Source organism: Emys orbicularis, chromosome 12 (assembly GCF_028017835.1).
Source record: "Emys orbicularis isolate rEmyOrb1 chromosome 12, rEmyOrb1.hap1, whole genome shotgun sequence".
Classification (NCBI taxonomy): Eukaryota; Metazoa; Chordata; order Testudines; family Emydidae; genus Emys; species Emys orbicularis.
Genome location: NC_088694.1, coordinates 15,242,563 through 15,373,827, shown reverse-complemented (window position 1 = coordinate 15,373,827; position 131,265 = coordinate 15,242,563). Strand labels below are relative to the sequence as shown.

Genomic DNA, 131,265 nt, shown 5'->3' with positions numbered 1-131,265 from the left:
AGTTTGATGGGCTCCAGCTTGTTCACAAGACAAAGTTTTCCTAAAATATCTCCTTGTACCAGTTTTTTCCAACTTAAAAATGCTGAATCCTGCTACCAAAATTAAACTCAGTGAAAAAAAAAAAAAGGCAGAAGAGTGGGCCTGGCGGGCGGTCTCTGTAATGCTAGCATTCCCCACACCAGCATCTGACACAACTGTAAGATTTCCAAGGCTTTTGGAGAGTTCAGCGAGAGAATTGTGTCCTCCATTGGCTCCAACTCCACAGCTGAGTTAAACTTTCCTGATGGAACCTTTTCTCCATCTGGCTTCTGCTACTAGAGATTTGTGAGTGACTGTGGAGAAGGGGAGGATAGTTCAGATGTTATATAACTGTACAAACTCGAAGTGGGGGTAGAGACTTTCCCTAGAAACGAGAGATTTTTATATATATAGTTACTTTCAACTTCCTTTTCAAAGGAAGGCCAAATACCTCCCTCTTTCCTTTGCTTTCTAATTTTGGGATCACTAAGGGATTCTATTTTTGTAGGAAAGGAGACAATAACTATTTATTCCTCTTCATTAGAATATTCCCTCTTCTTTTGAGCAGCACCTTCAAGACCAAATTCTTTCCCCTCCACAAAAATACCACTTCTCCCATCTTAACATGGTTCATCCCCAGAGATCTGCAAACCTAGGGCAGAATTTTGAAAAGTTACTCGTGATTGTAGAGGACACCTTAGAGTGGCCTGATTTGCAGAGTGCTTTAAAGACAAGACCCTTGAAGCATCTGAATTTGGGCTTCCCTAAACTGAAGCACTCAATCACCAATGTTTGTGAAAACCTTAGCTGCAGCTGCTCAGTTGTGCCTGTGTTACTACATTATTTATCACTAATTATCCTGAGCAGAATTTGTTCCTTAATTTCAATTGGGATTAATATTTTCAGCCAATGAAATGTAACTAGAAGGCACTCTTGGGAGAGCAGGGCAACTCTTCTCTCATAACTGCATTGAAATCAATCTTAGCTAGTAAGGGATAAACTGCTGTGTAAAATCACCCTGCCTTACAAGTAATAGCCCATATCATAATCAACACAACATTATACATCTTCCCTGCAAGTTGTATCTTGAAACTCCTGTTGGAAAGTTAAGCAGAGAAGGAGAACAATGAAAAAGGTACAGCATAGGCAAGGGAGAAAGAAGCTTTCAGGTAAAGTCTGAAATAAGCCAGAAAAGAGGCAGAAGCGTCCAAGAAGGATATTTTAGAGATCTGCAGAGGAGACGGCTCTCACAGCAACAGTCTCATCTCATCTCTGCCACCACACCAGTTAGAGCAGAGCATGTTTCAGACACAGTGAAACAACATGTAAAGTAGAATGAAAGGCACTTAGATACCAGGGGATAAGGACCTACATAAAACAGAAGAGACTAATAATTTCAATGTGCAGTGATATACAGCTTGCAACTGTGGTTACAGGGCAACATTCAGCCCTCTGAGCAGCAACTAAGGAAGCTGTCAATGCAGTGGATGGATGATTGTGGAGCAGGTACACAAGGGGACTCTGCGTCCTACAGAGCTTGGCTTAACACAAGTTCTGTACAGCTCAGCACATAGAAAGACTGTGGGAAGGATGGGTTTGACCATTAGGACTGTATTTAGGTAGACCCAGTGCCATAAATGTTGCACTTGTTGTCCAAGTGAGTCTTAGCCCGAGTGACTCCAGAGACTGGAATAACAGCTACAAAGAGGCTGTGGGGCTGCCTTGCTCAATGCCTGGGGAGTGGGTGAAGATTCCAGCCCACAAGCCTGACATTGGTTCCCCACACAAAGTCCATTCCCTTGAGCTATGTGGCAGGAGTACATGACCGTGTGTAGATGTACCCCTAGAGTGTGAAATTTATGTCCCTGTAAGAGGGTTCCACTGTACATGTTATTCTGCATGATCTATTTATGTGTTGATCTTATTCTCTAGAGGCTTTGTGTGTATAGATCATTGTTGCTTGCAGTTATTTTCTGGGTAAGGAATTTTCTTTTCTGTTTTCTATAGGTTCTTATACCACACTCATCCACCTAGGGTCTAAGGGCCTTCCAGTAGTGCGTTCCGCAATGTGACTAATACCTGTCAGCTGCTGTTTGTTCTCTTGTCCTCCCCCTGGCGGAGAAGCCTGTAGAGGAGTCTCTGTTCTGGTAAGGTCGTAGGGGTTTTTTGTTTGTTTTAAATATACATGTTACTGTGTATTTGTGCTAGAGAAGGCAAAGTGAAAGGAACCTGCCTGGCTCTTGCAATGAGGACAGGGAGATTTGTGACTAAGGTTTGTTATACCCTGTCCTGTTCTTCCCCCTCTTTCCCCCCGCCAATGAATGTGCTGAGTAAACAGGGTTGAATTTACAAAACTGCTCAATGGGAAAGCCTCCACAGTAGAAACCAGTGAGATCTGCATCATTACATTTGCAATACAAACGAAAGGCCATTTTTTTCTCATGCTCTCCAAGACATCATGGCTTCCTGAGGATGTGCTCTCAAGCCACTGCGGCAACTGCTCTGGGTTTATCATAATAGTCTTCATGGAGACGTCTCTGTTTTCCATTTGTAAAAGTATTTCAGGCTCACAGTAACAATAGGTATTTCTGACAAAAGATCATCATCCTTCCAAAGTAAATAATCCTCACTGAACCTGCCATCACATGCAATGCAGCACAGATAGTAAATTGAAATTGGTTAAGGCATTTCTAAAGTACCTAGTAGTGTCTAAGCACTGATTTGTACATGAAGGCCGCACTCTTCATATGAAAGCAGCTATACTGGCAAAGCTGATTTGTACCTGTATAGTAAAACCACCTGCCATGAATGAAACAAGCTACTGTATATCGGTACAAGAGTAGTTTTGCCAGTATAGCTGCTTTCACACTAGGAACTTCTGCTGTCACAGCTATGTCAGAACAGCCTCATGACCGTGCATACAATCTGCACACACAGTTACCTTTATTGTTTAATGTCTTCTCATTTGTTCATGCAATTACCAGATTTGCACGTGCAGCTGCAGTAACAGCTCATGAAAATTAGGCACATAATTGTATCTCAACTTTTTGAAAATCTGCCCCCATATTTAGAAGCAAAAGCCAAAATAAACAGGTTGCAAAAACTGCAACCCACAACAGTTAAGGCTACCGGATGTCAGAAAGTGCAAATGCACTTCATTAATTAGATCAATGGCTAACAGTGTTTGTGTGAGAGAATCAGATGTTTCAGAGGCACCCACAAGTACCTGAATCGTTTTAATATGAGGGACACACACAGACACAGAGCATGTATTTTGACAGCCATCCCTGCCACTGTACTGAATGCTTGTTACTGTTGATTACACCAGAATATCTATCACCAAAATCACAATCTAGAACTACATCAACATCTTATGGATCAGTTGTGAAAGATGCCACATTGACCCAGAAATAGAGGCTTTTGAAACAAGGAAATTCTTCCTTTCAGTGTAATATACTAGATTATTCCACAATCTCCCATGGGAAGTCATGGGAGCCTCTATTTAACTGAGACATTCAAAACTAAACTGGACCAACCACTAGAAATAATGGTGTAGGGAACAATCCTTCACCAACAGAAGGACAAACCAGATTACTCAACAAAACCTGAGAAATTAGAGATGGAAAAGTCCAGAGAAAGTGCTACACAGGATAACAATTGAGAAAAAGGAATTGTCGCTTTCACAAGACCTACAAGAGTATATGTGGCACAGCACTGGAGTGAATATAGGCATTTTGAGGAGACCTTTTGCTTGTAAGAGAATGAGCCTGTCATACTGAGGAAAATCATTACGAGGAAAGCATAGTTTTTGAAAGGTACAAGTGGAAGATGAATTTAGTGAATAAAATTAAAACACAATAGACTAAAAAGTATAATCTACTTGACTGATCATAACTGATTAGGAGGGCAACCGATAGAGGGATATGGTATAATATGATCAACTGGGATGTGAACATAATAAAATGACAATAGGAGAAATTAATTTTATTCACTATCATTAGTCAGGAATTAATAAGTACTGCACTATATCATCACAATGTATATACTTGAAGTTCATGGGAGTTTTGCCTGAGGAAGCACTGAGGATTTCGGTATTGAATCCATACAAAAGCTAGTTGAAATCTGACACTTGTTTTGTACAGTACGATTCAGTAAACTTGCTAAAAGGAGGATGTTTACACAATGATTTATGGTTTTTATCTAAATATCAAACATTGTTTTCAGGGGACACTTAAACCCTTCAGATTGGCAGTGTGTTACAAACTAATAGCAATGATTCTTTTTAGTGGCTCTAACTTAGTTTGCAGACATGCATGCAGTATAAAATTGAACTCTAAACTTTTTAAAAGCTAAACTAATTAAAAAATAAGAGCTAAGAACAAAGCCATGAATTAAGATGCTTGCTTCTTGCCAAAGGTATTTTATCTTGAAGATTATAAAACATTGGTCTAAACTAGTGGTTTTTCAACCTTTTTTCTTTTGTGGACTCCTACAAATTTTCGAATGCAGGTATGGACTCCTTTAGAAATCTTACACATAGTCTGTGGACCCCTCTGCGGACCACAGGTTGAAAACCACTGGTCTAAACTATGGTTCAGAGAACCAAGACAGCCAAATCAAGCAATTGCCCTGTTGGAATAATTTGGCTGGACATTAATCAGATTCACAGAGGCAGAGAAAACAAACAAAAACTATGTTTTACTACTAAACTAACTAAATGTATCTTAGTGCTTAAATCATTTTAACTACAGTCACGGGGTCAGATTTTGAGATTGTAGGTGTACAACTGTGCAATGTACATACACAATTGCATTAAAGTCAGCTTCTTGGCCCCACTCTGCTCCCTCACATCCCCAGCTAGGCATTCCCTGGATTCCCTAGTAGATAGAGCTGGCTCATACACCTCTTTCCCTGCAGTCCCTAGCATAGGGGACGGGGAGCAACTGGGAGTGGCTGGAGACCTATGTGCTTTGGTTATCTCCAGCTGATGTATAGCTCCTAGATAACCACAACCAGCTGGCTTAGTTTAGAGCAGCCCCTGACCTGCTCTAATCTGCACCGAGGGTGGGGGCTCAGCAGAGAATCAGGGAGCCATAACCGGTTTCTTGAGAACCGCTCTTGCCCTGCTGCATTCAGCGGACATTGGATGTAGAAGGAAATCTGCCCCATATTTGTGATTGCAATTACTGGGATAGTTAGTCACATTTGCACGTGCAGTTACCCAATCTGCAGATTAAAACACAGTAGTTATACACACATTAGTTGTACATTGTGCATGCACGATTATAAATCTAAAATAGTGGGTGATCTCCCCGATAAATCTTTATTTATTAATTCAGTGGAAATGTAAAGAGTTGTATAATTGAGTGATTTGAAGGGACTCAACTGATTGGAGGTGATCGTGAATTGTTTTACTAGCTTTTGTTTTATGAGATATGGGTTCAAATTCTACGTAGTGTACAAATGGAAATTAATGGGATGATTTTATTGTTGTGTTCGCACACCTTTCCCAAAACTACCACACAGTTAGACCTACTTACTAGGCATCACCTCAAGAAAGGCTGAGAACTAGGTCTAGCAAGGTTGGGGCCAATCACAACTGATGGGTGTTGGCAGAATGGTTGTAAGGAGTGCTTGAAAAGGGCAAATGCTTCACAGAAAACTAGTCTAGGCAAGACAGAAACATAACAATACATGGCATCCTTTTATTTAGAAAATAAGGTGACAAAAAGATGGCTTGAAGTGGTACTGTAAGACTATCGAGTTCTAAAGACATTGACATTCACTATGATGATAGCACTTCATTTTGCCGCAATTTCAACTGGAAGCTGTCCTTTACTTCCTGTCCTAAACTGTGCACTCCTAAAGGTTCTGTTCTACCCCAGCTCTGAAGTGATTCTTGCATGTAAGGTCAGATTCGATCCTATGATAGGAGTGGTGTTTATAAATGGATGGCATGGCTACAACAACACTGCATATAAGTGACTGATATCAGTTTCAATTACAGCAGGGTTGAATTTTGTTCATTATTAATAATTACAATGAATGAAGCAATTAAACACCTGTACTGTAGGTGTATGGGGATGGCGGGGAGGAACAAGGATGCAATTATTAGATGCATCTTCTGACAATTAAACTAAACCATGATGATGATGAAAGATATTTAGTTATTAATCAGTGTTTCAAAAGATGCTGCTATCCCTTTAAAAATCACAGCACCGGACGAGGGAACCTGATCTTAACGTCTAAACACAATTTACAATTCATTACTGCAGACACTGGCCACACCCTGGAGCTAATATAGAATGTCACACATTTAATGAACTCCATACTTGAAATACATGGTCTGTAAAATCTGACTTACACTGTTGTTAAAATACTTGGTGTTTGAAAGAAAATGTTTAAAGGTATGTATTTACAGCATTTTAAAAAAAAAACCCTCAAAACTAGTCATTAATTTACCCCAAAGCATATAAAATGTTCCCTAAAGCATTATTTCTAGTGCAGTATTTCTTTCAGCACCTCAAATTTAGTTGCTATGTTTTTTTGAGAGCAAATGTGTTCAGTTACATAAGGATGGAGAAAGCCTTCACAATGTAATTGTAGATACTTCAAACAGTAATTTAACTTGACAAGTCAGTTCATGATGAAGTCCAGGTTCTATAATTAGTACTTACCTGCCATCATAATAAAAACTCTGTATTAGGTTAGTTCTTGTCTGGGCCATACAAGAGGTACCTTGCAATTCTATTTTATTCAGGAGTGTCAGATTTTTATTGGATGTTAACACCTGATATTTCCTTCAGGCTCTGGTTTTACTGAATGCTTTGTTGGATTATGTTCTTTGAAGCTGGAATGGCAACAGGAGCTGCCCCAAAAGAGAGAAGAGTGGGAATGCTTATAAATCACATCACTGCATGGTATCCTAATGGTGAAATAACAAAAAGAAACATAGCCTGCTAAAGGCAAGAGCTGTCATTCAAACATGAAATACAAGATGTTTCTCTCAATTGAAGGCTATTTATTGTGAATGCTAGACCTGTAAAAATTAGTTTCTCACTTCAATGGCAAAGTCTTTTGGGACTCATGTTTGGCTTGAACAAATAAGGGCCAGATCCTCAGCTGGTATAAACTAGCGTGGTTCCTATGCCAATTTACACCAGCTGGGGATCTGGCCCTAGAAGTCTACATAATACATTTCTCACCACGATACTTATGGGAGGGTACTTTTCTAAAGATTAATGGAGTAAATAACAACTTCATGTGACAATATTGTGTCCTGGAGGCTGGGCAAATATGTATCCCCTACAACTTATGGGGAAGTTAGACTTTAACACAATTAAAAAATGAAACCAAATTAGTACACGCACCAAACAGGAGGTTTGAGATTGCCTTGAAGAACTCAGCAGCTCTTTTGTCTATAGCTTGAGTAAGTTGCCTGGAATGTTTTGGCACTAGTTTTTGAAATGTAAACTCTCATTGATTGAGAGCTAGCTAAAAGGCAACAATGTGGCTCAGTAAACAAAAAACCCACCAAAAAACCAGATGCTTAGGCTTGCATCTTGAGAAGGCAAGCAGATGAAGGGCTGGTAATGTGCATCTCAGTTTGAATAAGAACGGCCATACTGAGTAAGACCAAAGGTCCATCTAGCCCAGTATCCTGTCCTCTGACAGTGGCCAATGCCAGGTGCCCCAGAGGGAATGAACAGAACAGTAATCATCAAGTGATCCATCCCCTGTCGCCCATTCCCCGCTTCTGGCAGATAGAGGCTAGGGATACCATCTCTGTCCATCCTGGCCAATAGCCATTGATGGATCTGTCCTCCATGAACTTATCTAGTTCTTTTTTGAAGCCTCTTCAACTTATAGCCCAACTGTAATGGTGGAGAAACTAAGCTACTGTGCATCAGCGAAAACTGTCTTGACACTGGTCAATGAGAGATGAGGATGATTGCGTAAGTATTTGATAACTGAACCCATCTTCTCATTCAGGCTTTACCTGACCTTGGAGACAACCACATTACAAATGAAGGGAGGGACCAATGTTTGCAGCTAACGTTTTTGGACAAAGATCTACTTGTTTCCAAAGTATTAACTCTCAGGGAGCTATTCAGCTCAAATGTTCAGCTCCCTCCCCTTGCTGTCAGGCTTCCAAGTAATTTGCTCTGGCTGGAACTAAAGCAAAATGGCATTTAAAGTTGTATTAATAACTTCAAGATGTATCTGCTCCAGTCACATTTTTAAATGCAATTAAAGAGCAGATCCTGGTGTAAATGCATGTATGTGTGCAGGCAATAGCTATGTAAGAACCAATGGAAATCAAACAGGGCCATTGAGAAAATGGACACCACGACCACTGCACAATGGGATTTAGGAGAGTTTATCCCTGCCAATGCTAGGCTTTTGCTCCAATTTTACCAGGGTTGTTACCACCAGCACAACTCCTGCAGTCGGAGCTCTAGTGTAGTCACTGGCATTTTAACCATAAGAACGGCCATAATGGATCAGACCAAAGGTCCATCTAGCCCAGTATCCTGTCTTCCGACAGTGGCCAATGCCAGGTGCCCCAGAGGGAATGAACAGAACAGGTAATCATCAAGCGATCCATCCCGTCGCCCATTCCCAGCTTCTGGCAGATAGAGGCTAGGGACACCATCTCTGCCCATCCTGGCCAATAGCCATTGATGGACCTGTCCTCCATGAACTTATCTAGTTCTTTTATGAAGCCTCTTCAGCTTATAGCCCAGCTGTAATGGTGGAGAAACTAAACCATTATGCATCAGTGAAAATTGCTTTGACACAAACTTATCTAGTTCTTTTTTGAACCCTATTATGTAAAACCAACATGTAATCTAGACCGGCTCTGAGGAAGGTTAGGTAACACAGTGGTAAAGGGTCAGGGGTCAGCCTACGCTAGGGTTTCCAACCTTGCTCCTACCCAAGGAGCTGTACCCATGGTAAATGCTGGGAAATCTTAAGGAAAAAAAAAAGTCTAGTATAGGTGCAGTTTTGATAAGCTTCTTGGGTTCAACTTTCAGGTAGAATTTAAGGAGGGAGAAATAATTTTCCAAGTTGGAATTTGACTGGGACATCAAAGTTAAGTTTGTGACCCCAGGTGGTAATGGCCAAGAGATTAATCTCTAGCAGCACAGTGCCCACTTGTACCATGCTGGGGCACTGGTTCAGAAAGCTCCCTATTAAATCAATCACTTTCTGTAGCATCTTAGAAGTCTCTGACCCAAGAAAGTCTTCATTTTAGCAACCTAACAAGATCAAAGCCGAAGGCATACTCATAGTTACTTGTTAGGGTTTCAGCTGCACTTCAGAGCCCTGATCTACCCTAAATACAGCTGATCCCCATTCAAAGCCTTCTACACTGTCAAGAATTCCAAAGATGGCCCTGCTTGCAATGAGATACAAGAATGCAGTCATAGCAACAGAAGATGCAGAATACAGCAATTCATTAGAAACCAAATGTGTCAGAAAGAAGGCGTTGTTTGACAGAAATAATGGCGACCCTTATAAATGTGCCTTTTATTCAGAAACTTAACTTCAGATTTACAAATGATGCAAAGGAATTCTGTTGCTGTGAACAATGTGCTTTGATTTCAAGGTAGACTCAGCAATGGATGACATTTGTTTTCAGAAAGGTTACCTCACTAATTTTGAGATAGGTGATACACTTCACAAATGCCAACACATGGCACCAACAACTTTCTGTTAAAAATCTTAAAAATGAATGACAGTTTGTCTCAACATAATGTTGGTGTTACTTACCCAGGTCTCTTACTACCGTTCACAACATTTTTCCACACACAATTTTTGTAAAGTGACAGATGTTTGTCAATGTTACCAGATACAACAGGCCTGAAGTATTTCTTGTGCTAGAATTCAGGCTCTTACATAGTTACATTTTATATGCAGAGAAGTGTAGTGCCAACAGTGTAGTTAGAATATTTTTTGGAGTAGATGAATTGCATCATGAAATTGTGAGCATAGAAAACACCTTGTGTGTGTAGGGGGTGTGTGTGCAATCTAATTATTTCAACATTTCTGAAATAATTGAACAGAATGTGGTAGTGTAATCAGCTCACCTTTGTTCATGCTCTAATTTATATTGTGGGCAATTATACTTTTCCCCTGGTAAACAAGTTTCTGGATATAGTTAAGCAACTCAGAGTGCATTTAAAATAAAATCTGTTTCACATAAAGGGACAAATGGGAATGACTATTACCCCCATCTTTAATGCACTAAATTCTTTTGCACAGATTGTTCTTGTTACTACTTCTTTATTTGAAACGATCTGAGCAGCACACAATATTCCTTCCTACGTGCATGACTGCAACAAGCCAAGTTAAGGAAACGTAAAAAGTGGGAACACTTGTTTTAATGGTGCCATATTTTTAAATCACTTTTTCTGTAACATGTTTGCCCAATATATATCTACCAACGGATGGGTCTAAGTGGCAGGGTGGGAGAAAAAATAAAAGCACAGCCTTATACAGGCCAGATCCTATCAACTGCTGAATGCCTCCATCTCCAGTCACAGTCGATGCTCAGGACTCTGGAGGATTCACCATGTCATCTAGAGACAGCAACTGAACTCAAGAGATGTAAAAACAACAAGGAGTCCTTGTGGCACCTTAGAGACTAACACATTTATTTAGGCATAAGCTTTCGTGGGATATAACCCACTTCATCAGATGTATGTATCCCATGAAAGCTTATGCCCAAATAAATGTGTTAGTCTCTAAGGTGCCACAAGGACTCCTCGTTGTTTTTACTGATACAGACTAACACGGCTACCCCTCTGAAACCTGTCAAGAGATGTAGCGTCAGAGCACACAAAAATCAAAGGGCCAATTATGTGCAAGGTTATATAGCCGATTGGCTCATGGACCACATGAGAAGCATCAAATGGTGTGCCCTTGATTGAATTTTATCACTCAAGTCAATGGGCGCAGGACTGGGATTTAGTGTTACCGAGCAGCATCAGTGCTCTCAGTAGTTTTTACTCATATTCTGTTGCCATAGGTAAGTGTATTTGTGATAAAGCTAGTGCTGTTATCTGCTTCTCACTTTGTTCTGACACTCACGGCTTCAGCATTGAGTCGCAAAATATTTAGTGAAAAGTTACTTTTGAGCTGCAATGGTTCTCTAAATCTGAAATGGGAAAAGAGCCAAGATTTTTGGTTTGGGGCTTATGGAAACTCTGCGGGGACAACAAAGACAATTTTGGAGGCCTGGGATCACACCTAGAATCTAAGGGCAGATGTGAGTATTCTATGATCTCAACGCCTTTCCCACTGTATTGACTTTGTTGATTCAGGTGGGGGGGAAGGGTGCTCCAGTGGTTAAAGCACTGGCCTGGGACTCGGGTGACCCTGGGGCTCCATTCCCTGCTCTGGCACAGACTTCTCTGCAAATCAGTTTCTCTGGGACTCAGTTCTCTAGCTGTAAAATGGGAATAAGAGAGCTTCCCTACCTCCCAGGGCTGCAGTTAGGATGAATACTTTAAGAGCACATTGTGAGATAGATATTCTAGTAAGGGGGCCACACAAGTACTTAATTTAGAAAGAAAGTAAAAGCCAGAATCCATAATCACAGTTAGCTCCTTCCCCAATTTTTTTTTAAGTAAAGAGAAACCAGTACATATTTTTAGGCAACACAAAGTGGCAGGAGCCTCATAAGACCCAGAATTACCAGCCAACAGCAAACCCATTTTTTATTTTTCTACAGAAGAGACTATAGTGTAGAATACAACCACAGCTGGGGGGGATGGGGCTGGCATTCTTTGGTGAAGCTTAGTCTGAAAACTTATCCCAGGATGCGTGATCTTCCAAAAATCTGCCAACCCCTGCAGTGTTCAAACTTCTTGTATGACCACAGCCTCATAAAGAATGAAATTAAACCCCCATGGAAATCTTTGACATTTGTAGTATTATGCAATGTTTGGGTGAAAACAAAAATTGCAGAAATTCTCATTCCCTTCCCAGAGTGAGTTTAGCAAAACTATTTCTAGCTTTGTTTAATTACATACTTCTCCACTAATTTATGGCCAGCTTTAAAATGAGAAATTGGTAACAGTTGGGAGTGAAATCTGTTACTGTAACTTCTAGAGCCTACAGCTTTCATTTGATGTGTGCAAACATCACAAAATTTGTTTATTCAACATTTGCTTTAACTTTATGCATCACTGAAAATGTTTTAATTATGAAACAGGTTATGACTTTGGACCCTGAGTCTCATTGAATCTAATAGAAAACCATGGTTTTTTTCTGCATACTTTTTTAAAGCCGTCCTTCAGAGAATTTTATCCCCACTACAGAATTATTTTAGAATGGCTCAAAAATTAGATTTTTATTGTGTTCTTCAGTGTATTTTTAACAAATCTATATAACATTTCCAAAGAACCCTATTGATTTCATTCTTATTTCATTCTATCAGAGTCTTCCACAGGAAGAATCTAAATGTAGCTTCAATTTTGTTTTTGTTCCCAGAAATTTTCCATATAAAAAACAGGCAATTTTTTTTCAATTTGAAAGATACTGTGGTGCTTTTGGAGTTGCCGTTTAGCAGCTAAATAATCAAACATTCAAGATAGGAGAACTTCTGAAGAAGAGTCATCCTTAAGTAACATTATTCAATCATCTATTTGCCAAAACAAGGGCCTCATTCTCTTCATTTACATTGGTGAATATCAGGATTAACACCACTGACTTCCATGGAATTACATTAGTTTAAAATGAGAGCAGAATTAGACCGAGCATTTTTCTAAATGAGCTAGGGTTTATGACATTGAATTTCCAATTAGACTGAATGTAGAAAGACTTGGGACAGTTGGGTACTCTGGGACTAACTGGTTCTAGAAAACACAAAACTGAGGTAGGCTATTTCAATACTTAAGTTCCACCTAGTGGACAAAATTGCAAGGGTCTTCGTTTGTGACAATCTATAGCAGTTTGCTTGCAGTTACACCAATACAAAGAGTGGGAGAAAAATACCACAAAGAAGATACATTTATAATGAGTAACTATCCTGATGAATAGCTTTCTTAACACCAATCCATGCTCTTCATAAAGCTATTTAGCATTATTCTTCTGGAAGATTTAAATTAGGATAAGATCACAAGTGGCTAAATTCTTTACATTGCTGTTTCCAGCAAATCATAACCTTAAAGGAGTGGAGGATGGCAAAACCACATGCTTCCAATGAGAATATTTTTCTAGTTTATGAGCTGAAATAACCAGCTAGAAAACTTATTGTATATAATAAAGATATGATGAAACAATTGCACACAAATTAGTAAAAATATATCTTACCTCAGTTTCATATTTCCCCTGCATCCAAATTACAAAGGCTGTAATACATCTAAACCTATATACTGTACCCCCAGTATAAACACCATGGACTGATCAGGACTAGATCAACTCAAGCCCACCATGCAAACTGTATATACATAAAAGCATGAAGTTGCATAAAATTTATTTTTTCACCTGTTTGTACATCATTCCCTTTAAATTCTTACATGTTGGCAACATATAATTCCACAGAACAATAAATAATTTGCATTAATTTTTCTCTTGAATCAAAGGTATTTACATCTTTTTTAACTAAATGACAGGTACAAAACATCGGCATCTCAATAAATATCATTTTGACACCAGAATCCATTTCCCCATACAATTGAAAAGGTTTTTAAAGGCATAGAAGCACATGAGTTTTATTAGGCAACAATAATGGGCCATCTTGGCAAAGGTGAAGAACCCAGGATTTCATGCAGGTTAAAGGCTTGAATTCTTAATAAGAGTTAAGGATCTGGTCCATCAACACTGAAGTCAACGGAAAGACTTCAGTGAGCACTGGTTGGGCCCTAGATGTGCAGCTGGGTGGGCAAGTAGAACTCCCTCTGAAATTCTGAGTGGACAAATGGCTCATGATGGTGATTTGTGCAGTTAGCTTGTTTGCACACATGGCTGTGACAAGTGCATGTGAGAATTAGGTGTGTATTTTGCACCTAACTCTGCAGCAGCCATTACAAAAACAAAAAGACGCCCCCAAACCTTAAGTCTTGAATTTTAAAGAAGCCAAAGGGGTTCAGGCACCTTACTCTTTTAGGTGCCTTTGAAACCCCCAGCCTAACCTCCTAAAACAGCAATAATTTCCCACTGGAGTCACAAACAGGTTTAAATGAGTTTGCAATGAGATTTTATGGTTATATTAGTTCAGCAGCCTATAGAAAAGTAGAGGGTTTAGTGCTGCTCCTTCTGGCTCTGCAGCAGCTGTAGCACTTAAACATAGTGTTCCCACAGCTGTGATGACATTAATGATGTCACTGCTTACAGCTAATACAATTTTGGTGAGATAAGATACTATATAGGTTCAAGCTGTTACTGTTGAACAAACAGCATGTTAAATTTCAGCTCCATTCTAAACAAAGGAAAAGAGATGGCTGTTAAGAGAAATAGGACAAGATTTTTTTGGGGGGGAGGGGGGAAGAAGTATGGGATATGTGTGTGTGTGCATATATATATATATATATATATATGGCTATAAGTAATGAAATGCAAGAAACATATAAAATCTACCTCCTATTTTAAAAAAAAGCATGACAGCACACCTTTACTTAGTTACATCAGTGATTCAAAAATGAACTGCTTATGAAATATAGGCTATTGTGGTACAACTGGAAAGGGAAATAGAGCACTGATCAGAGATCTTTCTAAAGCATGGGAAGCAAGAGCAAATGATGAAGCACATACTGCTGTCTCCTATAATACTACTCGTAGAATAGCCCCATAACACGGAAGTTACATAAACTGCTACAATTCACAAATATGAAGAAGTTGCTAAACAAAACATACATACTTGTTAAAAAAAAAAGTCAGTTATTCCAAATAAGCACAAAATTCAAGTATAACAGAGGAAAAGATGTACTGTAACCTAAACTTCCAGTATGGCATCTATTTACTATGTGCTGTAAATACAAACATCTGAATGAAAATTTGCTTTTAAAAACTTTTTTTTGGAAAACATATGGGGAAATAGTTTACAGACAAAGTGCTAAACTTAAAAAAATAGAACAATCATACCTCCCCCGTCCCTAGTGTTTGTAAGTGGCAGTTTTACTTTTTTTTTTATTGCTTTTTAAAAAAAATAAAATTTATACCCAGAGAGAAATACTTCCTAGATTTACAACCTTGTGCAAGAAACTAGCTGTAAAGGAACAAGGCTACACCCCTCTCACATAATGCTAAAGATGATAATCCCACCATTGGTAATATGAGTTCCTTATTAAGGTTATGAAGCCATTAAATATTACTGAAATTGCAATTCACTCCCATTCTTGGTATAAGTTATGATTTTGCCAATATGGTCCATTTAGTGTAAACTGCATTGACTCCAGGAGACAGTGAATTCTAACTTATACTTTCCAAATATTTACATACAGTAGCATGGCACTGTTATTCTTACTGGACCTTTAACTACTAATACACAGCTATTAGGGGCAGGAGTCATTACAAAGATATCTACTGTCATGTATTTTCAAAAGGACAAGAGACTTAACTTGTCAGTCACAACAAGTTGCCAGAACCATTCTTGATTATTACATTTAAATCACTAAATCAAAATTTTTATCTGGGAAGCCAGCAACAAATGCATGACTCACCCTATCCTGTAACTGTAGCAAATCGCTAGGAGAACATGAAGGATCGTTTTGGCGAACAGATGTAATTTACAAAAAGCTGACAACCCAATTCTTCTACAACAAAGCTTTTCAGACACGGCTTTTCTTCTCTGAAGCAAATCATAGAAAAATACGGAATTGAGCCTCCCCTGATAAAAACCTGTATTTAAAAAATTAGAGTGGAAATATTTTGCTGGAAAAAGTTTGTGAGTGGATGTGGGAAAGTGAATTTTTAAAAAATACCGTAAACAAAAATACAACAGCTAGCTAATTTTTCTTTCTTGTTGGGTTGTTTATAGAGGATGCCATTGAGTATTCTGCTTTTATGAGGTACCAGAGAAAAGACAAATCAAAGCCATGTAGCACAAAAGAAAAGCCACTGTTTTATCTTAACAAGCGCTTGCTCTTCTTATTCCTCTAAAAGAGCTAATAGACCTTGAAACATAAGACTCTAAATCAAGTATGCAGAAAGGAGACCATTGTAGCCAGCAGTGCTGGAGGCTACATTTCCCATCTTGCACTGCAGTTTAAAACATTTATTCATCCACTTTCAAAATGGTCATACATAGAACTATTGAATGGTAAGGACCTGGTATTTCCCGCGATGGCATGAGAAGGAACAAAGGAGCAAGGAGGAGGGTACAAAAGGGCTCTAGAACACACAGTAGGGGTGAAAAGAGCCAACAGTGCAGGCTCCCTTTTCCCCCAGGCTCATGGCAGCCCCTTCAGGTCAATTCAGTGTGGTGACAGCACTGTCAATTCAGAGAATGTGAAGGTAGAGAGCATGGCATGCTCTCTTCTGAGCCCAGTAGGTTTCCCATCAGGAAATCCAGTATGAACTTCATGCTCTTTGAGCCCTATTGGAGGAACAGGGCCATTGGCAACATGGCTCCAAAGAGGACCAAGCTGTCAGGAAGAGGGGGAGATCCAGGAAGATTTCCACTTATGTAGATAACCCAGAATCTACAGGGCGGAAATCAATATACTTCAACTGATCCTTTGTTCTGCAGAAAGGAAAAGCAGCAGGTTTTGACTCACCCACTCTGGGAACATCCTAGATACTGCTTCAATTCATGCTCCTGGTTTCTCCAGGGGGTTGTTCTTTGAGAAACAATGACAGGTCATAAGGGCTTTTGCAGAGCATGTGCACGCATCTCCTCCTGCTTCTCAGCCATTTATGTGATGAAACGAATAACAGACACCCACTCCTTTCAAGACTGCTAAAGTGTTTGGAACTTGCATTACGTGGTCTTGGTTGGACCCACATGTATCCAGGGTAGCCATGTCATGCAGCATGTTCTTCCGAGAGATTAGATTTCCTAGTGCAAGTGAGACAACTAAGTAATGCTAGGGTTTTCTGGAGCTGATAATCCAAAACACAGAGGTGCAAATCACTGCCCACTACAGATCTCATTTTAAACGCTGCTCCAATTCTGCATTTAAGTTTGTAAGCCAGAAAATGTTATTTATCATTTGAATGCTTGCGAAAGTCCCAGATGTGCAGCAATGGAAACAAAAGTTGGCAACCCATCAAAGAGATACACTATGGCAGAGAGGGCTTGCCCTGCTGCTCCCCACCTAAGCACAATTTAAAAACACCGCAAGGGGAGTTCAGGGTATTTGGATCAGTCATTGCTTGCCTCCCTGCTGACCCTGCCAATAAGGGTGCTTAGTTCCAGTTATGATGGTGGTTTTTATTATGTGGATTCTGCTTCACTAGAGCTGGATGGACAGAGACCACACAACTCATTTATCACATACTAAACAGTTATTAGATAAATGTGACTTTCATTAAAACTATGCCACATGTGACCCAGTGGTGGAAGCCTCTATTAGCTCATTGCCATACTCCTAAGCTTTCCAGTCATATATTTCTGTCTCCATCCTCAAGGAATACTTTATAAATTATGTGGGTCAATGCTTTTTTTAAACAACAAAAAACAAACAAACAAACAGAAAACCAAACACACCCCCTCTGGGAATTTTGCTGTTTAAAATAAATGGAAATCTTATCTGTGCTTCACATTAAATAAACTACCATCTTGTGCCTGGGCTCAGTTTCTGACTGCTCTCAAACCTACGTCTATTGAGGCAAGTTCCAGTTTTAAACAATGCAAATTCCATAGTTATCTCAAATTGCCTCTCTTTGTAGACTGTGTCATGAATGGCGCGTGTAGATGACTGCCTAGGCTTATTTGCAGCTCATCTTCATTAATTCATCCTAACAGGAAACAGATTTTATGTAACTGTGAAGAGTAGCAGCCCTGTGACCTTTCCTTTCAGTCTCCAAGGATTCAAGATACGCCTGTCACATTGTCTGCAGAATAGGATGAGTCTCTTATGCTGTCAACACGTTCAAAAGCTGATCAGCTGCAAGTTTCCTTCCAAAAGGCTTTGCTTGAATTTAGGTAATTTGCTCCTATAACATAACTATATAGTGTAGTTATTTGTATATCATCAGCTCCTTTTAACAAGAAGCACAAAAGCTAAACAAAATGGAATTTTCCCTTTTTTGGATGATATTTCTCAATGTGCACTAACTGCTGGAAATCATCAAAACACACTAGATTTTCTACGTTCAGATCTTTCATTTTGATTGAAGGAAAAACTCAGCCAGTCAGGTTTTCAATTATGTATAGATCTGTTTTAACACTGGAACCCTACAATCAAAACAGCATGACACCACCCAGTAGTCAGCTGTTGGTAATACAGTACATTGCCTATTTTAAGGGACTCCCCAAGACACACAAAAACTCTCTCTACCCGAATTGAAAAGATAAATAATAATATAAAAATATAACACAATGCAAGGAACATCACAGACACTTAAACTAAAAAAACAAAACAAAACATCTGTCACGTATAAACTTCAAGGTCATTTAGCAGCTTTCAGGTACTCTGATCTCACATGAGAAACCAATTATCATTGCAGTTACATGCATTTGACCCCAATTAAGTAAAACCAAGTGACAAAGACTGAACAAACTATCAAGTGCCCTACACCTCCCCAAAAGACTCTATTTACTGTTAGGTTTCAGTTTACTGCAGTTCTTAGTCTTTTTCATTAAAGCAGCACATAATATTGATTACTGCATAATCCTATCGGACATAGTTCTTACAATGACAAATACATGATTTCTGTCTCTCCCTGGTGTGCAAAATTAGTCTCTGCTCTGTAGACCGAGCAGCTCTATGACGTGAGCTTCGAGTAGCTTGGGGGAGAGAATCTTCGCCTCAGGTACTTCAGGACGTAGAGAGGAAGGCAGCTCACCAGAGTGATGACTGTGACCTTCCACAAGAACGACAAGGTTGCAATGAAGTAAACATCTGCAAGGAAAGAGCACAGAAGCAATGGAGATGGGCTGTAGACTGAAGTCAGAATTGCACTGCATGGGGAGGATCAAAGGTCAAAGTGAAAGCTTCAGGGGGAAAAAATGCAGCCCAGTAAAGCTTCGGAACAGCCTCCTCCTCTCACACACACAAAACAGCATTTTTGCTCCCTATCTTTTTTCTTTTTTTTTTTTTTTTTTAAACCAATGCAATTTCTGTTCCCCAACCACCTCTTGCTCTCTTCCTTTCTCATTCATGAAGGATATAGCTTTCTCCCTAACACACTGCTCATCTCATTTCAATAAGTCATTTTGTCTAGACAGACAATTATGGACATAAACCCGATATGAAATATTGAAATCCTTCACCCCCCTGGCAAAATGAACTACATTAGCTTCCTTTAAAGGGTCTCTAGATGGATTTTAGCTCTGGGAGTTTTTTTTCTTTAACTCGCTAGTAGTGCTGAATATGAATTATCTCCGTTCATTCAGATACCATGCAGCACCTCTTTTTACATTGTATAATCACAGAAGCACTATGGATATATTTGAAGTGCATTCAAAGATGAGCCACAATACTCTTGTGTAAGAGATAGCCTTATTGCACATGGAGGCTTTGAACCGAGGAAATGAGAGGGCTGTTTTATTCTGCAGCAGGATATCATCCTAGGAGTTTGCAAGGCTTTCTGGGGGAAGTAGTGACATCTTGTGGTCCCTGATAGTACACTGAAACACGTTGCAGGGATCTGATATTTAACGGCCTGACTGCCCAGGGAAATGTGGAATTCATTATTTGTTTTCTTCTAGCATGTGAGATGCGTCTTCCATTTAGACAAATGAAAATATAAAACAAAAGTCCAGATGAAATAAAGAAATTGAGACAAGTTTTAGTGAGTCCACTACTACATCCAGCTAATGGACATGGTCTTTCACTCCAGCAACAGAGGGTGATGCTTTTACATTCAGAGGTCTCAGGTTCAATCCCCATAGATGACCCAATCAAGTGGTGCTTTGTGTGGGGATCTGAACTGCTGCGAAACCCTGAAGGCCAGGATGAGACTCCTGGGCCAATGTGTAACATATTGGCCAAGTCTGTCTTTGTCCCTCTCTAGAGTCTGCTACTGCCTTCAAGCTAATGGATCTGGTCCCTGGGATAACTTACAGTAGGTTAGTTCATCGGCAGTTGTGAGCCCAATTTATGCCCTTACCCTCTTGTTAAGCATGTAAACATTTGACTGGAAAGACCTGAAGAAATAGAAGATATTTAACCTTACCAATAAACTCATGTAAGAAGACCAGAGAGGCTATGTAGCAGGAGAGGCTGAGCAACTCTGCCACTATCATGAGCCAGTGCCATGTCTGGATTGTTAATGCCACCATCAGTAACTCAGTAAGAATCAGGGATGTGAAGGAAATGGCCACAATGTGGACAAATTCAGACTCAAACAGCAGAAGAGCTCCATACATGATGATACTACCTGTGAGGAAAAAAGAAGGAGAGAGGCTGGATATCTTACTGCTAAACATCAATCTAAGTTCTAAACATCAGTCTCAGTCCTGAAAGTGCAGAAACATAAGGTCACCTCTTAAGACAGTTTGCAATGGCTTTTGATAATGCATGTTGGACAGTAAATCAGTTATTTATGACATGGCATTAAGAAGATAAAAGAACTTCTGTGCAATGAGTAAGAGACACTACACAGGTGGTCAATGTTTCATAGGGGCATGTCAGATTTACAGATGTGGCAATATGAAGTATATGATTTTAGCTACGGTCATAGATCACTTGAAGATTAGGGCGATCTATTTGTCCTTCCAGAAAAAGAAGCACAATCACTACTCAAAAGAGAAGACAAATATCAAACACTTGTAACTTCTCCTGTGCTGCCCTGAAGCCCAGATGGAAGCACAAGGTGTAGGGATGCTGAGTGCATATATAATTAGGTTTTCTGTGCCCTCCTTGGGCCAAGTCCTCCACCCTAAACAAGCACAAATTAAAGTGGCATTCAGGAAGCATTATTTTGGGCCCCTATTCCGGCTGGGCTGGAAAGCTCACACAACTCCCTGCCCAGCCACCTGCACAAATAATTCATGTCAGCAGCATGAGTAATTGGCACCAACATCCATCACATGCTAGTTTCTGAGGAGAAACCCTATAAGGGTCTAAAGCCTGAGCCACAAAGTTCAGATCCAGCTCTGAACTCTCCAGCATTTGGGCCTGTTCCGTTTCGGTCAGGCCCACCACTGCTAGCAACTAGTCTAATTGTTTAGCCTGCTGCTTTCTAGTCATTTAGCACAGTAGATATGAAGTCACTTTAACCAAATACTGTAACAGGATAGTGGCCTCATCTGAGAAAGAACTTTTCCCCAATGCATCATCCTCTGGCTTTGACTTTCCACCACTTGTGAACTTTCTATAAATGTCTTGGCTTTGCCATAGTATTTATATAGCAACTGGAGACCATTAGTCCTGCCATAGCATTCTACTGCATTAGACTCATCCCCTGAAATCTAACAGAGATTTTCTGTTGCTGGCCCCGCTCCCCATTTAAGGATGGCAATGTCATTTAAAACTGCTGATTTGGGCAATTTCTTTCCGCTTCTGTCGATAAAGGAGTTTGGGAAAATATCATTTTGTCACAGGATCGTATGGCCATTTTAACTAGGCAACCTCAACACTAGATGTACATGTGGTGCATGCTTCCTTAGCTAATAGCAACAGAAATCACTTGTGCTTGAGGTTCTCGCTTTCTTTTTTAAACCAACAGGCTGACTTTCTAGGAGCTAAACCAATGGGTGCATCCACACTTGAAACAAATACAGGGTAACCAAAGTAGTTTTGTGAATAGCTTCTAGCAACTTGAAGATAAAAGCCCAGATAAAGTGCAAGTTATTTGATCTCAAGAACTAGAAGTTTCTTCAGGTCCCTCACTACCAGAAAGGGTCATTTCCTTGGCTGGGAATAAGCCAATCATCTCAGCTAGGTAGTCACCAGAACTGGGACTATTATGACTAATAGATAATAATGTGTTTATATAGTGGTTTCCCTTCATAGATTTAAAAACAAAGGCAAGTGTCATTAACTTCATTTTACAGGTGGGATACCTGAAGTGGGGTAAGGTGAAGAGACTTGCCCAATGTCAAAAAGCAGATCAATGGCCACAGTGGGAACAGACCCCAAATCTCCTGACTCACCTGCTGTCTCCTATCATGACCCAGTACTTCAAAATGTTGGTAAGCCACTTGCTACAAATTTTTAGTTTTAAGTGATTTTTTTTTTATTTTTTTTGCATTAGTAAGATGGTTGCGGTCATTGTTCTGATGCAAGGAATGGCTATTTTCACCCTATCCTAAAGGGTCGTTATTCCAGCAATACTCTACTTTTGATAATACAGCAGGACGGCTATATAATTCCTGACAGGTACGGGAACACTAGGAGAAAAAAAGGTGCAGTTTCTTACCTTGATAGATACTTATCAAAACCCATATTAAAAATGTTTTATATGACAACGGTCGCCCCTATAAAGAAAAAGAAAGACAGCAAATATGACTTTTGAAAACTAATTTATAGATTATCAAGCAACTCTGACATAAATCTAAAATAGGTGATTTAGAGGTGACCTGCAAAGGGAAGAAAATTGATGTCTTTTTTGTGCTTCTTCATGGTGCATAATAGGCATTTGACTATACTGTCACAATTATTTTGGTATAAACAGTGCTTCGTATCAGTATAGCTATTCCTGTACGGGAATGGGAATAAACTATGTTTTGGTATAGGGTTACCAGTATAACTGCATCCACACTAGGGGAATTCTGGGTATAAGTAAAAATGTAAAAAAAATAAAAATCACTCTAACTGACAAAGCAGTACAAAACACTGTGTGTAGACCAGGCCTAAGGATGGTTGGAGAATTAGTGGTTTATGACCTCAGAGACCACATCAGAGTGAAACCAGATGGAGATGGGAGGCGACTTATTCAGACTGTTGGAAAACACTCACTTTGCTTCTGTTGGACTCTGTTTAATGGAAATTCTTGGGGGAAAGGATGTCTTTGTTGAAGAATCAGCTCACCCTTCCCTTCAATTAAGGATGTTCCTAGTCCACATACCCAAATCATTCAAAGAGTTCTCCAGAAAAATAAAAGAGTGACAAGACTTGGCATTCCTCACATTTCTAAGGTAAAAATCAAATCAAGTGGACTTCTCTCTCTTTTTTTTTTTTTAAACAAAGAAAACTCTTTCAGGCCTCCCGTACATATCATAAAGCAGCAAAAACAGCACAAAATCAATCTTTTGTTCTCTTTTTAGGTCACCTGTAAGGCAAGTCTCCATGCAAGAAACCATCTGAACTACTGTTTTTGAATAGATCTTAAGCAGTAGAGCTCGTCCAGAATTTTCCGATAGAACAGATTTCAATTGGAAAATACTGATTTGACAAAATCAACCCATTTAATGGGAACACATCAATTTCAACAACATTTTCAACAGAATGGGGGGGAGGGATAGCTCAGTGGTTTGAGCATTGGCCTGCTAAACCCAGGGTTCTGAGTTCAATTCTTGAGGGGGCCATTTAGGGATCTGGGGCAAAAATCTATCTGGGGATTGGTCCTGCTTTGAGCAGGGGGTTAGACTAGATGACCTCCTGAGGTCCCTTCCAACCCTGCTATTCTATGATTCTATGAAAGGAGGGGATGGTGGGTTTTCCTCCTAAAGTTCCTGTCATTCTGTACCCACAGCACGATGCTGGGTCCCTGTCACTTTCCCCCCTTCCCACAGCTTCAGCATGGTGGTGGGTCAGTGCCTGCTCCATCCCATCTTCATGTCATCAGGGACCAACACCAGTGGAAGTGAGAAGCCACGATGAGAGCTGGGGGAACACAGAGACTGAGGACAAGTGGTGGAGGTGTCATGTTCCAAAATCAGAATATTCCTTTTTTGTGGGAAATTCTGAGGTCTGATATTTCATTCCGATTTGAAAGGAAACAAAATTTCAAACATTCAGAATTTCCCACAGGATGGAAATTCTATTTTCTGGCCTGTTCTAATAAGCAGCTAACTGTTAACAAACACAACGAGCTGTGAGAAAATAAAAATAAGTTAAAATTGTAAATAGAATTTTGCCTCTTGACAACTGTACTTTTAGAGTCATACGATAAAGTACCATGTCTATGGATATTGTGTTTGGTTTGTCTCTCTGAAAGCCAGTTCCAAATCAAGCCAAAGATTATATATGGAGCAGATGGAAGAGAAACAGAATAAGATCTACTGGACCTTAAGAAGATCTTTGTAGAGCTCTGGATACAACATAGCAACCTCAGATTTGACATCCTTGTCTAAGACCAGAGAGAAGACTGGAAACATTGTATAGATTGTGGAATACCTGAGCAGAACAAGATAGGAGACATCAATAGAGCACACATTGTTTAAGCCATAAAAATGAATACACAAGTCTTCAAAAAGGAAATACGTGCTGCTCCCTGCATCTCAATAATAGTCACATAATAAACTCACAAATGGAACATAATACTGTATGTACAGAAAAAAAATTGCAATATTTACTACTTTAAATCTATGAATAGAACCATTCCTAAACGGAAGCTGCAGGTATTGTAACCGATGTTACACATTTTCCTTTTAGAGATGGAACTATTTCAGTGCTGGATTTGACTATGTAATTCAGTTCAGAGGGTTGGGCTGTTTTTTTTTTTTTTTTTAACACGTATCTGACAGCATGAGCAAATGAATATTATGCAAGCACAATGACATGGGCATAGCAACTTAGGTAGTACGGGTGAGATTTGGGGCTGTGCCTCTCAAAGCCCAGAGGGAGGAGGAGGATTAAGGTGATTTTAAGCCACCTTTATGCTCAGAGGGGGATAAAAGGATCCCCCAGCAGGCTATGTCTGTGACAGAGCCTGTGCCTAGCTTCCTATAGGTAGTACTGCGGCCCAGAATCTCCACAGCACTACGTGCTGCAGCCTCACCCTTGCCACACCCCTGGGTCACAGCTCACAAAGACATCACTAGAAGACAGCCTGCTCCTCAGTTCCTGAACCAGGGGAATTCTTCCTTGGCCAGGTCCAGGGCTTTTAGAGCCCCTTTACACTCCCCGGACTTTTACCATAGCATACAGGGGCTGGAACAGGGATGAGATTCTCTCTCCAATTTCTGAAGTGGCATTTGCAGTAGGCATCAATACAGAGCATTACTGAGTACTTACCAGTACACGTACTAAGGAGACTTGCATACCTCTGATAAACTTTCACATGTATCACTTTTCAGACAGGAATCTATTCACTTTGCACAGGGTTTTCACATTTTTTTCTGAACAGTTTTGCTCTTACCCAATAATGAGGAAACCCTGGTAGAGAGGAACTGATGCAAAGTAAAACACAGATGAGAAGACAGCCTAGCAAAGAAAAGAAAAGGACTGTCAGGCTTCAAAAGCTGCAGTGTAAGTTATATTTGATAAATCCTACTTTATCCAAACTGAAAAGTATTTGCAGTAGACTCAAAATTCTTGAGACGAAGACAGGAGACTGTAATATCCGTTCCCTTGACTCCTGCACAAAACTGGGATGAAGGAGAATGTTTAACAGCAAACTGTGGAGAACTGAACCCCTTTGGTAAACTTCTCTTTACATAATCCCACAAAAAGAGAGGTTGGAGTGTTTCATCAAAAGCCTGCTGTTTTCATCCAGATGTCCTAAAGGACGGGTGTTTAGATATGTGTAGCTAACCCTCTGGAGGGTTAGCTACACAATGTAAAATGTATTAGCACTTAGTGACGGAGACAAAGGATAGAGGCAAACTCCAGCATGGACTTTTGATCTCAGAATGGAGATGGTACCTGCATTCTCAAAAACAGGAATGATCCCGTATTTTACTGAAAAACGTTTGTTCAAAAGAGATGTATTTGTCAGCAATATTATGGCTTGAAAGAAAAACTTCCAAAGAGTAACTGCTGTCACCAAATATGTCCAAGCATCCAAGCACTCATAGTTGAAGACAGAATCCTGCTCATGAACTCATACATTTCTTTAAATTCTCTCAGTCTAACACAACCTATTGTTTTTAATCAACTGACAAATACGCATCAACCTTGCTTGCTCAATACTGAAGTTGTGCAAACATAATGAAAAATACCTGAAATTCTGTGAACAGAAAACATATTTTGTCATTGAGGACCCAGTTCTTTTTCCCACTGAAGTCAATGGAAGTCAAGCCCTTTCGGCTCAGTCTAGCAAGATGCAGAGTACTTAATGTGGGTAATACATGCCTCAACTTCTAATGAGGTCAGCACCTCCCTAAAGTGCTCAGCACCCTATAGGACTGAACTTTTAGTAGGCCCTGATTCAGCAAGGTACCTAACTTTAGGCACATGAGATGTTCCATCAAGTTCAGTGGGGCTCCTCAGTGCTTAAAGTTATACACTCTTAAGTAACTTGCTGAAGAGAGGCTTTAGGAGCCATTTCATACAGAAGAAATACAATATTTTATAACATTTCCATGGAATGGCTGTTGTCACATTCACATATATGTGAAATCTCAAAGCTCACATGTTTTTGATGCAAACTGTTTTGTGCCCAAAAGAAAATTTAAAATAATATATTTTTGGGGAAAATTGCTGACTGTTCAAAAATGGAAACATCTTTACATGGAGGCGAGCCTCTTCTCATGCAAAAAAGTTACCTTCTTTTCAAGATCAAACCCACTAAAGTTCCAAAGAAAGCCAGGGGCTGTGCCAAATGTGAAATGAAAAGCTTGAATTTTGAACTTTTCACATTCCTCCCCCCCAGTCTGTCTCACACTCACAAACACACACACACTAAAAGCCAAGATGGAACAGTCCATTCACTCCATTTACCTGCATTGTGCTGATACACAAGCTTCTGTGGATCACAAACTGGCTGAGAGCTGCAGATCTTTTGTAGCTGTTCCTTCCATGCACCATCAGTAACCGGCCCAGATGTTTAAACTGAGTGATAGAGAAATCTGCTGCAAGGGATGCTTGTTTTCCTTCCTATGTAGGTCAATAAATCAAAGACCATGAGGTCACAAGATTACATAAGATTAAGAAACACCACTCATGTTAATACATGCCTAAACAGTATTGACAGTAAAATATATATATATTTTAACAGCACTGGATGAGGAAAAACCATTATCTTAGCATCTCTATTTCCTCCCTCAGCCCCCAGCTGCCTCCCCCATTCCCTCTACCTCCTGCCCCCAACACTCAAGCAACAAATGAAAAGACCATTCAAGGACAATACCTATTTAGTTTCATGGTTCAAACCCAGAAGGAAGGTATGTGAATTAGGGTTCACAGCATGCATGTTAGCGTGGCACTAACATCACATACGTTGCCAGATGCTATATTGGGAACATACCCACTGTCAGTACCACAAGTACTCAAATGAAAATGTCTGGATGAGAAGTGTACTGCAGTGGCTATGAGAGATAATAGGATACCGCCGTTTACTGGGCCAGCAAATGAGTTATAACACAACCTTTTAGGCTCACAAGGTTGCTTTCAAACAGCTTTGATTTTATTTTTTGGTCCATTTCATGCACAGCCTTTATGCTGTTTGCAAATGCATTCCTCTCCTTCCAAGATATGTAGGAGTTCTGTACAATAAGTGGTGGGACTCCTGATCCAATGTCACCATTTTCCATATTAATACAAAACAGTTCTAATGAATATATTATAGGATCAGCTACAACTCAGGTGTTTTGAGCATCTATGTATAGCGATGAAGCAAGAATGAAGTAGCCTGGTCTGACTACGTAGAATCCTCTAGTATGGAGTAGGCAACCTATGGCACGCATGCCAAAGGCGGCACGCAAGCTGATTTTCAGTGGCACTCACACTGCCTGGGTCCTGGCCACCGGTCCGGGGGGCTCTGCATTTTAAGTTAATTTTAAATGAAGCTTCTTTAAGATTTTTAAAATGTTTTTTACTTTACATACAACAATAGTTTAGTTATATATCATAGACTTATAGAAAGAGACCTTCTAAAAATGTCTGGCACGCGAAAACCTTAAATTAGAGTGAATAAATGAAGACTCGGCACACCACTTCTGAAAGGTTGCCAACCCCTGCTCTAGTAAATATCAGCATGAGTTTTGCTAAATGATTGCCCAGTTTACCAAACTATTTTTCATCCTAGCCTGAAAAGGGCCAGTGTTTTTGGCCCGATATCTTTTCTTCTCAAGGCAACTGCTCTTTCTATGACATGAATCAATAAGGATTCAATAAAAGGGGCACTTGGAAACCAGCCTCTGCATTTATATGACAAGTTGTATCAAATATGACGTGTGCTTCATAATCTCACCTTTCCTTCAACCCCAACACCGCAGTCAGCCTCCTGAATCATGCTGACATCATTCCCTCCATCACCTGCATGTTAGAGCAGAGAGAAAGGGCAGGGAATACAGTAAGAGAGTCACTTATTATAGCTACTGAATGTAGCTGAATTAATAAACTCATAAACTTTAAAGTCAGAAAGGACGTTAGCCCATGGGGAATTAGAATAAAATCATTAGGGCTGACATGTTCAAAGCAAGCTAGGAGGAGTGGATGCCCTAAATTTTAAATAGGAATTGGGTGTTCAAATGTCTTGCATTTTTCATCAATTCGTAGGATCTTAAGGCCAGAATGGACCACTAGATCATTTAATCTGACCTCCTGTATAACACAGGCCATGAAATTTCATCCAGAATATTGAAGAAAAGTTAGCAGCTTGGCTCAGAATTAGAGCTTCAGAATGAGTGTTGTTGCAGCCTTGTTCGTCCCAGGATATGAGAGAGAGAAAGGTCACTGAAGTAATATCTTTTATTGGTCCAGAAAAAGATATTACCTCACACACCTTGTCTCTCTAGCTTCACAATGAACAATTTTTCCAGATGAAATGTGAACTCTTCTTTTTGCAAAACCCAACCTCAATATTTGTGAAGTTTTTCTGCCCTCCCCCCCCACCAAATGAATATGCCCAGTTTCAGTTTATAGGTTATTCCACAAAACACTTTCATTTTATGTTATTTCTTGTTACCACTGATGTCACGAGGTGTCGCAAAATATTTCCACTTCCACCATGAAATGAAAGAAGACTGCTTAGTTTGAAAACGGAAGAGTTGCCATACCAGGTCACACTAGTCTTGCATAATAATAAAGGAAATTTCTTCCTAACTTCAGCAGTTAATGGCTGGTTTATGCCCTAAAGCATATGGGTTTATATTCTCTATATGACTGTACTTCAGCATAGCACTTTAAGTATATGCTTAGTTTTAAGCACATGAGCAGACCAACTGACTTCATAATACTTATGTACTTAAAGTGCTTGGTTTAATGGGAGGGCCTAATTTTTTTTAATTTATATCTAATGTAACTGGACAGTCTCATCCATATTAACCTCTGATCCTTTCCTGAATCCTGTTTAGTTCTTGGCCCCAATAATATATTGTGTTAATGAGCTCCACAAGTTAAATTATGCATTGTGTAAACAAATTATTTCAGATTTGGATAATATTTATATTTCTGAACATTTGCACATACAGACTTACATTTGCACGAATGTTCACAAACAAAATGGATAATGGGTTTGTGAATACAGTGATTTAAAATTTGTTATTTATTTTGCTGAATAGGTCACAAAAAACGTTCACTATTTGCTTTGTTCTGTTTATAAGACCAGCACTCTATGTAGTGCCTAAGAGAAATCCCAAAGAGTAACAATTTTGTATTATCTTAAAAGCAAAAAAACAAAAAAAATCCTACTTTAACTCATTTGAATATCTGCGTATCTGTTCCACGCATTATTTTTCAGCCATGTTTCTTAAGTGAAAAATTTTATATGTTTGACCTTAATGTCTAGTACATATAAAAAAAGCAGAATTAAATAACAATAAAAATAATCTTTCAGGCTTCTTTATGCAATAAAGAGCAAGAGGACAAAGGCCCTTGTTTTTTCTTTGCTGAGCACTTAAATCAGGAAAAGAAAATAGTGTACTGTATATTCTGAAAAAAATTAATACTAAAAATGATCCATTAACTTTTAACTAAAGGAAAGAAGACTTGTATGTTTTTCCCTCCTGTTTGAGAAGAGTTGAATCCGTTTCTCTTCAACGTGTCAAAAATTAATTAAAAGAAAAGTGAATATAAAAATGAGACTGAGATGGATAGCTGATGCGTTCCTTACCTACAGCACAGGTCAGTTTGCCAGTTCTTTCCTGGAGCAAGCGCACAATCTGGGCCTTCTGTGTGGGGGCACATCGGCAGCATATCACGGCTGGACACTGGCAAGCTAACTCCATAAACTCGTACTCATAAAATTTCAGACACACCTGTTTTACAGGAGAGGGAAGTTTCAAAGATGATTATATTGCATATATTTCCCTAAACCAAATCACACACATAATACCCTTGGGACTCCTATACAGCTGTCATAAGAATTCGAAGTTTACCTCTAGCGAGTCACCAGAAATCACAAGCGCACAGTCATGTTTCCGACGGAACGCATTCAGCTCCAAATGAGCTTCTCCACGGTTAGTCACCTGGAAATGAGCACACCAGCTGAGAAAGTATGTGATTGGCGAGAACAAAATAAATTAATACAATCCTGAACACATACTCCCAGACATTGGCAAATCAATCAGGTTATCAGACATACTTCTGACTAAAAACAGAACCAAAAAACAGGGTGAAATTAAGGTCCACATTCAGGGCCGGCTTTAGTAAGTGCGGGGCCCCATTCGTACTCACCCGGCGGCGCTCCGGGTCTTCAGCGGCACTTCAGCAGCTGGTCCTTCACTCGCTCTGGGTCTTTGGTGGCACTCAAGGACCTGCCGCCAAAATGCCGCCGAAGACCCGGAGCGAGTGAAGGACCCGCCGCCGAAATGCCGCTGAAGACCCGGAGCGCCGCCGGGTGAGTAAAAATTAAAAAGGCGCCAGCGCAGGGCCCTCTTAGGTGCCGGCGTGGGGCCCGATTCGGGGGAATTGGGCGAATCGGCCTAAAGCCGGCCATGTCCACATTTTCAAGTTTCATTTGTGTGTGTAAATTGGGGTTTACATCCCCATCCCATTGCCCTCTTTGTGTGTGCAAACCTCAACTCTCATGCCCTTGTCAGGGAGTGGGGTTTGAATATGCACAAGAATTTTGAAGATTTGGGCCCAAAACTGTATTTGAAAGAACAGAAATTCACCAATCATCTTATGAAATATGCATCATATCATTTTTTGCTGAGCCTTTGGAAAACAAACCCTAGGTTTCTTATTAGTGTCTGCAGAAATTAGCAGCATAGTACACAAGGGCCTTTGCTCACAGGGGCTGAAATAAATGGTCCAAGGTGCTTGCTGGTTTTAGGGTTACATGACTGCTGCAGTGGTCATGTGGTGAGGCAACAGTCTGGGGACTGACTAAGGGATGCCATTAACTCTGGGTATTTTTGGAACCATGAGGAGAAATTACATAGTTATTACACTGTCCTCCTGGAACCTCAAAAACTGTACATCTTGAGTATCATCAGTGACCTGCCCAATTTCACTATTATCTCTGCTCACGGGATTGAAGTTATCTATTGGCATAGTGCCCACTCAAGGCCCTCCATGATGCCAAACCACCATAGCAGTGTGGCAGAACAGCCTTGTGGGGAAGGGAGGAAGACATTTTACTCTTGTATGCTGGAGGGGTGGGCTCCATGCTAGCTCCAAACAGATCAGCACAGAGGGTCAATCCAGCACTACTGAAGTCAATGGGAGCTTTGCCACTGACTTCAGTAGGTGCAGGATCAGACTCAAGGGGAGAACTGGGGTAGGTCTGTATTCTGCTTACGGTAAATCACTGCCCAGGAACCACCCTTGTAGGGGGTGCAGATCAGTAGCCATCCACAGGCTGGAGGAAGCACCATGGAAGTAATGCACTATAGCCTGCTTGCAGATTGGGGTATTCTATCCCTTCTGATCCCCAACTTAGTTTCTTGAACAAGTCCAGAGAAGGGTGAATTTCACACACAAGGAATAAGTGTACTTTACTCACCAATCTGAATATATGAATGTCCTGGGTTCTGGTTACCAAATGAGCATTCTTCGCTGTACAAGTAGCTGTTTCTAGCTTATCCCCTGTCAGCATCCACACCTGAAATTAAAAATATTTTTATATCCCCAAATTAACACAAAACCTAACAAACACTATGTTTGCAGGGAACTTCTAGGAATTCTGGGCCTTTATGCATGCATGTAAATAGACCATATTTACAACAGAAAACGTGTGGTGTTCAACAAATTCCTCTATAACAGAATCCCATTTAAAAAGGGCAGGGAATTCCCCTACTCACAGAGGAATTAAGGGGTTTGAAAAATGCTGCAGCATACAGTGGGTTATGAAATCTGAACATTTTTCCACCTGCCATTTCAAGACTTCACTGATAAAACACAAAACATAAATGGAAGAGGCAGACCCTTTGAATGTATCCCCATCCTCTGCAAGTTTTATCTTTAGCCCCAGCTGCAAAAAGATCCTACATGGCCCTGCCTGAAATATAGATGATGCAACTGCAGTTAGCTCACCACCCGCGTGTATGGAACAAACTAAACATAAGAATGGCCATACAGGGTCATTCCTATGGCCCATCTACCCCACTATCCTGTCTTCCAACAGTGGCCAGTGCCAGCTGCTTCAGAGGGAATGAACAGAATAGGGCAATTTATTCAGTGATTCATCCTCTGCTGTCCAGTCCCAGCTTCTGGCAGGCAGAGGTTTAGGGACCACCCCCCCAGCATGAGGTTGCGTCCCTGACTCTCTTGCTAATAGCCATTGATAGACCTATCCTCCATGAACTTATCCAGTTCTTTTTTGAACCAATCACAACATCCACTGGCAATGGGTTTCATAGGCTGACCATGAGTTGTGTGAAGAAGGGCTTCCTTACATTTGGTTTGAAACTTGCTGCCTATTAATTTCATTGTGTGACCCATGGTTCTTGCATAGTGTGAAGGAGTAAATAACATTTCCCTGTCTCTGCACCATGACTTTATATGCCTCTATCATTCCCCCCCTTAGTTGTCTCTTTTCTAGGCTTAACAGAACCAGTCTTTTTAATCTCTCCTTGTATGGAAGCTGTTCCATTGCCCTAATTAAATGAAAATGAAGACAGCGTATATGAAAACAATTCAGTCATTAAACAAGGACACTAGAAAGCAGTGTGACCAGCAGTGCTGACCAATATTTGCTATAATCTGGAAGGGAATTTCTTCAACAGTATAAATATTTGGGGTTTTGGCTATTCTTTACCTGGTGCTTTTAATTCCCTCCAGGCCTTCCCCTGTTGGAGCAGATCAAATAAGGATCCACTTGTTTGTTTCATTCACTAAAAGAAGTTTAATAAGCTAAAAGCCAGGTAGGACACTTATTGTAATTAACAAGATAGTATAATAAAGAAATAAAGAAAACAGATAGCTCCAGAATGAATTACAAAACTGCCTTCAGTCTTGATTCTCTCCTGACATGCAGAATCCCAAAGAACATGAGCCGCAGAACATCTACTGTAAATTGCAACACTACGTATGCAGTCACTAACAGGGCTATCCATTCAGCATCAAGGCAGTGACTTTAGCCAAGTTAAAAACAAAAACAAACATTTTTGGACCAAACCATCAAGATTTAACTAATAAAAATCAAAATATTGCTATGGAAACTACGTGAACTGTATTCTGTTTGTTTGACCTACTCACTGACGTGCAAAGTTACGTTAATATTAGAGATGGCATCAAAGCTAAAACTGTTTATTGAGACCCTCTTCACCACCCCCACCCCCAAAATAAAAACACTTTGGGAGTTCAGGTAAACTGGGTACTGTATCTGAAACATCCTGGTTTGATTCTGCAATACAACGCGAGGTTTTGTCTATTTTCTGTTTGAAATAGGCAACCAGAATGGTAACCTTTTATCCAACTCTTCACCCCCAACTCTGAGTGCTAGTTCCAGACCACCCTTGATTTTGTAAACCTAGAACCTGACTGACAAGATTTTGGGGAAAGGCAGAGTCAAACCATAATCATTCCTGGCTTTGACCATCTATGTATGGCTAATTCTGTAGGTGCAGAAGTTATGGAAATATATAAAGCCAGAAGGCATAAAAAAAATCCTTATGCATTATTGTTTTTGGTTCAGACTCCCTCTGGTGGCTATATATCACGGCATAAACATTCATATGCGTGCGCTTCAACCTCAGTGCTCAAAAACTTGCACATTATAATTTGGGTGCCAGAAGAGAAAGGAAATCAAGCCGAGCTAACTTTAACTGTGTGTTTCATGCAGCCACTTACAAGACTAGCTTGGCTGACTCTTTATACTTATCTTACATAGATACCATTCTGTCTGCATATTTGGTTTCTTCGTATATTAAAAAGTTTTGGGCGAGGGTGACACATTTTAAGGTGCTCAGCTAGTACTCAGCACTTACAGTGCTTTATATAGTCAAAGCGCTGTACAAAAATATTAGCTATTAGATGATAACATGATATAATCATTGAATCAGAGCACATGGGGTCATCATTTGCATGTCCTGTTGCACTTCCATTAACCAACAGAGCAGAGCAACATTAGATAATAAGGTCGTTTCTGGACTGAACTATATATATATATATATATATATAGTTCAGTCCAGAAACGACCTTATTATCTATCTTATTCTACAGCTAGTGGAAAAAGAATTTTACACCAACAAGATTTCACTTATCGCTGCTGCTCATCTATTGCAATAGTCACACTCAATGGAGATCAGAATTTTATGGGGGTTTATTATCAGACAGACTCATTCACTCCAAATGTTACATTCCAGAGACTCTCCCCCCAACTCTCTGGCCATTATCATCAATTGCATTGTCAGACTGAGGTTCTGCATTCCATTTCTAGGTTAGCCAAACCTTAATGCCAGCATTTCTCAGGGTCTCCAGAGTGGGTCTGACATCCGTCTGCAGCTGATCCTCCACTCCAGTCAGACACAGCAGCTCCATCTCCATTTCCAGGCTCTCAATCACAGTGGCTACCTTCAGTGAGCGATCGTGCACACTTAGCTTCGCCTGAACATAGCGTGCCTAAGAATAGCACAAGACAAAAACCCAGTCACTGTAATTCAAACTAACAGTGTTTGTGTGTCTGTGGAATACAGGATTAAACAACACGACACAACTCAGGCCTCTCAAGGCCACAGGCTAAGTCCACCTCAACGGTGTCCTCTGTAATGACTGGTTAACGTTAACCCTACAGTGCAAAGACAAATGAGACTAAACAAGCCTTTCCTAGGAGATCCTATAATTCTGTACACTTATTATGCAAATCTGCCAGTTAGATGCACAGTTACCTGATCTGTGCTCACAAATAATTTTTCTGTATACATAAAACTTGCAAGTGCTATTTCAGAGATGGATCTTGAAATTTGGCTCATCTAGACCAGATTGCGGTAAATAGACAAATCAATCTGCCAGAGTTCCATACACAAGCAACTGAATCCCCCATTTCCAAAACACCTGAAAGTACACAGGATTCCTTTGACTCTCTCTTGTTTTGCAAATGTCAGGATACAAACTTGAAGATTCAAAATGTCAACGCAAGCTTTTTCAGTAACTTTAAACATGGCTAAGCAGCACTGAATGTTGGCAGAAGTAAAATGGTAACAACAGAAGTCTACGGGGCAGGATTCCTGGGCTGCAACTCCTGTGGAATCAATCTCTAGAATGGGAACTTGTGGAAATGGCAGAAGCAATGGCCTAGGGAGTAGCACTGCTTACACACCACTCAGTAGACACCTCCAGCTGATTAAAAGAGCAGCATGATGGTGATTATGACAAAGAGTGGGGAGATGAAAGCAGATGCTGTAATCAGAACTCTGTGGGCATCACTTACATGATTATAAAAATACAAACTTACTTCAAAGTCTTGATACTGCTCCTCAGTCAGGGACTTCTTCGCTACAACAAGAACCCTCAGGCCTTCCCTAGCCATGTTACCACACTGGAAAGAAGTGTCATATTGTAAACGATCACCTGCATCACAACTTAACTGATTCAGAGATTGTAACAGTAGATATGATGCTAACAAAATAATTGTTCCAGTCAAACAACCCAGCTGAATACATAGCATCAGATAAACAGCATGATAAATTAACCAGGGAAGAGGAGATCTCAAAATCTATTTGTAGGCTGTACCACTGATCAGGAACGATGCTCCTCTCACAGCAGTGTCAAACTGGCATAAGTAACTCCACTGGCTTCAGTTACTCCACTGATCTCAGTTCCTTTGAATATATACCAAAGTAAGAAGGGATGCAAGCCCCTGGTTTCAATAAGCACTGTATCTTTTGTTCACAAACTATTTAAAGAGATACTACAATATTCCTATGTAGTCAAATAGAAAAGGAACCATTTATATCTGCTATTGTGGAGACTGTTCACCATTGCCAGCAATACGATGGAATGGGTTTAAGCAGGGAGGTTCAGAAAGACTTAAAATCAAAATGCAATTCTTGGTTTTCCAGCAGTTTAAAATAAAGCCAAGTGCAGAATCAGGCTCAGTTACCCAAGATAAATCTTGTGAGAAAGAGGAATTACCAGACAAAGAACAAGAAACCTGGACCAGTGACTACCCTAAGCTTGGACAACGTCCATTTTGTTTACCAGAGTTGTCCTGGACTAAATGGGTTGAATTCGCCACCTGGCTTCCTTTTAAAATTGACTAATACTGTGTCTGTATCTCTGGCTACAAGTTAAACCAACCAAAATGCCAAACCAAACAATCTTTTTCCTGCATACATTTTAACAGCTACCTCAGCCTGCTCCACCAAAGTAATGTCGGAGGCTTAGTCATGTGTCGCCATGGAACAAGCAGCACCTGCCTGAAGAAGTAAATATTCTACATCTAAGAAAGTGAGACTACTTTGTACCTCTTCCTCTAGCCAGTCATTGTACTGCACGATGCCAGCCATGACAACGTCGGCTCCCTTCATGTAGAAAGTGATTTCTCCCGTTGACTCATCCTGAGAGAGAAAGAAAATGGTGAAAGATTATGGGTTCAATTATCTACAGCAGGCAGCAAGATACTTCATGCAAGGATTATCAACTTCTTGGTCGATAACAGGTGATACTGGCTGGGTTGTATTCACACTATTCTATATGGAAAATAGTCATCCCCTTCCTAACTCTAATCATTAATGGTCTAGCGTAACCATGACACTGGTGCATTTTGTTTTCATCCTGGAAATCAACTTTGATGTTTACACTTAACAGGGGGAAATAAAGTAACAAATAAATGATTTTACTCTATTAAATTCCAATCTTAACGGCTCCCTGTATTATAATTATGCTGTATATATAAGTACAATTAAAACTCAGGCCTGCCACAGAGGGATTAGGCTACTGCCTTCCTCACCTGATGTGACTAATTTGTAGATTGTAAACAATGCATATTTACACTGTTACAAATTCATAATCCTTTCTGAGCAGGCAAATGTCTAAGGAGGTCACAGTTATTAGTATGGTGGGCTAATGGAAACACTGGCAAACTCTGCAAAGGAGGTCAAACAATGTGCAAGGAGAACTTGCATCGTAAACCAAGATAGCATCTGCGGATGGAGGGGGAAAAAATATGTACAGAACAAAAAGATGAAGCTTTGGAGAGAAACACCAGTGAATGAAGAAAACCAAAATACTTTCCAAAGAAGACAGGGAATAGGAAAAAAATGCAATGTTTGCAATGTACTCTCTCCAGTTTACATTAGATGATGCAAAATTACCTTGTCTTCTAACCACTACAGAAGCCAGTTAAATGGTGAGATGGCTGACACTATATAAAAATAAAAAACCCTGCCTCAAGGATGCACTAGGAGACCCAGAGGAAATGGGGAACTAGGGGTTTAGTTTTGTTTTTTAATCTCTCCCCCCCCCCCCGCCCATTTCTCATCTGACAATTCACTAGGGCAGAAAAGACATTTTACTGATGGGGGTTAGTGAGGATGGGCCTCGTGGAATAGGGACTGGACTGAGAAATGGGCGAGGGCCTGGCATGCTGGTGTTGGAGAGGGTGCTTTCCACACACAGGGGGCAGCATGGAAGAAAAAGAATTAAAATGGGAGTGGAAGGATGAAATAGATTCCTTTGCTGAGGAAACTTCACAGGAGCTGCGGACACTCAGTATCTCTGATTATTAAGACATTTTTTTATTCAGGTCCCTACACTGGGAATAAGGTGCTTAGCTTTAGCTGCTTGCGTTTGAACGCTGTTGCTTAAGTATTTTTGAGACCTTTACCAGGAACATGTGGTGGTTCTTACAGGTGCATTACAAACTATTTCTGATCGATGGTGTTGACTGCCTGTGTGTCAATATGCACAGTTCGTACATCTCAGAGTTCAAGTTTTACAGGTCACCAAGAAAACCCAGAACACGCTTAGTTTTAAAAAAATTAAGCTTTCTGGCATTGGCAAAAGATTTATGTATTAAATTATTTGATTAAAGAAAAAGTGTTTAACGACATCTCTGTAGGAAACTGAATAAAGACTCCACTTCCTGTGCTATAGAATTGGCTTAAGATAGTTTATAAATTTTGTCCAATATAAATATTGTATCAACTATCTCCTTGCATTAGTCATTTCCTCTTGCAGAGTTCAACAGGAGGTTAGCACGTTCTCATATTATGGTAAGATCACACTATAAATCTACAGAGAGATTTGCCAGTTGTATTGTTTTAGAGCTACATCTTTTTCCATCGTGGTCTGATTCTGGCCATGGTTCAAAGGCCTCTTTCAGTTCCAGATATGACAATAGTGCTATCTTTGTTGCAAAACAAACATCATCATTCCACATGTGTGGGGGGAAAAAAAACGCAGAGTGGAAAATTTTGTGATCAACAAACAAATATTTTTTAATGCAATCCTTTTCTTAACATGAAGATAAGCAAGTAAACAATGCTGTAAAGAGGGTAGCTGCTTTGTTATAACAAGACTTCTTAGAACTGGAATAATAAACCACCAGACAATGACAGTTGATCATGTGTAACAAGCAAATATTGCCAAACTGTCTTAAATGAGGCAACATCTGCTACTTGTGAACATATGTTGCCACCTTAGTCCTCATCTGCTAAAGAAGTTTAAAAGTTATCATAGTAATAATACAAAGAGACCCTTTACAAGAGACAGCAGGCAGGACCACAAGGGGAAGCAGGAATCTCTGAGAAGAAGTTCAACCACACATTTTTTTGGCTCTGTGTAAGAATCCTTGGATGAAATTCTATGGCCTGTATTACACAGGAGGTCAGACTAGATGGTCATACTGGTCCCTTCTGGTGCTAAAATCTGTGTGCGTCTATAAGGACAAGTAGGACAGGAGGAAATTAGCTGTATATCTTATTCAGATATTTTTCTGAAGTCTGACAGAAGTTTACAGCTTCAAGGAAGAGATTTTAGAATTGTTTTTCCAACTGTGAATTTATTTTATATACTTAGCTACTCAATAAGCTATTCTCTCCCCCCCCCCCCAAGACTCTTACCAACAGTTAAGACACTATTTTTAGAATTAATATTGATGAAATAACTGGTTCAATTGCACCCAATATATTTGGTGGGTTGTAGGTAAAAAATAATATTTGGTACGTGCACTGGTATAAATATATAAAATTTTACTTGACAACTAGTAATTGTTAAGCAAAAAAAGTTTTTTCATAAAAAGGAATGAAAACTTTGTTTGAAGACAGGAGTTCAGAGCATGCAGAAACACAGTATGTGGTGATATCCATCTAGTTAGCACCCGCTAATTAAAATCTGCTTCAGTTCAAAACAGAAGACAGAGCTCATTTGGTTGTTCAGCCACACAACATTGAAGGAACAGGGTTCACAAGCCCATCGGATAGGGGCCAAGGCTTCCATCCTGACACCACAACAGCATAATATACGTAGACACTCAAGATTTGAAGCCTGACGATGTTCCCAAATGCAGCGAACGAGAGTTTTGCCATGGTCTTCAGAGGGATCATACCTAATATGCACTGTATATTAGAAATATTTTTAATTAGAGAGGGAGAGTTGTGGCTTATAGTTACCTTAAAAACTAGGATGGAATTCAGAATCCTGGCCTGGGAGGTCCAATGCCACTCTAAGTGATAGATTGTCAGAGAGGAAGGAAAAAAAGGAAGCTCACTAAAGCTCTCCTTTTCAGTGAAGATAAAGAAAAAGTTCAGAATGTTTCAGGGACACCCATCTCTCTGCGGGGATGGTAAGTGAAAACCTTGATGAAATTCAAGTCGGTGACTGTTAACCACTTGCTGTTACTGCAATGGAACAAAACTAGTAAAAAATTGGGGAGAGGGAGGAGATTTTGTTGAAAATTTTCCACAAGTTTTGTCAAATATCTTTGTTTCTATCTAGGTCTCATATAGACCATTTGGATGGTGCCAACCCACCTGTTTAGTCTATACTGTTTTCCACTACAGAAATAATCCAGCTGATGAAAAGGAACACAGCACTCGCTATGTTTCTATGAGCATTTGGTGACTGCATTGTCCCAACTAGGTCTAATATCAGACACTTGTTGGAACAAAGTTATGAACTGTATCCTCGAGGATATCCAGTTGTTTTCTAGATTCCTGTATTTATCATGTACTTCTGATTACCTCACTTGTACTCTGACCACTAGTCCATTCCCCCTAGGACTTATTCTATTGTTCCAAAACATGGAGCAATTCCAAATACAGGGTTTTGTTTTTTTAAAGCTAGCCTGCCAATAAAATTATCTTGTTTCCCCTCACTCTCACCCCCCAAAAGGTGCCAGGGCCCAGGCCCCAGAATGGAAAGCACTGAGTCCTGAACCAATGGCAGATTCAAGGTCTGAAATGCCACCAATGAGATGGGACGTGATATTAATATATTGATGGTGCTGTATAAATCTTTTATCAACACTGCCTAGCTCCTTACTCACAGCTTAGCTTATTGACACTGTCATATGTTCACATTATATCTTAATCTGTATGTCGTCAAAAATTAGGGAATCAGATGCATGCTAAGCTTCTCCAATGAATTACTTAGCTTTTTGTTGTATACCATCCCCACCATCGTTCAACTTCACATTATCTGTTTAGACTGTAATTTCTTCTTGCCCCTGCATGTCTGCAAAAGCATCTCACTCTTGTGGTGCTATAAAAAACTATAAAGCATGAGACAATGGAATAAACTTAATTAATGTGACTGTATAGCAGAATCTCATATGGAAGACGCTAACCTAAAATACTCGCCTACAAATACAAGTAAGATTTGTCTTACCATTCTAACCTGTAATAATACTAGAGAGGTACAAGGCCCTTCCTAGGCCATGTCTTTGCTGCTAAAAAGAGACACTTTTAATTACAGGATAACTAAGTTCACATGAACTATCTTAGGGTAAAAACACAGTGAAGACAATGCATGTTAGTTTTACCACAATGTAAACTAGATGAGGTCAGCACTATACTACCTCTTGGGGCATGGGTTTGGGTTTTTTTTTTTTTAAACCTCCAGATAGCTCACATGCACCCAGCGGTAAAAAAACAAAAAACAAATACACCTAACATGCATGAGCTATCTGGAGGTAAAACTGAAGAGCATTGTCCTCAGTGTGTTTTTAACCTCAAGATAGTTCATGTGCGTTAGTAAAAAATATATCTTTTTAGCAGTGCAGACACCTCAGTCACTATTCATTTAAAGAGTGGGGAGGTCCACTAGGCTGAACATAGTCGTGAGAGCCAAAATTATTTGAATTCTAGCCCCGGCTGTAAAACTACTCTCGCTGAAACCTTGGGGAAGTCCCTTCAACTCTGCATCAGCTTTCTCATCTGTGAAATGGGGAGGGAGAGTTTTCCTTTCAAGGCTATTGGGGATTAACTGTGGGGCCCATCTTGGTTGGTCTTCAGGCACTACCAAAACAAAAATAAAATAAATAAATAATGCTGCATTTTGATAAGAGAGCTAAGAATGTTTTGAAAAGGTTTAAATATGGGTTCACCAGTTTGTGAGTAGGTAACAAGCATCAAGAAAAATATTACAGTTAACAGACTAAGAGGGGAAAGAAACAGAAAAAACCTTCATAATCACACTAACCCAGGAACCTATCCTTGCAACAAAGCCCGTTGCCAACTCTGTCCACGTATCTATTCAGGGGACACCATCATAGGACCTAATCACATCAGCCACACTATCAGAGGCTCGTTCACCTGCACATCTACCAATGTGATATATGCCATCATGTGCCAGCAATGCCCCTCTGCCATGTACATTGGCCAAACCGGACAGTCTCTACGCAAAAGAATAAATGGACACAAATCAGATGTCAAGAATTATAACACTCAAAAAACCAGTCTGAGAACACTTCAACCTCCCTGGTCACTCAATTACAGACCTAAAAGTCGCAATTATTCAACAACAAAAACTTTAAAAACAGACTCCAACGAGAAACTGCAGAACTGGAATTAATTTGCAAACTGGACACCATTAAATTAGGGTTGAATAAAGACTGGGAGTGGATGAGTCATTACACAAAGTAAAAACTATTTCCCCATGCTAATTTCCCCCCTACTGTTACTCACACCTTCTTGTCAACTGTTTGAAATGGGCCATCCTGATTATCACTACAAAAGGTTTTTTTCTCCTGCTGATAATAGCCCACCTTAATCAATTAGTCTTATTAGAGTTGGTATGGCAACCCCCATTTTTTCATGTTCTCTGTGTGTGTATATATATCTATCTATATCTATATCTTCCTACTGTATTTTCCATTGCATGCATCTGATGAAGTGGGCTTTAGCCCACGAAAGCTTATGCTCAAATAAATGAGTACTTGTCTTTAAGGTGCCACAAGTACTCCTCGTTCTTTTTGCATATTTTCCACTGTTTCTAACAGCTCCTTTTTAGTTGAATCAGGTTTTTGAAAATCTGGGTCTCCACTGTATTAGTGCATAGGACCAAAATAAAGAATTAGGTGTGCAAATGCATATGTAATTGCACATCTAATTAGCATATGCAGTTACTGTCATTGAAGACACAAGAGAATTGCATGCACAAATGCACCTGGTTACCCTAATTCCTCTGGGAAACCCCATGCACCAAGTACTTCAAGGAAACCTCTGTTCCAGAAAAAATGCTTATCATAATAGCCAGCAGGGCACAGAACAAAAAAAGGAAATCACACAGTAATTTGTTAATTATTGCCCCATTTCTTGGTTTATTTTACAGTTTAATATACATTGTATAAACAATATAATCCCAGCATGATTATTTGACAGTTTACCTCTTAATGAGAAGCAAACTAGAAAGTACCTTCTTAAAGTATATATTTGACTTTCAGTAGCACCTCTACTATATTGTAGTTGATCTGTTATGAGTCATTAGAACTCCTGATTTAGCTGTAGTTGAGGGGTAAATCTGCATCTATTTACTGGTGATTCCTGAATTGGGGTTTGTGCTTTTTTGCTGTTACTTTCAACAGTGGCTACAATTATTTTCCTACTGTCTATGGGCTAAGGACTGTCACAGGCCTTTGGCGTTTGTGTTGAAAGAAAATACACTTTACTTATCAGTTCTGGGGGATGGAAGGACAGTACTTCAACGTATAAAAATATTTCAGTTTCTGGTATCTGAGATAATGTAACATTCTCCCACGAAGAACAATGTTGCTGATATCAAACAGACTGTACTTGCTTATTCAGTCAGTGTTTTGCAAGAGTTACATGAAGATGAAAAGAAACGTGAAAAGCAACTTACCCTAACGATGATTCCCATACGTTTACTTTCATAAGTAAATGGAAAGATCTGGAGGATGGTGAAGTTTAGTATCTGACCACCAGGTGTCCTCAGCTGCATGGAGGATTGATCTCTGCCAACCAGTGTTAAGCCTACACTTTCAGTCCACTGTACCAGGGCCACCTAAATACAAGAAAGGTCACAGGTCAGATAGACTGCTGAGCTTTGTGGTTCAGAGGTCATGTAAATGAACACCAGAGGGGAAGGGACAGTGGGTTAACTGAAGAAAATGTTACTCAGTCATTAACGTCACTGTAAAATGGATCAGTTTTTCTACCTTGGCCATGTAATGTGAACAAATGGCCCTTTAGTGTTATTTCCTGCGGCCATTCCTGCCCATTGACAATATTAATTACTCAGTCCCTGGAAGGACTTACTAATGTCCAATAATACATGACATGCACTACACTCTGTTCTGAGCCAGCCAGATGATGTTTAAAAAAAAAAAAAAAAAAAGTTGGCGGTGGAAACACACAGTACATGACTGCCCCCATTCAAATGTGGGTTTAAGACAAGCAGAGGATATTAAAGCAATGAAGGTCTAAGTTGTCAATATGCCACTAACCCAAAGTGATGAAACAGGATGTGATCCTGCACCACTGGGGTTAGTGGGAGCAGAATTGAGCCCATAATGAAGGCCACTGAAAACTGGAAAGTAAAAGGAAGTCAATGAAACAGATCCAGTCAGTGAGTTTATGTGGCTTTATTGTGCACTGGGCATTCGGCTACAACGTCAAGGGACGTGACTACTGTTGTAAACAAAGCTGAGCAGAGGAGAGTTCTAAAGATCCAAGGACAAAAGAGAGTTTCAGCCTCTTGCAGCGTAACATTCTCTTGAGACAACTGCACCGAGTCAGCACAGCTAGTAATAGGTTATTTAAATCTGATCAGGATAAGTTTCAAATGGAAACATTGCACACACTAGGAACTGCCCTTCCCTCCCCATCCCCAGTGAAAACACCTCCAGCTCCCCCAGACAAATTTTGGGCTAAATCTGTATCCAACTCTAAAACTCAGTCCCACCTCTGACTACAGTTGCCAACCCTCCAGGATGGGCCTGGAGTCCCCCGGAATCGGCATTGATCTCCTGGTGACTACTGAAAGCAATCCGGGAGATTTTAATAGGATATTTTAACAAAATTACATTACGTCATGTGGGGGGGCTGGGGGGGAAGGAAATCTCCCGGAATAGCTTCAGTCAGAGTTGGCAACCCTACCTCTGATGCAAATATCAGGCCAAGTTCTCTGCTTGTGTAACTCCGTTTACTACAAGGTAGTTACATCACCAGAGAATCTGACTAATTCATTTTAATGCTTGCAATCTGGGCACTTATATTCACTGCACATCCCAGGTTCTTTCAGCAAGGAAAGATTTAGACTCAACAGTGCATATAAATCTCTGAGAAGAAAGCTTGCTGTATCCAGTCACTCTACACTGGCTCCTAAGTAAATAAAAACAAAACCCAAGTGTCAGTGGATTCTCACCTATTTTTATAGACATCCATTAAGAGTGACATGTCTAAAGAAATGTACATAAAAAGCCTTTACCTGTCTTGTCTTATAGCCATTATCTTGTTGAGAAGCTGAGTGGAATTAAGATCAGTTTTATGGAGACTTATTTACTAATAATCTTTTCCCTTCATTAGAGAAATCACTTCTATAACCATAATTATTCCTGACATTTCATCTCTTTCGTCACAAGTCTATTTAGTGAATGCAAGCGCTAGGACAAAGTATTCCGTTCACTACTAAAGGAGTTATGTCTTCCAAGGAAGTTCATGAAAAAATACCTACCACACATCAAATACTTAAGCCATGGAGTTAGCCTCTCAACTGGAAGTAACTTATTTAACCCGCACTGGAAGCTGTGGGCACACATTAAGAGGAAGAGACACCACCCTCATTTAAACCTAGTGTTCCTAACATGCTACAGCACATAGGGCCTCATCCAAAGATTCAACTGACTTCAATAGGCCATTAGGACCTCAATCTAATAAGGTATTTCAAGCCCAGAACTATTGGTGTGACTCTCCGTGGCAGGTTCTCCCTCAATCTAAAGCTTTTTGACTATTTTTAGGATTTGGACAGCCTGGCTCTAGGTCTCTCATACAGACTCCATGTTGCTAAAAGCCTCTTTAGAATCTGTGTAGTAGCTTACTCATCTTCCTCATGTGATTACAATGTACTGAAGAAAGAAAGAAAAAAAAAAAAAAAAAAACTTACTACAAAGTGGGTGACTAAACCTTCATTTACCCTAAAACCCAGGCCTGCAGACTTGAGGGAAATAACATGCTTAAAATACTGCTTCTTGTGTTCGACATTTCATATACTACTGTTTACGGGATTCAAATTAAAGGAACTGCTCCCCCTCAGGACTGCAATAATTGAAACCTTGGAGGGCTAATTCAGAGTTTATCCATACAGAATATTTGCATTAAGACACCTTCCAGTTTTTGCTCTATCTCACTTCTTTACTCTGTGTCACCATCATTTTCTATTTTTTAGACAAAAAGCATGGTCCAACTAAATGCACAGAACCCAATACTGGTTCAGATTTAAATCACTAACACTGCAGCTGAAATGAGAGCTTATTAAAAGGGTCACCTTAATACCTGCTGAGCAGTACCCTGCATAGATATTTCAGTAGGGACTGCTCACAGACTACGGTTCTACACACAGCCTGAGGATGTATGGCAGAATTAGGCCATACATCATTAGATTGCTTTTTTTTACTGAACAGAATTCTTTCAGTGGATTTGGAACCACAATGTGGTATTTGGAGAGGAAAATTATTTAACTGTTAAAAAAAAATCTCAGCATTTATTTAATCTTTGAAAATGTTCAACCTAGTATGAATGCCCATTTCTTCTGGGCATTTCCAGGAGCCATTATAAAACTCCTTTGAAATCCAATTCTGCAAGAGCTAGAAAGAGATCTGATCTCTCCTACTTTCACACCTGTAAGCTTCCAATACAAACATTTCTAACAATTAAAGCACCTCGAGAACAGAACTTCCCTTAGAATTCTCCATTCATAAATTGAGTGGGGCTAGGATAAGCCAGAGCACCTCCATCAGAACACCTAGGAATTCATTTATCTCCTAGAAACACAAACCAACATCAATTAATGGGAGAATCGACCCTTAGTTAGAACATGGTAGTTTCAGTTCCCCTGTTCCTTCAAACTATTTGTTAAAAAAAAAAAAAAAAAGAAAAATGCTGCTCAGAAGATAGCAAGAAAATGCACATGAAAAACAACCAACCAACATGAAAAACAACCAACCAACATGGCTCTATTAGTTTCTGATAAGTTGGTGCTAGCGTGGTTCAACATCAGCAACCGCCAAATTATATTGTCCTCAGAATATCTAGACTAATCAGCATCCTAATACCCAGCTGGCTGGAGGCTTAAAAGCATTTTTTCTTATGGGAGAAAAGGCCAGTAGAACACACCTTTATAGATGGGTTTTTTTAACGTAATCTCTTATTTTAGGGTACTTGAATATACAGAAGGCCAGTTTTTATTGCATTATTATGGAAGTCAAGACAGAGAAGACAACATGCTTTATTTTGCTTTCCTGCTAGTTCCCTATAGAATTCTCTGCCCCCCTACTAATCCCCCAGCTTTTTAATTAATGAAATTAATCCTGCTAGGTTTGCTTCTACTAAATTATATGGTTTTCTTTTGGGGGGAAAAGGGATGCAGGAGAGTCTCCCAAGACTAAGAACTGGTTTGCCCGAAAACTTCTGTACAACAATGATGAAAATATTTTATGGGGAGATTTTCAAAAGATAGGCACCCAATTGCCATTGAATGGAAACTGAGGCCCAGATTCTCAAAAGGAATTTAGGTGCCTAACTCTTAGTGAAGTCAATGGGAGTTAGGTGCCTAAATACTTTTGAAGATCTGGGCCTGGGTTTCATGCTTCTCTGTTCCCCATCTAGTCTTGAAAACATCCTTAAAGCATTAAGGAAGCTAGTTAGAGGCTCTTCTATTGTCCTCATTCTTAACAGTTCTCTGGATCAGAACTTGATCTCAGGCTTCTATTGCTCTGGTTAATACAGAAATATATAAATGTTCAATTTATGTTATTTATTAAAAGTTTCTAACCTCCGTTCCCTGACCTGATGTCTCTCTATCCAACCTCCACAGGGCGATGTTACACTAGTATCACTCTCTGAAATCTCACAGACCGAAAAGAACACTTCATGCTTATTTGTCCACATGTTTGAAATCTGCAGTTGTCTGAAGGCACAAACCTCCTTGTTCCCTTCACAGCCAAGTAAGAGTCTTATGGAAAAATAATTATTAAAATACCTGGATTTTCTCATGCAGGAGACTGGGACTAGATGGAAAATGTTACAGTACACTAGTTGGACTGTGAAAAAAGGAAAGAGGTGGTCTGTCTCCGCCACTCACTCTAGACTGTCAACATCATGCAGTGAGGTAAAAAAATGCTTTCTAAAAAAATTTTCATAGGGGACAAAAGCTTCGTCAGGGCTGCTAAGAGTGCAACAAGCAGATGGGTTAAGAATAAGAGGACCAGAATTACAGGGAATCAGCTAGTCAGAAGTATTGAAACCCATTAATTTGCTTGTGTCTTATTGATCAGAAGAGAATAATAGATTTTGTACCTTAGAGGCCTTGGTTTGTTTTTTAAACCCTTCACTTCCACCCACGCCCTAATATAATATCACTGAAGTTTTCATATGTTACATAAAATGAAAAGTAATTACCATGAGTAATAAATAAAGAGAGTTACAAACCCCACAACATACAAAATCCATATGTGATTTACCAGGACATTTACAATAACTGATTCCATAAAAAGAACTGATATAATAAACAAGGTTATCTTGGACTCCACCATTAAAATTAAATAAACCAATGGCTGGGTTGCCAATAAAACAAGATACACCTTCAGAATATTGTAAGTCTCTTATGGAAGGAATGGAGAAATATCTATTTGGCTCCCTCAATATAGGCTAAAATAAATATCCCCAGTGATAAATCAACTTAAGTGTACTTCATTGCCAGAAATTTCCTGATTGCTAGGATTCCCCATACATTGCAAACTATTCCTCTAGGGATGGGGCAGAACTTTTTCTCCAGTAGTAATTTTCACTATCAGGAAAAGGAACTAAATGCTTCCACTGTTCTATCTGCTCAAAAGCCAAGTTGTACCCATTTAACAAATACATATCTCTAGCAGAAAAAAAGGCATAAAGCAATCCAATGGTTAGAAACTGAAGCTAGACAAATTCAGTCTAGAAAAAATGCAATTAAAACAAACCACTTGAAACAGAGCAAGTAGTTAACCACTAGGACATACCTAAGGACATGGTGAATTCTCCATCAAATGAAGTCTTTAAATCAAAACTGATATCTTTATGAAAGATATGCTATAGCTCAAAACAAAGTTATGGACTTAATGCAGAAATTACTGGGTGGGTTTCTATAATCTGTGTTATAAGGAGGTCAGATTAGATGATCATGGTGGTCTTCTGACCTTAAAAATCTAATAATATCTGCAACTGCAAGGAAAAAATCCTTAGTCAATTCATGAATCATTTCCCTATGAGCTTTGCAGATGGTTTAATTCTGCAGCACCTCCAGTAGAGACGGAGGAATCCTTTTACTCCTGCACTTAACACACTAATTCAGTTACACATATTTAATATCAGCATCTCCTGGAAACTAAAAAACTACAGAGAAGTAGGCATCGATTTTCCATATGTTGTTCCACTATTGAGGTATGCTAACTTTTTTTTTTCTGCCTCCAAATAGCCCCTTTCTTTCTTGGTCTGCCATTTAAGGTAGATCTCAGGACAACAAGCATTTAAATTTCCAAAAAAGTTAACACTTAGGGTAATATGTAAAACTGAATACAAGGTAAATGAAAAATTAGCTGAGTGCAGACCTTACAAGCCTCACGAGGTGGTGCAGAGTGCAACACAATCCTGGTGACACTAAGACCCAGAAGAAGCCTGCACAAGAAAGAAGCAGATCCTCCCTCCTGCTGCTGTCTCCGCCCACCTTCAGGTCCCAGATCAACTCCTCTGTCCCTCCTTAACTCTACCCTGGGCCTTCAGTACTCAACTCCAGGGGAAGGGAAATGGCACTGGCTTTTAAACCAACACTTTCCAACCTCCAAAAGCTGCAGAATTCCTGCCTCTGCGCAAAAACCGTTTTTCACTGAAACTGTTGAAGTTTGCTGACTAGCTGTAATTGAAAATATTAAAATTAATAGGCTTACACAGCAGCTAGCAAATAAATAATAGTGTCAACATCAACATGGCCTTCATTGATGCAGATTTTGGGCACCCAGTTTTACTGGATATAGGGGTGCATTTTTAGAGTAATCAAAGATGGGAAGTGGTCATACACTGTGCTATTTAAACTGACAGTTATGTGTGTTCCAAGTCACAGTCATTCTGTCTGAGAGAAGCACCTGAGTTGGAAAATAAGTGTGGGTGGGAAATTAAGTGTGTGTGTGTGTGGGGGGGGGGGGGGAGATTTATATATAAAGCAAGCAAAAGTAAAACCGATTTCAGAGAACCCTCAGACCACTGAGAGAAACATAGCAAGAGAGTCCTCCACGCTCAGTGCTGAACAGCAACCAAAATAGCAATAAACCTTCATTACTACATTCTAGGAATCTCTGGATATTGGCTCTGTGTGCCTATACTAGGTTAGATATATTTCTCTGCACTGAGAGTCAAAATTGCTAATGCAACTCTATATACCATCTCCCTAAACTTCGCCCTCTGGCTAGTCATTAAATTACTCAAGCCATCTCTGAAATGGATATTGATTAACAAATTTCATTTTAAAGAGAGACAAATTGATCCTTGTTATTAGTTGCTCTTCAAATGTCCCCAACTAGATTGCCTAGGAACACAGACAATGGCAGTAATCAATTGGAGCACACTCTTTCATGTCCTGGAAACTGTGGAGTGCTGTCAGGGTTAAAGATTGTTTGCCCAAGAATCCCAAGCACGCTTATCTCTGATCAGATTATATCTATTTCATTTCCCCTGTTAGTTACTGTATGGCTACAACTGACACAATCAAAGAGCCCCAAGGCTGTAACTGATATCTGAATAAAGATACTTCAAGACTTCTAAATGGGAATATGCACAGGAAACAAATTTAGGAAATCCTGCTTTCTGTTACAGGAAATTAATCCTATTCCAACTGGTAGAAATTACCCTCACTGTTCAAAAGTAAGAAGAATACAAGTTTTTGTACTCATTTCATAAACTGACCTCTCCTGACATGCTAATATTTTATTGATATAGAATTTCAAAGGTAGGCTTTAGATGCCTGTTAAAGACTTTCCCTCTAGGAATCCATGAATGCTATTTAACAGTATCACACTTTCCTGAAGGGTTTAACTAGCACTGGTTTCACATTTAGTACCACCTATTGTGAGACACACAGTAGATGTTTGACTGATATTTGTACTCTTGAGACCTACAGACAAGACGTCTTCAGTGTGGTAAAGCATATTTAATTTCTGAAACCACTTGCAATTCACTGTTCAAAACATTGCAAGGAAAACAATGTAGACAAAGTATAATTTCAGAGAGATTAGTTATAAAGTTACAATATAAAAATACTATGTATTGCAACCATATTAGTTGCAAAAAAAATTTAAAGCAGGAGTTACAATTACAATTGGAAATATGTCAAACGTCACTGAGACTTTACGGGCATGTAGGTAAAGCAACAGAGGCTATGAATGTAAATAGCCAATAAATTCACTAAGAAACAGCCTCAAATACTGACCACAAAAATTAACATCTGGAAATTGTTCAGATCCCATTTCAATGCAAAGGCACCTACTTCTGTAAAACTGCTTTATTGGCGGGAGCAACACTTTAAGGAGAAACCCAGGTAAGCAAAATACAGAACAAAAGTATGGTTTGGAAGCAGCATTTGCACAGTGCCTGTTCACACCAAGCACCATGAAGACAGAAATACCCTTTTGTCACCATGAGCACAAGAATTTTGTTTACAAAAGAATGTGCTTAAAATGATCCTATACTGGGGGCTAGGAAACCTTTTGTCCTCTTGAAAGGAGATCATGGTCTATTTGAGTGAGTAATCATAGGAAATATTTTAAAAGTATGTGCAATGTAGGGCAAGTCATCACCACAAGCTTTTGAGGTTGTACCTTACTGGAATAATCTTAGAACTCTGGCTATTTGAAGGATTTAAAACAATTTCTTATATGAACAGCTCCTCACCTTTAACACCACCTTTAGGAAACCTAGCTAGTCTTATAATGTTAAAAGTGAAAAACTGTTTATATAAAGCAATAAGAAAAAAATCCCCTTCAAATACTGCCAAAGATCTACACATCATCAATGGAATTTCTAAAAAAAATTTCAAATTTTCAGTCTTTTAGCAGATATGGGCAAGTGTAATTATTCAAACAAACTGTTAAGAAACCATAATTAGCACTGAATAATTTAGAATTTGTACAATACTGTTTTAGTTTAGTTGCAGTAAAATATATATCCAATAAGTATTACTCATACACAAAATATAAATATTTAAGGGTAGTGGGAGGGCCCAGGTGCCCCCGACTTGCCACTGAGGAAGTGACTAAACAGTAGACTGTGGTCACCACTGACAGAAGTGGCTGGACAGGGACTACAGAGACGTCCCCGGGAAGGGGGAAGCATCAAGTGTGGCATGGCCAGAGGCCTTTGTCACTGAAGAGGACATTGCGGTCCTTGGAGGGACATGGGTCCAAAAGCAAAAGAGATGATGGGCTGAGCACTTCTAGAGCAAGGCACACTGGCTACCAGAGCTAATTCCCGTATTGGCCATGAAGAGATGCTGGAGTAGTGAGTGGATCCCGTCACAGGCCCTTACTGGACCATACGCCAGTGGAGGATTAGCACAGCAGAGCTCTGTTCTGACACAGTCCCCTCCCTGCTTCTGTCACATAAGATACACTGCGATAAAAAACCTGCAGCACCAAGTCTCAGAATCCATGTCGGCTGATTTGGGCTCGGGGGGGATTGGGCTGTGGGGCTGAAAATAGCAGTGTAAAGTTCAGGCTCAGACTGGAGCATGGCCTCCGAGACCTTCCCCCACTTTCTGGGTCTCAGAGCCTGGGCTCCAGTCCATGCCCAAATGTCTACACTCTACTTTTATAGCCCCATAACTCGAGCTTGAGTCAGTTGACCTGGACCAGCTTTGGGTCTTTTACTGCAGTTTAGACATACCCATAGAGGTGGGGAACTGCAGGCATCCTTGCCAGATCTGGCCCTTTGCACCAGCAGCGAGTTCCCCTGTGACAAAAGAATTCTCTGTTGGGCATTTGTGGTCAGTTTATGCTCCCTTTGTCCCATAACTGCATAGACAATCTGACCCCTTGACTTGACTAGAATAGGCTTGCCTTAAATTAAAGATGAGCTGTGGTTCTCCTTGCTAAATATACATAAAATTGGTTTAACATATATGCAAAGAGGGAGGGTTTGTTCCACTTGTAAAATATTTATTGTTTGACATGTAGCACTTTCATTATTTCCCTATTCATTCCTACAGAAAAGAGTTTTTGATTATGCTTTTTCTTCAGAAATTGTCTATTTCAAGCCTTTAAAAACATGGAGGTGAGGGAGAAGAGGGTGGGAAAAAAGGAAATCTCACCTCGTCAGGACTGGAAGCCTGGTACACCCTGCAGGAGTCTTCATAATGTCTCTCAGCTTCAGCCTGATCTGTCACGCCATTAGATTCATACACTGGTGTCACGTTGTGGCAGAGGGCAATCGCTTTCACAGCCTCATGAACACGGCTACTCATGGTTTTACGTACTTTGGTGGCCAGGGTGGGGCCTTTTAAAGCAGGTGGGTCTTGTGACTGCTAATGAGAAAGGAGAAAAGAAAGTGTAGACAGTTTTGAAAAGCAGGAATAATCGAATATCATTAAGGATCTTACTTCTGTTATAACCATACACATACTATTTGCATGGACTCACACCTCCAGTAACTTGGGATATGTTTTTGACTGGGGCATCTTCTTTGTATGTGCTATCATGGGAATAACAGACCACTTCCCAGTTATGTGCAGCTAAATGAAGTTAGATTTACTTAACTATAGGTGAAATGAAAAAATAACTCCCTAAGATATTTGTCCAAGAGTTTTCAGCACAGCTTGGATGAAAAGGGTAATTTGTTGCAGATCCACCAAATCACTACACAAGCTTAGTGGATGAAAATGTTCCCCCAAAATCACCAGATTGTGTGTTCCATTGAAACCACATTTTGCTCAACAAAAGGCTAGTGGCTTTTATGCTTGAGAATGAATTGGCTTTCATATGCATGAACACATGATTGCTGAAAACAGAAAACAGATGGGCTCACATGGAATGGGAAACTTAAATTAAGTTCATTTAATTTTTAATACTATTTTTAGTATCAGAATCAGACTCCTCAGGTAATTATACAATTACTAAATTATGCTGGTCACAGAGGGGAGACATAGTGATCCAGTTTCCTGTTCTGTTAACCTTTAATGTCAAGAGGACAAAAGTTTCACTTCCAGGTCAAAGGGCATAGCATGGTAAAAATAAGAGCAATAAAGAACTACAATTTAAATGAATCATTACTAGCAAATGCTTCTAATTATAAAGTATCTCAATTTTTAAACTATAAGAACATATATATTATAAGATTTATGGGAAGTTCAGCACACAAGTTTAGCACAATTAAATGCTCTCTTCAAAATTTGAGTCTCTAATAAATCTAAAATCTATCTGTGGGTTTTAAACTGCTATCCATCACCCTGATATTAGTGTGCCTTCCACATAAAATCAACAGGAATAGTGAAGTCCTTGGTTCAACCACATTTAGAGTCACATACTGTACCCAACCATTCATCCGTTAAGTCTAGTATCCTGTCTTGACTAATACTGGATACTTTAGGAAGTAATTTACCCCTAGTCAAGTTTCTTCACCTCTCAGACTGAGATGGTGCCTGAACAGGTGTAGCCTGATCACAGAGAAATGTTTATAGACAGGAAGTATCTGGCAGTTCAGACTGACTAGCAGCTCTCAATGTCTGACAGAGATCAGATGCCAAAATGGCTCTGAAAGCCAAAGAACAAAAGACAGGTAGGTGGCTAAGGCAGCCAGGAGTTGAAAGCCACATCTACTAATATGCACACGAAGTTTCTGAGGTGTCTGAGAATGCCAGGTGTGCAAGACATCATTGTACAATGACCCACCTATCTGTTGCCAAATTCTATTGACTGAATCTGCAGGGTCACATTTTACAAATGAGGAAAAGAGCAGGCACTAAAGACAGAGACTTCTGATAATTAATAAGCCACTGCAAAACAATTTCTAGCTGTAGGAGCGTCTAATGGTTGGAGAGAAAGCTGCTTGTAAAGAGCAAATTTTAAAAATCAGAAAAACGGTTTACTGATAACTAAATTATTATTAATTTAAACAGTGTTAAAAGGCAACCTAAAACATTAACTACTGATGACTTCCTAAGGGTTAACCATTTTTTCAAGTGTAATAACCTGCCAGGCTAGTGCAGCAGAAATTCATCTTGTTTTCAGGAAAGAGGTAAGACACGTTTCATATGAGAAATTCTCTTGACTTCCAGATGGATTTTTTAAAATTATCAAGCCCCTCATTAGCATAAAGAGTGAAGTTAGTTATTTTAATGAGTCCTTGTGGCACCTTAGAGACTAACAAATTTATTGGGGCATAAGCTTTTGTGGGCTAAAACCCACTTCATCAGATGGGTTTTAGCCCACGAAAGCTTATGCCCCAATAAATTTGATAGTCTCTAAGGTGCCACAGGGACGCCTCGTTGTTTTTGCTGATACAGACTAACATGGCTACCACTCTGAAACCTGTTAAATATTTTAATTCTTACTGAATAGTGTTTTCATTTAATTAAAACACTCTACTGCAATATGTGCAATGCAGTCACAGGAGCATAACACTATTACATGTACCAAAAAGTTAAAGCGACCGACCTTTTGCATTTCACTAAGATTGGATTTAAAAAAAAAAATGTGTTCTTAATTAAAAAAAAAAAAAGTTCTTTCACTTGTCTTAGGTAAGGAAGCTCTTTTTAAGTCTGATTTTTACTGGACCATTTCCCTTTAGAGGAGACAAGAAAAACTAAAATGCAAACAAATTTCAAATAATAATTGAAGGCTCAAAGCATTCTATTGCAAAGAGGATTTGTTTTTATTTGTAAAGGATTGTAATGAATTATGAATCCCAAATCTAGGACAACAGGATACGTGTTCATACTTCATGGATTGGTGCTGATATTTTTGGATGTGCCCTTCATGATATATGTAGGCACAGCTGTGGTCATTACTTTTACTTCACAGGAAGTTGCAGAGTGACTGCTAGGGTTCTTTGATAGGTTTACCCAATTTATGAGAATGACAAAGGAAATTACAAGCCATAGCACGAGTCAGGAAACGTAGTTTTCTCACCCTGATAGTTCATAAGATGTCTATTTGTTATACAAAATTGAACCAAAAGAGTGCAAGCATATAAACAAAGAAGATCCAGATTGTTCACTACCATAGAAAAGGAATGCTAAGGGAAAATCTCCCATTATCATGGAATCATAGGACTGAAGGGACCTCGAGAGGTCATCTAGTTCAGTCCCCTACACTCATGGCAGGACAAAGTATTATCAGACCATCCCTGACAGGTGTTTATGTAGAATGGCCTTGCTTTGTAAGTTAAATACTGTACTTACTCATGTGATTTACATGGAGATTTTTGGTATTTAAAGTTGAGACAAACTGGCCAAGTTTCAAAAGTACAAATTAATATTATATCAGCCTGAACTATGATTTTAGACAATTTTGAAAAGATACAGAATGCTGTGGAAGAACTTTCCAAGTTGTAGCCAGTTTTGAAAAGTGGATATTTGGTTTGGACCATAAACATTCCCAGGAAACGTCTAATACTGTACTGTATGCAGTATTACCAACGTCAAGAGATCAAAAATCATGAGTCAGGCCCCCCAAAATCATGAGCTTGGCCCAAAATTCATGAGCTCTTTTAAAGAGATTGTATTGTGCTTTTTAGGTCATTCTCTTGATTTTTGAACTTGCCCTACCCATCCCCAAGGTGTGTACGTGACAATTAGTGTTGTCTACTCCCACATGTACTGGACAAGGTGATTTTGGCCCCTGCTGCAGGAGCTCTCATCCCCATATCTGCCCCTCTCCTGCTCAGCAATTAATCCTGTCCTCCAGTCCCTCATCAGTTCTGTCCCAACCCAACCCCCTCAATTCAACTCCCCCTCAGTTCAGTCCCACAGCCCCCATCAACTCCCACTGTCCTCAGTTCACCTCCCAGCACTCACCCCATCTGCTCAGAACCAACCATCAATACAGCCCTCCCATCCCACCAGCCCCCTCCCTCCTCACTTCAGCCCCACTGCAGGCCCCAGACCATAGTTCAGCCCTTCCAGCCTCACCTATGCTCCTCTTAAGGTTCTTCCCCTTCACCAGGCTGCGTTGGGTGGGGGGTGGGGGGGAGCTGCAGAGGGGTCCCCCTCCCACTTCCCAGGTTGGCAGGGGAACCCTGGCTGCGGGGCTGACAGCGGGGAGCCCTGGCCACCAGGGGCTGACAGCAATTTCTAAGTAAAATTAAGCCTCACTTGTGATCTCTGGATAGAACTCGGAAATATCAGGCTTATTTTTTTTCAGCCACGGCTGGTAATTATACATATATACACCTCTACCCCGATATAACGCGACCCGATATAACACGAATTCTGATATAACGCGGTAAAGTAGTGTTCGGGGTGGGGGTGGGGGGCTGCGCACTCCGGTGGATCAAAGCAAGTTCGATATAACGCGGTTTCACCTATAACGTAGTAAGATTTTTTGGTTCCCGAGGACAGCATTATATCAAGGTAGAGGTGTACATATTAATCATGCAGCTGCCTATATGTTTTACTGAAAATTTGAGCTATGTAGTCAGGATCCCTTTATGAACAGCCCAATGACCTGTCAAACTGTTCACTGCTTTGAGAACAAAGAGTTAAATTAATCAGACTTTACTTTACCTGCGTATATATACTAAATATATGGCTCTGCACTTCATCCATGGAGTCCAGTCCATAGGCTACTGTCCCAAGGTGAAGCCTTTTAAAAACCATCTCATTCTGTGTGAGAGTTCCTGTAACAGAAGCAGCATTATAGGCGACGTCCAAGCCCTGGCAGACACTTATTTTCCATTCAAGCCCTGTTCCCTGCTCTTCCCAACAAAGAGCGAAAGGATGAGATGGGAGCGCAGATGTTTACCTACTTACTATAATGAGCTACTAGTGCAGCTTCAAGCGAGTGAAAAACAATTTTAGTAACTTGTGGGTAGATTCTTGCAGGGAGTGGTAGAGTACTTGGCTAGGAGCTCCATTAAAATGAGATTACTCACCAAGTAATTTACTGCTTAATGAGATAAGGGTATCGGTGTGAAATCCTGACCCCACTGAAGTCAATTTCAGTTTATCCATTGACTTAAATGGGTCTGGGATGTCATCCCAGAACCTGGCCCTTGACTATTAACTTAGTTCTTTTGTTGTCCTAGACCAGAGTCATGAAGGTTCTGTGACATTAAAAGCTGGAATGATGGCAGGTGACTGGTTTCTGTTCCTAAAGAAGGGTTGTCTGTGGAGCTGGGTAAAATGTATTTGGCAAATTTATTGCTCGCCACACAATGCATTTTCCAGGCACCAAAACTCTTCACCAAAATAAATAAATAAATACAGGCCACAAAACCTGGAAATGTTGATTTAAAGTTTCATCTTGAAAAGGTCTATTTGATTTCACAAATCAAAACATTGTGTTTCAAGCCAAAAAAAAGTTTTTTGTTTTTTAATTCTGGGGAGAAAAACTGGAAAAAGAAAACTAACAGAATTTTATTTTGTATATTTCTGTTCAACCTCCGAACTGAAAACAAGTGTATTTAAAAAAAAGAAAAAGAAGTAAGTTATTCCATTCCCTCTCGCTCACAGAACAGGGGCTGAAGACTGACAGAAGTGAGTGATGGTGAGGAACATACACAATAAACCATAAGGGGTGAAAAATCATCCCTGTCTCTTGCCCACTTATGTGAACACCCCCTCATTAAGAAAGGGCTCTATTATATGAGAGAACAACATGGAGATTCAAAACATGGTTTATAATCAAGGTACTGAACCACATTTTCGAAAAGAAGATACGTTATATCAGTGGTCACCAACCGGTCGATTGAGATCAGATCGACTCTCCCAGTCGATTGCGATCTCTGGCTGCACAGCCGCTAAGGCAGGCTCCCTGCCTGCTCCAGCCCCATGCTGCTCCCGGAAGTGGCCAGCATGCCCCTGCGGCCTGGGGCGGTGGCAGGGGTCTCCGCACGATGCCCCTCTCTGCAGGCACCGCCCCCGCAGCTCCCATTGGCCAGGAACGGGGAGCTGTGGTCAATAGGAGCTGCGGGAGCGGTGCCTGTGGAGAGGGGCAGTGCCTGTGGTGCCACATGCCCCCCCCCCCAGGGGCTTCAGGAGTGCATTGGCCCCTTCCGACAACAGCGTTGGCCTTAGCCCTGCTGCACCGCTGACCGGGAGCTGCCCAAGGTAAGTGCCCCCCGGTGGGAGCCTGCACCCCAACCCCCAACCCTGAGCCTCCTCCTGGAGCCAGCACTCCATACCCCCTCCTGCATCCTAAACCCCTGCCCCCTCCCAGAGCCAACATCCCGTACCCGCTCCTGCATCCCAACACTCTGCCCCAGCCCAGAGTTCCCTCCCACACTCCAAACCCCTCAGCCCCAGCCCAGAGCCCGCACCCCCTCCCGAACCCCAACCCCCTGCCCCAGCCCAGTGAAAGTGAGTGAGAGCGAGTGAGCGCGCAACAGAGAGAGGCGGGGATGGAGTGGGTGGGGCTTTGCAGAAGGGGCGGGGCCTCAGGGAAGGGGTGGGGTAGATCCTGGGTTGCGCTTACATTCAAAAAGTGATCTTGTCCGTAAAAAGGTTGGAGACCACCGCGTTATATTTTCCTACCCCATCAAAGGAGAATGGATATTAACTTATTTGACTAGTCAAAGAAAATGTTACCCAAAAACATTCTTCACGCTTTTGCCTATACCAAAACTCCTGATAACTCATTTACCTGCATACCTGTTTTGTCTGTAAGTAAATAGGATATCCTTCCGAGCTGCTCTGGAATAGTGCTGGATCGAACCACTGTCCCAGGAATTTTGGAATCCCTACGGATCATCCAGCTGTAGACTATTTTCCCCATATCCAGGTTCACACGTAAGCTATGTTGGGGGAAAAAGAACAAAAGGGCTAAAAAAAAAAAAATCATCTGAGAATATCCCCAAAGAAATGGGATAATAAATTTGCTATAAAACTTTTGGACAACATCATGAGCTACCACAGGAAAGTGCTGTAATAAAAGGATGGTACTTCCATATTAGAATTGAGCAGCACAAAAGGTGTTGACGGAGAACCATGTATTAGCTCCTGTGACAGCAATGAGAAATTCAAAGTTGCTAAGGAAAGAAGATATACCGTGAATGGAAGATGGACACACCATCTAAGTAGGGATAAAATGATTAACAACCAAAAAACCAGAGGTTTAAAAAAAATTGTGGTGGCTTGCTTTCTTCCTCTCACCCCCTTCATTTTTGCTCACCTCTCTTCAGGGAAACAAGGAAGCCTGTAGAGCAAGAGAGGCTGTCCCTGCAATAGGCATTTCTAATCCCTCATTTCTGGAGAACTCACAAGAAAGTCCAATATTGTAAAATTCTAGATGTGTATGTTAAAGTGTGGCAGAGTAAAAGGCTATACATTTTGCTGGGAAGTGTTAATTGATTGGCTTACCTAATAGGAATGATGTTTGAAAACAGGAGGAGGAATCGTATGATCTGAAGATACCAGCGGCCTGCGAAATGCTGGAGGGCCACCATGACAAGCGAGACCACTACAAGGGCTCCGAACAAGATTTTGGTGAGGCAGTTCACTTCCAAGTCAAATAGGCCAATCTAAGCAAATAAAATAAAATATTTTCTACAGTGTAAATCGAGAGATTAATCCATGTAGTGTTCTCATATTTGGCACAAGCTGCCATCATGCCTTGAAGTGTGCATGCACCCAAAGAGCTAATGGGATTCATGCATACATTTCCAGTGCAGAAATGAATGCAATAAATGAAACAGAGCTCTCGAGACTATGGGGGTGGGGACCCGCAGAAAACTAAAAACAGCAACAGCAAGATTAAGCATTAGTTTCAAATCAACTGACAGTTCCAAGATGTTGTTCATCACCAGACACATTTTCTTCTCTTCATTTAAATCTCTGTACTGTTTTGCATTTCAAAGCAACACTTTCCCCAACTCAACCTTCATGCTTCCAAGCCTTTGGAGGTACAATATCACAAGCACTGGAGTGCTACACACCTGCTGCTGCCACTTTCTAATGCAGGGGTAGGCAACCTACGGCACGCGTGCCAAAGGCGGCACGCGAGCTGATTTTCAGTGGCACTCACACTGCCCGGGTCCTGGCCACTGGTCCGGGGAGCTCTGCATTTTAATTTAATTTTAAATGAAGCGTCTTAAACATTTTAAAAACCTTATTTATTTTACATACAACAATAGTTTAGTTATATATTATAGACTTATAGAAAGAGACCGTCTAAAAACGTTAAAATGTATTACTGGCATGCGAAACCTTAAATTAGAGTGAATAAATGAAGACTCAGCACACCACTTCTGAAAGGTTGCAGACCCCTGTTCGAATGTAAACTGCCTTTTCAAAAAAGGGTATTTAGAAGTGATCAACTCTGTTAGCACTTCGGTGAAGAGATCTGAGACACCTCATATTGTCAGCAACTGGTCACTAACATCCACAGAACTAAACTTAGCTAAGGGACACGATACAACATTGTGTGTGGACAATTTCAATTGTATCTTTATAGTTAAAGCTACTGTGGATGCAGTCACACTGGTATAAATGTATTTATACCGGTAGAGCTTAAGGCTGCACAATAAGCCAAGCCACTATAACTGAGTGAACCCTAGGGTTGTACCAATATAATTATTGATAAACAAAGAATCATTCCCCTAACATACATCGCTATTCTGGTACAAAAAACACTCGTAGACCAGGCTGAGAAAGTAAGGCAGGAAGAGACCACCTATGAGGAGTATCCTAAATTGCACACTGGAAGTCAATCACAATTCAGCTGATGCTGCCCAGTTTACATCGTGGTTAGATGTTTTCTGTGTAAGGGTACGTCTTCACTACCCGCCGTATCGGCGGGTAGCAATCGATTTATCCGGGATTGATATATCGCGTCTCGTTAAGACGCGATATATCGATCCCCGAACGCGCTCACCGTCGACTTCGGAACTCCACCAGAGCGAGCGGCGGTAGCGCAGTCGACGGGGGAGCCGCAGCCGTCGATCCCGCGCCGTGTGGACCCCAGGTAATTTGATCCAAGATACTTCAACTTCAGCTACGCTATTCGCGTAGCTGAAGTTGCGTATCTTGGATTGATTCCCTCCCCCCCCGCAGTGTAGACCAGCCCTAAGAGACAGAAACTCAACATAATCTCCATGATGAACCTTTACATGGCTGCCCCCATTGATGTTTCATTTTTCTCTGAAACAGCAGGTGTACGCATAGGCATAGTTTGCAGGGGCAGCTCCAGTCAGGCCAACGGGGCTGAGCGTGGTGGGGAGGGGCAATTGCCCGCCTGCCCAAGGCTTGCAGTTTGAGGGGGAGCAATGACCTCTCTGCCCCCACCCCCTCACAAACTACACCCATGGGTGTATGTATCTGCAAGAGATAGAATACTGGGCTAGATCAGAGAGTCTCAGTCTCTTTAATGCTGTGATTGTATGCTAACTCTCTCTCTCAACTAGTTATCGTCAGATGCACTCCATAAATAATCTTGGTTCACATGGTGCTTTAGAAGAAATAAGGAGTCCATGGGTGCTGCAAAGGAGGTGCCACAGGAACTGTGGTAATGATTTTACAGTATTTCTCGTGTCTGAGGAGGACTGATTACTAAGAAGCAAGAAAATCTGTTTACTCAAACATCAGGAGAGGGAATGAATTCACAACCCACAAGTTGAGACCCATTGTACTATAGTGGCCCAATTGTCTCCTATTGTACACCAACAACGAAACGCCGTACCTTACTTCGTGGATTTGAAGTGTTCATGACACTGCGCAGTTCCCTCCCTGTGTAAAGAACAACTCCCACAACTGTGCCTAAATGAAATAAAAAACATGATGTATATTATTCTGGGATGAACAGGTTAAAATAACGGTGCTTTTTTTTTTTAATGGTTGGGATGATGCTTGTTCTTAAAAGGTTTATTTTATCCACAGACTCAATGTGCAGGCATATTTTTAGTAGATTAATTTTAGAAAGCATGGAGAGCACCCACACAAAAAAAAAAAAAAAAAAAAAAAAAAAAAATCAACTGATTCAAGTACCTGAGATATAAATTGGAGGGGTGGAGAAAACTGATTCTGAATATAAAAATCAGCCCATCTCCTTCCTACAAATGCCAATGCCTGAAGCTGGACACGGCACTCCTAATTATCATCATCTGTGCAATTAACCTTTAGGTAACGCAACATAAATTAATCTACTATAGTGCCTAAAAGGATAAGATGCCCCTTCCCTATTTTCCTCCCTTAAATTCTTGGTGTGAATTCCCACCCTGTTGCAATCAAAGGAGTTGAAAAGCAGGGGTTTCAGTTCACCGCCACCACATAGTTGTACTGTTGCTTAGGTTGCTGGCTCTGGAGGCCACAAACTGTTTATGCCTTACTGTTGTCCTCAAAAAGCATAAAACAGCCACTTCATTCTAGTGGCCAACCCTGCTAGCTAATGGAAATATAATACAACATTTAAACAGCAATGTGGTTATCTAGTTGTAGAATGTCAGTGTTGCAAGTACATTTTGCAACATGTCAACATTGCTCATTCCTGCCCCAGCACTAACCTCCTGTGGGTGATGGAATACTTAGTAGGACAGACATCCCAAGGACTCATATCCAGTTAGTGCTTCCATAATTTTGGGAGAATGTTGATCAGGTGTATCCAGTTATGTTTTAATTCTGGCCCTGGAAGCCCTCGAGCATCTTTAGCTGGTGCACTTCACAAGTCTGAAGTCACTGTAGCCCTGATGGCAATTTCAGTGAAACAGGACTGTGCAATCCAATGTGTTGGACACACGACCATGAGCCCTGGTGGCTTCCTCTTTCTGTCTCGTAAAGGTTGCGGAATTATGCCTCTCTCACAGGGCAAGTAATAATGATTTAATGATAAGTTTGTGCACCTATTGACATATATTCACCTTGATAATCTTCTCACACGTTCATATGCCTGCACATACAAGTTGTGCAGGGCATATAAACAGCTGCTAGGGCCTATATTTTTAAAGATATTTTGTACAGGTTAGATGCATAGATGACATTCATGCAAATCCATGACTCCAATGTGGCTGTCTCCCTCAATGTGCTGCTTGTCCAAGACTTACTTTGTGGTGCTAAGGCAGAGGTCTCCAAACTGTGGGGCACAGAAAAACATTCGGGGGGACGCAGCTGGGGCCCGGGCCAGCCCCCCCGGGGGGGGGAGGGAGGGAGCATCACCCAACTCCGCTCCTGGCCTTGGCTCTGGCTGCTGGGCTGGGACCCCAGCTGCCAGCCCTTGCTACCGGCCTCGCACCCAGGACCCCAGCTGCCGGCCTCGATCCCTAGCCCCGCCCGCAGCTATAGCTCCAGCCTCAGCCCCCTTACCTCTGTCGGTGTCCGCCCCTCCCAGAGCTCTGGCCCCCCTCCCAGTGCCGGCTCCGGAGGGGGGAAGGGGGGAAAAGGTTAAGGGGGGGTGCAAGGTAAAAAGTTTGGGGAGCATTGTGCTAAGGGCTGTGTGGAAGGTAACAGACTAAGGATGACAGAATGATTATCACAACACCATGTTCCTTATAGGGGATGCAATAAGACATTCACCACACACAACTTTGCAACTTCAATAACAGGAGCATCCTAATAAAGAAGGCTAAGCTGATCTGCAATAGTTAGCCCAATATTCTTTCGATGGCCTTCCTACTACAGTGTCATGGATGAATTACCCACGTCATGAATCAGTATATTTGCAGTGATAAATATTCCTGATTAACTCCACAGCTAAGTTTGATCTTTCTTCTGTGCAACTGTGGAAAAGATGCCAGGTACATTTCCTTTCTACTACCCCAGCTCATCTTTTAAGAATTAGCTTTCCATTTGCACACTGACAGATCCAGAATGCGTGTGAATCAGAGGGGGTTTTTTTCTTCTTCGTAAAATAACTGACATCTGGAAGACAATTAAGGCTAGCAGCAGAGTCAGGAGGACTAATAACTTTCTTAAATTAAGAGCTCAATAAATTGAATTCATTGGGTTTGATTTAAAAAGCAACCCATTTGAAAAGTCTTTACTAGATTTGGATAGGCAGAAGAACCAAGTTTTATCAAACCCTTGGAAAATTAAATTTGTAGACAGTGCTGTCGTTTGTAAGTTCTTTTATCAGAATTGTATTTCTGAGAAACAAAACTGCATGAAGTTGCTATAAGCAGAGCAGTGAAGTTTCATCCAAACAGGAGAATCCACTTCTAGACATAGGACTTGATCCTGCTCCATTCAAGTCAATGCAAAAATTCCGGTAATACTGTATTATGGTAGCATTCTAGAGGCCCCATAGTGCTAGGCATTGTGCAGACACATGTTAAGAAACAATCACTGGCCTCAACAGTTTACAATATTAACAGAGAGGCACAGGGTGGGAGAAAGGCTGTTACAGTCATTGGGACCAGTCAGAGCTAGGCATAATCACATGAACTAAATAAATGTATTACGTAACTTTAAAACTACATTGTGAATGTTAAACCAGACATATGCCTGCCTATTCCCAGGAAGAGACAGAATCATACTAATTCCTACTATGCAGGAACAGATGGAGCTGCTGGGAGGTGGCAAATATATTTTAATGCTGAAATAAGTAATACACTGAACCATTTCAAAAGGGCTAACAGTGAGTGTATGCCCTACCTCTTAGAAACCAGATTATTCTAGTTGCTCTAAACCCATTGCAGTTTTAATACCTTGCTTTAATTCCTCCCATGCCCATTACTAACCAAGGTTCCAGAGGGCTGCAAACATATTATTTTGAAATAACTTAAGATGTAAAACTAATTCAAACTAAAAATATCCTGGGAAGCATTCTTTAAAAATAAGTCTCTGGAGCCAGATGGCAGAAGGTGGCAAGCACACTAATTCAAATCAGCAGATGGCAGGCTACTCCAAATCTGACAGCCAGCAGCAAGTGGAGTCAGACTCACTCCTACTGCAGCAGCAGACGGACATGCTGCAAAGCTCTGCTTTAACTCAGAAGTGTGTGCTGCACCCAGTGCCATGTGTATTATTTATTCTACTAAAGAGACAAGGAAACTTTGTTCAGTGTAGAGTCACAAAAGTTAAAATGGGGGAAAGCCTATTAGGGGATGGAAAAGGCCTATTAATTTTTCTGAGCAGAACAAAGTTTGAAGGGCAATTTTCACTGGATACTTGCTCCTAATTGTTGTATGGATATTTGAAATAGACCACATTGTATAAACTATTTAAAAAGCGATTACAATATTTTAAAATGCCATTCTTCTGTGCTGATCCCACAAACATGTATGTACACGAGTAACTGTGCTCACAGGCATAAGTGACAGACTGGGCTCTTGTCTTTGTAGCTTTTTGTACAGCAGGTAGAACAATGGAGCTCCAATCCTGATAGGGGCTTCTGGGAGCTACTATAAATAATAAGCTCATCAGGTAGATCCGCATGCAGTTTCTCCCACCGTAGTACAAGTGCCTAAACATGACAGCCCATGTGCATATGAGCACATCTGATGGCACAGAATGGGAAGGAGGATAATATTCTCTAGACACACTGCAGGGGAAATCTGGCCCCACTGAAGTCAAAAGGACTTCTGCCATTGATTTCCATGGGGACATAACTTCACTCCGAGTCTGGTCATGTCATACCAATATTAACAGCTCAGGAAAGACCTCAGAAGACTACATGAATTGGTTAAGAGTTACAGTTTAAATTATCTAGCACACAAGATAAGTAAGCTAGAAATAGAAAAACATATCTGAAGAGGCAAGAGTTACTAGAACAATGGCTTTCCTGCCTCTTTGTCTTCTTATTTGGTTTAGGAGATGGACTGAATTGAAAACTTGCTCTGAATGGCCTATTTGGTATTTGAAGCTGCCTGCACTAGTACTTGTGTGTTTGCATTCAGGGGGGGAGGTTAGCTGCCAATCAGTTGACAATTACTGAACTATAAATAAGATTTACTCTACTATATTTGGACAGCTATATTTAATTACCTTTCGACATATCACTGTGACAACATTTATTATATTTTAGCATATTTTAAAGAGAAGAAGGAGGAGAACTGGATGGAAACATTGCAGAAATGAAACACACTTACCTTTCTCTGTTTAAAAAACTGGGGGCTGTCCACTGTTCCATTACAAAGAGGAACTTTCTGAAGCTCATATTCCTTCCCATCAGTCACTTTGTGAAGTGTCTCAATACATGGCTAAACACCATACAGTGAAACCTCTAAAAACTCAAAAATGTCAATCCTCAAACTGCCCTGCAGAATTTCACTCTTCTTCTGACACACTCTTGTAACCTAAAGGCACCTTAGCTAGTGAAAGAATGAGCCTTTTCTCCTGACAAGCATTTAGAAGAGAACATTGATTCCGCTCATTCCTTGCAACTTTAGTGTGTGTATGTAACAACCCAAAATTTATCACAGAATGCTTTTTATTTATAGAACCACAACCTAGTGGAAGCATTTACCTGGAGATCTTTTATGTTAGCTTCTATTACTAGACTCTATTTGACACCATTTCTGTTACAGATTAGAATGTCAATGTAGCAATTAAGTGCTATTCTGTTAGCAGACACTCAAGAAGCGCCCAAAGGCCCCTGGAATTCCAGTTCCTTCTCATCTATAAATGTCCAAGAGGTAATTAGATGTCAGCTCAGCTCCCCGGAGATGTTAGAACAAGTGGTAAACTTCATTCCAACTGCTAAATTCTCCAACTGACAGAGATGATTATTCCAAATTACAAAAGGATTTTAAAAAATTGCTAACATACTCCTCAAAAAAATTACACGTGCTTCCATCTTACCTGATGCAATCACTGTGCTGGCCCAGAGGGTGTTTTCTATGCTTAGGCTTTCATTCACTGGAGGGTCACTGTCTTCCTAGAACGGATACACAAACAGCATTCAAACAGCTTACTAGGTGCATTCATGACACAGAGAGAGGCAAAGGAGGGAAAACTTCCTAAGCTTATGAAAATCCTAAAATCTTAACCTTGCCATCAGATCCTCCTGCTTGGGCTAGAAACACAGGCATTTCACACTGGGATGAAAGGGTGGGGGCAGGGGAAGTCTACTATTGTGCCTTTTCCTGCACAGGCAGCCCCTCTCCACGTTAGAAGAAGGGCGGCTTGTTTCGTATGACTATTTGAAAGTGATTTGAAATCTTCAACTGAACTATGATGATAGGCAGATTCACGGACCATGACACTGGGTATGTTTTTCACCAACGCGATCCACTCACTAATGCAAATAACTGACCTTTTTCGGTCTTTTATTGCAAGGTATCAATGAAATTTCTCCTTTCGCAGTTTAAGCCTCTCAGAAATGCCTGGAAAGCTAAATAAATAATCTGAACCATGCCAGGAAACGACACAGAGCGATCAGTATGCTAGATTCAGTGTCCTTTTTTCAGGGATCAGGATATTCACTCTAGCATGCTTTATCTTTGCATTACAGTGTGTTGCGTGAATTAAGGCCTTTTTAGGGCTAACATAAAATTGCTTCTCTATTTGGATAGTCCAAGGGGATCTACAAACCTCCCAAGCTCTGTAGCTGCCCAAGCTGCTCCCTATTCCATGAAAATACTACCTCCTGTAAAGCCAATCAAGGGATCTCCTCAGCAGCTATGGGATGACGAGATCACAGTCTATCACTTTAAAATAAACAAATGTTGGCAAGCAATTCAGAAAATGACCTAAAAAGTCTCAGGTCTTGTACCAAGCTGTCCATGCTCCTTCAAGCAGGAAGGGAAGAGGATCTTAAAAGTAAGGAACCCATATATAACATGCATTCATCACAATCCCCTTTCTCCAGGGAGCAAGGGAAGAAGCCTTTGGGCCCAAACACCCATTGCATCTCTTCTCATTTCCCCCACCCCCCATAGTAATAGACAGTTTAATTTTTTTTTAATGTTACATTCTCAGGGACCTTGGGCCAGAACAGAGTATTGGAGGTGCACATCTATTAGGTCACATTAACTCCCACCGACTGTCTGTCCCTGAGAAGGGAGAACCAACCAACGCAGAATAGGAGTTGATGGCCATTGGCTTATTTACCTAAAGTCTTCTGTCCCCATACAGCTCCGAATGGCAGAGATTTTTTCATTCTTTGACCGCTTGTGCGGTGGGCCAGCCTCCCCAGGTGAGCTTATTTTACAGAACCATGTTGGACCCAAATGGCCACAACTAATTCCATCTGGATAAGACCCTTAATGCTGAGTGGCCTGTTGTCTTTTGTTTCTAAGGCAAACTCTTAATGAACTATAAAGCTTTAGATTTTATTTAAAACATGGGTGCATATTATTTAGAAGAGAGAAGGATCCCTATTAACCTATTTGACTTTAGTATATTTGTACAGGGCCGAGCAACATTTCAGCATTTCTCCTGAAGCAATTTGAAAGTCACTTCCAAGATCCAAAACGCTATTCAAAAGGTCTATGTGGCAAACACTTATATACAAGGCTTAAAACATATCAGTAGACTTACTCTGGTGAAGGTCCCCACAAAATTATGTATGTCAATATTGGGCTCTTCTGCATACACATAGGATCGGATTTGAAGAAGGTCCTAAGGAATAGACATGTTATGGCAGCAGTTAAAACGTGATTATCCCACAATATACAAAGCCTTTAAGCCTCCAATTATTTTATGAATAACATTTCTTTAAGCAAATCAAAAAAGACACTCAGTGTACTCATACGGAAAATCTCTCAGCTGATGAAGACAGAGTAGAATCATTACAATAGCTTCAGCAGAATGGTGTTGCCACAGTTAGAGTTCCTCAAATGTAAATGTGCAGAGACTGCTGGGAGTTATTTGACAGTTGGTGCATTATAAAGGACATCTCAGGCTGAATAATCAGGTTAACGTATGATACGTCTACCAGGCTGTGGAATAGCCAGCCAAGGGAAACAGTGAAAATCCTTCAGAGCTTTGGACATTTAGATTATGTCTACACAGCAGATGAGAGGGCTCTTCTCAGGGCGGGTAGACAGACATGCTCTTGCTTGGCTCAAGCTAGCATGCTAAAAATAACAGCCTGGATGCGGCAACGTGGGCAGCAGCTGGGGCTAGCTATCCAAATAAAGGGAGTTGGGCAAGTTTGTACTCAAGTGGCTAGCCCAAGCCACCGGCCATGCCACCACAGCCACACTGCAATTATTAGGGTGCTAGCTGAAGTGGAACTAGCGTATGTTTGTCCACCAGTACTGGGAAGCACCCTCCCATCTGCTGTGTAGACATATCCTGAGTTCAAGACACTAACATGTATAATAGGAAACAGTTCCACAGTGGCAGGGAGATAGATGTGCCAATACTGCAAGTCATTTTGACTACTAACTTATGTAAGTATATGGAGTCTTAGATCTTTGCTGAAGAATTTTCCTGATTCTAGGGTTTTTGGAACAAAAAAATATTTATTACAGCTGGCACATTGGTAAAACAGAGGCACACTCAGCTGACTTGTTTTGTTTCTTATAACACACACACACACACACACACACACACACACACACAGTTCTGCAGCGAGAGAATTTGGGAAGACACATAGCATTCAATGGTTATATACTTAGTTCAGATGGCAAAGAGGAATAACCACGATCTAAACTCTCCTTTTATGAAGGTAAGCAATGGCTTAAGTGGCAGGAAAAGTTCCATTCTAAGGTCACATGATTTGTTCTCTTGTAGTACAGTAGAGTTCAATGAACAGAAAGGGGAGTATTTGAGAAAGCAGGAAGTGCACTGTCATCAAGGAAATGAACCTTTCTATAATAAATTACTGGTAGGTGACTTTCATATACACCATGCCCCATTTGATTGGCTCCTATTTCAAGGCGGTTCTTTGGATGCTAGCTCAGTAATTCTATTTAAGTTTTCCATAGGGATCCATCAATATAGTATCTAAACAATATTAACCTGTCTGTTGAAGTACCCAGTTGAATTCATGAAGTCTTCTGCTATTCTCTCTTCCCTGGCAAAAGGAAGTTCTAATTGTCATTCCTCTTCAGCTGCCAAACTTGCCTCAAAACTGCATAAGGCATGTTGAGAGCAATACTTCATGCTGCACAAGTGGTTACTGTACACCTTATGGGGTGTATTTTAACCATAGATCAATGGATTACTAGGAGTACATTTCAAATAGAAGTTAGGCGAATGCCATTCGTACCCAAATCTATCTCTTCCCATACCACTTTATGGTCTCTTGAACATAACACAGTCTATATACCACTACTTGTGCTTTAATTTGTCAGTTTCCTCCATTTTTCAAAATCCCAGAGCTCTAACCAGCTGTGAAGTGAGAACCTTCCCCCTCCATCTCCCCCCCTCAAAAAAAAAAAAACCAAACAAACGAAAAATCAAGCAACCATGATCTTGTGGAAGAATGGATTTTCCCCTCCCCCCATCATAGTGCAAATATTGGCAGGAGGATCAAGTGTGCAAATAATTTTCTAAGTCTTCAATTCTGATTCCAAAATGGCAATTATTTTGCCTTCTGTGAAAGCCAGACAGAACACACATTTTTCCCCTTTTGGCAGATTACATACACTTTCAATTGTTCATGACACACTGAGAAACAGTTAATTCAAAAAAAAAGTCTTTTACTAGGAAACTCCTTACAGAAGCGGTGGGTAATCTCTGAGTGCAGGCAACTGGCAGTCGCAGCTTCCAGTCTGTTTCACCATCTAGCTGATCAGTCCGGAGGAAGCAAGATCCTGTGGATGTTCAACATTTGTTAATGGTCTTTTTAATTCTATCATAAGTACATATACAGTTCATGGAATTAGTTCCTGAGATAGGACACATTTCTTTCTATGAAAACACCAGCTGATTAAGAGTAACCTTTCCGAGGAATTTAGATGAAAAGTTTCTTGAGACCCCCAGCTATTTAAGTAAGCCAAGACTAAGGAAACAAACAAACAAATCAAACTTTCAATTAAGTTATATGAAGGGAACAAATCAAAGTAAAAAAATAAATATAATTTTAGGAGGCTAAAACATATATAATAGCTAGTCAGAGACATTTGGATACAGTGCTGGATGACAGGTAAGGCGTATACAACCTTACGTATGTTAAGGCTGTTTTGAGTTACAAATGCTATGGGTCTGGCAACAATTTCAATGGACACAAAAAGAAATGAGTATGACTGTTTTAAAAGAACAGTGCTCCTGGCAACTGTTCATTTAATAAACCATATTACAGACGCACAATGGGGGTCCCTAAGGCATGGAAGCCATGTTATCGTGAAGAGTCAAGCACTCCTTTCCTTTTATACTACAGAATACAGTAAATCAATGTACTCGATCTGTAAGACATATTCAACCTATTTTCTAAGCCCTCTGATTAAACATTTACCCAAACTATCCTGCGTCTCAGCAGGACAAAGCTGAATGGCAATTCTAACCATATAGCTAATTCTCCATGTAATGAAAGCAATTGTGTGATTTCACTAACTATGACTCAACCTAAAGGTCAACTGTCTATATCCTTTAATTTTCAAAAACTATCAGAATATAACAAACAAAAACAACACAAAATAGCCAGTCCATCAAGCGTTTGCGGTCGTCTGCTTCCCTAACTCTAAAACTGTATCATTTCTGTTACATTTTCAAATGATGATTTTTTCCAAATAACCAGTGAAAGGTTAATGGTTATTTTCCACAATTAGTTCCAGATGTTTACCATTCTTTTCTGACGTCCTCAGGAAGATCATGTCAGCAGGGACCCGCTGGTTCTGTTACAAAAAGAAAGGCTGTTATTGTGCATAGGTGTATGCACATTTGTGTACCTCTACCCCCATGGCATAAAACAAAGGTTTTTTTAAAAAGAATATTTAATTCTTTGTCCAGTTGGGGTTCAGGATTTATTTTATTTTGAATCCTAAAACAGGATCTCTTCCTCCACATGTGCTAGTTCACTGCAGAAATCCAAAGACAAAGGTATTAGGAGCCAGCTCCCATCGATTTCACTGGGAGCTGGCTCAGGCTCTAGGTTTTCAAAGAACTCATCCATTAGCTCTGGAGCTTCTCAAACAATCCAGCATTAGGAGCTTAAAGCCTGTACTGGTTTCCTTCCAAGAAGCCCTATGCTAGTAAAAAGACACATGCATGTGCTTTCTTCTCTACAGGTTCTGTTTAGCCCTCATCTGTACAAGATGTTTGTTATATTACGGCTGATAGACATCTGCAGAAACAGAAAGTGGAAGTCCGTGAAAATCACCCTCTGAACAAAGGGGTAAGTTGATACAGGGTCATCTGAGGTCATATAAAGTACATAGTTTTCTAGGTTTTCAATTTCCAGTCAACTACAGATACTTACAATATTGTGCAAGGGACATCCATCAAGCTTCATATGGGGATAATGTATTTGCACATGCAATGTAGGTACCTGTTCAGGGCAAGTGGGTCCTGGTGTATCCAAACACTCAGTTACAAGCATTTGCATGTGCATGTGCACATTTTGTTGATGCACTTGGATCAAGAATTTGGTCTACTACAGATGTAGGACCATGTGGGGTTTTTATCTTGTCATGCAGAGGTAAGTGGGAACCTCAGATCATAGGGTTTCAAAGAGAAATTTGTTCCAATTTCTAGAAACTTTATTGAGAATTATTTAATACAGTATAAAATTACGGAAAAGGGAATATTACTAGGAGAGATGATTAAAGATCATCACTAAAATCCAGAACTCGATTTTAGCCATTGAAAAAAAAACAGTGACATGACAGATTTTAATGAAATGTTCATATTGATTGTGTGAGAAAAGTATTTTACAAACTAATCCCCCCGCCCCCATATACGCACAATTAATACAAATCCACACAAACCTTTTCAACGATGAGAAGGTCCCCTACTTGGATACTAGAACTCTTCACCTTCACAGTTCCTGCAGAAGTGAAATAAACTTCAGTAAATTACAACCTTTTCAGCAAAAGATACAGTATAAATACACAGCTGAGCAGAATCTTTAGCAAAAGGTCCATCAAAGCTATACTGGAAACTGTTTGGGAATACTTTAAATTTGTTATTTTGGAGGTGGCCAGTAACAATTCTATAACACACAGTAATTGTTAGTAGAAGTCTATACTACTTCTACCTGATGCTTTAGTTAAAGTGGTAGAGGCCTATGCTTTGGTGCTGGAGATCTGAGGTTCAATCCCCAGTACTGACCCAGCAGGGTGAAGTCATTCCATTATTTTTATAGTGCTTAGCATCCATGAATTTAAAAATGCTTTCAAAACTTGTTAGGCAGACTGTGGTGCAATGAAAATGTAACAGGGAGCTATGAATTTCTGGTGTTTCTTTTCAGCGAGGTAAGTGGAAAATTGAGGCTTACATCTTCAATATAATACCTGACCACAATAATTAACACAGACACGTCAACCTTAACTCACGGTTAATTTCCTTTTTGTACTGCAACCTTATAGCAGGCCAAATTCTGCAGTCATTCCTTTGTGACAACGAGAACTTTGTCTGAATAAACACTATAAGATATGCCCCCTCACAAGAACATGTAAACATTTATTGCCCTGCAGTTGTCAAGCATTTTTACCAGTTGTTTTAAACCAGAGAATTAATTTAACAATTGGCTAGTAATTTTAAATCATTAGCCAGTTCTAGATTTGGCTTCTCATGGTGACTAGTGATTTATTATCAGTTAATTTGAACTCTGCTTTATGTGGCTGCCTGCTATACTCAACAAAAGCCTCTTTAATCTGTTGTGGTTTGGGTAGAAGGGGGGGGAGACTCTGTGGGAGTTCATGCCAGGCAGAACCCCAGCATGGACAACACTCCTACTGTAATTTGCAATTCATTGGCTAACTGGCCAGCTACCAGCTCAGAAAGGGGGTGAAAAAAAAAGGGGGGGGGGTGAAAAAAAAAAAAGGAAATTAGCACAAAGCACAAAGGTCACTGGGATTTTACTACTGGCAGTCCCTTCATTAGCATCCCTCTCAGGATATGCTTCAGTGTTTCTGCTCCAAATTAACAATGAAAGCCATTCTAAGCTGCTGGGCAGCCTGCTGCTTTGGTGACACACTGTGTCCCGAACAACATGCCTCATCACTGCTGCTCATAAATGCAGACTTCCTTACCTGCTTTAATTATTGCTACAAATTATAAGCAGTCAAGGTCCATTTACAAATATCTTGTAGGTCTTCACAGATCTTGAGCTTTGGCTCATGAGAATTTAATTAACTAAGGTAAACAAAATGAATATTGGACTACTGAATCGATAGCTAGTAGGGCAGGCAGCATACCCAGGGATTATAGTCCATTACCTTCCATGGAGAGGCTTAAAGGGAATGCAACACTTCAAAAACATCACTTCTAGCCCCCTTCTGTATGTCCTATACAACACGATACATTAGGACACTAAAATGGTCTGGCAGGTAACATCTCTTTCCTCCTCATATTGTCATTCATGGAATAATAGAACACACTGGTGAATACTCTACTGTACGGGGAAGGAAACCCTAGGCACTTCTTCCTCGTAGCCACAGAGATTCCCAAACCATGGTGCACAGAGCACTGAGTGGGGGGTATGTGAAGAACTGGGTGGTCACAGTGTGCTGGCCCCTCATTTCCAGCTTCTAAATTTAACTGCAAGTCATTTAAAATACTTGACATACTCTCCTAGCATCACTTTTCCATGTGAGCCACAGGGATGTTAGGCAATCATGAGTAGGAGGGGAAATGGTCTGTGGCATTGCAAATGGAGAGGAAGTGTTAATGAGACAAGCTGAATTAAAACACGGTTCACACTAGGAAAAAAGTTTGAAAACCCCTGGACATCACCACCTTGTAACTTCCATCACATTCATAAAAAGCTTTATGGACCCTCATACATCAGTGTCTGGGAAATGGCAATACAATCTACTACAAGTAAATACACCTTGGTCATTATTCATGGTCTCGTCCCATAAGCATCTCAATGTTGGCACTTTTAAGGAAAAAGGGACAGATGACAGAAATATCTTTCTAACTAATCTGCACTCTCTAAAGAAGCCTGTTGCATGAGATACACCCTCTCCCTTTTAACTAGCAAAGCTAATTTTCTTTACCAACCAAATTCATGGCCCCTCATGGATGACATCTTATGGCAAACACCATATGTCACACTAAGAAGACAGGACCAGATGTTTCCTTTGACTCAGGACTCCCATAAAGCAATTTACTAAAATTAGTTTTATTTTAATCTTGGGAATTCTGTTTGTTTTTAAATCAGCTACTGAATACGGGAATTTGCTTATGCACATTTGAGATACCCAATAACACAAATGCTTCAATATCATTCTTAGTATTTTTCTACTATTGTAAAAAATAAGATACTTTTATATAAAATATGGATGCTTTTATAAATGCATGAAACAGTACTGTTCTTTGACAAGCAGCAATGTACATGGATTTTTAAAACAATCCAGATTTAACAAGGATTAAATTAAAAATACTTTAAATGTTATGTTTTAAGGCCTCCATTTTCTGAAGTTCATTAGAATGCTTAACACAAAATTCAGATCACAAAATCCTGCTCCATTAAGTTACATGAGGGTTTGTTTTTTTTAAAATGGTATTTGTTTCATTCTTAAAATGTGAGACAGGTGTTTTCCTGAAACAAAGGAATGTGTATGTTCCTTCTTGTATACAAAAACAAATATCATTCCCTCAAGTTTCTTGGTATTAGCTTTTGATGTGCCCTGAAACATGCTGTTTGTGTCTGACAAAAGACAGAAAATGTGCATGCTAGTGTGGAAATATTTCACTCCACCACGCAGCTATGGGCTTTTGAATTTCCACCAGATCTGCAGTGTGATAAACGCACCATTATACAGATTATTTAAAGCGGCAAACATACCAGCAAGAGGAAATGTCTCTTACTACCATATAAGGGCCTCTATGGAGATTTCATGTGGGATTTCCACAGCCTTTATCACAGCAGAGATGAAAACACTCTTCATTCGGAATTAAAAGTTGAAGCCAAATGTTCATGAAAACAAGTCAAATGCACCCTAGAATCAGAAATAGCTTTTTTCTTTTATCCATTCCATTAAGCTTTTGGTGTCTACAGCCTAACACTATATAAACTGTGGAGCATGGCAGAGAGGGGTTGGGAAAATATTGTTTTTATATGGCTGGTAAATGCCAGTGATCTGTATCTTAAGGAGCACCCCCTCGGTAGGAGTTCTTTTCACATTTCTTACTATTTGTGTAGTTCCTCTATTATGCTCTGTTGCCCAGGGAAAGGAAGGGAAAAAAGTGAGAGGAACAATCCTGGAATTGTAAGCAAAGACCTAGCTCTCTATCAAGCAAAAACCCTGCCTGCAGATTTTATAACAAAAGCGGTCCTGTAGGTTTGTAATAAGGGATTGAAATGTGATTGTTGTCCATTACAACCCAAACAACTGTCCTGTAAAACATTACTGACGCTTAAACTTTCTAGAAGTTTGCTGATTTTTAACTAAAATATTGAAGGGATCAAAGAGGTAACAGCAGCAACCCATTAAAAAAAGGCAAAATAGGCTCAGTAATAATTGCTCTCTTATGCAGAATAAAGGATACAGCCCTCTAAAGTAAGGAAATTATTCATTTATTATTATTATACCAGTACTGGAGTGTGGCTACTATATTCCAAATAAGAAGTGATCCAAAGAGGATTCTCCCTTTTTCGCTATCAAGAAAGCAGCTTATTGAATCTTAAAGAGGTTATCCAAAAGGATGCATTAGAAAATTGGTGAACAGGAGCAAAACTGCAAATAATTGCAAACTGCCAAAGGTGTTGCAGTAGGGCTTGCTGGTGAGCTCTTTATGTTTGATCGGTGAAATAAGTTGTGCTTGGAAGTGCATGAAAAAGAGACTGTTCAAGTGAACAGAAAACCCAGATCTCCGCAGAGAAGGAACTGGCAGGATTCAAAGCAGGAGAAAGATGCACAGAAGACGACAAGATGATGCTAATTCAGGGAAGCACCTAAGCCTCTTTTCAAATCCATCCCTATTCAGGAAAGCACATAAGCATGTGCTTAAGTCTCACTGATGAAGGACATGTCTCCACTACCAATTATGTCGCTCAGTGGGTCTGAAGGGGAAAAAAAACAAAAACAAAACACACCCCTTAGCAACACAAGTTTCGCCTGCATAAGTGATATTGTGCACAGCGCTAAGTCAAGGAGAAGAGATTCTGTCGCTGACATAGCTACCATTGCTCATTGGTTCAATTACGTCGACAGGAGAGCTCTCTCCCATCAGCAAAGAGCAGCTACACGAGAGATCTTACAACGGTGCAGCGGCATCGGTACAGCTCTGCCGCTTTAATGTCTCACGTGTTAATGTTCATGCTTAACTCTGACTAAGCTGTCTAGATTTGTGCCCACAGGGCAGTGGGGAGAAGAGAGAAAAACTACATGAGTTCTAGATTTTGTAGCAATTTAGAGACATTCAACAGCAGAGATAAGAATATTCATCAGGAAATTATAATGAGAAATTAGTTCTGCCACAGTTATTCCTCAAGTATAGCTGTGTTGAGTTTCACTCCTTATTCTCCCTCTCTCATGCTGATGGCCATCTATAGGGGTGAAATTGTCCTGAATTTAAAAAAAACACACGTCAACCTTTTAAAAGCCTTTAAGTCACTGGTACTGTCTCCTCGACTGCCCTTGTCAATGTGATACCCTCTTGTTATTTGTATGGTGATAGTACCTTGAAGTCCCAGTCATTGGCCACGCCCTATCGTGCTAGCTGCTGTAGAAACATATCCAAAAAACAATCCTTGCACCAAACAGCTTACAATCTAAGTATCTGGAGTTTTGGTAAATTAACCCAAAATTAATTAATTAAAATTAATGGTAATAAGACTCTATTACTATGCTACTGGTGACTTTCATACACCTGGGGCCTGATTGTCTGAGGTCACTGGTGGCTGACAATTAAGCCCCTGAAAGTTGCTCGCTTCCATTCCTACTGTGTGAAATGGTTTAACTCTTTCCCAAAAATTGTTATGCAAATACTTATTTTAAAGTTGAGATAATCACTACTAATGTGCCCACTGAACATTTGAGCCTTACAATAAATAGAACAGAATATAGAAAGAGAGCATCATGAAACTGACTGGGCTACTGTATTATTGTTACCTTACCAAATATATTTTAAAAAATTAATGAAATGGCTTGTATTATATGCTAGTGTCCAGCTGCCCATCCCACTCAGTTTCTTTCAAGAATTAGTGAAGTTAAGGAGGAAGGGAGGGAAAATCATTCATGGGAAACGTAATTGCAATATGAAAAGAACTAAGAAAAGGTCAGGCCCCTTATAGATCAATGAATAGAACACAGAAGGCAACTCTTTTATACCTTTAAATAGATGTAGTAAACCGCTCTTTGATGGGACTTTTGCTGGTTGCCAAGCATTTTAAATGTTGTAGTGAGAACATGTTATTAAAAGGGGATTTAATATTCAGCAACTGCAATGGCTTATTCCACAGCAGCCTCACAGTTCCTGGCCTGTGAAGTATGCATAATCTTAAGCAATTACATGCAAAAGAAGTCTTGTTCTCAAAATTGCAAAATGTTCATAGAATGAATCACACATGCAGCTTGTTTTACATACATGCTCAGATCACTGCACCTTAAAATTGAGAGGCTACATATTTTATATCAAAGAGGACTGAACCCCAAAAAAGAAGCTACTTAATTTCAGCTCACTCCCATTAAAAAAAAATAAAAAAAATGCTCCTGTCATCATTGGGCAGCACTGCTAGCTATGCCATGGTTAAAACTATTATTCTTCAGTTAAAGTGGGATTTACACTTCTTTGTTAGGCATAATATATATAATGATCTGAATCAAAAAATCACACCACTAATACTTAGGGTACAGAATAAATTTTTGAGAAAGTCTGAAGTGAATCTATCCTATAGTTTAACTGTCTGGAAATGACCCTATTAACAGTTTTGATCTAGTGTCTATTTTATTTTTGGCTTATAAATGACTTAACAGTCTGAACTACTCAGAGTTCAAGGGAGGGGCAGCTAAACAAAATATATTAAAAACACACAAAAAGTTATTAGCAATATCCCTGCTTAATATTTCTGTTGCTGTCGTGAAAACCACATTCAAAAATATTAGTTGAATGTCAACATGTAATATTTCGCACAACAAAGCACTGGCGTGTAACACACTAAGATGTGAGCTTTTTGGCAAAGAGGGGCAGGTGGTGGCAGCAGGATTATGGAAGTGCGTGCCCAGTAGAGCCAGGTAGAAACTGGAATTTTGCACATACCCAGATGACATATCCTAAGATAGGCAAGAGCAGAGTTCTTCTACTCCTCCTACACACTTCAGAGAGGAGAGCATGACACCATACTTTTCTCTACACAATCTCCAAGGAGCTTGGTGCAAAGTATTTTCTACCCCAGCCTGTGTTATGCTTTCAGGGCTCCATTTCTTTCATATGATCACAAACACATATACAAAAATTAGAGTTCAGGCTGCTTAACTCTTCCGCAAAATAAGTAATGACATTATTACCATTAAAAAAATGTAAGCATAAAAAAAAACCCAATTGGAAATAATGAAATAGCTTACATACATTTTATTACCCCTTCTCACACATCTGGTTTAAAGATAATATTAACATCTGAAAAGTCACCTTATGTGTTAGTCACCTTAACGCTGACATATACACTTATGAACTCCTTCAGCACTTAGGTCACTAATTATATACTTGACATAGTTATAAGAAGAATATAATTAGTGATGCATATGTTGAAAGAGTTCCTAAGTATATATAGTAGAGTCACAGCTAAGGTAACACATAAGGTGAATTTTCATGTCACAGTCAAGTGCATGTATAAAGCGTTGGGGTAATAATGGATGTGTATGTAAATTATCTTAACTAGTTACACTGTGTCCTTCTAACTGCCGCTGGACCATGCTGAACCAACCCCCTCCCACCCTCATCTGTTGCATCTACCTTTGACTAGCTGGTGTCTGGAAAGTTTTTTAAGCCAAGACAAGGTTATTAGAACGTTTACGTAAATAACTGCCACCAATAATCTGCAGTTTTCTTTCTTTCTTTAGTTATTAATGGTTATGCGCTAGTTGTGTATTTTGTATCTGGGTTATATTTACTTCAGCAACCTTATTAGATATTGGTTTGTGAAAATCTTTCACTGCACACAGCAGAGCACATTATTTCCTTCCACACAAGTGACAAGCAAGGAAGTGTACTTGGAAAGCAAAAGTATTATTGAAAGACTCATGCATGACTACTTATGTGAATAAAATACAATTTTGAACCCCCACATGATAGCTACCAAAGGCCTAGTTTTGCCTTCATTCCATCTACAATCTACTTCCTGCACTTGGATCTCCCTCCCTCTCCTTGGCCACTGAGGGACTTCCCTTCCTTTAAAGAACACTGCTCCCATGAGGCCATTCACTGATAATCAGGCAACTAAAGGATCTATAGTAGAGGAGGGACAAGGATACTTTGCTTTCATTTTGCAAAAGCAAACTCCAAGGTGATTCAGTTCCAGGTTCCATTTTCTCCAACATGCCATGGTACCACAAAGACAAGGTCAGGGCACAGGTTTTACAACGGGCTGTGATTTAGGCCTATCAGTTTTCAAGAGCCTGATCTGTGAAAGTTCAACCTACATCCAATGTTTGCCTGGACTGGTGTGTCTGTGTGTAATTTAAATTTTAAATTTATGGAAAGAAACCACATCTTTCCATTCAGCCTGCACAGCACCAAACACAGCCTCACACACCCTATAAATAGAATACTGAGATTCTGACCACTCTGCATACAACGTGTCCCGGAGTTACTTGAAATAACTTGCCCATTCACATTTGCTCTCGATTTATTTCCTAGGGGAACGTTCAATAACTGGCAGCTTCAATTGTAGTTATGCAAGAAGGTATCTGCAAGTCTACCGAGACCTGCAGATGACTCTCTAGTGCTAAAAGCAACAAAGTGGACATTAAGCCACGTGCCTGCATGCCTGTAACCCTCCCGCCCTGCTTGAACTCTGCTTCTCTGACTGTCAGCAACGTTTGATTGAGTTGCAACTCCTGCTATTCCAGCAGTCTGCTACAGGATACAGTGGGGCAGAGGCAGAGAGCTGGAGCCAAAGAGCTGACCTCTTGCTGTGAGCTTGCTGTAGATCTGGGAGTTTACTTCCTTGTCGCGTGTGTAACATCTGATCTCCTCCACTGCCTCGCGAATGATGGTAACTGCAAGCACAAAACCCTAAAGGGGGGAGAAAAAAACTAAATGGGTAAGAGGCCAGAAAACATCATCTGTCTCAGATCTGTGTAATGCACGATACTGACCAATGCCCAGGCCTATATTCAATGTTTTCATCTTGTTTTCCTGACTTCTTATTGCTTAATTATTACGATGAGTGTTATATAGAACCCTGATAGCAAGATAACAATAGACTCATATTTTTTAAATATCGTTTTATTTACAGGCTTTCTGTGCTGCTTGCCAGGCACATCACAAACAATTTACCCTCGCAATGCCCTTGTAAGGTAGGGAAGTTTTATTTCCATTTTACAGATGGGAACTGAGGCAGAGAGAGCTTAAGCCCGGCTCCCAGCAGGTATTCAGGTGCATAACCTGGTCTACATCTAACTTAGGTCAACCTAGTTACATCACTCAGGGCTTTGAAAAATTTCTCACCCTGCATGACGTAGTTAGGTTGACCTAACCCCCACTGCAGACACAGCCAGATTGATGGAAGAATCCTTCCATTGATCTAGTTACTGCCTTTTGGAGAGATGGATTACCTACATTGATGGAAAAACCCTTTCTGTTGATGTAGGAAGCATCTATACTACGGCTCTACAGAGGAACAGCTGCAGTGCTGTAGTCGTGCCACTGTAGCGTAAATATGGGCTAACCCCCAATGAAATCAAAGGGAGTTAAATGCCTAAATACGTTGAAGGGTCTGGGCCGCTGTGGCTTGTCCCAGATCACACAGGAAACCCACTGCATTGCCAGATCTCCCGAGACCTTGTCTTGTGCCTTAAGCACAAGACCATCCAAGATAGTTCATCTAATTTGATCCTACAAACATACACGTGCCTAACTTTATTACCCTGAGTAGTGCCTCAAAATTAATGTGACTATTCACAGTATTAAAGCATTGGCAGGATTGGGGCCTAGATCATTCTCTTCTGTAGACGTGAGGAACAATTTCAGTTTCTTACAGCATGGAGAACATGCACATCATACTTTTAGTATTACCAAACTCCAAAAATAAGCAGCGCTCAGACAAAGCAACTCCCTCTATGGGCTAGTATCACAAACTCATTTTATACTAGACATTATTCAGCTCTGATTCACTACACTGCTAAAACTGGCATGTCAATTAACAGAGCTGCGAGCGCTTTACACTCCATGTGAAAATTCATATTACAGAATCTTGTAATCAGGAAGCAGGGATCTTGTCAACCAATGCATCTGTTAGGTATCCAATCAAATTCCATTTTTTTTTAATTGTTTAAAAGCATGACAGTTGAAACATGCAATAAAAGACAAAACCACAGACAGATTTATAAATAATGCAGGAAAGGGTCTGATGAGTAAATAAACAAATGGGATAAGAATTTCCAATGTGGTTAATGAATTTTTGGGTGCCTAACTTAAGATACCTTTCAAGGGACTTGATTTTCAGAAAGCGCTGAGCACCCACCCTTTGAAAATCAGGCCTCTTTAAGACACCTCAAGTCAGGCACCCAAAAATTACTGATCACTTTGGAAAACCTTGGGCATACAGTGCTGCCAATATTACTACCTGACACTGACAATAATTAACCTTTTCACATGTACTTTTTGCCCCCCCCCCCAACAAGAAACTGTCTTTGGTTTACTGAAACTGAAGGAGAGCATTTTCTGCAATTAAACTCAGATATTCTTATAGGTTTGGTTTTTGTGCACACAGTCTCACCTAAAACATACAACACTGTAATAAAATTATGCAGTGTCTTAACTACAGTTCATATGTATCAGTGCACAACCACAGGATACATTAGGAGGAAAAATTTGACATTAGCTTTGAAATGCAGAAGGTATTGCATGTATTTGCATTATTTAAAGGGGGCATTTTCAAAAGGACCTAACTCAAGCTCCTTTGAAAGTTTCAGCCTGAAAACGTTCCTGTTTATTAGACTGCAGGAGGCTTAATTAAGATAAACATGATTTAAAATATCAAGCCCGCCGCCCTCTTTTCAAGGACACTTGAGTATTTAGCAAAGAATACACTTTGGTACCTATTCTAATAATAGATAATAATAATCCTAATAATTCCACAAATTGTACGCAGTGCCAATTAATGTTAATGGCAACTTTCTGCCTGTACAATAGAGAAGAACTGATCAAAAAATGCTAATTTTTATAAGAATTTTTTTTTAAGTTTTCAAAATTTCCTGCATAAACTTCTACTTTTCTTTGACAAAAATCCCCAATATACTGAAAAATTTGAGTCTCCATTGTGTGACCACCATTAAAATGTTCCCAATATATTTTTGGCCATAATGAAAATAAAAGCCATTTTTCACAAAAAAACAAACGTTTTGACAAAAAAAATAATCCTACCAGCTTTGCTGTGGAGAGAAGAGAGTTGGTCAAATATACAAACTACTGAGATAGAGTCTCGTTACCTTCCATACATAATGCCCATTAACATTAACAGAAATTATATTCTTACATCAAGAGAGAATATGTCCTTAAGGCTTGGAATTGCTTTAATAATGTAAACATGGCATAGAACAGATTCATATTACAGAAGCCAGGAAGTCAATAATATACAAGATGATCTTTTGATAGAAGCAATTCATTCCAAAAGGGCTAGGGTCAGTACATTTCACTTTGGGCCACTCAAAGATTTGTCAGTTGGGTAACTGACAAGCAAAAAAAGACTGAAGGCTTCTCTGTCACTTAATGATTTCAGAAACTCCTAGGTGCTTTCAGATAAAAAGGAAAGAAACAATCTGTGTTGATTATTTTTAGCTTGCTTTGCGGATCAGTAATCTAAAGAGTTTGGGTATCTGAATTTCAAATAATCATCCAAAAATATTCCCACATGTGCTGCCTCACTATGCCATCATGTATGTCATTCTATACCGAACACTTGTATCAGCAGTCAGTAATGAACAAAGACCTTTCTTATACTACTCTCTGGCAGCTCATATGCTGAATCCTAATTGCTCATCTGGCCTAGACAAATCACAATTGCTTATAGGATTCTACAAAAAAAAAAAAAAAAAAAAAATTGTTGGGGGATGGAGGGGGAGGGAATGGGGGGCTTGTTCAAATTAGTTTGTGACACACTCACTTTTCCTAAACAGGACAAATACAATAACTTTGTCATAAGCATATGCCAAAACACGAATTCAACCAGACAAAGGGCTGACTACCAGCAGAGTTTTAGTAGCAACTTCATGATATTCTTTACTTCTGGGGTATCAGTTTGCTTTTGCAAACAGGATTATCAGATTGAGGTAAATTTAATGGAAATCATTTTTCCCAATTCAGTTGAAAATGGGGAGAATGTTTTACCATCAATACTGCAGGAATTTTACCACCACTGATTTCCAAAGAGCAGCCTAAAAGTGTCATCTTTAAAATCATTGTGGATCTGTGATTATTTTAAATATCTTTTTGCTTCCTATATTGAAAGCAACAAGTTATACCCAAGGATTTCTAAAACCTGTTGGAAGCTCCAGATAACTACAGTTCATTTGCAGCCCTGCTGAGTGAAGACAGATGGCAGCACAGGTTTGATGCAAGTGTTTTCTGCCATTTGTTTATCAAAGCTGAACTGTTAATGTACTTAAATACTATGCAGAAAACATACGATATTTCTTGATGATTAACTTCCAGCTGACCTCATGTGCAAGAGAGGGATGTAAACCCCTAGGAGGCTGCTTACTGGAAGTGGAAGGGAAAAAAGTATAGAGGTGCATAGATTTTTAAATGGTTGTTGTAGCTTCAATTGGCTTGTGCAGTGCATTCCTAAATGCATTGGCCACGTAGTTTAAATTATCTTATCATCCCATTCAATCACTCCTTATTGTGCCTTTTTAACTCTTCCCCCATACCCCCCGCCCTCCCAAAAAATCAGTGTTGTGTCCTTATTTTTTTTAAATCACCATCCCCTTTTCTCTGGTCTGCTCCTAAACACTTATTTCTATTGCCCCAGATGTCAAGAATTATAACATTCAAAAACCAGTCGGAGAACACTTCAACCTCCCTGGTCACTCAATTACAGACCTCAAAGTCACAATACTCCAACAAAAAAACTTCAAAAACAGACTCCAATGAGAAACTGCAGAATTGGAATTAATTTGCAAACTGGACACCATTAAATTAGGCTTGAATAAAGACTGGGAGTTGATGAGTCATTACACAAAGTAAAAACTATTTCCCCATGCTAATTTTTTCCCCCTACCGTTACTCACACCTTCTTGTCAACTGTTGGAAATGAGCCATCCTGATTATCACTACAAAAGTTTTTTTTCCCTCCTGCTGATAATAGCCCACCTTAATTGATTACTCTCGTTATAGTTGGTATGGCAACACCCATTTTTTCATGTTCTCTGTGTATATATATCTTCCTACTATATTTTCCACTGCATGCATCTGATGAAGTGGGTTTTAGCCCACGAAAGCTTATGCTTAAATAAATTTGTTAGTCTCTAAGGTGCCACAAGTACTCCTCGTTCTTTCTACAGTCAATGGCGTCAAGGAAGTCAGCTATAAAACCCAACGTCCAGAGTTTTAGAATTACATGCACATCTTACTGGAGATCTGATATGCATATCTGTGATGACTACCCAGGCATGCATATGTACATATACAAGCAAATGCACGTTTCTGAAAACAGGGACCTAAATGTTAAAAAAGTCATCTCCTGACACCTTACAACCCTGACTTCCACTGGAAAAAGAAGCATGGCAAGGTTCCTTTGAGCAGCTGCCACAGAAAGGGAGCTTGGTTCATATGCACAGCAAGAGGTAAGGGGCAGGCAGAAAAGAGCTAGATAGAAAACATTTGAGAACTCTGTAATAAGGAACGGGGGTAGCCATGTTAGTCTGTATCTACAAAAACAACAAGGAGCCTGGTGGCACCTTAAAGACTAACAGATTTATTTGGGCATAAGCTTTCGTGGGTAAAAACCTCACTTTTTTTTTTACCCACGAAAGCTTATGCCCAAATAAATCTGTTAGTCTTTAAGGTGCCACCAGGCTCCTTGTTGTTTTTGTAATAAGGAAGTTATTCAACTCTTCCTGCAGATTTGAGATTGAAATAAAGCCACATGGCGCCCTTGTGGATGCACCAATTTACTCTAGAGATCTGCCTAAGAACTTTAACGAGAGACGGGAGAACCCATCTCAAATAGGTAGCTAGCATCTCTTCCCAAAGACTGTCGTGAACTTGGCTTTCTGACTTCTTCCAACCTCAGGGGAAATATATGATTGGAAAACAACAAATCAGTGTGTGTGTGTGTCGGGGGTGCAGAGGTTTCAGGAGAAGTATCTATGCTCTGAGCAAATATGAATAAATAAAATGTAAAAATATATATTTTAAGAAACTAAAACATGTTATTTTAAAATCAGCCTGTTGACCCATCCAAAGGCTCTAAGTCAAACTGTTTGGCGGGACTGCATGATTTGCCTTCATTGCACATACGGTCATTCATTAAGGTCACTTTTGAAAACTGCCCTTTGGTCCTTTGATTCACCTGACAAGCTTTTCTGAAATCCTGCTGATTTGCAGCCCTCTTCTGGAATGCTTTGCCAAAGCAAAATGCTCTGACGCAGACCCTCCATCTTCACCTTTAACTTTCTAATAACTTAGCAACTGTGATCAATACTCTCAGGAGCCAGGAAGATGTTTACTTTGTTCGCCATTTATTCTCTCACTTTTTCTGAGTGTAGAAGTGGGCCAGTTGCCCCAGTGGTGGGTATGCCTAGTGGCAGTTGTGTAAGAGGCAAAGAATTATGCCCCTATTAACTCAGATGAAGAGGGTATAGGTAGCGGAGTCCTATCATGCCTTAATGTCCAACCTTTATGAAATTAATTTAAAAGTGAGAACAAGCATCTACACTCAGAACATTTAGAGAGCAGACTTCCTAAAAATAAGCTGCCAAAAAATCATGTGAGACACAGAATTACTTAGATCGGAGAGATAAGACAACAAAGGACAGTTTGTATTCAAACACTGAAACTTTCTTGAATAAACAAACCGTAGATTACCTACCAAGGGAACCCAATATGTGTAAAGTGCACCAAGCCTCATTTCAGGGACAAATTGAGAGCAGGCCAGAAGTAAGAAGTAAAGATTAAAAAAGTATTTGAACTGGTTAAACAGCACCTACAAAAAAAGGGAGAAGGGGAGAGGTTAATGGCGATCTCAGAGTTATGCATATTGAACTACTGATAAGAGACATTCATTTCTGCTAGCTCCTGTAATGTCTAAATCCTAAATAATGATAGCAAAGTAGTGCTAGAAATAATTTCCAAGAGGTCATCTTAGTGAATATAACAACATGCACACAAATGTAGCTGTGCTATAGAACAGATTCTGCAGTAGTTAGTCTTTAATACATACATATGATTTTACCTTTAAACTTTTGACAAATACCACTCAGAAAAGTGACAGCAACTGTAAATAGGGGATGTCTAACCAACATTATGTTTTGCCATAAAAAATATTCTAAATATATATTTAAAACAAATGCAGTTTCAACTTGAACTGGTTGTGAGAATAGCTCCACTGTCCCTTGCATACTGAACCACCACCAATCAGAACTCGCTTTCATTAAGGAGTGGTTTTGCTTTTAAACTGATGACAGACTATGACAATGTGAGCTGAAAGCAAAGGGCATACGGGGTCTGGCCATGCATCATGATGGCTGTGGCCAGAGGGCAACCTGTGGATGCAACACGAAAGAGATGCTGATAAGGAGGAGGGCCATCTGCCCTGTTGCCATTGTCAGGGAGAAATTGGAGCCAGCAAGAAGCAGTGCCAGCCAACAAGGAAGAGTGTACCACAGCAAACTACAGCCAACAGGTGGGCAACAAGGGGATGTCCAAAAATTGCCCCAATCAGCTTCTCACCTGCCATGTGTCTCTCCCTAAATAAAGTGCTCCCTCCGCAGAATAGCCTCAATAGAGTCAGCGCCTCAGTGATTTCTTCAGGTAATCCTCTTATTTATAGAGGTGAGATCATCCAATCAGAGAACAGAAAACATACCAGGTGACTTAGGTGCCTAATCACGCAAACCAGTATCAAATATTCAAAGGAGCACTTGCTATGAGCAGTTTGCCAAAATCCATATGCCCAAGCACAAAGGCAGCACATGAGCTGATTTTCAGTAGCACTCATGCTGCCCGGGTCCTGGCCACCGGTCCGGAGGGCTCTGCATTTGAATTTAATTTTAAATGAAGCTTCTTAAACATTTTAAGAACCTTATTTACTTTACATACAACAATAGTTTAGTTATATATTATAGACTTATAGAAAGAGACCTGCGTGATTCAGTGGACCAAGAACCCCATGTAACAGTATAGAGGTGTTCTGACTGCCATTCCAGCCCATGAGCTTCAAAAGCATTAACATAAGGGCTGCAATGAAATCCATCCACATGACAGGGGTAGATTCCATTCATCCCCTCCCTTAAATCCCATAAGCTTTTGGAAGAGTGAATTTCACCCATAGAGACAGCAATGTGAGATTTGTACGGCATCTATTCTACAACCATACAAACCATTAGTTAATTTTATGTTCAACAAAAAGTGACGTTTAGGCAGTGCTGTGACTAGGTATTTTAGTGCCCAGGGTGAGCAAGCATATTTGCGTCCCCTATCATTTCCCTCCCTCCCCCCACCCCATTTTTCTGCCCTGACGGCTTTGCGCCCTGGGCTGCTGCCCTGCTCTGGTTACAGCCCTGAGTTTAGGCAAGGTGTCTGAAGCATATTCCTAACCACTTTATAGGCTCAGAATATTAGCTCTTTCCTCTGACTTAAGGTTCAGCATTCACTATGCTGTAAAAATCACTGAAAATGAGGAAGGTGTTAGGGGTACAAAGACGTGAAGTTTAATGGGCATACATACCCCAGGAAGAAATGTAAAAAAGTTGTATTTCTGATTGTTGATCACATTGCGAGGGTATCTCTGGTCTCTTTTTTCTGGATGGCCAAGCCAAACCGTACGAGGCCTTGGGTCTCTTCTTCCGCAGCATCTCATACACTCACAACACCTATTGGAAGGACATATTTAAGTTAAGAAGTCGTCTCCATTTTATCCCCCTCCGTGATCCAGCCTACGTCCCCTGCCCTCACTTAACAAAACAACTCACATTTCTTCCACAAAGCTTATTAAACACAGACTCTCCCCCATATCATCCCCCAGCAAAGTGCTAAATAAACCCATATAAAAACTACAGATGCATACTGAGCATCGCTGCTTGTTCAAATCACTTGCCATCTTCTATCTGTTCACTGTCAATTTAGATTGTAAGCTCCTTGGGGCTGAGCCCTGGACTCTTTATTGGTCTGCAAAGTACTTAGCACACTTGAGTATCAGAGGGGTAGCCGTGTTAGTCTGGGTCTGTAAACAGCAACAAAGAGTCCTGTGGCATCTTATAGACTAACAGACTTGAGGCACTATAGGCCTGAGCCAAAGCCCATTAATGAAAAGATTTCCCTGGGCTATGGATAAGGCCCTATATAAATCGTATTACTGTTAATGATATGCAGCATTTGTATGGTGTTTTATATGTTTAAAGCACTGCATAGACATTAACTAGTTAATCCTCACTGACATTCCTGAAGGGTAGGTAGGTAATGCGTTATTATTCCCTTTTTAGACGTGAGGAAACAAACATTGAGAGATAACTTGACTCGCCCAAGTCCACACATTGAGTTAGCTCATCTTTTCCAAGATTAGATTGGAAACATCTGAGAAATTCTAATTTGAGATTCATTTTCTCCTATCATTCCCTGACTGGAGTCTCATATTACCATGAAAAGATCACAGGCTGGTGCAGCCTTAGATATAAGGAACTCGCATAGCAAAGAAGGATTCTGGTTTGGTTTTGTCCTTTTCTGTCAAAACAAGTTTCTGGAACTAAGGAAACATGCGGTAGCAGGGACTCTCTCTGCATTGCTCCAATTGCAGGATCTAGGCCTGAGTGGCACAAAACTGCCCTGACTGTATTTTGCTAAAAGAGTTGTTGCTTTTCATTGTTTTACTTCATGGGTGCTGTGTGAAGATCCACATGAACAAAAGGGGAAGTGAACTGACTATGGCTGGGAAGCAGTAGAAAGGTAAATACCCAAGATGTTGTTAAATGCCCAAAGCAAACTGAAAAAAGATGCAGACTTTTTCACTTCCCTGCAACCCCTTTAAGTGATAGGAACCTTAGCTGATACTTTTAACAATAGAAGGTACAAAATATTCAAACAAATATGAATTTTATTTGTCCCTTTAATGTCTGTCACAACACAGTATTTGGCAAAAAACAAATGCATGGCATATTCATATTTTTATTTCCTCCAAAACAGTCACAAAAAACCCATCAAAATTGGAAGCCCGTCATGTTTTGATTTTCTACCCAGATGGCATTCTTTGTGCCATGGAAGACACTCTCCTCCCCAATGGCACCGACTTTCTAATTTGCCCCGGGGGAGGGGTGTGTGTGCTCAACCCACGGCTCTGTCCCAGACCTGGTCCCCACTCCACCCCTTCCCCCAAGCCCCCACCTGCTTCTTTCCACATCTGCCCTGCCTCTTCCTACCCCCTCCCCCGAGTGCACCCGGCCTCGCTCTTCTCCCCTCCCCCCCCAGTGCCTCCTGCACACCACGGAACAGCTGATCACAGTGGGCGTGAGGCGCTGGGAGGGGAGGGGAGGGGAGGAGGCTGACGGTGGGTGCTCAGCACCCACCATTTTTTCCCTGTGGGTGCTCCAGCCCTGGAACACTCAGAGAGTCCGCATCTATGCTCCTCCCATCACCAACTTTAAATTTTAGCTAAAATAAACAAGAAATAAACATTTCCAGCTGTAGTCCATTAATCTACTCTTCTCCCTTTTCTGGGGCTAACATTAAGGCTATGTGACATCTCCCCTGTCCTTCAGTAGAAGCCACAGAGGGAAATCCTGAAAGCCACAAATTTCAGCATAACGTGGGTAAAACTGATACTGTGACTATAGGATACCCCCTACTGTAATGTAGATGTATTTGAAGTATGGACTATAAAATACTAGCCATGCTACAGTATATGGGGATGTTTCTATATCACCTACTTGCAAAACATGAGTATCTGCAATTTTGGCCCTATCATGAATAATAAAAAGACCAAGGCCTGATCTTGCTGTAGCTGAAATCAACGAATTCTAAAGAGATACATTTGCCAGAATCAGAAAAGGGAATGCATGTCATCTTTCAGATTTATATTGTACACAAGTTAAATTTCCTCCAAAGTATGTTAGGACATCAACTCCCAGAAATCTATATTCTTGGCTTTTGAAAGTAATCAGTGTCACCAACTCTCCTGATATTTGATGTTTTTCTTAAAGCCACAAAGATTCCCAAGAGGTCAGATTACATGAGAATCTCAGCTTTCTTTTTTTCTTTCTTTTATCCCTCCTGGTGGCAGACTAAAGACAGAAAATGTGACCTGAGTGTTCTCTGAAGACTCAGAAACCTGAAGGCAAATAAAAAGAACCCCCAAATCATTCCTTCTAAAACCCTCCTGATTTTCAGGCACTCGTGATTCTGGGAGCCTAACATGATTTTTAAATCTTTAGAGTTGGCAGAATTGAGTGAGTTTTCTTCCACATGGATAGCTGAAACTGCTCAGGACCTCCCTCTTTCATGGCTATTTGTAGACTGGACTTGTTATTCTGAACAACTGGTAGCTGCCACACCCTACAGTTTACACATGAGGTGGAATTCGGCCTCTCTGTCCTGTTTACAATCCGCACAAAAAGCTCCTGTACAGGCACGGTGCCGGCAGCACAGGTCAATGTCTGCTATTGCAGCTGTCATTTCAGAAAACAAATTTCACTATCTATTGCCCAAAAATGGTTTCAGGCAGTTGACATCCACATTTGTATAAAACTCCACCTCACTCCCAAAGAATGTGAACAATATCAGTTTGTACTTTGTCACTGTGTCACAATCAATAGGTGTGACATCATTGAGCAGCATGCACCAATCTTTTTATTGCCACACCCTAGGACACATATTTGCTGAATTACTAAAGTGAATCCCATCCATAATGGGAGGGTTACCCACATTCTGCTAAGAAAAAGCAATGGCTTAAACACTGGAGCCTGCAGTGTTTATGTTCAATTAAATCTATGCACCTTTTGCATATGGTTCCTGACCAGGCTCTAAACTTGTACAGTTCCCTCTGTCTCCAGCTCCATAATGAACACAGAACAATTCTGTCGCTCTCCTGCTGATTTGGTGGTCATTTGGAATTCCATACTCATCCTGAAGAATTTGCTCTCCCAATCTCCTCCCCTGCAAATAATTATTACATCTTTTTAAACCTATAATGGGAATGATCCATTGCATGTCCCATCAGTACAAGGCAGGCTGCACCCTATCCCAAGGCCAGCTCTGTTTGGATCAGCAGTGTCATTAAAACGTCCAATGCAACACAGCAATCCTCATTCTATTATCTACAAGTCAGTTACAACCATTTGGCACTTCTCCTGACACAACTTGATGTGCATTATACTGCTTTCATCCCAGTTATTATAGCTAGCAAAAAATCTGGTCCCAAATGGATCAGAAAGAAATACAAAAGCCCCTAATACACAGGAGAAATGGAGGAATAGGAGAACAAACAGATGAACATAAAAACGGCCTTACTGGGTCAGACCAATGGTCCATCGATCCCAGTATCCTGTCTTTCAACTGTGGCCAGCACCAGATGCTTCAGAGGGAATTAACAAAAGAGGGCAATAATTGAGTGGTCCATCCCCTGTCGTTCAGTCCCAGCTTCTGGCAGTTGGAAGTTTAGAGACACCCAAAGCATGGGGTTGCGTCCCTGACCATATTGGCTAATAGTCATTGAAGGACCTATCCACTATGAACTTATCGAATTCTTTTTTGAAGCCCAGTTATACTTTTGGCCTTCACGACATCCCACGGCAATGAGTTCCACAGGTTGACTGTGCGCTGTGTGAAGAAATACTTCCTTATGCTTGTTTTAAAGCTGCTGCATATTCATTTCATTGGGTGACCCCTGGTTCATGTGTTATGTGAAGGGGTAAACAACACTTCCCTATTCACCTTCACCACAACATTCATAATTTTACAGACTTCTATCATACCCACCTTACTCGTCTCTTTTCTAAACTGAGTCCCAGTCTTTTTAATCTCTCCTCACGTGTGTATTTCTGTATCTGCTTGAAGATACAGAAATTTCCCACTCTCCTTTGTCCTTACAAAAGGACATACTCAGAAACAGTCTGTCTTTTTCAAAATGGCAATGCTGTAGCCTTCCAAGTCAGCAAAGGTTGTTTTTCCTCAAGTTTCCTCCTGTCACTGCTTGAAATAAGAGCTAATCTTTTTTCCCCTTTTTATAGCAAAAGGATCTGTATTAGATTTCATTGACATTTGAAATACAGCCTCATATCAGATGCAAGCTTACAACAGAAAGCCTTGGAGATCAGATAGAAATGCATATCCGACTCACTACATTAGATAACAATGTCAAGATGTCTGCCTTAAATTATAACAGTCATCTGCTCAAACAATTTGGGTAACTGTATCTCTGATCAGAAATAAAGCAAGTAAATTTCCATTTAAGGAAGTATTCAATGCTTTCTGCAGGTAAACTCTCTCTATACGTATTGCAGAACAGGAAACAGCATGGTGAATAGAGCACACCATTCACTGCTACAAAGGTGGTTTTATACAAAAGTATCACCTTTCATGCATTCCACCCCCATCTGCAAATAAACACAGGAAAAAAAATCTTATCTGTTAAGAAAACTCCTTCAGAATCCAAAAAGCTTGAAAATCCAGTTGGTTTACAGAAGTTAGCAGGGAAAAGGTAGTCTAACTCAAAGTATTTCATGGACATCTAAATGGATTAAACTTTTATAAGAGGCATTTTCTCACTCTTTTTAGACCAGTGCAAAACTATTTCCCACATAATCAGATCACTATTCTGATGTGATTACATTTCACTAAGAAGCAGTAAGTGAAGCATCGGAAAGATAATTTGTGTGTGTTGTGGTATAGCCTACGGGCATCAATTAGATCAGAGCCCCATTGTGCTAGGTGCTGTACAAACGTACAGTAAGTGGCAGTCCCTACCCCAAAGAGCTTACAATCTCAAAAGAAAAAAATAAAATAAAAATGATCTCTCTAACTATTAAGTTTTGCAAAAACCTCCATACTGAGAAAGCATGGAATCAAACAAAAATCTTGTCTCATACTACACAGTACTGCAGAGTACACTACTACTGCTCCTAAAGGTGAAAGACCTATGGCTTCTCTCTACAGAATTACTGGTGGTTATGATTACAGAATAGTAGTTTTGGTAGAGAAGAAGGGTGAAATGCCATCAGCTAAAACACTGGATCCCAGCACTGATTCCCTACAGCTTTGTCACATTTCTGTAAAAAACACACTGCGTCTAAATTATGGGTTCATCACGTTTTTCAGCCTATAACAATACACAGGTCAGCTTTATCACAGCCTCACCAGTTAGCATCTGCTGCTCACTGCAAACTATTTGTTCATTTACCAGAGGAAAATGTATGAGAATTCTGGAAAATTTAATAGAAATAAATACAGCTGGAAATGTTAGTAACTTGAATGATTAAAGCAATGAACAGATATCTCAATTTATTGGAATAAAATAATCTAGAACATCTTTTACCCTTCAAGTATCTATGACAGTCTCTGATTTTTAATATGGGCTTTCACCCAGGTTATTTACATTTGATTACTTTTAGAAAGTGACACTGTGTGTTACTCTGTGTTTGTACAATGTCTAGCACATTTTTGACTGGTCTTTAGGTATCACCATAATAAACGTGATTCATAATAATTCAAAATCTATCCAATTTCTAAAGAGAGTTAAAAGTAGTTTCCGGTACAACTCTTGCATCTGAATCTCCCTGCCAATTTTTGCAGTTTTACAATCACAGTTTCTTGTTTTTTTTAAAGATTACTCTGTCTTCCACTCCTCCTTTTTCTCTCCACACTGACTGAAAGACAGACAGACAGACACAAAAAACTATGGGAAATTGACTATACGAGGCAAACAATTAAACTGACCTCACAAAAAGTGTAGTCAAGTTTACAAATTAAATTTAAAAAATAGATGTTTTTAAATCTAATTCCTTTCAATCATGATTATAGGTGTTGCTTGTAGACTTAGAAAAAAAATTCAGACAGTGCTGTGATTTAAGTCAATGTTTTTCCTTTAAACTATACTAGTGCTATTTAAGAAATAAATTAATGAAATGTTGGTGCTCAGAGAGGTGTCAAAAGGGAAATATATTTGTTCATTCTTAGGAATGGGAGGATTGTTTTCTCAAATCTCAATGAGAGAGGAAAGAGACACAAAGTTAGCCAGATTTACTCATTTTAACTGCTGTATTTCAAATGACCTTCAGTGTGAAGTTCTAAAATAGAGGCTTTACCAAAAGGAACATGCATTTACAGTGCTCAGTTTATCTCCACAACCTGCTTCACAATTACAGACAGATTCCCGCTTATCATATATTTGAAACCAAAGTTACTTTTGCTTATCTTTCAGGTTGAGCCTCTTTTGGTGATTCTACTGAAAGAAATAAAGAGCTACATATCTTTATAGTTACATGAGGAGATAGGGCTAAAAGGGGGACCAAATATTTTAACATGGATCTTCTAATGTTCTTGGGTTATTATAATTCACCAATATGTTCCAAAGATTATTTTAAATGATCCAAAACTAACTTCTAAAACTTTAAAAGTATAAACAGAATCACTGATACATTTCTTCAGAAATAGAACAGAAAATAACACATGAATGACGCTAATATAAAACAGTGGCTTGAATGTTCTTATAAAAGGAAGTGCTCTGTGTTGAGATAAATATACACATTTTAAACAGCGCTTAGGTTCTTCAAATTTCTATGAACTTATAAATTACTGAGTATATAGAACACCTAACAAGATTTTAGTAACAAGACAGATTTGACCATAGTTAAAGCTCAAGATCCTGATCCAGCAAATCATTTAAGCATGTGAATTCTCTCATATATTTCAATATGGCAACTCAAGTGCTTAAAGTTAAGCTCGGGCTTGAGTGCTTTGCTGGATCAGGGCCAGACTAAAACTTAAGAAGTAGACTCTACCACTGTCAGCACTACCAAAGGAAAAGAGGGTAATGGACCATGATTTCACTATAGGTGCTAAACTGAAAGTGAGAGCACCTTTTGTAAACAAGTCTATCATCTCACATAATATCCCCACCACAAACAGGAGTGTTGCTATTAGAACAGTACTTCACTACAAATACAAGTATTGAACAACAGTTAATTATGTTAACTTTTAATAATTCATTTGCAATTTCTGCAACTCCTAGCCAACCAAAGATCCCACAACTTTGTTAGATATGGGGGAAAGAAAGTTCAACATGTATTTAAACTCTAGAAGAAAGACTTCTTGCTTATCTGGATTCTGAAAGTGATACATATAATATTGTCCAAGTAAAGAAGAATTATCGCTACTTACAACACATTTGATTTCCAACACATTTGCAGGGAATTTACAAGAGATTCCCTATTATGTTTTCTTTTCTATTTGAGGGCATTTTTAAGTGATCACACATAGTCCTGAATATCTATTTATATGTTGTTTGTACTTTCATACTATCTATAGAACCTTATAATAAAAAAGGCAGAATCTGACCTATGCAGTTCTGTAACAAAGACTTTTTATCCCATTTAAAGAATGAAGTAAAAAAACAAAACAAAAAACAGACGTGTTACCTCCAGTTGGCAATAATACAAATCCACAGGTTGGAGTTGATGGTTTAATGGACTAACCGGAAAAGTCAGTCAGCAAGTTTCAGAATCACATTACATCCAGCCTTCTCCAGAAAATGTAAAGCTAAACAAAGAAATCATGTGCCAGTGTATTTCCACAGATAGGTTTTAAAATATAGCTAACGATGCCAGGAATATAAACTTTGACCTTTATCACTTGTATGTTCAAGACGATCCCTTAAAGAGCTTTTTGTTATGAAAGCTTATAGTCAAACCACCACAGCTGGAATTTAACACCTATCCACTTCCCTGACCTTGTTTTTTCCTGTTGTCCCACAAAACAACAAAGCAATCTGGACAATTTTGTTGACTGGGCAGAGAGCAGAAACCTACAAACCAAACTAAATGTCTCCAGGAATGCTGAATGGCAACAGTTCATCTCCACACATCACTTATGCAGGTGCAGTATGTCCACCCATTTGATAAATGTGTAATGGAACTTATAGTAGGAAAGCAGATATTTCTGTGGTATAGACTTGTGTGGCCATTCCTAGAGGCAAATATTTAACTTCTTAGGAAGATATCCAACTACATTTAACATTCTTTCAAATCCTCACTGAAATCTTATATTTTGTTCACTGAAGATAGAATTCTAAAGCTCATTATTTCTGCTTTAATATCCTGCACTCGCATATACGGGCTAGTCTTTTGCTAGGCACAATAATTATTAATGAATTGTTGTAACAGTATGGCTGATGTGATTAGGCCCTATGATGATGTCACTTGAATAGATATGTGGACAGAGTTGGCATCGGGCTTTGTTACAAGGATAGGTTCCTGGGTCAGTGTTTTTGTTCAGTGATGTGTGGTTGCTGGTGAGTATTTGCTTTAGGTTGGGGGGTTGTCTGTAAGCGAGGACAGGTCTGTCTCCCAAGATCTGTGAGAGTAAAGGATCATCTTTCAGGATAGGTTGTAGATCTCTGATGATGCGCTGGAGAGGTTTTAGTTGGGGGCTGAAGGTGACAGCTAGTGGTGTTCTGTTATTTTCTTTGTTGGGCCTGTCTTGTAGGAGGTGACTTCTGGGTACTCGTCTGGCTCTGTCAATCTGTTTTTTCACTTCAGCAGGTGGGTATTGTAGTTTTAAGAATGCTTGATAGAGATCTTGTAGGTGCCTGTCTCTATCTGAGGGATTGGAGCAAATGCGGTTATATCTTAGAGCTTGGCTGTAGACAATGGATCGTGTGGTGTGTCCTGGATGGAAGCTGGAGGCATGTAGGTAAGTGTAGCGGTCAGTAGGTTTCCGGTATAGGGTGGTATTTATGTGACCATCGCTTATAAACTTATCTTGGGAGACAGACCTGTCCTCGCTTACATACAACCCCCCAACCTAAAGCAAATACTCACCAGCAACCACACATCACTGAACAAAAACACTGACCCAGGAACCTAACCTTGTAACAAAGCCCGATGCCAACTCTGTCCACATATCTATTCAAGTGACATCATCATAGGGCCTAATCACATCAGCCATACCATCAGGGGCTCGTTCACCTGCACATCTACCAATGTGATATATGCCATCATGTGCCAGCAATGCCCCTCTGCCATGTACATTGGCCAAACCGGACAGTCTCTACGCAAAAGAATTAATGGACACAAATCTGACATCAGGAATCATAATACTCAAAAACCAGTGGGAGAACACTTTAACCTGTCTGGCCATTCTATGACAGACCTGCGGGTGGCTATCTTAAAACAGAAAAACTTCAAAAACAGACTCCAACGAGAGACTGCTGAGCTGGAATTGATATGCAAACTAGACACAATCAACTCAGGATTAAATAAAGATTGGGAATGGCTGAGCCATTACAAACATTGAATCTATCTCCCCTTGTAAGTATTTTCACACTTGCTTCTTATCAAACTGTCTGTACTGAGCTAGCTTGATTATCACTTCAAAAGTTTTTTTTTCCTCTTACTTAATTGGCCTCTCAGAGTTGGTAAGACAACTCCCACCTGTTCATGCTCTCTGTATGTGTGTATATATATCTCCTCAAGATATGTTTCACTCTATATGCATCCGAAGAAGTGGGTTGTAGCCCACGAAAGCTTATGCTCTAATAAATTTGTTAGTCTCTAAGGTGCCACAAGTACTCCTGTTCTTTTTGCGGATACAGACTAACACGGCTGCTACTCTGAAACTTGTTTTCCTTAAAGAACTGTACACAGACCCTAAGTGCCAAACCTCAAATTGCTTGCTTAATTAACCAATGCATGTTCATTTTTTTTTTAAACAGGATTCGTGTTAGGGAAATAAAGCTTTAAGAACTTGATTGTGTAGGAGGGAGATGCAAGTTTACCTGGAAGACCAACGGATTTCTTTTCCTTGGGACAGGTTTTTGTTTGGTTTAGATGTTTTGTTGTTGTTGTTGTTGTTGTTTTCTGGGGGAGGGAAGGGAATGGCAATAGTGGACGAGGATGTTGGAAAATATTTTACTATTCCTATGAAACCATTAACACATTCAAATTGCTTTTTTAAAACCAAGAAAAGACCGGACACTTTTTGAATGGGTACCAACCTATTACACTACCCCTACCATGTGGAGATGTAGTTAGGATTAGTTAACACATTTCAAAACTCAATAATCTAAGTATTATTCTATGTAAGAGTAACACAATCAACATTTGAAGAGTCTTTCTACATAAATGAATCATCAACGGCTAAAGTTAGAAACACTCAAGATATTTCTACTTTTTTCAAATGGAACTAAAAATATTGCCATTAGCTACTACTGTTATTTAAATTATACTATATTTTCTACTTTATACTCTATTCTACTAATACTGATAAACACCTGCAGTATCAGAGTAGCAGTCACTGATGTATATAGTCCTTTACCTAAAAGCACTTTACTCTAAAATAAAATTTTTACTGAATTTTTCAATTACTTCCTTTTTTAAATAAGATACAAAAACATTAAAACGAAAACTTTCATAGAGTATGAAAACAAGTTGTTCTATATTCAAATCAAGCACTTACTGTTTGGGTCAAAAAATTACTAACAGCATTAACCCAAGTTATAGGTTTCTACAACATCCATACTTTATCACAACAGTTATGATTTCAAAGGGTCAGAAAAGTTATGTAAAAATCTCATTCAACTTGTTGATATCATTTGCAACTTTGAGTTGTATCTACTGTCTTTGTTGACTGAGGCCCTTTTATCCTGCAAAAGGATCCATGTGGATCCAATTTCAGATAGGCTCTGTCAATACAGGCATCCATTCATGCATACCCAATAGCAGAACTGGGCCCTGGACAAAGTGTTTTTTAGGATCGCAGAGTCAGTACAGCTATAGAACAGTGAGCTGAGTTCTACCCTGCCACATGCATAATCAGCAGAACTGTTATCTATGGTTTGGATCCTGCCAGGGCCGGCTCCAGTGTTTTTGCCACCCCAAGCGGCGGGAAAAAAAGTAAAAATAAAAAAAGCCGTGATCGGCGGCACTTCGGCAGCAGCTCTACCTTCTCTACCAGCTCTTCATTCTTCAGTGGCAAGTCCTTCCCTCCGAGAGGGACTGAGGGACCCGCCACCGAAGACCCGTACGTGCCGCCCCTTTGCATTGGCCACCCCAAGCACCTGCTTGCTGTGCTGGTGCCTGGAGCCGGCCCTGGATCCTGCAGTTAGAAATATGCAGTTCAGACCCACAAAGCACTGGTGAAGTAAGAGAGGCTCCACACAAGTGGACCTCTGTGCTTGGGAGGGTCTGTCAGGGGCCTAAATTCTGGTTACCAAATCTTTATTACTGGTGATGAGGCAAGAGGCAGAAAGACAACATCTTGATTTGCAGATATCAGGCTAAGTTTGCAGTAATAGCCATAAAAAAAAAATCCATTGTCAACTGATTAAAATTTATACAGAGGTCATGGAGAGATACCCATGGAAACATTTGGGGGAGCACTTTTCAGAGGATACCACCACTCTGCCATTAGATTCTCCTGACTTTTTAAACTGATCCACATTATTTAGAATGTTTTTATTGTTTTAAAGTCTATTGCATTGTAATTGGCTGTGCGGCAGGGCCAAGTGCCTCAGAGAAGGCAGGCACTTGTTAAATAAAGGCCCCGATCCTACACTTGACTTCGCATGAGAGAAACACCGTACATGTTTGTAGCCCCTTTGAAATCAACGCAGCTCTACACAGATGCAGAGGTTTGCCCACACCGTCAGATGCAGGATAGGGGCCAAAAATCATTTGTTCATCTATTCACTCCAATCCCTCCCTGTTGATTACAAGTGAGCTAATTTACCATTTTAATGGAACCATTAAGATGTAGCTCAATACCATAACAGAGAAACCAGGTGACTTATTACTGGAATCCTTGTCCTTCCTCATCCCATTTCCAATTATTCTTTGGTTTTCCTCACTTGCTGCATCACATCGATTATTATTTATTACTTTCATTACCACATCACCTAGGAGCCAGAGTCATGGAGCAGGATCCCACTGTGCTAGGTGCTGTACAAATGCAGAACAAAAAAACAGTCTCTGCCTCTACATAGTCTCTACGTAGGCACAGCAGTCTTCCTGCATGATCTACATAGTAGGAACGGGACTTTAGATTAGAAGGTGCTCAGGGTACAGATCAGGTCTTTGCATATGTTCTTTGATATGCTTGGCACATTTGGGTACTGTCCATAACAAGAAAGCAAACCACAGCTTTTTGTCTCAGGATACATAACCCCCAGAAGTCCCTACAGAGGTATGGGCTGTGACACCATCAACATTTTGAGATTACTCAATACCATGTCTCTTTTAGAACTGACGGATTATAGACTACAGAGAGTGGTTATCAGGATGGCATGGCTAAACTGGCATTTTTATTTGGGTGAGATAACTGTATAACTCAGTCAAGACCAGACCACAGTGACAAGCAAATTGTGAAAAACATATCCATTATTCAAGCAATACAACTGCAGAATTCAGAAGTCACCCTTGACTGCACACATGGGGGTCAATGTTGTGGCTATGGCCAAGAATGGCTACTACCATTACCAACTTATTAAAACACCTGTTTCTTCTTGACATGGACCACAACCATCCTTTCCTCTGTCCCATCTCAGTAACGGTACTGTAATGAGTTCCTCACTGTTTCCCCCTTGAAATGAATCTGGAGGCTGAAACTGAAATGGAACATGGCTGTTGCCTTGTTAGCAGGAGGAAGATCAGTAACATGGACTTGCCCTACACTGGCTGCAAGTATTTAAAACAGTTCTAGCTCTTTGTATTAGTATATGAAGTCATTAATTTAGGTCTCTGAGTATATGAACAATCTCCTCTGGCCTTATGTGCCTTCCCAGCAGTTACAGTCAGTTTGAGAGGTCTACTGTTAAGTTAGGGTCAGAAACTTTAAGGTCAGAAGGGACCTTTGGTCAATTATTATTATTTATTTATATTACAGTAGCACATAGAGACTCCAATCAGAGATGTGGACCTCATTGTGCTAGGCACTGTACACACAGATAATGAATGCTGCAAAGAGTCTCTTACAATCTAAGCAGCAATTAAAACCCTGGATATCACTTTTGGGGGGGGCTGTATATTATTATTAATTATTATTTGTACTGCAGTACTACATAGAACACCCAGTCATGGGCCAGGACTCCATTCTGCACCTGCTACCATTTTCTCCCTGTTCCCCTCTAACTAGTTGGAAATGGATCCTTTTGTGCCAGGGGCTTGAGATGGATGACTGATACTGTCTGACTGGTTAGTCTCTCTTTAGACTTTTAATATTTTGGGGGGGAAGGGGGCCTCTTTGCTTTGCTTAGGTACTTTGACAATGCACCCAGTATATTGATTAAATAACTGATTTATGTCACAGGCTGTTTGACAAAAGACAAGACTGAAAATCATTGTAAATAAGTCACTTCTCTGGAGTGTGACTGTCTTTAAAAAAAGAGAGATCAGGACTTGTATAAAGAAAAACAAAAGTCACAGAATCTCAAACCACTACAATCAATGCAGCATCATAAGATTGCAAGCTGTCAACAGTTCTTGCTAGCACAGACAATATTGCCTCCAAGTTAGAGCTCCCTATCCAGTGACAGAGGGCTAGTGCTTAGGTTACATCAGGGTAATTGCTGTCAGCGTCTGCTAACAAGGCACACCACAACAGAATGCCCAAGAGAGACCTATGGAGATCATGGAGACCTCTAAGAAAGCAAATCAGCTAAGGAGCATTGAGGAATATCTTAAGCCCCTCATATAGCTGATCCTTTATCTCATAACTGAACTTTAAGCAGTGGCCAACCCAGGAACTGTCATAACAGATTACTACATGTTCCACAGTCTAGTCCTCAGTGTCCAGGCCAACTTCACATTATTAAATCAACATAATATCAGCTACACAACAGAAACCTTATCCATCAACAGAACATTTTAAATGAAGTTGTTGATCAACCTACAAAGAATCCAAATCACAATTACTAACCAAAAATATAACAAGATGGTAATTGACATGTACTCTTCCTTATTTGTTCCAACACAATCATTATTTCTTTTGAGATTTTGGTCTATTTGCTACAATTGTATACCATATTTTTTTTAAAAGATTAATTTGTCATTGGATCACAATTTGTCATCATAATACAACATTACTTTCCAGTCAGCAAGCTTGGATTCCTAATCTATACACACATTTTGTACTGGTATATTGTTGTCAGTTAGGGCTGTGATTTTTTTTTTTTTTTAACTGAAATAGTTATACCAGTACAACCCCTAGTGTGGGCACAGTTACATTGGTATAAAGCACTGGTACAGCTTATTCCCTTACCTGCATGGGAATAACTATACCAGTATAAACCACCTTTATATCAATATCATCAATACATCATCAGGGGTTGTACTGCTTTAGCTATACCAATATAATTAAAATGGTAACATTTGTGAGGAGATATAATCCTTTGTTATAGTTATAAATATATTTCTGTTCCTGAAAACAAGTGTATTGTCATTAATAAAACCCCACTCAGCGAAGCAACAACCTGCAATCTGCCAACACTGAGCTAAGCAACACAACGATCCTGATCAAATGTTAATGTTAAATGATAAATACATTAAATGAAAATCTGTATTCAAATGGCTTGCCACACGCATGCTCCCACCACAAGGTAATCTATCTGATAAGCCATCCAGCCAAGGTTTTCATAGCCATCCCAATCACCATGGTGCCTGAGTGCCATTGAAACATATGGGCTGATTTTCAGAGGAACTGAACTCCCATTGAGGGAGTCAATACATCTGAAAATCTGGCCATTGCCAGTTTGTTCCTGATCACTAAGGCTTAGAGCTGTCAGGCTATTTCTTTGTTTAAATTTGTTTAAGAAAGAAAAACTGGGTGTGTTGATCTCTTCATAACAGCAATAATAGGAGTGCCAAGTGACTTCAACTGAGGCTCATTCCTCAAGCTTGTCAATATAGGAGCCTCCAAGAGGTCTCTATTGTTTTATTTCGACACAGGTCCTGCTGTCAAGGGAGAGATGGCAGGGGGTTTTGAAGCCAGCAGGGCTCTCCGCCTGCACGAGGGCCTATTATTTTAGCGTAACAATGTTGCCGTGGCAGGATCCTGCCTTTTCTTGCAGTTTTGCTGGGCTGGGATCGCAGCGCTGGGTGTGCCACCGACAATGGCGTCAGGAACAACCTGCCGGAAGGCTGCTGCGGCCGCCGCCTTACAGGACCGTGGCCAGGCAGCCCCGGGCGAGAGAGGAGACCTAGATTTGTCCCTTAGTAATGCCACCCTTCCAACACCAGCTCTCAGCCTCCCCGGGGGCTCCTGCAAGACCAGCGACCCTCCTAGGTCCCCTCCCGAAGAAGGGCGCTTTCCCCAGTACGATCTCCCCTTCCCAAAGGAGAGGGGATCCCCTAATGCCAGACCCGCTGTGTGTCCTTTCCTGGGCGGGTTGTGCTGCTGAGCGGGGGCAGGGCCCTGCTGGAACAAACAAAGGCGAGCCGGGCCCCCTGCGCCCCAGCCAGCCACATGGCGAGAGAGCCGGGGTCCCCTGCGCTGCCGGGACTCCTCAGCCGGGCTCCTCTCCCCAGCCCAGGGAGGAGGAGAAGAAGAGCAATCCCCACCGATCGCTCCCTCCCTTCCCCCGAGAGCGGACCAGGGAACCGGTTCCAGGGTGGGGCTGGCTGCCCAGCATCAGCCGGAGCCCAGCCGGACACATCAGCCCCCAAGCACAGGGCAGGGCCCAAGAGGGGCGCAGCCCCCTGCAGCCGCGGGGCAGCAGCCCAGCCAGCCCGGCACCGGGGAAAGCGAAGCCGGGCGGGGGAAGGGGGTTTGGGGAAGGGCGGCAGCCGCGGGACCGGAGGGGAGCGCCCGCTGCGGTCCCCGCGCTCACCCGCTCCGGTGCTTGCTGTCCATCCGCTTCTTCTGCCTGACTGGCTGCAGGGGGATGTTATCGGTCATGGCCGCGGCGGCTGGGCGCAGCCGGGGAGGAGCGGAGTGGGATCGGCTTCCCAGCAGCGCCTCGGCTCGGCCTCTCCGCGGTCTGACAGCGTCGGGTGGGGGGCTGGGCCGGGCTTCCAGCACGCAGGTAACGTGCCCGCTCGCCGCCTGCCACTCACACCAGCCGGGCTCAGGCCCCCTCCGCTGGGCGCTGCACCCCGTCTGCACCTCCTCCAGCTGAGCTACTAGCACTGCACCCCTGCACGCCAGCCGCTCGACACTGCACCCTAACCCATCTACTAGCACTGCAACCCTACACGCCAGCCGCTCGACACTGCACCCCTGCACGCCAGCTGCTCGACACTGCACCCCATCCCATCTACTGGCACTTCACCCCTACACGCCAGCCGCTCAACTCTGCACCCCATCCCATCTACTGGCACTGCACCCCTGCACGCCAGCCGCTCAACACTGCACCCCTATCCTATCTACTGGCACTGCATCCCTGCACGCCACTCCATCGACACTGCACCCCCAAGCCATCTACTGACACTGCACCCCTGCACGCGAGCCGTTCAACACTGCACCCCCAACCCATCTACTGGCACTGCACCCCTACACCCCAGCTGCTCGACACTGCACCCTTACACCCCAGCCGCTCGACACTGCACCCCCAACCCAGCTAGTGGCACTGCACGCCTACACCCCAGCCGCTCGACACTGCACCCCCAACCCATCTACTGGCACTGCACCCCTACACCCCAGCTGCTCGACACTGCACCCCTACATCCCAGCCGCTCGATGCTGCACCCCCAACCCATCTACTGGCACTGCACCCAAAACCCCCATCTGCTTAACACTGCACCCCAAAACCACACCTGCTCGACAATGCACCCCCATACCCCATCTACTGATCATTGAACTCCTAAACCACATCCACTGGACACTGGACTCCATGTCCTGCACCTGCCTATACACCTCTGGTCATAGAATCATAGAATATCAGGGTTGGAAGGGACCTCAGGAGGTCATCTAGTCCAACCCCCTGCTCAAAGCAGGACCAATCCCCAACTAAAACATCCCAGCCAGGGCTTTATCAAGCCTGACCTTAAAAACCTCTAAGGAAGGAGATTCCACCACCTCCCTAGGTAACCCATTCCAGTGCTTCACCACCCTTCACTGCACCCCTTCCCACTGCACCTGCCCACAACCCCTCTGGGGAACTGCCCCCAAATCCTATACCTCCCCCCCTGCACTTCCACACCCCAGGCACTGGGTACTGTACCCCCTCTCACTGCACCCCCTCATCCTATCTACTTGTCACTGCTCCCTCTCTCAGATACCCTCCCAACTACTACCCAACACCCACCCCCGCAGGTACTGGTCCCCTTTACCTCACTGACTCCCTGCACTCCGGCCCCTGGGCACTGATCCCTGACACCGTCCTTACAACCCCACCATCACCAATTTAGGTCAGTATAGTTCCCTCCTACTGCTACTCAACCAGCTGGACTAAACACTATCCCCTTTACATTCCCATGTTCTGTGCTCCTACAGCCTCTCCAGCCATCCCTTCCCACAACACAGCTGCCGCCTCCTCCTACTCAAACTAATAAGTTTCAGACCCACTGTTCCCCCTGCTACTCCCCAGCTCCCTTTTCTGTCCCTACAACTCTTACAGTCAGTGTGTTAAGAACACAGGTGGAGGCAAGTACTTCCTCCTACTGCCTTCTCATCACCCTTGAGCTTCTTCATAGTTCTCCCTCTCCCCCAGCTGCTGTAACTTTCTGCCTGTTCCTGGCAACATGTCAAGCAGTGGATCCGTCACTGGAAACACATTGGTGGGGGAAAAGAGGTCTGGAGTTTGGCATGGGGACCTAAGGGGGAGCAGACATATTGCTAGTGGTAGGGAGGCTGCCAGGAACCAAGGGTTTCAGGTGGGGATGCGGGTGGAGATCGGGGTGCAGGAGGAGATGCTGAGGGAAGGACTAGCACTTGCCTTGCCTGGCTAACTAAGGCAACGTGGGGAGGTGGAGGCGAGCCACACTATGATACAAGGCTACCATGAGCTCCTCCACTTGGAGTGTCAGTAAGCAGTGTCCCCTCTCCCCAGGAGATGCAGCTGGGTGGGTGTTCCCTTGTCCCCCACTAAGAATGGTAGCAGAGCGTCCTCTCTTTAGTGGAGCAGTCAGGGATGACCAGATACCAGCACCCAGGATGTATGTGCTTGGGTGGCCCATCTCTTCTCTTCTCTTCTGGCTATAGCCAGCGTCCTCTGCTGGGGTGGTGCTGGCCAGGCTGCTGGAGTGGAGAGTCTTGGCACTAAAACATCAGGGCTTGTGCACATTAGGGTAAATGATGGGTGGGTGAGTTTTGTTAGATGTTTTAAGGCTTCAGGCTATGTCTACACTGTGCACCTTACAACCGCGTGGCTGTGCTGCTGCAGTTGCATCTTTGTAAGGTGCACAGTGTAGCCGTTCTCTCCCAGCGACAAAATAAAACTACCCCGAACAAGGGGCGGTCCACACCGGTGCTTTTCGTCATTAAAACTTGTCGCTCAGGGATATGAAAAACAAACACCCCGAATGACAAAAGTTTTAATGATGAAAATGCAGTGTAGACATAGCCTTAGCATAGGCAGGCTGAGCTGTATTTTTAACGCATTATTAGGCTAATACAATTCAAAACCCCACCTTTTATCCATAGTGCTGCATAGGGCAGTTTACCCCTCTCTGAGCTATTGTATTATTCTGTCTGCCGACTCAGGCAGACATTGCTGTACCATTTACACTCAGTTCATGTTTTCAAGCTTTCCTTTGCAACCATGAAGACTAGAACTCACTTAAAAAAAGAGAGACAGACAAAGTGGGTGAGATATCTTTTATTGGTGAGAGTGAAGCTCTCAAGATTACACAGAGCTCTTCTTCAGACTTGAAGAAGTGCTCTCTAAAAGCTCGAAAACTTGATTTTCTCACCAACAGAAGTTGGTCCAATCAAAGATATTATCTCACACACTTTGTCTTTCTAATATCCTGGGAGCAACGCGGCTACGACAACACTGCAAAAGAAAGAAAGAAAGAAAGAAAGAAAGAAAGAAAGAAAGAAAGAAAGAAAGAAAGAAAGCTCAGATTCTGACATAAATACCTGACTACAGAAGCTGGGGCCGCATGCCTTAATGTGGGCTTGCTTCCTTCTCCACCTGAAAATCTTCCTGTGGCGGAGCAGGAGGACTGGGCCTGGTCCCAAGGTCTATCACCTCCCAGGTGAGTGCCCTAACCACTGTACTACAGTCATTCCTACTCATGCTCTCTCTGTGTGGCCCACTGACTGCTCCACTGTGGATAAATGCTAAAATTGTCACTGGACCAGCAAAAAAGTGTAAGTAGGAATGGCTGTAATCCAGTGGTCAGGGCACCCAGCTTGGAGGTGGAACCAGAGGTGCCAACTTTCTGATTTTCCCGGGGTGCTTGACCCCTGCCCCAGGCCCTGCCCCCACCCCACCTCCGTCCCCTCCCCCAAGCACGCCCAGCCCTCACTCTGCCTCTACCTGCCCCTTCTCCTCCCCTTCCCCCAAACAGCTGATCAGCGGCGGGCAAGAGGCGCTGGGGGGGGAGGGAAGGGAGAAGACCCAATTGGCGGGCCCCCAGCACCCACTATTTTTTTTCTGTAGGTACTCCATCCCCGGAGCACCCACGGAGTCAGCGCCTATGCCCATCCCCTTTCCACCCATTCTTTCATGAGGTATCTACAGTGGAAGAGCTTCATCAGGAGAGAATGAGGGATACCCAGCGTCAGACTGTCCCATTGCTCAATGATTAGAAAGTACACCTCAGAGATGGGAGACCCCTGTTCAAGTTCTTTCTCCCCCTTGTTCAGGGAGGGGGGAATTGAAGCTGGGTCTCCCATGTCTCAGGTGAGTAATCTAACCATCTTCTCCCTGGTCAGATTTTGAATGGGACTCAATCTGATCAGTGTGCACAGAGGCCACATACTGGCTTGGGCCCTACACATGACTTTGGTAAATGTGGAGATTACCATCAGCAAAACTTTTGCTAAGAAAACTTATCCTAGAAGGAAGTTGTTGTTTTAGGAAAGAAGCACTGTGCATATTAGCATACAGTCTCTTCTTGATTAGCATATATTTTAATGAGTGTTGCTAAAAGAACCTTACTTCTCTGTATGGTTTTTATATCATCCATTTTTACATAAATATACATTTGAAATCATTGTTCTCTTGTAAGTTAAAACCTACTCTCTTTGCCTGTCTTTCATTCATCTTGAAAGCTGTCCAGGTTTGGTACAAGGAAAATGCATAATAGAAAGTTATTAACTTTATCATTATTTTATTTACTATTTGTTAAGCAACAGTGCAAGTGTGTCCATGCTAGGATTAAAGGTGCTACATTTCAGCTCACATGTTTTAAAACCCTAGTGCCAGCAGGGTAAGAGTGTGCTATGTTGTACAGGACACAGTTCCTGTCCCAAAGAATTTACAACCGAAGGCTCTGATCCCACAGAGACTTATGCATGTGTTTAACTTTACACACCCTGAGTAGTCCATCGATTTTAAAGTTAAGTGCTGGAACAATTTTTAAGTGGGGGTTCTGATGATGGAAACCATATATTTGGTGTTTGTTGTTACTACTTCAAGCTGGGGGGGTGGGTGCAGTAGCACCTTTATTTCCAGCACGACTGCTGAATATAATTGGCTATCCTCACACTCAAGAGGGCAATTGAAGTGGGATTCCCTTATTCCCCATAACCAGTCCACCTCATAAAATGTCACATATGGTTATACAAGAAGCATCTTTTTACTACATTTTTCCTCAGTATTAAAATGCCATCTTTTTTAGCTGCAGGAATAAATTGAGTGGGATGTTTTATTGTGAGACAGAAACAGGATGATAACATTCCCTCAAAGTGATAATTTAATAAGAGTAGCAATCAAGGCACCTAAACAGGATATTATATTATAGCCAAGAAATGCTTGAGAGGTAATGTAATCGGTAGTAGCCACAAAACCACTCCTAACTGTAGTCTTATACTGAAAACTTAAGTCTGTTTGTAACTGATATAAAAACCCAAAAAAGTGTTATTCACTTTGACTCTGATTGGCACAAATAAGAGCTTTAAAAGATTATTTTGTGCATCACAATTTGGCCCCAGTTCCCCATCCTTCGGGATGGAAATAAGTTGCACTGATCCATTCCCTAGTGCAGCTGATATCCTCTTCTGTGCCAGTTCCTCACACCTGCCTAACTATTCCCCTTCCACATGCAAGGGACAGAAATAACTCAGCCCCATGCTGTGACACACAATGCTAGAAACTCTAGCAGAGAAGTAAGGTGGTTCATAGCATGGTTCACAAGTTGGCCCTTTGCTCTTACAGGAATCTTTGCATAATCACCCGAGTGACAATGATCATTAACAGAGATACAGCAACAGCAATAGAAGCAATGGTACTGTTATTCCACAGTCCACTGACTCACTAACAGAGCATCTTGTGGTACAAAGAAGCAATCTTTGAGAGTCAAACTCATGTGGACTTTCATTTCCCTCCTCATTTTGTGTTCTGCTGTTTTTCATTTTGTATTTAGAGAATCACAGTAAAGAATAGTAGCCTTCAGACGTGATCTAGGCTGGTCTGTAGCCAAATGGGCAAAGCACTTTTTGGGTAGGATTAGCCTTGTTAAAGACACTGCATACACTCTCTTGGGAACAGCAGCCACACAGTCTCCTCCACAAACCCTTGATTTAGAGGGGAAAAAAACATGATGCATATTTCCTCTATATTTTCTGGATGAATATGAGACAGTCCCCATAAAAAAAGTCTATGACCACTGGCTGAGGAGTTCGATCTGTTAAGTCAAGTGCCAAAAAACCCACTTTGGTTTCTCTGATGCCACTAGCTTCTCTCTCTGACATTTAGTTTTTGCATGCACAGAGCTTGAGGCAAACAAGCAAACCCTGGAAAGACCTGTGTGCCACCCAATTCCGACCTCACAACTGCTAATTAGAAAGGGGCTAATTATTTTTCACAGCTTTAATTCATTACCTTTGTTTTCTTCTCTCAGGCCCAACCTATGCCCCCCAGGTTGTTCTAAATCAGTGGTTCTCAAACTTTTGTACTGGTGACCCCTTTCACATAGCAAGCCTCTGAGTGCGACCCCCCCCCCTTATAAATTAAAAACACTTTTTAATGTATTTAACACCATTATAAATGCTGGAGGCAAAGCAGGGTTTGGGGTGGAGGCTGACAGCTCGTGACCCCCCATATAATAACCTCGCGACCCCCTGAGGGGCCCTGACCCCCAGTTTGAGAACCCCTGTTCTAAATGTTGATTAAGTTGATGCAATAGTGTCCCATTAAACTTAAAGGTTGGCAGATCTTTTCCTAATTTTTTTTTTCCTGAGTGATTTAGGACAGCACCAGTTCTGATCCAACTGGCAACCTACTATCATAGCTATATTGCAGGAAGAGTTTATTGTTATTTATTGAGCACCAGTGCGCTTTTCATTGTTAAAGTGTGGAAGAATTTGTTAAAGAACAGCATTTTTTAAAAGTCAAAGGGCAAGCCCACATTTTTATCCAATCAGCTGTACAAAGCCACCAGTATGTTGAACCAGGTGATTTCAATACCTTTTTCTATTACAGCAAAGAGAAGCTTCTGTTTTGTTATATGCTAAATACACTCATGAGTCTTTTGAGAGCCACAAAACAAATGCACATAGACAAACACTGGTCTGATATTTTACTGATGGAGTTCCAGCAAATGGCTTCAGACTCTTTATCTGTTCTTCCACTACAGACACTCCACCAGCAATGCTGGCTAGATTTCTCAGGTTACCAATGGTATTTGTGAACGGGCATGGAGAATCAAGGGGACTTTAAAGGAACTCACTACTGCTCTGTATGCATCTTTTCTTGCCTACACCACTGATCTCATTTCTTCCTCCCTCCTTCCACTCAACAGCTCTTTTTGTTTCCTTCTCCCACTTTTTCATCATGTCTCTTTCCATGCTGCTCCTAACGCCTGGATCTCCCTGACATATCTGTTGCATTAGCCAGCTACTCTTTCTTTGTTCAAATCTTTCATTCACATTACATTTGATGTTACTGGAACTACCAGTGGTACATCGCTCTTACACATCATGTGGAGGAGAGTGAGAAAAACCACTTTTACTTTACATCCCTTCAATAGCAACCATCTCTGTATTTTGTCAAATTCAGGGCGATATCCTGCAAATTTTGGGCCATTCCTGCCCAAGCCTTACTAACATAGGGGCCTTTCTCTATACTAGGGAAATTCATCAAGAATGAACCCTGCTCAGAACAAAGTTTAGATGACACAGTGCTAAAGAGAGAGACAAGTGAGTGAGCGAATATCTTTTATTAGACCAAATGTTGTTGGTGGAAGAGGCAAGTTTTCAAGCTTCACAGAGCTCTTCCTCAGGTCTGGGAAAGGTAACCAGGTAAAGATATTACCTCACTCACCTTGTCTCTCTCATATCCTGGAACCAACACAGGTACATCAACACTGCAAACATCACTGGTAAAGACACAGCCTGTAATCCTGTCTATAATTTTGCTTCTACCGCTAATAGCTCTATTGGTGCTGCCCTCATGCAGAAATGCACCCAAATAGCCCAACGGTAGTCTTACGTTAAGACTACTCACGTGAGTAAGATTTGCAGAATTGAATTCTTTGAGCTGATTCAAAGTCTACCGAAGCACTGAAAAGACTTCTATTCATAAAAGATGCAAATAGGTGCCTAGTGGGATATTAGAAGTGCCTGGGACCCAGATCCTCAAAGGTATTTAAGTGCCTAACTCCCACTGAAAGCAAATGGAGTTAGGTGTCTAGGTGCTTTTGAAAATCCCATTAGTCACCCATCTGCACCTTTAGGTGCCTTTTAAAATCTGGCCCAAAAGTTACTTGGGGCAGAGACCTTGTCTGTAGAGCTGGTCAACATTATTGTAAAAGTATTTGTGTTATTTTAAAAACCAGCTTATGGACCTGAAATTTTTTCATTAAAATGTTTTGAAACTGTCCCCACTTTTTTTATTTTTTTAACCAGCTCTTCTTATGTGTAAAGTGCCATGCACATCCCTGGTGCTGTAAAAATAAGCAGTCTCACCAGCCCCAAGCACTCAAAAATTATGAGCCAGGACCCCCCAAAAAACCCATGGGTCCCATTTTCAAGCTTTTCTCCACCACCACCCAGGATTAGAAACTTCCTTTAAAAAAAATAAAAGTGAAAGCACAACCGTCTCTTGACTTTAGGAGCTGGAGCTTTAATAAAAACACCAAATATTGTGAGACTCGTGATTAAACTGCGAGAATCAGCAACACTGAATAAATGTTGTTCTGCACCTTAAAAGGTTGTGATATTTTAGCTCTGAATTATCCTCAGGCTTTTGTGGCTACACTTCTACCACTCCAATAGCGTGTGGCTCACTTGACATATTAACTGTTCTTTAGGGTTTCCATTTAATACAAATTCAAACTTAGCAGCACATAACTCTTGTTCAGATGTAACTAACGTAACACATGCAAATAAGTGTCTATGACCTGTTCTTTGCTGTGGGAAAATCATGCTCTGCATTTCTTTCCCACTGCCCTCCTCCTACCCCTTTCCTACCCTTTATCCAACATTGTCTGTTGCGGTAAGACCTAAGTGGGGGGCATATTACCCCACATCTGCCTACTGTGGGGTTCTTACACCTTCATCTAAACTAAAGCATCTGGTACTGGTTACTGCAAGAGACAGGATGCTAGACTATATGAACCTTGGGTCTGATCCACAATGGAAATTCCTATATGCCATTTCTGTTGTGTTTTTGACTTGATGATTGCATTTGCTAGACACAGTCAGGGACTGTGCCTTTTATTTGCTTCTTGAGCTCTGCAGAAATACCGAATACTAATATATTGTGTTGGCTTTTTTATTCTGGAAGGTTAATATGAATGTCGTACCAGATATGTTGGACTTAATCTGTGTTTGTGATTAGTTCTGTTTGCCTCTGTGCATATGGCATGTCATTTTCAAAATTTAATAATCAAACTATTCAAAATACTGAGATAACGGTAACGGCCCTGCTTTTCAATCCATGTACTACTGCATGGACAAGACAGGCATGAAGTTACCATGATTTCACATGAGAAACAGATAACTGCACATTGAAATTGGTAATTCTGATTATTTGTGCATGCTATTACTTGACCTCTGTACACACACAAATTAAATGTGCAATTTGTGCATGCTTTTGCGCACCTTATTTGTATGAGAATTTAGCTCTAAGGTGTATCATACTTTCCACATGGCAGCAGGATTGTGCTTGCAATTCCATCATTTGAAAGGTAGAGACATCTGAAACTGCGAAAGTGGAGATTTGGTTGCTAAGGGATTGAAAAGTTGCAGTCATGCATTAACTCTGCAACAAACCATTTCATGTGCTGCATTACTTCCACTGGCTACTGATTCGTTTCAGGGAGTGACAAGGGAGAAGGCAGACTCATCCTATTTCTTCAGGCAATACTGAAACACACTCAACCTATTAAATTCACTCTTCTGAAAAAAGAACAACTACCGGGACAAACACAGGCAAGAGCAGCCTGTTCCCAGTGGCTTAATGCACGCACACAGTCACTACCTCTGTGCATAATACCTAGGAGGAGGAAGCATTTTTTACAACAGAAATGCAAGTGTGAGATCTGTGATGCCAAGGCAGGAATGATTAGCAATATGGTAGCAATGTACATGTGCCCTAAGTCTACACATGATGCATTCATCTTTTAAATTTATCTTTTAAATGTCTGAACTCAGACAAGGTTACTGCAATTAATTGGCAAGTTAATCACTACCAGACTATAATGTGTTGTTAGCACCTGTATCTCTGATCTGCACGGATGGCTTTGATATTATTTTTTCTTTTGACAAGTGGGTGATAGCGGATATCCTTTAAGCCTATATGTAATGAAGCCCTTCATAAATCCATCAACACTTGCGAAGGGAAACTACAATAAAGCTCACACTGCCCCAGGCTCTGTTATTGAAACACCATTTGGCATTCTTATAATGAAGTTTCAGCATGCATGTGTTTTGGTTTGGGGAAACGTAGGATTTCTACAAGGTTTTGTTTTGTTCCTCATACAAAGATATATTGAAACACAAGGGAAAAAATCCCTTGTATGCCTAATTTACAGAATAACAGGACTGACACCCTCTCACTCATCCAGAATGAGATCAAATTCAAAAGTATGACTAATAAAATAAAGTAAACAAATACAAAGAATGCGGTATTTTGGGGAAAATGGGCCCATTTTGTGATTTTTCATAAAAGCTATTTTTATGAGATTTAGCATGTGAGATTTTTGGATATGGAAAAATCTAGGGGCACAAGTAGGGAGGCAGAAAGTGGAGCTTAACAATTAGAATAAATTAATATTTATTACATTATTTGCAAATTTGCAAGGCTAACAATTTTTTCTGCAGAAAACGGTGAAAGTGTCACATAAAAAGAACTGAAAACAGGTATATAGAGATGTGGAAAGGGGAAAATTAGACTCCCATATTTGGACATCAGCCAGGGGAGGATAGCCTGCTTCCCATGCAGAGAGATTTAGGCTGGTCCTGATTCAGCAAAGCATTTAAACATGTGGTTGACTTTAAGGCCATGAGCAGTTACATTGGCCTCAGTGAGCCTACTCACAAGTTTAAAGTTTAGTACATGCACATGTGTTTTTCAGGATCTATGGACCATAGAGGTTAATTTTTTCTGAATTTGAGATGCTCAGGACTGCAGGCCTAATTTGGGCTTGCAATGAATATGACTAGTCAAGCAAAACTGGCTTTTGTAAATGGAAATGGCTAGTTAAAATATTATCCAGGCGTTTTATGTATATGTAAATGCCCAATCTGTACATTCAGTCATGTTAACTACACATGCAAATTAGGTGCACAAGCAGTAGCAGGAAAAGTGCACAACTTTTGTTTTAACTTCAAGAGACTGAAATGCGGCTACCAAAAATTAATAATCATCTTCACTCTTAAATATTCATCTCTGAATGAATCACACCTCCATAAGGATAAATTGAACAGAAGATAATGGAAGACAACAGGATTTGTGGCAACCTTCTAGGAAGGAAAAGGCATGAGTGAAGCATACAGCATAAGTCTAGATATCTTAAAAGCTGCTACAACATGACCAGCTAATACAATTGTAAAGGTGTTAAACTGTGTCTATACACGTGTTATGGGGGAGTTAAGCTAACTCAATGAATTAACTTGATTGAAAAGAGCACCTTTTTTCATCATGTAGGCAGGGTCACATGCACTACTTAAGGTGTGTGGAGACAACGCACTAGGAGATGGCTATGTGACTGTTTCAGTCTTATTGTAATATTGCTCTGTTCAGTTTCCCCAGTGAGCCTTTCTGTACCCCTACATGCCTTCTGCAGTGACCTTCCATTCACAGTGCATGACATGCGTCTCTATGCACATGACCCTCAGTGCTCAAGGTTTCAGAAATTAAGTCCTTAAGGCTTTTAGTAGGTTCTGTATAACTTTTCCAAAGCTTGACCATGCCAAACAAAGAAGGGTTGAATGGCCATGTCTCTCATTAGATAGGATTTTTATTCTTCTTCTGATCACACCTGCCTTTTAACCCATGTGAGGAAACCACAGGAAACTACTCTACAAGACAGCTCTCAAAATAGTTTTAAAAATGGATTTGCAAGCTCTGCATTCACCACATATACTATTTAACCAGTTTTAACAACATTAGAATGACCATACTGGGTCAAAACAATGGGTACTATACTGGGTCCATCTAGCTCAGTATCCTGTCTTTGATAGTGGCCAATGCCAGATGCTTCAAAGGGAATGAACAGGACAGGGCAATCATCAGGTGATCCATCCCCTGTTGTCCAGTCCCAACATCTGGCAGTCAAAGACCTAGGGATACCCAGAGCATGGGGTTGCAACCCTGGACATCTTGACTAATAGCCATTGATGGACCTATCCTCCATGAAACTAATTCTTTTTTGAATCCAGTTATAGTTATGGCTAGGGTGACCAGAGTATAAGTGTGAAAAATTGGGACAGGGGGTGGGGAGTAATAGGTGCCTATATAAGAAAAAGCCCCCAAAATCAGGACTGTCCCTATAAAATCGGGACATCTGGTCACCCTAGTTATGGCCTTTACAACATTTCCTGGCAAGGAGTTCCACAAGTTGACTGTGTGTTGTGTGAAGAAATACTTCCTTTTGTTTGTTTTAAACCTGCTGCCTATTAATTTCACTGGGTGACCCCTCATTTTTGTGTTCATGTGAAGGAGTAAATAACACTTCCTTATTTACTTTCTCCACACCATTCATGATTTTATAGACCTCTATCATATTCCCCCTTATGCATCTCCTTTCCAAGCTGAATGTCCCATTCTTTTTAACCTCTCTTCATATGGAAGCTGTTCCATACCCTTAATCATTTTTGTTGCTCTTCCCTGCACCTTTTCCATTTCTAATATATCTTTTTTGAGATGGGGCGACCAGAACTGCATGCAGTATTCCCGGTGTGGGTGTACCATGGATTTATATAGAGGCAATATGATATTTTCTGTCTTATTATCTATCCCTTTCCTAATGGTTCCTAACATTCTGTTTTTTTGACTGCTGCTGCACATTGAGCAGATGTTTTCAGAGAACTATCCACAATGACTCCAAGATCTCTTTCTTGAGTGGTAACAGCTAATTTAGACCTCATCATTTTGTATGTATAGCTGGGATTATGATTTCCAATGTGCATTACTTTGCATTTATCAACACTGAATTTCATCTGCTATTTTGTTGCCCAGTCACCCAGTTTTGTGGGATCCCTTTGTAACTCTTAGCAGTCTGCTTTCTACTTAACTATCTTGAGTAATTTTGTATCATCTGCAAACTTTGCCACCTCATTGTTTATCCCTTTTCCTACATCATTTATGTATATGTTGAACAGCACTGGTCCCACTACTGATCCCTAGGGGACACCACTATTTACCTGACTCTATTCTGAAAACTGACCATTTATTCCTACCCTTTGTTTCCTGCCTTTAACCAGTTACTGATCCATGAGAAGACCTTCCCTCTTATCCCAGGACTGCATACTTTGCTTCAGAGCCTTTGGTAAGGGACCTCGTCAAAGGCTTTTTGAAAGCCTAAATACCCTATATCCCCTGGCTCATTCTTGTCCATGTTTGTTGATCCCCTCAAAAGAATTCTAATAGATTGGTGAGGCATGATTTCTCTTTACAAAAACTGTGTTGATTCTTCCCAACAAATCAGGTTCATCTGTATGTCTAATAATTCTGTTCTTTACAGACTGTTAGCAGAAAACATTATGAAGCAAGTGTTGAAGGGGCCTAAAACAAAAAGATCCCTTCTTTGGTTTGTGAAGCCAGGTTCTAGAGAACTGGGAGTGTCTCCTCAAAGGCAAGAGGACATTGGTCTCTGAGAGTTTCCTGTCCATGCCAAGAGCTCTGAGTTGTGATCACTCTGACAGCACATTTTCAGCAAAGATGTTTTTTATGCTGCCAACTGTATGACATTTGGAGAGGAAATGCTGGGAGAGATCCTAACAAAGTGTCAGAATGGATTTATCTATGGCAATCCTGCATAGACTCCAACTTCCTCTGTTTACAAGGGACAGTGTTTTCCAGCACAATATTTACCATTTTTTACTCTGTCCTTCCATAGTGCTCCACTAGTTCAATGTATTTCACTGAAGTTAAAGGGGCATCTCTATTTTTCTCCTTAAATTAAAATTCAGTATGTTGGCATGTAGGTTTATTATTTATTAAATGCTGACAGTGTGCCTTGCCCTGTATAGACATAATAGGCATACTATCTGCCTTGAGTGGGCCCTTATCCTGTAACCCTCAGTGATTCCATGGGACAACTTGCATGAGTAAGGATTACACTGCCATGCCAGTAAGGGTTACAGGATTGGACCCTAAATAGATAAAACATACAATCAGACCTAAAATATACCAGGTGACCATAAGATGGTTTTAACACAGACCATTATTTATAATAATACAAGTATAGTTATTGTCACAGCAATGCTCATAGCAGTGTGGGTTAAAAATGCATAGGTTTAATGGAAGAGGAGGATGTGTAGTGCACAGTGGAAGGGATATCCAGGTGTAGGGGGCAGAACGGACAAAGGCTGCAATTAAAGACAGGAAGGCAGTGTAATGCTAGCATTTCAGATTTAGCCTAATTAATGGGTTGTTCCAAACCACTGAGGGTATTATGAGTCGTATCCTTGTTCAGCCTCACTATTCACTCTAGTGGAAAGCTGGTGCCATTAGAAACTGGTGATGGATTCTTCCTAGCAGAACTAATGCAAACATATCTAAAGTAAATCATATTTTCAAGTATGTGCTTTGGGTTTTTGAATGGTCTAGCCAGATAATTCTGTTTGCTGGTTTATTGGAGTGCCTTGAGAGAAATTGAATATGTTCGCACGCCGCCCTGTCGTCTCTCTCTTACACTGAATTAACTGCATCTCACATGGCTAAAGTGCAATGTGTCTAAAATGTGCATTCTTTGAAAACTATACACCAGTTGAGAATTCCCTGCAATTGGAAGAAATCAGAGCTGCCCATCAAGGGGAATTTTAAAGTCTCTTTGGCTTCTCTGGTAGTGCACAGGTACCTTACTGCACGCAGGGCTGGCTCCAGGGTTTTGACCGCCCCAAGCAGCCAAACAAACAAACAAAAAAAGCCGCGATCGCGATCTGCGGCGGCAATTCGGCAGGAGGTCCTTCGCTCCGAGCAGGAGTGAGGGACCGTCCGCCGAATTGCCGCCGAACAGCTGGACGTGCCGCCCCTCTCCGAAGTGGCCGCCCCAAGCACCTGCTTGGTAAGCTGGTGCCTGGAGCCGGCCCTGACTGCAGGCCATGATCTGGCCTGAGGAATTCTTATCTTTTAGAGCTGATTTCATTCACAGACCATGTGGTATCTTGGGTCACCTACCTCCCAGTCTTGGCTATGACAATGCTTATTAATAACTTTCTGAAATGTATATAAGGTTCAATGGACTTCATAGTCCAATAGTTACATTTCATGCCTGAAAGCACTGTCATTTAGACTATGATGTGTTTGTGCAAAAATTGCACATTTGAAGATTTAATTTAAAAATTCCTTGGAAGCTGAGATCAAATTAAAGCACTTCACAACATCCAACATTGCAAGCCACTTTAGAATGTCCTAACACCAAAACATCTAACAGCAAATCTTACTGTGCTTATGGGGGTTAAAGTCCCACAAAAATTTGGCATTTATAACTTTAAACCTGCTAAACCAACTTTGTCCAAACTTAGCTCATTTCTTAGACCACAACAAGACTGACAAAGCAAAGTGTATTGATTTCTGAGTTATGTATGCACAGTTCTGATCAATTGATGCATCACACACACACACACACACAGTTTCATTCACAAATAAAAGGAATTTTTTGATGACGCTATAAAGCAACTATAAAGGGGGATGACATGAAAATTCAATTAGAAGGATATATTATATGAACAATTTAATTCCAACTCTCTATAGTGCATCAGTTCCTAGGCTTTTGAAAGCCAAGTCTCGCTTTAGGAAAATAAAAATATTTGCATCCAACTCAAATCACGCCATGTTAGCAGAACAGAATGGGAGAGACTTATTTTGCTCTGCACCACCCTAGCTGTCTGGTTTAGGAAAATTTGGGAAGTGCTATGATGGAAGTTGAAATTCAGCTTTAACCATGTTACTATGCAGATTTTAATACTGAATAGTAAGAGTATAATACTGAACAAGCAGATTATTCAGTTAATTGGGAAAAACACAATACACTATAACAGGATGCAGGGTAAATAACTTGTTCTATTGTGCTTATTGTACATTATGGATTAAAATGGCAGGGTTTGTTCTGTTAGCTAGACTTGACTTCTCTTCCTCAACCTCCCCACCCCAAAATAGGCATCATGCTGTTAGATGTAATTGTATTTGTATTTAGTTTGTTTTATGGACACACTATTGCTGGTTTTATTGCACAAACCTTTGGAGATTGGCTGGTTTTCCCTGAATAAAGAGTTGCTAAACAGAGTCCAGAATGAGGTACAACCATTGTCATTGAGAGGGCATTTCTAATGTGAAGGATTTTCCTGTGGAGTTGTGAAATGGAATACATCAGAGAAGCTAATCATAACAATGCAGACCCTGACAGCAAGGGAGGCCAATAAGAGAACATGAATAGACAGGGAGCATTAAATTTGCCAGGGCATCCCCCCTCTGACTCCCAGCCACATTAGTTACTGAACAGCGGGATTCTCCCAGGACAGATTCAATATCCTTCACCCAGGATTTGCAGCACAGAGACCTTCTCAAATATCAACGGCATTTCCAAAAATGGAAGCAGAGCAGCAGTTTATACAGTTAATCTTAAATGCTGAGAATGGAAAGTTTGAAAATAAGCGGGTGTCTGTGATCAACTGCTCTTTTCTGTGCTTCAGCATTTATATTTCCCCTCCTGCTGTGCGAGTGCAGCCAGAGAGAGACTTTTCTAGGTCAGTGATGAATGTGGGATGGTGTCAAACATGCTCGAGTCCAAATTTGCCCACCCACGTGGGGCAACATGTAGAGCATTCACCAGAGTGAGCCAGCCTGCATAGGGAGGGATAGGTGTAATGCAGGCAGCTAGAAACCTTGTTTCAAATTTGAGAGAGATTCAGAAATGTTCAGCACCATGGTGATAACATTTATGGGTCCCACAAGTGAGTGATAACATTGAAGCTTTCAGGCCAAAAATGGCCTTTGCTTACATTGGGGGCTCTCAAACTTTATAGTACGGATCATATCATAATAGGGAGATTATCACACGGCCACCTCTCCTCCCACTTCCAAATACATTACATCCATGTGGGCAAATACAATGCTGCTTCATGGGAAACTATTAATAATGGATTTTAAACTAACTTCAGTGAAGCAAGTGTTTCGCCTTCTGGAAAATATAAATCTGGGACTGTTTTTACTCTATCATTTCATCTCACCCTCACCTGAACAGGCTTCGCTTCCCTTCCCTTCCCTTCCCCTTTGCAAGCTGAAATACCTCGCTAGCACCTCTCCCCTCTGTAGCTCTAGTCTCAGGTGGTTCTGGTGAGCAAAGGTAGTTCCTGATTTCTCTTCTCCTCCTACATAGTGGCAGGCCCAGCCTGGCTCCTCCCTCCTTATTTATAGCTGCTTTTAAAGGCTATCAGGCCTACTGAGCCCACTCAGTACTATGAGGATTATTTCCATAGAGAGTGGCAACCTCTACAGAGCCTGGTAGAATTGAAGTGGAGTTGTAGGTATTTATTAACCCTGCACCTCTGAAAAGCAGGCCCTAGGTATGTTTCCAGCTGTGTTGAGTGGAACTAGTTGACACTTTCTGAACAAAAAGCTTTTTATTTTTAAAAATGGCCTTTTTTCAAAAACAAAAATGTTAGTTACAAAAAACTAACTGACTTCTTGAAAATTTTCATATTTTTATGACTTATGGAAGCTTTTAGTGAAACTATCAAAGTGGTTACTAACATTTAATATTTCAATACAAACACCCACCATTTAAAAGAAACCCTTAAACAATGGGGCTATTTCAAACCCTGAGAAACAGAGAAAAATGTAAATCTTCTGCAATTTTTTTCTCCTTTTTCAACTATTGAATATGTGTAAGTGCTTCATGGACCATAGTCTGACTACCTCTGAGTTTGGTAATGTACTCTTTTTATGGAAATAATTTTATATTTTAAAATCATGGGACATGATTTTTTCCCAGAGTCATTTAGGTGCCTAAATACAGATATAAATTTAGGGGGATTTAAGGTAGTTAGGAACTCTTGATTTTGGGTATGTCTATACTACCCACCGGATAGCGATCAATCCAGCGGAGGTAGATTTATTGCGTCTAGTCTAGATGCGTTAAATTGACCCCCGAGCGCTCTCCTGTCGACTCCTGTACTCCAGCACCGCGAGAGGCACAGGCGGAGTCGACGGGGGAGCGGCAGCAGTTGACTCACCGTGGTAAGTCGATCTAAGTACATCAACTTCAGCTATGTTATTCACCTAGCTGAAGTTGCATAACTTAGATCGATTTCCCCCCCCCTCTCCCTCCAGTGTAGATCGGGGGGAGTGGTAGGGCCAAACTTGTACTGGCTTCTAGAGAATGACTCAATCCTTGGCTTGACTCCTACTAGTAAATCTGCTGCTTCCACATTAGTAACAGCTGGGACAAATCCACTATGTAGCTGCAGTGGAGCCCTGAGCAATTACAGAAGTACAGAATGGTGCTTTGGGCAATAAGAGAGTCTAATCAACAGGGACAGTGCACTTACTGGCCCCAGTCCCTCTCCATGTACACTGACATAACTCTGTTGGCATCAGTGAAATTCCTCCCAAGCTGCAGGAGCATATAAATAATAAAAAGGAAATGTTACCTCTTCAGTAAGTTCCACGACATTGAGTTTGAAAATTGCTCAGAGCACATATTTTTCTGCACTGTAGATTGCAGTTAATTTCTGGTCCCACCTGTTCTGCAAACTTAGCCAACCTGGCACCCAGTTACAACATTGCTCTCCCCTCTTAGAACTTAATTTGCTCTTGCATTATAGATGGGACCTGATTGTAGTCATGATAAAAGGTCAGACATGTCTGCTGCAGTAGCCCCACTGCAGAGTATAGTTAAGGTCCCATCTATGCACAAACTGGAACCATATTGTAACTGAGCCATGGGACAGTATTATAAGTGGGTCACTGACACTTTAGTATAGAGGAGACCCTTGCAACAATTGGAGCCAGAAGCAACACAGTTCTATTCCACCTGTAGACTACAATACAACCTTCTCTTCTGAAATGTTACATGAATCACTTGCTGTAGCTGAGTTGACTCCACTCCAGCAAGACCATTTTTTTTCAAATAAGAGAAAGCAGTCTCTTTTCAGTTCTTTTAAATAAGTGATCTGCTTTCCCTTGCTTGTTTTGACATCTCTCCTTGCTGTTGTCTGTTTTCATTTGATTGTAACCTCTTTGGGGCAGGGACTTCTGGTGCCATATAACTAATTATGGAATGCACACACTTTAGCTGCACAGAACTATTCCTTTGAATTTAGGATGCCACTTTCATACTATCCCTGGAAGTGTACATGGATGTACAGTGTAGCAAGTTAAGTCCTAATTTAGGGTAGCTCTTTGATAATTAAGACCAGGTCCTTGCCTCTGCCATCTGACTATTGCTTCCTTTCTTCCAGCAGCTGCTGATCTAAGCAGCTTTTAAGCATGGAGAGCAGCTTGATTTGACCCAAATGTCACTGACATTTTACCAGCAGGGGTACCGAGCTACTCATTGTCACAACAGGAACAGCCTTGGGCTTGGAATCCAGCTTGTTCTAGACCTAAAAGGAGTGTCGTATTACATGAAATATGAATGAGATGCCCTGGCAATAAACTGATAGAGACAGAATACCTGAATCAAGTTTCCCCTCTCAAAAATATTGAAAGGTTTAGAACTGTGCTATTACAAGAGCAGCCTTCAGTAAAGCTAGCTGGAGGAAAATTGCAGCAACTTTCAAAATTGGTTTTCATGCCATATTGGAAAACTAAACACATCAAATGTTTTTGTAAAAATGAAGAGGTGGTGAAATGTCCACTGACCGATCAAAACCTAAGCGTGTTCTTGTCCCAGGGGTCCGGGCTCTGACCTAGGCAGTGGCAGAGGCAGGCGCAAGGCCCTGTCCTTCCTGATTCAGAGCAGTTTTGCATCCCAGATCACTTTGAATCAGGCGGGGCAAGAACTAGAAGTAGGTTTTCACATGGCGGGCCAGTGCTTTAACAACCACATGTTATGCTGCGAGTCTCTCCCTCCAACAAAATCTTTGCAGGGACAGATACATCTCTGCAAATTGTTTCAGCGTTGGGAAAAAACAGCACATTTCATTTAATTGAAAATGTTCTGATCATGCTAGCCACCTACATGCTGGGGGGATATAAGTGCATCCTCTTCTCCTCCACAACAGTGCTTGTGCTTTGTAGACTGCAGTCAGTTGTTGATGAAGACATTATTATATGGAGATATACCTATCTCATAGAGCTGGAAGGGACCTTGGAAGGTCATTGAGTCCAGTCCCCTGCTTTCACAGCAGGACCACCCGACAGATTTTTGCCCCAGATCCCTAAATGGCCCCCTCAAGGATTGAACTCACAACCCTGGATTTAACAGGCCAATGCTCAAACCACTGAGCTATCCCTTCCCCAATGCTCAAGCTGTGTTAACAACTGTCTTCAAAAACTGAAGCATAGTTCGTGACACACATTTTGACTGTGTCGTAAGAGTTGCACCCCCGGAGATCGTGTAGAAGGAGGGGGGGGAAGGGAATACCAAGTGCAGCACCACTCACTCAGGTTTGCCCCAGCCACCTGCCTAGTTTGCCTGTACAGGCGAGTCTCATCTTACGCGGGGGTTCCGTTCCGCAATGGCGGGCGGAATCGCCCGCACTACAAGTACAGTATTAAAATTATTGTTTTTCTCTTCTTTTTTTTTTGGTATTTGCCAACCACGTAAAGCTGAAATTGCGCATGTTAAATGCATGTAAGATGTGACAGACCTGTAATAAGAGTAGCTCCTAATGCTATGCTACCTCCCCTCCCCCATGTCCCACATGGAATGACCTGGAAGAGAAAACAATCAACACTGATAAGGTTTCCAGGTGACACAAATTGGTGAGTGGTAAACAATGAAAAGCACCGGTCACTACTTTGAAGTGATCTAGCTTGCTTGGTAAACTGGGTGCACGTAAACAGCGTGCGTTTTGATATGGGTAAAATGTAAATGCACACATCTGGGAACAAAATATAGGCCGTAATTACAGGACGGGCGACCCGATCCTGGGAAGCAATGACTCTGAAAAAGATTTGGGGGTTGTGGTGGATCATCAGATGAATGTGAGCTCAATCTGATGCTGTAGCCAAAAGAATTAATGCAATCCTGGGATGCACAAACAAGAGAATCTTGACTAGGAGTAGACAGGTTATTTTACCTCTGCATTTGGCACTTGTGCAAGTGTCACTGGAATGCTGTGTCCAGATCTTTTGCCCACAATTCAAGGATGTTGATAAACTGGAGAGTTTCAGAGAAGATCCATGAGAATTAAAGGATCAAAAAATGCCTTATAGCAGGGCTGGCCAAACTTACTAACTCCTCCATGCCGCATACGACAATCTTCAGAAGTTTGAGAACCAAGGTGCACCTGCTCAGGGGCTTCAGCCCTGCTGCTGCTGAAGCCACCAGCCCCAGTAGGCGTGCCCTATGACCCTCCTCCCCATTAGGCAGAAGCCCCTACCCCACCACCCTACTGCAAGGCAGAGGTCCCATGCTTTCTCCCCCCAAGTCTGGTAGGTGCAGGGGGAGGGAGAGGAAAGGGTGGAGGGATATGCAAGCCACATTTTAACTGTAAAAGAGTTGCATGTGGCTAACAAGCCACATTTTGGCCACCCCTACCTTATAGTGATACTCAAGGCACTGGAACTATTTAGATTAAAGACAAGGTTAAGGGGTAACTTTATTACAGTCCAAGTACCTATATGTGGAACAAATATTTAATGGGCTCATTTCTCTAGCAGAGAAAGAGCTGGATCCAAAGCTACATAAATGCAGAGTAGAAATAAGACAAATATTTAATGGTGAGAATTAACCATTGGAACAATTTATTAAGGGTCACAATGGATTCTCCATCACTGACAACTTTAAAATAAAGAGTGGATGTGTTTCTGAAACATGCTCTAGGACTTATCGTGGGGGAGTACTAGGGCCTGTGTTATATGTGTCAAACTACATAACCACAGTGGTCCTTTCTGGCCTTAGAATCTATATAAACTAAGGCCTTGGCTACACTCGCGGATTCACAGCGCTGCGCGAGTATAGTCGCGCCGCCAGCGCTGCGAGAGCTCCACCTCTCCGAGGGGAATAGCTTGCAGCGCTGCGAGGGAGCGTGCAGCGCTGCAGGCGCTGATTACACTGGCGCTTTACAGCGCTGCACTCGCTGCGCTCAGGGGGGGTGTTTTTTCACACCCCTGAGCGCAGCAAGTGCAGCGCTGTGAATTGCCAGTGTAGCCAAGGCCTAAGTATTGACAAAGAAGGGTACCAGCTGGTGAAGAGAAGGAAAGAAGTTACTCTATATTGGTAGAGAAAGTAAGTGGAAGAGAGAGACAGTCTGCATTACAATGCAGAGGTGAAGAAACCAGGCACTTTTATGAATTGTGTTATGCTAAACAGTGATGTTAAACTTAGATTAAACATAACAGGAAACCATCATTTTTATGTACACTAAAAGGAGACACTTTAAAGTTTGGAATTTAGAAAGGAGGAGTTCCTTCTCTAGAACGGAGCATAAGAGAGACCTTTAGTAAGGAGCACAGCAGCCAATGTCTATGGAGCAAGTTCCTCAAGCTATGTCATGGTCCTCTTGCATCATCCAGATGGTGCAAGAGGAACCATAATCTGCCAGCAGATGCCCAGCACTGTTCCTGTCTCAGACAGGACATGCCTGTGGCAAGAGTATGCCAGATCCAGGCCTTAATCTTTGCTGTCTGTTGTAGGGGGCATAGATTCCAAGGCTAGAGGGGACAACTGTGATCGAGTCTGACCTCCTGCATAATACACACCCTAGAACTTCCCAAGATAATTCATTTGAGCTGGCTGGCATGTCAGGGCAGGTGGGGTATGTGGCCAAGAACCACTTATTTTCTATTAGTATAGGGTCCATTAAAGACAATTCATCAGTGACAACAAGCTCCTGGTGACTGGAGCAGCCCTACCGATTTTGCTGTCTAGGATAGAAAATAGGCACATTAACACATCCCATAAACATTCACCCAATCAGTGGTGCGCAAAAAAAAAAAAAAAAGACTCAGTGGAGGCAAAGATATTACTAGGCCTACTGGAATTTCAATTCAAAGGGGACAAGAGTACTTTACCAGAAAAATGTAAGCATGAAGTGCGAAAAAGCCATCCCAAATTTATTCTCAAAACATCAACTGAAATGCATCAGATACTCAAAACTACAGAATTCTTAAGTCATACATTCACAATGCAGAAACTTGACACTTGGGATGCCTTTGGCATGTTCGACGTAACAATATCCATTTTACAGTGTAAACAGGTACTGTTGTGTTCTTACTTACAAGTCCAGCAGGAAAGGCACAACATGGCAAAAATAGATCATAAACAAGAATCAGGTGCAACAACATTACATGAACTTTTGGTAATCTGCATTTTTGGGGGGGCCTTCCGCAATTGAGACTGGACTCAAAGATTTCCTGCAGTCAGAAATCAGACTTCTTTCCATCATTCAGTCCTTTAATACCAAATGCTTAATTGGGTTCCAATCTAGCTTTAGATTTTGTTACATATACAGATCCAGCAAATGTAAGAAGAGTGAAAAATAAGTCCATGAAGTCTTCAGGTGCTTCCACTAATACATCAGGTTTTGGTTTCATATAGTGCATGGAAGCATCTGCTTGAATCTCAGTTCATTACAGTGGTCATTTATAGAAAAATAGACACTACATCTACAAAGAAAAAAAATGAGGTAGATAACTTAGAATCCAGAGGGCTATCCCAATAACCTTCATACAATACACATGGGTCACCATGGTTTTGTGGTGTAATGCAAGTGCACAAATCACCAAGAAACTTAACGACCAAAGTGGGAATGCCATCCAAAACGCCCACAAGACATTAAACTTAGGTGTGAGTACTTTTGTATTTAAATACAGGTTTACACAAACTGATCTCCTAAATAACCCAAATTAAACAAAAATAAAATAAAAAAAAATAAAATAAGTTCTCTTGCTAAGGAAACCAGTTCTAATGCCTACATGCAACAGTCATCTGCGATTCCTTGCAGAGCTTTCAGACATGACCTTCTCTTTCTAGAGGAGAAGTATATACATACCTGCCCATGCTTCTTCAGGGCTCTTGGTACAAATAACAATATTTTAGGAGAAACTGCACATCTTTGGAAGGAGTAGTTTTGGCACTGTTCTTAAGGGACTGTCCAAGTAGTAGTATTAAATAAGCAGCAGTCAACAATACAGGGAGTATTCAATTATTAGGAGCAATGATCAAAGGGGGGGGAAAAGGCCAGTAAAAGATCTTTTTACAGCTTCTGAGGCAAATTAAAAAAAAAAAAAAAAAAAAAAAAACCACTATCCTGTAGCCATATAGTAAAAGGTACATTAAAAATAAACCAAACACAAAAAAAACAAACAAACAAAAAAACCACACACCACACAAAGACTATTTCTAAAAAGGTGGCAGACATTCTAGAATATTTACCCGCATAATAATTTTTCATGTCATCCGTAAATACAAGTTTTTCCATGAACAGTAGGTTGTTTCTACTGTGTTCAAAACCCCCAAAGATTTCAGTTTAAACAGAGGCAAATGTTATAACCTTTGGAATTTCAAGTTGTGAA

The 131,265-nt window shown here is 40.8% G+C and overlaps 1 protein-coding gene across 1 annotated transcript; it reads right to left on the bottom strand.

Moving 5' to 3' along the window:
- Positions 1–18,897: 18,897 nt before the first annotated feature.
- Positions 18,898–106,760, bottom strand: ATP9A (ATPase phospholipid transporting 9A (putative)). Its single transcript, XM_065414433.1, has 28 exons — positions 106,693–106,760; positions 90,397–90,541; positions 88,540–88,653; positions 82,412–82,520; positions 74,105–74,163; positions 72,961–73,012; positions 71,898–71,992; positions 69,768–69,848; positions 68,088–68,163; positions 63,037–63,113; positions 60,720–60,880; positions 60,012–60,154; positions 57,927–58,039; positions 53,517–53,729; positions 43,812–43,973; positions 36,977–37,069; positions 35,965–36,048; positions 34,962–35,132; positions 32,074–32,172; positions 30,503–30,592; positions 30,238–30,382; positions 28,375–28,439; positions 26,904–27,059; positions 25,381–25,445; positions 24,308–24,416; positions 22,498–22,555; positions 20,311–20,514; positions 18,898–19,034 (listed from the first exon to the last, which is right to left on the bottom strand). Exons 1-28 carry the CDS (start codon positions 106,758–106,760, stop codon positions 18,898–18,900), a joined length of 3,144 nt encoding a protein of 1,047 aa, XP_065270505.1.
- Positions 106,761–131,265: the final 24,505 nt, after the last annotated feature.

Coding starts and splice junctions, on each gene's coding strand:
- ATP9A (XM_065414433.1), bottom strand. CDS start 106,760: ATGACCGATAACATCCCCCTGCAGCCAGTCAGGCAGAAGAAGCGGATG. Junction 30,593..32,073: donor ACATTCATATATTCAGATTG/GTGAGTAAAGTA, acceptor GCTCATTTCCAG/GTGACTAACCGTGGAGAAGC. Junction 22,556..24,307: donor TCTACAAAGATCTTCTTAAG/GTCCAGTAGATC, acceptor TTTTCTTTATAG/GGGCGACCGTTGTCATATAA.